We start from the raw sequence: 127,617 nt of genomic DNA on the forward strand, positions 1-127,617 counted from the left end.
CTAACCTCCACATAAAAGATGAGGATTCGGTGAGAGTGGGACGCCCAGTGGACACAACAGGCCATCCTCCCCTCCACGAGGCCCCCACTGCCGGTAGGAAGCTCACATCCCAGTCGCTCGGGCCTCATTTATCTGACATGGGGAGGTTCACTCCAGACGGAGGTGACTTTGCAGCCCTGGTCCCTATCGCTTCCTGAGCTCCTCTTGGGAACAGGCCGTGCAGCCCGCCCTGGGAGGCCGATATCTGGGGAGGGGGCAGCCCAAACCTCTCTCCAACAGACCAAGGAGGGTTGGAAGGGACTCTAGGGACTAGCTTGGGCAGGGATGGCGAGTCTGGGCTGGTAGGGCCCTGGTCCCGCTCCTCCCACCCCCCAGTCAGGAGACTCCAGCTCCTCCCTCTCTCCGTCCACCCGGGAACTGCGCTGCCCCTTTAAGAGCGCGCGGCCCCGCCCGCCCCCTCGGGCCGGAGCCGAATTCCAGGGAGGCGGGGCGGAGACAGCGGGCGGGTGCGGAGGCCTCAGCCGCGGGACCGGATTGCTGTGGCTCGGGCGGCGCCTCCCTGCGGCGGCCCGGCCCGCTCGGCCCCGCCGGGGCGATGCTCCCCGAGGCCGCAGGATGAGCCAGGTGAGCGCGGGGACCCCCAGCACCCCCTGCCTGGCGCGCACTCCCGGGGACCTGGAGGCTGCGGCCTCTGTTCCCCCGAGCTGTGTGACCTTGGGCAGCCCGCACCCTCTCTGGGCCGAAGCCCGGAGGACAGCCGGGGCTGTCGGAGGCCATTCTGAGTCCCGACCCGCACGCAGCCGGCCTGAGGCGCTAGGGAGGCTCCTCGGAGGAGGCGGGGCCTCGCTCCGGCCACCGGGCTGCCCACGGCGCTGGGGGATCAGCCGAGCGGCTCACGTCGGCCTGGCTTTGCCATCCTCTGCTCTGCGACCTTGAGTGAGCTCTTACCCTCTCTGCACCTCAGTTTCCTCATCTGTAAAATGGAGATAATATCACTGGCACTCAGCCCTGGGCAGGGACATTGAGTTTACTGTTACTATTACTGCTGTTACGTCGTTGTTATAATGGCACAGTCCTCACGGAAGGGGAGCTGAGGGAGGACCCCGCACCTTCCCAGAGGAGGTGGGAGGGGCATCAGCCTTGAGCGATGGAGCTAACCATTGCTGTGGTTGGGACCTGGATTCCTGTCCTGCCTGTCCATTGAGTGCAGGGCTGTGGGCTTCATCTCTCTAGGGCTCCGCTTTTCACCCACTGTATTGGGCAATAAGGATGCATTGCAATAAGGGCAATAAGGATCCCACAAATGCGTCCCTTTGTGGGAGGGAGGACACAGCCAATTCCCCCATTGCCCCCACCCCCAAAGAGCAAAATAGCAAACATTTATAGATACTAAATCTTTCATGCAAATTATCCCATTAGGTCTTGCAAGGAAGGTAATATTGTACCCATTTCATAGACGAGGAAACTGAGGTACAGTGAACTTTCTCACAGCCAGCACGCGCAACCAGGCATTTGGCCTGAGATGACAGGCGAGTGCGGATGGTCTGGGGCTTAGTCTGTGCTGAGTCCTCACAGCATTCCTGTGTCCCTGCCCACCCACAGTGACTCGGCCGGCCCGGCCATGGCGGACCCAGTGGCGGGCATCGCGGGCTCGGCAGCCAAGAGTGTGCGGCCATTCCGCTCAAGTGAGGCCTACGTGGAGGCCATGAAAGAGGACCTAGCTGAGTGGCTCAACGCCTTGTATGGCCTGGGTCTGCCCAGTGGTGGCGAGGGCTTCCTGACGGGGCTGGCCACAGGCACCACCCTGTGCCAACATGCCAACGCCGTCACTGAGGCCGCCCGCGCTTTGGCCGCTGCCCGCCCGGCCCGCGGCGTGGCCTTCCAGGCACACAGCGTGGTGCCCGGCTCTTTCATGGCCCGAGACAACGTGGCCACTTTCATCGGCTGGTGCCGAACAGAGTTGGGTGTGCCTGAAGTGCTCATGTTTGAGACTGAGGACCTGGTGCTGCGGAAGAATGAGAAAAGCGTGGTGCTGTGCCTGCTGGAGGTGGCGCGGCGTGGGGCCCGCCTCGGCCTGCTCGCCCCTCGCCTCGTGCAGTTTGAGCAGGAGATTGAGCGGGAGCTCCGCGCCGCGCCCCCGGCCCCCAGTGCACCTGCTGCTGAGGAGGATGCCACCGAAACTGCCACCGTGGCAGGGGCTCCTGCCCGTGGGCCCCGCATGACTCCCAGCGACCTGCGCAACCTGGACGAGCTGGTGAGTCCACCAGTGAGCGTGCGTGCTCATGGCCCTGCTTGTGCCCCCACCGTGCGCCAGCGATGGGACAGCCTGCCCCATGGAGTGGGTGCACATATTGAGCACCAAGTGTATACCTGGCCCCAAGGAGATAAGCAGACCCAGAGAGGTGCTGGTTGAGGTCACAAGACCCAGTAGGGCCTGGGATAAAATGTGAGCTCCCCCCCTTATGCGCTTCCCGTGTGCCAGATCAGTTCCTTCATCCAGGGGGCCACATGATTTGAACCCCTCTGTATGCACTTGAGTGGACAGTTGCATCCACAACATCACAGAGCTTGAGGTTGAGTGGGTACCTGTCATGCTTGGCCCTGAGCAAGGTGCCTGGCACACAGTAGGCTCTCAGTGAGTGCCTAGGGCAGGTCCCGGGGGGCTCTACAGGCCCACCCACTCTCCAGGGGCTTATCTGGGAAGCCAGGCCCAGAGCTGCCACTGCTGCTAGGAGCCAGAGGTCCTCTTAGGAGGACAGGATTAGCTCTACTGTGAGCACAGGAGGTGCTGGACCCCACCCCCAGCTCCCTCCTCCTTTTCCCAGGACCTAGGTATCCCTGACACCCCCGCAGCCTGGCCAAGAGTTGCCTTCTTATCAGAAGGGCAGGACTATGATGTGCCTGTCCCAGAGGGGGTAGCCGGAATCCGTGGGCAGAGGCTGTCACCCCTCCCCTGTCGTGGGCACAGGGTCACCCGAGGCTCCACCTGCTCATTTCCTCTGGCTCCACTGTGGGCTGGGAGGCGGGCAGGGCCGCCCACATAGCCAGCCTGGCAGCTCCTGGCTTAGGGGCGGGGGTGGGGCATGTGGGCAGATGTGTGCCTGTGTGTGCATGCTGGGTGGTGTACTCTACGTGTCTTTGACACTGATGTGGTGTGGGTTCCCTGCACTCGTGTCCCATGGCCTGCGTCCTCCCAGAACCTGGCCTTCCTGTGGGCCTCAGCCTACATGTCTGTGAAGTAGGTGAAGGGGGCAGGGAGTGAGGATGGGTTCCAGGGCTTCCCCAGGCTCAGGGGCCACAGGGTTGTGCCTCACTGGGGTCCCAAGCCCTGGCCTGACCACAGACCCTGACCTCCGATAGCCAGAGGGGAAGGAGAGCTGGTGAAAGGTCAAATGTAGAGGCTGCAACCAAGTCTGGGGCAACACGATCTATGTCCCCTTTCCCCGGAAGGACCTGCTTCCTCCTGACCCTGGAGCTGCTGACATCAGGCCCAGGAGGAGGGACTTGATCCCTGACCTCCAGCCTCTCCTCTCTGGCCTCAGGTGAGGGAGATCTTAGGCTACTGCACCTGCCCAGACCAGTTTCCCATGATCAAGGTCTCAGAGGGGAAGTACCGCGTGGGAGACTCCAGTCTCCTCATCTTCGTGCGGGTAAGAGTTTGGGACTGCCCGGCAGATGGCAGCCCACAGTGGGCTGCCAGGCCCATCAGACAGGCCGTGACCTGTCCACGCTGGACTCCCACAGGTGCTGAGGAGCCACGTGATGGTGCGCGTGGGTGGCGGCTGGGACACTCTGGAGCACTATCTGGACAAGCATGACCCTTGCCGCTGCTCCTCCTCGGGTCAGTGCCCCTGGCAGGGATGGGGGGATGGGGGAGCGGGCCAGCAGAGGGCTTGTCTCTGTGGCTCCACCCTTCAAATGCCATCTGTCCTCTCACCTTGCAGCCCACCGCCCGCCCCAGTCCCGGGCCCGCACCTTCTCCCCACAGAGGGTGTCTCCCACCCCCAGTCCCCGTGCCGGCAGCCCAGCCCCTGGGGCTGAGCGGCGGAGCTCCCGGCCAGAGGTGACGCCCATTAGCTTACGCAGCTCAAAGGAGGGAACTGAGACCCCACTCAGGTGAGAGGCACTAGGACAAAGGGGTGAGGGGTCCAGAGGGGGCGGGCATCCGCCCTGGCCTGGATGACGAAGGAGCCTGTGCTCCAGAGTGACTCACCCTGGGAAAAGTTCCCGTGGGTGGGGGCAGGCCTGGCTTCCTATCTCCATGGCAACCCAAGCAACCCAACAACACAGCTGGGGCGGGCTCTGGGGGCTGGGCGTCGGCCAGTCCTACCGCTTCCCTCTGGCCTACCCAGGAAGCTGGAGGCCTGGGGAGGGGGAGCTCAGAGCCTGGCTTTTTCTGCTGCCTGGGGGGTGGGGGGGTGGGGAGGGTGGCTGCCGGAAGCTGCTGCCCAGTGGCTCACTTCTCTCTGGAAGTCCCCAGGACAGAAGCCCTTGATTGCCCCCACCCCCACCACAGGTGTCTTCCCCAGCCCCAACCACTCAGCTGCTTGTTCCTTCCTCTGCCTGCCCTTTCTACACGCCAGTCCTCTCTTGAGATGCCCCATCTCTCTCTCTCTTGTTCCCCTGCCCCAGGGTCCGGGACCAGCTGCCCCCCCATCCCCGCTCCCGCCGCTGCTCTGGGGACAGTGACTCCTCAGCCTCCTCAGCCCAGAGCGGCCCCCTTGGTGCCCGCAGTGAAGACTCAGGCACTGGCTCCCGGAGGGAGCGACCCAGCCGGAGGCTGACCACAGGCACCCCAGCCTCTCCAAGACGGCCTCCAGCTCCACGCAGCCAGTCCCGAGACCGGCTGGATCGAGGGCGGCCGCGTGGGGCCCCAGGAGGCAGGGGAACCCAGCTGTTGGCCCCCAGCCCTGCCCGACGGGCCCGGAGCCAGAGCCGTGAGGAGCAGACCACACTGCTCGTGCGCAGGGACCGAGATGGGCAGCACTCGTGGGTGCCCCGGGGCAGGGTCAGCGGGGGCTCAGGCAGGAGCAGCCCCCAGACTCCCCGGGCTCGCAGCCCTGCAGCCCCCCGGCCTCTGCGGGTCTCCAGCCCCAGTCCAGAGCTGGGCACCACACCGGCCAGTGTCTTCCGCACCCCCCTGCAGCTTGACCCGAAGCAGGAGCAGCAACTGTTCCGGCGCTTGGAAGAGGAGTTCCTGGCCAATGCCCGAGCCCTTGAGGCTGCTGCTGGCGGGACCCCCCCTGGACCAGCCTCTGACCCAGCTCGGCCCCCAGACCCTCCAGCTTCTGACTCGGCCTACTGTTCCTCCAGCTCCTCCTCTTCATCCCTCAGTGTCCTGGGTAGCAAGTGTGGCCAACCTGGGGACTCTAGCCGGATGGCCAATGGGCTGCCCGGACCCCGAGGCCCAGTCCTGTCCAGCTCTTCTGATGAAGGCAGCCCCTGCCCTGGTGTAGGGGGCCCACCAGATGCACCTGGGAGCCCCTTGGCTGGCCTGGAGCTCCCGAGGACCTGGGCACGGGGCCGGGTGGACACACAGCCAGACCGAAAACCTTCACGCATCCCAACACCACGGGGCCCTCGCCGCCCATCTGGATCCACAGAGCCTGGGTCCTGGCATGCCCTGCACTCAGTGAGCCCAAGGGGAGAGCCGGATTCCTGGATGTGATGAACCAGCCCAGCTGCCCCTGGACCCCATTCCTTTTTTTCCTTTTCCTTTGTGGCCTTAACCCCTCTGCATCAGGGAGCCCCCCACCCCCACCCCTGCCTCTTGGGTACCAGACCTCATGGGACCAGACCCCTTGGGACCACATGGCACAATGGGACCTCTGTTGTACATTCCGGTTGGGGGATGAGCGTTGCTATTTAATTACTAATATTATTGAATGCCTTAGAGGAGGCCAGTGAGGACCCTTCCTGAGGTCCTCTGGCCTGCAGAGCCTGACAGTAAAGTATTTGTTCCAGCCACTTGTGTCTGCTTCCTGGCGTACCTTTGGGGGCCCCTTAATCCATGTCGGGATTCTGGCATTAACTGCCAGGGAGCAATGCCTGGCAACTCTGGCCTCTAAGGTTAAGATCATGCTACCCACCCAAGAAATGCTAGGTACACTTGTATGCTTGCATTGGTTCCCCCTTTATTACCTCCTGAGAGGTGTGATTTAAGATTGTCCACTGAAACCCCAGAAGCTACCTGAGAACTTCCAATCAGGTTCATAGCAAGTCCCTTTCATCCAGTGGGATTGTAACCCAATGAGGTCCCAGAAAGGACTTATCTTGCCCAATGTAGCTTGGGGCCTGGTTGGGTCCAATGAGGCACAAAGAGTCCTGTCGCCCAGGAGACTGGGTGGGAGCTTTCCAAATCCAATCAAGGAGGAGACTTTGCCTAGTCCAATCTGAGAGAAGTTGGGCAACTGCGTCCAATCCAGGTACCCGGTTGTTCATCAAACTGGGACCCTCCCCCCACCATCGGCGTTGTCGTCCAATTCGGTCACATGAGGCTGCAGCGCGCCGGGTGCAGCGCCCCCTGCAGGCGCAAGGCCGGGTGCGCGGGACGCGCGCGTACCAAAGCGCAACGCAGCAGTTCGCGGAAGAGACGGAGCACGTGCCAGTTGTACTTGGCGGAACACTCGAGGTAGCCGCAGCGCCAGCCCCTGCGCACCAGGGCGGCCAGCGCGCGCCGGGGCCCGAAACGCAGCCGCTGCCGGTCCCGCTTGTTGCCTACTACGAGGATGGGCGCCTCGGGTGCGCCCGCCGGCCTGGGGGCCAGATGGGAATGAGGGCTGCGGTGCCAGACACGGACAGCCCACGGCCGGAGAACGCCCCGCCCCACCCCACCCCAAGGGGGTATGTACACTCCTGTGGCCGGAGAGCCGCCCCGGGAAACACGAGACCCATGTGGCCCAAAGACCGCATAGCTGGCAGGCCCGACACGCGGCCAGGACTGGGGAAGAACCTACCCACTACCCTCTGGCAAAGGCCCAACAAGACTGGCAAAAACTCCCCTCCTCCGCCCACAGACACCTGTGGCCGCGTCCCTACCTGGTCTCTGAGATGCGCTGCCGCAGCGCCTTCACGTAGTCGAAACTGTCCGGGCTGCAGATGTCGTAGACCAGCACGAAGGCGTCCGTGTCCTGCAAGCTCCAGTCCTTGGGGTCCGGCCACTCCTGGGGCGGGAGGCCGGAGTTTGCCAGAGACCTATTCTCACTGTCCCACGCCCAGACCCTCTGAAGGGACTTGACACTAAACCCACAGTTCATCCTCAGGCCTCAGCCGTCGCCATCTCCCCCGAACTCTCTAGGCCCCACTGTCCTCACAGTCGCCAGGGTAAAAATGCCTACCCATGCCTGAAGCCCGTCAGCTACCAGCCCTCCTTCACTCTCGGGCTCCTCTCAGCCCACCCCTCATCTTCCTCCTACCAGCTTTCCGAAGCTCAACGTGGGTCACGCCCCTTCACTCCCTCCCTGGTTACTACAGCTGCCTCTAGGACTAATTCCAAAGCACCGGGCTCCGTGTTCCCCAGGCCCTCAGAGATCACTGATGATGGGCAGCTGTGCACATTCAGGCCTCCCCGCCTAAACACATGCTGTTCTTTGCACGTGGAAGGCTTCTGCCACTTCCTTTAATCAAGACTTGACTCATTAGGGGCGCCTGGGTGGCTCTGTTGGTTAGGCCTCTCACTTTGGCTCAGGTCATGATCTCATGGTTCGTGGGTTCAAGCCCCACATCGGGCTCTGTGCTGACAGCTCAGAGCCTAGAGCCTGGTTCACATTCTCCCTCTCCCTCTCTCAAAGATAAATAAACATAAAAAAAAAAAAAAAAACAAAACACCTTCACTCATCATTCCAGGGTCAGCCCAATTGTCACCCTCCTCTTCCCCCCCCTTCCCCCCTCCAGGAAGCCCTGCTTAATCCCACTTGCTCTTTCCTCTTCACCTCTCCCAGGCATCCAGCTCCAAGAATTCAAAGTCTGTCCTGGACTTTGCATAAATTAAGGAAATGAGGCTTTGCTCCAACCAAGTCACAGGAATAAGGGAGCAGAGAATGACAACTCCCCCCACCCCTGACAGTACACCCCTGTGTCTGGCCCCTTTCTCCCCCACCGAGGCTCTGCTTAAGGTCCCAAACATACAATGCTCACCCTCAGGAAGGCACAACCATGCTCCATCATGCACTGATCCAGACCCACCAGTGGAGGCAGACAAATATACAGGCACTTACGTGTGTTTCAAAATCCCCTGGCCTGATCTTGGGCAACTCCAGGCCGGCAAGAAGGAGAGACACACAAACCACCAGGACACATTCATCCTTCAATCCATGAACACAGTTGGGCATTCCCGGGCTGTCCAGGCGGACATGCACGTGTGCACCAAGCACATCCCCACCCCCCACACGCTGTCACACGCCCCTGCCCGCCCTTCGAGCCGCTACCTCTGGACCCCCGGGGTTCTGACTCGGGGGAGCGCCGTCGCCGTCCCGGATGCTCAGGTCGTAGACCGCGCCGTCGAGCAGCACCGCGGGCCGGTAGAGGCGTGGCCCGTCCGTGGGCCGGTGGCGTTCCGGGTAGTCACCGAACAGGAACTGGCGGATGATGGCCGTCTTGCCCACGCCAGGGGCGCCCAGCACGGCCACCCGCAGGCTGCCCCCCATGGCCCGCGCGCGCTGCCGCGCCCTGCGCTGGAAAGCCTCATGGGCCAGCGCCGCGCCGTGCGCTCCGCGTGCCCAGCCCCGTGCGCCCCGACCCCACGCTCCTCATCGCCCCCCGGAACACCCGGGACCCGGAGAGGCCAGGCCAGAGGACGGAGCAGGCGGCGGGAGGGCAGACAGATAGTCGAGCAGGCCGACGGAGGACGCACGAGCAGCTCCGGCAGGTGCCGGAGCTCGGGAGAGAACAGACCCCGCCGTGCGCCGCGCAGACACCGCCGCCTCCGATCCGCAGCGAGACTGGGGGCTCCGCCCGCAGTCGGAGCACCGAGGTCCGACCTCCTGGCGGGTCCTGCAGCAGGTCCTGCAGCGGAGCGGGACGCGAGGACAGCGCTGCCTCTCGGAGCCTCCGTCCCTCCGTCCTTCTGTCGCTCCGGCGCCCTGAATCGCCTCCCCAGCCAGCGGCGCGAGCGAGCGGGCGCGCGGAGCCTCCCGGAGGCGGAGATGAGGTAACCGTCTGCCCGCCCCTCCTACCTCCCCCTCTACCCACCCGGGACGCCCCTCCCGGGAAGGGTCGCGGGAAGGTGACTGGGGCGCAGGGAGCCCGGAGAGGGACCCAGCCCCCTCCGCGTCCCGCGCTCCTCTCACCAGCTCCAAAATAGAAGTCCCTTCCCGCCCACGTCCGCGTCCGCTCCTCCAAGCACCGCTCCCCCAAGCTGGCTCCAGACAAACCCAGCCCGCTGGAGTCAGGCCTCCAGGGGTCGGATCTGGCCCCAGCTGCGTGACCTTGGGCAAGTCAGCGCACTGCGCTGGCTCTCTGCTTCATATTCATCACAGGCAAACATCTTTCTTGAGAACCTACTACGTGCGGGGCCCTTTACTAAGCTGTTGCTTAGTGATCACTGAATCTACAGCCTTATTCTGCTTATCTCCGTTTGAGAGAAGAAAACAGGCTGGAGAGGGGACTCTTCAAGGTTGGGGGACAGTGGGTGGCCCCTGACCCACAGCCTTGTGGTCTCCTCTAGGGAACCCTCCCGCCTTTGTCCTACACACAAGGGTAAATGGCCAGCATTAAACAATGTATCAAATGGCCGTCATCCAGGTGGGGCTGAACAGAGTGTGCTGAGCTCAGTACACACTGGGTCACAGCAGCTCAGCCCCAAATCCCTGTCCCAACAAGGCTGAAAGATCCAGAAACTGGTCAACACCACCTCTGTCACTGCTAAGGCCAAGTTTTCTGCCTGAGCCTCCACCTGTAGCTTCACTCAAAACCCAAATTCCCACCTCCCTGGAGCTGGTGAGAAGCTCCTTAACCAACACAGCCTGGAAAGTTTGGATTGGCCCAGCCCCCCATGCTCTGCCTCTGCTTGCCTCCTCCCTGCAGAGGAGGGGCCCCCACTTCTCTGACCAGATAGATGCCCAGGCACTGGGTGAAATGTACAGACATCAGTGTTTCTGCACTGGCCAAGAGTTTTCACTTACCCATCTTTTCAACAAATATTCCCAGTCTTACTGCTTACTGGGACTGGAGGGGGGGAGGAGAGGAAGAGGGAAGGGGAAAATCCTACCTTAGTAGAGTAGGTTCTAGAACACATGGGATCCAGGAATTGTAGGAGCAGAGACAATAAGCCCACTCCAGCCTGAAGGAACTGGAGGAGAGAGGAGCTCAGCCCTGAAATGAGGAGAGGGTGCATCCTCCAGGAAGCAGGTGATGGCAACAGAAGATGTTTCTCCAGAGCACTGGTTGTGTTTTCATCCTCCCACGTCAGATAGGGAAACTGGGTCTGCTTTCACTCTTCTCCTCAGCCTCTAGGGAGCTCAGAGTGACTTGTGACTACCTCTGGCAGGTGTTCTAGGTCTTCAAGCCCAGTGAGTGGGGACTCCTGGCTTCATCTTCCTTTCCTGCCATGATTCTTTCCCTTCACCCAACTATCCCACTCATTTTCTGACATTTCAAGCTTCTGGGTTTTGTGAGCTGCCTCAATTCCTTGTGGGGAACAAGGCTGAGCATTAATAAACTAAGCCCCACTTCCCTTTTGGCATTCAGCAGGGTGTGCGGCTGACATCAGGATGGTCTTCCTTAAAGCCCTGGTGGGACCCACACCTCTGACTGGAGCACCCTCTCTTCTTGCTCTTTGGGAGCAAGCCCACCCTTGGGAGCCAGTTCTGGGTGTCCTTCCTCTAGAAAACCTTCCTTGCTTCACTCTCTGTCAGAGTGCCTTCCTGGGCAAGGCTTCTTCAGGACCAGCAAACAGGGCTGTGTGTGTGTGTGTGTGTGTGTGTGTGTGTGTGTGTGTGTGTGTGTGTTTTGTGGGGGGTGGATTTCTGGGTCCCAGTGTGGTTTTTCAGTGCATGGTTTGGGAATGATGAGCATGTCCTAAAGCTCCTACAAAGCCCTGCAGACTGCACAGGGGTGACCCATTCCCTAGGAAACTCCTGCATCAGCACCCCTAAGCAGGAGTCCCCATTTAGCACAGGCCTGTGATATGCCACACCTGCCCCAGAGCCATGTGCTCACTGAGGCCCAGCAATGGGATGCAGTGGTTTGTCTGGGATTGCCTGGCAGGAAAGTGACAGCACAGCCACTGGAACCAAGGACGTTTGGGCCGTTGAACCAGACTTTCTGAGCAGCCCAATTTTATCTGGGCCCAGGGACCAGAGGGCCTTCAGGAGACAATCAGCTGTCATCGGTGGCCACTGAGCTATGACAGGAGTGGGTAGCCCAGGTGCCAGGCTGCCCAAAGACTAGCAAGCCAGAGAACTCTGGCTGGGGTGTGAATTTCAAAGTTTCCGTCATCGGTCCCTTCACTCCTTCCCCGAAGGAGAGGCAGCCAGGGTGCTGTCTGCTGTACCACGTCTCCCAGGCTCCTCCCAGTCTTCCACGTGGTGCTCCAGAGAGCAGTCACCAAGCATCCATACATCTTTTCCTTCAGGACTTGGTGCTGGGCCCGAGGTGGCCGAGCTGGTTCCTGCCTGCCCTCTGTGGCTTGTGAAGGAGCCACACAGGCAGCCAGGCACTGACAGGTAGAAACAGGAGCACTGTGCTGGTTCAGGCCTGGGGGGTGAGAGGACCGAGGGGAGACACTGGCCTATGGAGGTTGGGGGCTCAGGAAGGGCCTCATGCCACACCTGAGCTGAGCCCTGAAGGGTTAAGCTGCAGAAAGTTGGGTGGGCTGGGAGGCTGTTGAGAGGCCTTGCTCCAGCTGGGCAGGGGCAAGCACCAGATGGAGAATTCTGAGCCCACAGCCTCCCAGTGCCAGCCTGCTGGGCAACCCCCTTCCCTACCACCTGTGCCCACATGGCTTCTTCCCAACTGGCCTGATACCAGCCCTTCCCTGGGGTCGAGCACCCTGGACTGCATCTAGCTCCCAGGGGCATTTGCTCTGGACCATGCCCCTGACCACGAATGTGGTCTGTCTTGTTAATGACAGCACGATTCCATTTGTCCCAACAGTGACTCACTTCCGGAGCCCTGGATGGCGGGGGGTGGGAGGGAGTACCCCTGTCTCTCAGATGCTTGGTGTGTAGTGGGTCCTTGGTCATCATTATAATGCCACCCATTGAGTGTAGCGGTCAGCCTCTTGAAGGCCATCAGGACACAAGGGGGCAGCACAGAGCAGGGCTTCTGGGCCTCTTGAGTTTGAGGCTTCTTTCCAGGAGTGTGTTATCTGTGCAAGTTACTTAAACTCTCTAAGCCTCAGTTTCCCTCTCTGTAATGGGATAACAACAGTCGTGACTTCACACAAGTTGTGGGGTGAGAGGAGATAAAACGGACAATTTTAATTTGTCTAAAAGCAAGACAATTTTAGTAAGCTTGGGGAGGGACAAGACTTGTAAATATAAAACAATTTCATTTTTATATGAAAATAGCTATTAGTTACAACACGGTGGAGGGACATGGGTGTCTACCCGGGTAAGTACGCACAGATATTTCCTAGCTCTGCTGCTGACAGGGCCTAGAAGTGTCACCCCAGGAGAAATAAGCACACCCAGCACCTAGATCTTGGTTTCTAAGGCCACTCACCAATGAAAGGAACCATGCTCCTTGGAGAAGTGGCTGATGCTAGGGTTGGGACAGGACTGACACAAGATGAGCCTGGAGCATCACGTAATGCTGGAAAGTAAGGAAGTTGCAAAGAAACAAAGGGATGGGTGCATATCAAAAGAACAGAGCGTACCCAAAAGAGCTCCCAGTGGCCAAATTGGACCAATTTAAACAACAAAATAAATAATGTACTTTTAGATTAATTCCAAATTGGAAAATAAATATCCATGAATCCAAACTGACATAAATGACTGAATTAATACATAAATACAAGAGAAGAAACAAATTCTTTCCTACAGAAGAATTTCAAATAATGATGTACTACTCCCTGCCCCCACGATCCTTCCAGAGTGTAGGCTGCACTTGGTGACTTTGCTTCTAAAGAACAGAATAGGGAAAGAGGATGAGAGTAACTCCACAATGGAGAAAGCTGGAAATACCACCTTGGCCAAGTGATCCAGCCTAATGTGACAGTGATAGAGTCTTATCAATGGTGTGTGCCCTTGATCCAATGTGATGAGAAGGCCAACTCTCTGGCCTTCTTCCTAAAAACCCACAACCCCAATCTAACCATAAGAAAGACATCAAACAAACCCAAACTGAGGGATAGTCTACACTATACCCAACTTGTACTCCTTGAAATTGTCAAGGTGATAAAAAACAAAGTCTGAGAAACTGTCACAGACCAGAGGAGCCTGAGGAGACACAGCAATCACATGGAATGTGGGACCCAGGATCAGAACAAGGAACATGAGTGGGGAAGCTGGTCAAATCTGAATAAAGTCTGGAGTTTAGCTTAAAAATTGTATATTCACATCACACACACACACACACACACACACACACACACAGAAAGAAAGAGAGAGAGAGAATGGATGGGGTGCCTGGGTGGCTCAGTCAGTTGAGTGCCTGACTTCAGCTCAGGTCATATCCACAGTTCATGGGATCAAGCCCGTGTTGGGCTCTGTGCTGGCAGTGTGGAGCCTGCTTGGGATCCTTCACCACTTGCGCTCTCTCTCAAAATAAATAAACTTAAAAAAAAAAAAAAAGGAATGGAAAAGAGCCCATTTACAAAAAGGAACCAAAAAAAATACTCATGAATCTTTGTAAGAATAAAATAAATGTACATACAAGAACTTTTAAAATGAATAAAACTTAAAATATTAGAGATGGGGCCCCTGGCTGGCTCAGTCAGTGGAACGTGCAACACTTGATCTTGGGATTGTGGATTCAGGACCCACACTGGGTATAGAGATTACTTAAAAATAAAAATATTCCGGGGCACCTGGGTGGCTCAGTTGGTTAAACGTCTGACTTTGGCTTCGGTCATGATCTCACGGTTCATGAGTTCAAGCCTGTGTCGGGCTCTGTGCTCACAGCTCAAAGCCTGGAGCCTGCTTCGGATTCTGTGTCTCCCTCTCTCTCTGCCCCTCCCCCACTTGTGTTCTCTCTGTCTCTCTCTCTTTCAGAAATACACATTGAAAAAAAATTTTTAGTAAAAAATAAAAATGTTCTCTGTGCTGACAATGTGGAGCCTGCTTGGGATTCTCTCTCTCTCTCTCTCTCTCTCTCTCTCTCTCTTTCTTTCTTCCCCACTTGTGCTCTCTCTCGTTCTCAAAATAAATTTTTAAGTCTTTAAAAATAAAAATATTAAACAAAATATTACAGAGACATAAAAGAAAGCATGAACTGATGAAGCATCAACTTCTCTATTTGAATATAAAGATTAATGTTATTATTGACATCATTATAAGAACATCAGTTCTTTGTTCTCTTAGGTAATGTAAACATTTGGTGTGATCCAAATAAAAATAATACCACCGATTTTTTTTTTTTATTTATTTTTTTGGGACAGAGAGAGACAGAGCACGAACGGGCGAGGGGCAGAGAGAGAGGGAGACACAGAATCGGAAACAGGCTCCAGGCTCCGAGCCATCAGTCCAGAGCCTGACGCGGGGCTCGAACTCACGGACCGCGAGATCGTGACCTGGCTGAAGTCGGACGCTTAACCGACTGCGCCACCCAGGCGCCCCCCGATTTTTTTAATAATGTGTATTTATTTTTGAGACAGAGAGAGACAGAGCATGAACATGGGAGGGGCAGAGAGAGAGGGAGACACAGAATCCAGAGCAGGCTCCAGGCTGAGCTTTCAGCACAGAACCCGATGCAGGGCTCGAACTCATGAACCATGAGCCAAACCATGAGCTCGAACTCACGAACCTGAGCCAAAGTTGGATGCTCAACCGACCGAGCCACCCAGGCGCCCCAATACCATTGATTTTTTTAAAGACAAACTAGTTCTAAAGTTCAATTGGGACAAAGAGGGGGAATATAAAATGGTACTGTGAATTATGGAAATACAAAGGTATGATACTTTAGTTATTTTAATGTTTTTGGTTTTTTTTTTTTTTTGAGAGAGAGAGAGAGAGAGAGAGAGACAGCACATGAGCAGGGGAGGGGCAGAGAGAGAGACAGCACATGAGCAGGGGAGGGGCAGAGAGGGAGGGAGACACAAAATCTGAAGCAGGCTCCAGGCTCTGAGCTGTCAGCACAGAGCCCAACAGGGGACTCGAACCCATGAACCACAAGTTCATGACCTGAGCCGAAGTCGGACGCTTAACCAACTGAGCCAACCAGGCGACCCAAAGTTACGATACTTTAACAAAAAAACACAGTAGCCAATGAATAGACCAATTCTCTGGTAGAGAACAGAGTCCAGAAAAGCACTCATATACATATGGAAATGTAGTCCATGTTACAAATGACATTTCAGCTCTGTGGGGAAAAGATGAATTGCTCAGTGAATGGCATACAGGCAACTGGGTAACCATCTGGGAAAAGAGAGAGTTGGATCCCTACCTCGTCCCAAACATAAAGCCCAGATGGAGCAAGATTGAAATACACAAAATGAAGATCAGACGAATAGTAGATCAAGCAAGTATAGAAGAAATTAAAGGAAGATAGCATAGGAAAACCATTTCGGAATGGAAAAGTAAAAAGGCAATAACAAGATGGGAAGAAATAATGACATATCGGTAAGAGGACGACTCTACGGAAAAAGATGGGCAAGAAATAGGATGAAGCAGCTCACAGAAAAGGACATACAAATGGCTTGAAAGCACACAGAGGCACACTGAAAACACAGTAAGGGAGCACTTTTCACCATCAGTGTGGGGGTCATTTGTGCAGGGGTGGGGGACGCAGGCATGTCACTCCTGGCTGGCAGGAGTGGAAGTTGGAGAATTTTTAGCAAAAGCTACCAAAATTATGAGCGCACCTACCTCTGACCCAGAAACTCATGCCTGAGGAATTTATCCATGTGTAAAAGTGAATATTCTTTGCAGTATCACTTGTATTAGCAATACCCTAGAAACAATTCAATGGGCATTGCTGGGCTATTGGTTCAGGATGGTACCTCCGTTCAATGGAAATGCATACAGCCCTCAGAAAAAGGCTTGAGGACCCTCTCTGTAATGGGCTGATAACGGAAAAGTCTCCAAAATCTAAGTATGGTGCAGACTGGGGTGTATTCCATGCTACCCATTGTGTAAAAGAAGGGGGGGGGGCTGTATTTGACATCTTTGAGTTTCTCTTATTTCTTTAAAAAAATTTTTTTTAACGTTTACTCATTTTTAAGAGACAGAGTGTGAGCAGGGGAGGAGCGGAGATAGAGAGGGAGACACAGAATCTGAAGCAGGGTCCAGACTCCTAGCTGTCAGCACAGAGCCCGAGGCGGGGTGCGAACCCACGAACCATCCATAAGGTCATGACCCAAGCTGAAGTCAGACGCTTAACCAACTGAGCCACCCAGGCGCCCCTCTTTGAGTCTCTTTGGAAGGTAACACTGCATTCCTTTGGGAAGAGGACTGAGCAGTAGGATTTTTCACTTCTTTTTTTGCCTTTGGGATTTTGAGTCATGTGAATACATTGCCTTCTCAAAACAAGAAGTACACTTTAAAATATAAAATGCTACACCCTCTGGTCCAGCAATTCTGGAGCTAGATCCTACAGCTACATTTGTGCCCACGAGCGAGGACGTATGTAGGCAGAGATTTACCACACTGTTGCTTGGACTCACAGAGGATGGAAACTGCCTGAATGTCCAGCAGCAGGCCCCAGCTACTGGCAGCCCGTTCACCCGTGAAATTCTGAGGTGTGCCTGTTTGCACTGATAGGTAAGGAAAGCAAAGGGCTGGTAGTGTCTGGAAGGTGCTGCCGTTTGTTTAGTAAGTGTCTCCACGGATTTGCTTGTATACATGCACAGAATATTCCTGGAAGAAAACCCCAATCTAGCAACAAAGTTTGCATTGAGGGAGAAAAACTAAGAACTGAGGAAGATGGGAGGGATATTTTGTATGGCTTATCTTTTCCCATGGTCCAGAACTTAGCCCTCTCCATAGGGAAAAAAACAAAAAACAAAAAACAAACCCAAAACAAAAAACAAAACTAGAAACAAAGCAAACCACTAGCTGAAGAGAAAAAAAAAAAAAAAAAAGGAAAATGAGGTCCCCCCACAGGCCTTACTTAGCACAGTGTCTGGCACACAGGGAGCCCATCTGGCCCCTGGGCATTTGTTGGGCCCTCCAGAAATAACTGGTTGTTGACAAACTCCTCAACTGGCTGGGAAGGCCCAGAACACTTGAGAATCTTCTATAGGACACTAAGGCTCCCGAGAGGTGTCAGGCCCTGAGAGGGGGCAGGCCTGAGCATATCAGGACCAGGGAGTGCCACGTGAGGAGGGTGAAAAGGCACGTGATGGGCCCTCACTCAGATGAGGGGAAACAGGGAGGCTTCTGAAGGACAGAGCTGGGGATGACTGGCCATCCCCTAAAGCACTTCTCCTAAAGGCCTGGGCCCCAGTGGTGGCCCTGGCTGCTTGTTTTTTGGATGCAGTGATGTGGTAAGGCCCAGGCTTGGGGAACTGGGGGTGAAGATGCTCTCCCTGCCTCAGTTTTTCCCTGCAAATGTGGACTCTGCTGGGTCCCATCATGCCAGATGCCATGTGACTGGGGGAAAGGCACAATCAATGGTAAGTTCCCGTCCACAGCTTTATAAAGGACCCAAGGTGTCCAGTGACAGTCCAAGGTGCTCCGTCCCAGCAGGCCAGTCTTTCTTATCAGCTCTGCCTCCTCACCCCAGTACTCAGTCCTGGGCCTCCTCATCCATCATCACCCCACTGCGGACAGCTACCCTACACTTCTAGTCTGCCCTCCGTGGCAGAGAGGTGTGGAGCCATGACCTCAGCCAATCAGGGGTGGCAGGCGACATAGCAAGCCAGGGTAAGCCTCATCAAGGGCTCAAAACCCTGTTTCTCTAGTCCACAACTGAGGGTACCACAGCTGTGTTGGTGTAGGGCCTTCTGAGCCCGGGACTTTCAGGTAAACTGAGAACTGGACTGTGCAATCAAGGGATTTGGCCACTCTAGTCTTTTTAGTCCCAGGGGTTAAGAGGTGGGTCAGTGGAGAGCCAGGTACTCCTGCTGACACTGTTCTTTCAGCCCCTCCAGAGCTAGGAAAGCAACATTGGGTCAGAAGCAGGCAGTGCAGGGAGTGGCTGGGCTGAAATGGGGTCAGGGCACCCAGGCTGCTCCCCCCGCAGTGGCAGGCCGAAGGCCCACTGACCACCAGGCACTGAGAACCACAGGCAGCTTTGGCTGTTGGGGCTCTGCCCAGGGTCTGGCTGCCCTCCAGTGCCAGCACTGGAGCCACAGGGGACGTCCTTAGTGGTAGCTGGGGTGGGCACCCGCTTAGTACCCGCACTCAGCCAGCCGCAGACGCAGAGCGGGGAGGAGCCTGCCCAGACAGGCCTGGCGCTTGGCCTACCCGACTGTTCCCTCTCTCCTGCAGCTGCCCCCGATCAGAGCACCTCCCCACCGCTCCTGGGAGCCTTCCTGATGACAGGGAGCTGAGGAAAACCAGAACAGAAATCAGCCTTCTCAGGCAACATCAAAAGGCAAGACGGCTGGGTGGAGTTAGGATCAAGGGCAGGAGAGGTGCCAGGGAGACGAGCAGGCCTCAGAGGTCCGTTTTTAAGGACAGGGTAGAGGAAAAGTCACTGTCCTCAGAGAGCCAGGGGAAGGGCTGGGCACACAGCTGGAGCCCTTGATCTTGGACCCAGGACCACACCCAGAAGAGTCTCAAGACCTGACACACTGGCCAGGGACACGCTTGATGTCATCATTTTTATTCACTTTCTGTTTTTGAAAATAAGAGTCAACATACATTTTACATACATGAAAAATATACATACATATACATACATATATATATATGTATATTTTCTCTTCTCTATGTATATTATAGTTACTGCAGGGGTCAGAAAACCATCCTCAACCACTCAGAGCCAATTTTCAATTCTGACATTTAGTGGAGGGGGAAAAAAGTGTCCGTGATTGCCAAAAGCAGAATCTTTCTTTATTATTAAACAGCAGTACAGGAAAACCTAATGGTCTGTCAGACACAACTGAAACTTGAGAGGCCAGGGGGAGGGCAGCAGACACTAAGGAGAAACCCCAAAGAAACCCCAGATAGGAAGCACCGCGCTCACCCACGTACCCCATCTCTCAGCCCTGTCTCTGCTTCAGGAACACAGGGGACGCCAAGGACTATATCATAGGCAGTGACCGTCCTCAGGGGCAAGAGAGGGAGTGGGGTGAGTGGGTGTGTGCAACTGCTAGGGGAGCAAGAGTCTGGGCAGGGGCTCTGGAAGTTTCTGCCCAGTCTTGCCCATGTGGGTCAGTGCTCAGGAGGCTGTGGCCCAACTGACACAACCACAGGGCCCCAGCCTGGGTGGATGCAGGAGGGAGGGTTGGGGTGTAGGCCCTGGGAGCCCTAGACCCGACAGAAGAGCTCCCCACAGCCCACCAAGAGAACCTTCCACACACACCAGGGCAGCCTGGCACGAGAGTGGGCAACAGGGAAGACCTCTAACACTGACCCAAAAGAGACTGAAGGGCAGGGGGCTTCCTGGACCAAGAGCCCCGAGGAGGGAGCCACACGCTCGCCCTTCAGGCACCAGCCGGGGAAAAGGAAGAGAAGAACCCTGGGTCGGCCGATCAGCTTCTGTGGCCCCTCTGGCTCTGTTTTCTTTGGTCCCCTCCTCACCTGGCCCTGTCAGCAGCAACAGAAGAGGGGAGTCCCCGAGCTTTCACTCCAGGTGGAATGCTGCCCCACCCCAAGGACCTAGTTGGGCCCGGCGGTCAGGACCAGGGAGCTCCATGGGCAGCCTTGCTCGACCTCTCCGGGGAGGAGGTGCTGCCACTCCAGGGGGGCTCCTCGACGGGGCTGGCAGAAGGCTGGGACGGGCACTGGATGGGGCCTCAGTTCTTGAGGATGGTCTCATAGGCCTGGTACACATGTTGGGACACCTCTGGCGCTCGACATTTCAGGGACAGCTGCAGGGGGGGAAAGAGAGGTCAGGGGACGGAGCACTCAGTTCTCCGGGCTCCTCTCTGGGGCTGGGAAGGAACACAGGGAGGGAAGAGAGGGGGAGAACCAGATGGAAGAGTGCGGTGTGCACGTGTGGCCTGGGGGCAGCACAGCTGGGGCAGATGTGTGGTAAAGCGGAGTGGGTGGCTGCTGCGTGGACCAAATATACTTGCAGCCCACACACCTGCTGTCAGCCCAGCCACCACGGCCCTGCTGGCAGGCAGCGTGAAGCATGAGCTGGAGGCTGTCAGGGAGTGCCCAGCCCCCACCCCGCAGAGCTGCTGGGGCCCTTCACAGCCTGTGGAGGGCTGGGGTCTCTGAGGAGGCAGGGGGCCGAGAGGGAGCAGGCCTCTGCTTAGAGAGACTGGGGGGCAGGCACCGGGGATTCTTCCTGGCTTCCTGCACAGGAAGTTTTGCTGCATCGTGAGCCTGGAGAGTAGGGAGAGGCAGAGGAGAAACGAGTGTCGCCACCACTTCTGCCAAAATCATTGCTTCTAAAGGGTGCGATTAGGAAAGGGAGGAGCAAATGGAGCTCCGGAAGCCAGCCGTGGTGGGCCCGTGGGGTCCAATCTTCTCTGGAGGACTCTGTGCACACTGCGTGTGTGGGGAAGTAGGGGTACCAGCTCCTCAATCGGGTTCACCTGGTTGGGAAGCTTTGGGGTGCCCTCTGCCTGCAGCCTGCATGCATGTCTGCCCCGCTCTGGGGAGCAGCAGGGTGAGGCAAGGCTAGGAGAGGCAGGGTGCACTGGAGCCAGGCTGGGATGTGAGCTGTGCAAGGTATGGCTGGGGAGAATGAGGGGAAAGAGGAAGAGAAAAGCAATCTGCTAACCTCCAAGTCCTGCACCACGGGCACCGGCAGGGAGGGTGGGCATGCAGCAACCAAACATAGGGAGACGGAAATTACCATGACCGAAGCCAATGCCGCGGCCCCCGCCCAACCACAGTGCCAACACCGCCAGCAGGGCCCGGGAACAACGTCTGGAGGGCCACGCCTGCCAGACACTTTGGTTCCGGGGGAGAAGCAAAGCCTGGAGCTCTCTGGGGCCTGGAACAGCAGCATGGCCTCCACGACGACCACGTACTCCGTGGAAGCCATGTTCTGACTGGGGTCTGACACAAAGGCCAGGAAGGACGAGATGCTGGGAATCAGCATCCTCCCAGGCGGGTCCTCAGGCAGGAAAGAGTAGGAGGGGGGCCAGGGTACAGGCCCAGGAGTGCCATTTCCCAGTCAGGTGGGCCTCGGGCCAACTGTGCACCTCACAGGGGCCAATGTTATAGAACCTTCTAGTCCAACTCACTGTTTGGTGACACAGTTTGGTGTCTGACTGGATAACCTGATGAGCAGAGTTCGGAGCTAGGGTCAGAATTCTGATGCTCATTTGTGCCAGGTTCCAAGGGGCCCCAGCCTAGCTGGGCTAGAGCGCACCCCATCAGAACTGACCCCTAGTCTGGGAAGGAGCGAGGGCAGGAAACGCTGCCCGGAACACGGAGGCAGACACCCTGGGGCTGGCAGGGCAGGAGCGGGGACCCTCACCGTGAAGCTGGGGTTGCCTGGCTGGATACGCAGCTCTGCCAGCACCCAGATGCCGTTGGTCAGCTTCAGGGACTGGTAGAGCATGTCCTGGCCCTCCACGTTCCTCTTGGCGACAGTGAAGATGTTGCTGCTCTGTAGCCTGCTGCTCACAGCCTCTGAGAGCGAGAAGGGCCCCCAGTCAGCGGTGTGAGGGCCGGGGGCACGGGTGCAGGGCAGTGTGCAATGGGCAGGAGGGTGGGGGAGGGTGCAAAGTCCTACCCGCGTTGAGGGGGCAGTCTCTGATCTGGAACTGGGCTTCATTTTCATTGGGAATGTCCTTCCACGTGGCCAGGAACATCTGCCGGTCTAGGGGATGGGGGGGCAGGGTAGAAGATGGGACCCCGATAAACCTGTGGCCCTGCTCATTGACATCCAGCAGGAAGTGGGTCTGCCGGGGATGCCAACCTGAAGCTGAAGACAGGGACTGGCTCTGCCACCGCACCTGCTGCTTCCCTGAACAAACCCTCAGCTCTGTGAAGGTGGCTGCCAGTGCGCTTCCAAAAGGCCCTGGGCTTCCCACCTCTGCACCTTAAATCTCCCCTTCCCAGCATCCACACATGCGCTCCTTCCTGGTCCCGAGCAGCCTGCTTGTTAATCACAGCCTGTGTCATAGGGCTTCTGTGGTCACTGAGAGATGATGTGGGCAAAGTTGTCTGCACAGCTCTGAGCTGGCAGAGAGCCCTCCCGGGGTGGGGATGAGTCTTCTCAGGGGTTTCAGCCAGGGCACAGGAGACGGACATCAAGTGTGGCACGGTGTTGGCTCGCGGCCTCGAGAGCCGTGGGGATGGCCAAGGGGCAGAGCAGGAGAACCCAGGAGTGAAAGCTCCCGCGTGGCCCGCCCCCACCTCGGGACAGAGATGGCCAGGCAACACCCAGCGGGCCTTGAAGGAGGTGTGACCCTCGCCTTAGGCTCTGCAGAGAGGCCAGCGACTCACAGACTTCACTGTGGGGCAAACCCAATCGTTCTATTCCAGGGACTCCAGGGGGCACCATCAGGACTCACCCATCTTCCCATCCTCCACAAAGAGGATATGCAGTGGGTACAAAGTGCTGAAGTAGAAGACGTCAATGTTGTTCTTTACGGCCACCTAGGAACAAGGCCACCTAATTGGTCCCTGATGCCCAATACTACCTCTGAGGCCCCAGGAAAGGCCTGTTCCCTGTGCTTCCCCCTGAGCAGGTTCCCTCACATCCCTTCCCTGCCAGATCTTCAGCTAAGGGCACAACTCCATAGACACACCCCTTTGCCAACAAAGGCCAGACCCCCAGACCCCAGAACTCTCCACCGGGCTCCTTCCCTGCAGTGAGTGGGCAGGTGAGGACGGGGGTGCTTGGCCCTGTCTGGAACACACCTGGAGGTTGTTCAGAGGCTCCATCTTCATGACCGAGCCCACCGTGTTGAGAGGCAGAGAGATTTCCACAGTCTGGTTGGGGCTGAGTGGTGCGTGGACCTGGAGGGGGGCGGCAGGGGCCAGGCCGAAGCTGGGGAAAGAGAAGCCCCCGCGGGAATGGCAGGGGGAACAGGTGCTGACGAGGGATGTATGGGCTCCTCAGGCTCCAGAGCTAGGGCAGCAGCTGGCAAGAGGCCTCTCTAGTCAGCTGGCCTCACCTCAGCTCTAGGCCCAGGACAGAAGGATAAGTTCCTGACCCCACCCTCAATGGCCATGTGGACAGGAGGAAGGAGCCCCAGGCCAGCTGCAGGCCTAAAGCCTATCTCTACTCCTCTGCTCCTCTGGCCTAGGCACTGGGTAGGCCTGGGTGAACATGGCCTTGCTCTGTCCTGCCCTTGAGGAGCTCCATCTGACACCAGGGGCCTGGACTATAAGCTGCTGGCAATCCCCATCTCCCAAGACAGATGTGACCACCCCAAGCAAGATGCCAGATTTCACTGTCTAGCTTAGAACTGGCCAGGGAGAGATTCAGAAAAGCCCTGCTTCTTGGTAAAGCAACATGTGGGTATATCAAGAGGATCCCCATGAGTGTGATACATGACCATGAACCAATAGCTCACTGTGCCCAACCTGGACATTTGATATTATACCAACTCCTACCCTCATAAAAACAGTGAGAAGTATATATTCTCTCATCCTCCAGGACACGGAGAATCAGGGAGGGGCAGGCCTGTGTTCAGACCCTATGGGGTAAGTAGCTGAGACCCAGAGCTTGAGCTGCCTGACCTGGCCTGTACTTGCCCATGATGGCAATCAGGCCTGCCCGGGACACAGTGGGAGGTGATGTGGGAGAACCATGGGCTCCTGTGGTGGCCCAGCGCTTCAGGCTTTCTTGGAAGCTTCCCCACTGATCCTGGGCAAGCCACCTATTTTGAGCCCAGGTGTCATTATCTACTGAAAGGGGGATAATGGCACGGACTTCCCTGGGCTCAAAGTAAGATAATATGTACTCCTAAAGCCCTCGGCACAGGGTCTGCTACCCAGGAGGTTGTCAGCATGCTGTACGTCTGTTACGAGCAAGCAATGGGACTACCCCTTAGAACCCCGAGTGCTTCTACGGCCTCTGGGGCCATCTGAGGGTGAGTAGCAGAGCTGATGGAGGGTCAGGACCCACTGGCTTGAGGGCTCTCCCTGAGGAAGCAGCCCCTTCAGTCAACTTCTTAGAGGCTCAGTTTGCTCATCACTAGAGCTGCTCAGGAAGAAGAATCATCAGGAGAGGCTGCTTGGGTCCCCTAGAGAGCCCTGGCCTAGTGGGCCTGGTCCGTGAAGACCCTCATGGTGCCAGAGAGGAAACCTTCCCCAGGAACCTCCAGCGCAGGGGACCCAGTGGGGGTGAAGAGCCCGGGGCAGCCACCACTCCGAGGCTCAGTCTGATGGTTTAATCCTGTGCCACAAGGGGCTGGGGCAGCAAGGTCCACCCCCCGTCAGGCTTCTTAGAGCTGGGCCCTGAGATGAGAGCAACTCAGGCCTGGATAGGAGGCTACCTCCTGTTATGTGGGGTGTTTGCCAAAGGCAAGTTCCTAGTTTGGAGCTGGGGGTTTTTGTCAGCAAAACACTCTTTGGGCAGTGGAGGAAGGCTAAAATAAGGGGAGACACTCTCCCCTATGCTTGGTATTGTGGGGTCCACGTAAAGAGGTCACTGGGAAGAAAAAAAATCGCTGCTTTAGAGGGCTTTGGCCTGAGATGCAGGAATATCCGTCTTCACCAGAAACGAGGCACCAGACCCCTCAGAACTCTCAGCCGCTGCCTACAGTCACCAGCACGGGCTCTCGACAGACCGGCCTCAGGGAGCTCACCTGTTGCGGTTAAACTGGATGGCAAAGTCGGTCATGACCTGCAGAGCCTTGTTGGTCAGCTGCAGGTCCATGGAGATGGAGCCCACCTGGCGGGTGAAGGTACCTGAGATCTCCAACCCCTTGGCCTTCATGGCCGGGAGCCACACCTGCAGGGAAGACAGCGGGGACGAGGCTCATGTTTGCCACTGCGCTAAAACTTAATAGCCCACTGGAGGGTCCGCACCCTCTTCTCCTTCCCCCTCTCCCCCACTCTCTCCGATCAACCACACCTGCCTTTACCACTAGGAGGTGACCATGTGGATCTTGGGATGAGAGGAACAATCCGGCATGGGCCATGGAGGGCACCACCTCAGTGTGGCTGTGTATCAGAGCAGCCTGGGGTAGGGAGGTGTTTGGTGTGCCCAAGGGCTGACCAGTCTCAAGAGGCCCAAGAAGGAACACTCAGTCAGTAGCACTGAGGAAGGTAATGAGACACGTGGGTCTTGCCAGCCTCCTGAAGAGCCAAGTAGAATCAAGAGCCCAAGGGCATCTGGGGCCTCAGCCAGAGCCTGAGGCCTCCCTGGCTGTCACAGTCTGTTCTTCCTAGCAGAAGGCAGGGCTGGCCTTTTTTTTTTTTTTTTTTTTAAGTTTATTTATTTTAAGAGAAAGAGAAAGAGAGAGAGGTGTGCATGTGCACACAAGCAGAGGAGGGGCAGAGAGAGGGAGAGAGAGAGAATCCCAAGCATGCTCCGTGCTGTCAGTGCAGAGCCTAACGCAGGGCTCAATCTCATGAACCGTGAGATCATGACCTGAGCTGAAATCCAGAGTCAGACACTCAACCGACTGAGCCACCCAGGCGCCGCAGGACTGGCCTTTTAATTGTAGAAACTGGCCTGACCAAGGACAGCACCTAAGACGGCCTCTTGCCTGGTAGGCCCTCTGCTGCCTGGCTGCACGGGAGCCTCAGCTCAAGAGCCACTGCCTCTCACCTAGGTTCCTTCCCTACATTCCCACCACCAAGACATTTTAACGGATAAATGTGAGTCTGTGTGTCTGTCGTCCCTGCACCCAGCCAGCTCTCTGAGGGGAAGGGCTCTGCTTTCTGTCTTTACATCCTTGGCCTAGAGCTTGCTGTGGCACCGGCATTCACACAGCGCTTGCAAAGTGAGACAGCTTGAATTAAAACCCCAACCACGCAGGACATCCACAAGCGTCACCCACGGCTGTGAAAATGCCTTTCAGGACGTTTTTGTCTCAGATGCCTCACAGGCCCCCCGAGGTCAAAAGACCCAGGCCCCCTTGAGAGCTTCCCCAAGGTGCCCTGCATGGGCAAATGTCTCACCATCTCTCAAGGTGCCAATTCCAGGAACTTCAGAGACGTCTGGGTCCCCACCCTCAGCCGATCCCAACCCCTACAACACTGTCACACGGCCCAGGTCCTATCACCCCCACCTCCTCCATCTGCCGCCAGGGCCTCTACTTCTCTCTGCAGGCACTCCTGCATCTGAGCCAGCCAGAGTCCACTGGGTAAGGCGGCAGCCCACGTGGCTGACCCAGTCCCTCTTTCCCCGCCCTTCACAGCAGCCAAGTCATCTTTTATTTATTTTTATTCATTCATTCATTCACTCATTCATTCATTCAGAGAGCGTAAGAGCAAGCAGGGCAAAGGGAGACAGAGAGAATCCGAAGCAGGTTCCAAGCTCTGTGTGGAGCCGAACACAGGGCTCCATCCCATGACCCTGGGACCATGATCTGAGTCGAAATCAAGAGTCAGACGCTCAACCAGCTGAGCTACCCAGGGACCCCTAAAGTCATCTTTTAAAATGCGAATCTGGGGGCACCTGGCTGGCTCAGTCAGAGGAGCATGCAACTCAATCTCGGGGTTGTGAGTTTGAGCCCCATGTGTGGTGTAGAGATTACCTAAATAAACTTTAAAAAAATGCAAATTTGACCATGGTATCCTTAAAAGCCCTCCCAGTCCTGCAACGGCTTCCACTCCCCATGGCTTCCATGGCCTGGTGTCCCCTCTGCCAGGCTTGGATTGCACCTGCTCCTCTGCCCTCCCCCACCATATTGTTCCCTATTTGGAAAGTGCTTCTGCAGGCACTCCCACCCCCACCCCACGTGCTAACCTGATCATCCTTTGTTTCCCTGGGACAAATGTGTGAGGGCAGAATTTCAGGGCTTTAGCCTCAGCTGAGATCCAGCAAGCAGAGAGCTCAGAGAATGCCCCCACAGTGGCTTCCCTGGCCCCTGCACCACCCCCCACCAGCAGGCCCCCTTTCGCAGTTCTTGCAGAAGTGCCTGTCACTGGGACTTACTGCTGAGGGTGGGGACCTCGTCTCTCTTGGTCACTGTGGGTTCATGGAGTCTAGCCCACCACAGAACTAATCTTCAGCATTTCCTGAAGGACCCAAGGAAATATCACCACCCACCGGTCCAAATGCTTGAGGAACTCCAAGTTCTTGTGCAGAGAAAGCCTTATTCCCTTGACCAGGAATTTTGGCAAATGGATTTACCCCCACATGCATGGGGGGGAATGCACGTGGGACAAACCATTCTAGGTAGTCACAGTGCTGTTAGGAAGATGTAGATGACATACCTACTACTTCTGAAGGCAGAACACACCCATGCCCCAGAAACTCCTGTGTCTCAGATAAAGGGGAAAGTCCTGCCTGTGCTGCAAGGACTCCTCTTGCAGGCAGCCTGCGCTGAATTCCTCTGACCGGGTGATCCTCTAACCTCCCACTTCTAGCACTCACTGTTGGCACACCCAAGAAAAAGCAATGACAGCATCCAGTAAAATGAACACACAAGCAGAAGGCCAGCTCCAGACTTAATATTCCTGGCGGGTCTGCAGCCCTGGCAAGGCCTGGCACCCACAGGATTGCAGGAGTCATCATTGCTCTGGGTTTTTAACATGTATGCGTCAGCCTCATGCAGTGAGGTAACCAATCTGGGGAGCAATTAGTGATTCTGCCAACCTATGACACTGAGGCAGGCACACAGGATGTTCGCAAACACTTCGGGGCATGATCACGCAGGGATAAGGAACAGAGGCTTTGGTGCCACCACCCTGCATCAGTTTCAGACTCTCACTTACCGGCTGTGTGACCTTAGGCAAAACACCCAGATTTCTCAACCTCAGAACAGGAATCACAGCACCATAAGGCTTCTGGCAAGATTTAGGGGTGTGGGGGCTGTGCCATGTTCACGCAGTCCATGGCACAGAAGTGTGCAGCTGTTGGCACTTCCTGTCTAGACTTCCTGTCTGCCGTGGGCTCCGTGGGCCCACATCCTGCTATCACCACCTCAGCTACAGCCAGCACACCTGGTGAGGCCAGGGCAGGTGCTGGCTCATGTCCCCCCAGTCACAGCAGAGATATCCCCTTGCCCCTGGAGCTCAGTGGCGTCCTGCTCTGGGAAGGGAACCTTGGAAGAGACAGAGGGGCTCTGGCTGGGAACGAAGTGGCAGACACAGTGTCCGACCGGAGTCTGGCCATGTCGGTCCCCTCTGGCAGCTTCCTTGATGCTGGGGGCCTGGCCCGCACTGCGCTCTCCTCAGTGCCAGGCCCACATGATCTTGTCTCCCAAACTCAGCTCTTCTTCCTTCCCCTCGCCCCCATCTCTGCAGATGGCACCTCCCCCACCCCACCACTTGAGCCAGCATCCTCTCCTCCCCACCAACCCCCACATTCTGCCAGTCCCACTGCCCGAGCTCTCCAGTGCGGCCTTTTGCCTCCACCCTCAAAGGTGCCCACCTTGTCCGGGCCACCATCAGCATACAACTCCTACCAGTCTCCTCACTGGGCACCTGCTTCTGTTCTAACCCTTCCAACCTGCCTCCCGCCCCACACACAGTGGAGCCAAAGCAATCTCTCTCAAGTGCAAATCTGTTTCATCTCTGCTTAGAACCTTCTAAGAGCTCCACCACTAGGACTGAGAGAAACCCTCACAGCCTGGCGCTGCTGACCTTGCCGGTTTCTTCCCTCCCGAATCTCTAGTGTAGCCAGGAGTCTTGGGGGAGCACCGCCCTTAGGTAGCATGGGGCATCTTCAGGTGGCACAATGGCGGGGAGGCACCACGTTTAGTAGGCTGGGGTCAGGGATGCTAGACATGCTGCTGGGAGGACAACAGTCCCCTCGACGAGCAATTGTCCTCCATCCCTCAAGCATGTTTTGCATGGTTTCAACATACCCCCAGATTGCTGGGATTCTAACTGTGGCGAAAATCAAAGAAAGCCTGTTCCTCGCGTTGTTTTACTGAACCTTTAGTGGGAGTCAGTCACCACTTCAGAAACTGAGGGCACCACTGGCCACAAGGCTTACAACACCCCAACTACAAACACCTGACAACTTCATCAGATCTTCTGGGGCGGGTAGGCCCAAACCTTTATGACACTGAAATACATAATTTGATACTCTTCCCTGGATGTCTCCTTTATGAAGTGACAGCATCTTACTAACTCTGAAATGATACACATAAGTAGGTTGCACAGTCCACGCATCTCCTTTAAACACAGGAAATAAAGGATACACCAGGCACTGTCTATCGTTGATAAGGGGTGTTGGGTGGGGCAGTGCTGAGAACTGCTGCTCCGACGAGCCAGGACTTCTGCCAGCTCTCTCTCCCTCACCTCCAGGCCCCTCCACAGGCCGTTACCTCCACTCAGAGCTGTCTCTCCACTTGTGTGTCCGGCCAATTCAGACTTGATCTACAGGCCAGAGCTCCAGTGACCCCACTCTGAGAGGTCTTCCCAGGCCCCACCTAGCATCTCTTCCCTCTGCTCCCACAGCCCCTAGCTGCCCTCAGCATCGTGTTGGCAAACTATTGCTCCTTGGGCCCATCCTTGTTGGCCTGAGCCGATTCCATGAACGGGCCATCTAAGGAACCCACACATCAGCCAGTGTCTTAATTTTCTGCTCCTGCCGTGGAAGGAGGCACAGTACTTACCGCTTTGGGGGCCACGTACGATCCTGACAGTGTGCCCACACCACTGGTCAGGTCAAAGAGGTCACTCAAGCCACTGCCCATGGATGCTCCTAGGTTGGCTGGGACTGTTGTTGCTGGGGGTGCCACAAAGTTGGGGCCCCCAATCTGGAAAGAAAGGGAAAGGGGTCAGAGGTGGGCATCAGAGGTGGGGGACATTAGGGGCCCAGGCATGAGTGGAGCCACCTGGCACTTTAGAAAATGGGACGGGGTGGGAGGGGCTGTAGGGCTGTTGTCACAGAAATTCTTTCAGAGACAAGACAGGGTGAGGTGGGTGGAGAAGAGAGGCTGTGCCCTCCCATGACCTGCAAGCCTCCAACCTTAGGGGTGACCTCTGGAAAAGGGCTGGGACGCTTGTAAACTAACACACAGCCCACAGATAAAAGGAGCGCCGAGACCACTGCTGTGAGGCTGTGCTCAGCAGACAGGAGCACACTCTCTAGGACGTCACAGAGGGCCCGTGGGAACTGAGAGCGTGGGTGATCCTTGGGATGACAAGGCAAGTTTGTCTTAGGGTAGTGAGGATGGGACACTGGATACAAGGCCGTGGCTCAGCAGGAGGAGGGACGGCTTTGACATCAACCACCCCTTGGGACGCTGGGCCAGCACTCAGGAAGAGCAGGGACAAAGGCTTGGGGGCACAAGGGTTGAACCGTACCCCTTCAGGCTCATCCCCCATCTCCAAGCGGAAGCAGGCAGGGTGAAGAGAACAGGCAGCCACATGCAGAGAGAAAAGCCAGCAGAGAAGACAGAGACAGACAAGAGAGAGGGAAAGAGGGAAAAGATTAGTCACCACCGCTTCACTGAGATGAGTCTGTGGCAAGACGGTAAGACATCTGTGCCAGGCGTAAGAGGGGGGCCCAGACCATCTCTGTGAAGGGCACTACTGCCTGAGCTTCACCCCCCACTCAGTTCCTGTGCCATGACCTTTCCTCCCCTTTCCCGTGCGATGCCTTGGGGACCTGAGCCACACATGGCCAAATGACAGGGATTCTGCCACCCCTTCTACCTGGCTCTACCAGCTGCCCGGAGAAGTCCCAGGGAGATACCTAGTCCAGTCTTACCACCCCCTTTCTACAGGGGAGGAAGGTTGTCTCTGATTGCTCCTGGGCCTCCCAGGCCTGCTGGGCTGCTACCCTGAAGTGGAGCAGGGCGTGGGGCTAAGTGGACCCTGGTCTGGCTCCTCTCCAGCTTTACCGGCCCCAGGTCTCTTGGGGCTCAGTAGCTCAGCAAGGGGCTAAGGCCCGTGTAAGCCCCATACTGTGCACTCTTGGAGGGAAGATCAGCTGAACTCTTTAAGCCTCGGTTTTCCTCCCCTGTAAGTAGGGAGCTACACCATCGCCTCTGCAGACAGGGGTGCCTGAGGCCCCTGGTTCATGAATGGCACAGACAGGGCCTTCAACGACTGCTCATCTGAAGATCATTATCAGTGTCATCCAGAAGGGGCCCCAGGACATACCAGGCTGTCAAGGCCTCCACCAAGAAGATCCACAGCTCCCATCTGCACCGAGGAGGTGGCCAGGGGTGGACCGCTCACTGGGGGGCCAAGGTCTAGGTTGAGGAGGTCGCCCAGCAGGTCTCCCTGGGTGGGGATGACATCTGGCTGCTCACCAGAGGGTGCTCCGGCAGGGGCCGTCTCGGGGCTCTCTGTGCTCTCGCTCCTGTGAGGACACAGGAGAGAGAGGTTCAGTGGGGTGGGCGTTGGGCTGTCTCAGGGAAGTCAGAGTCCCAGGCTCCGGGATCCTCCCCTAGGACGGGCACCCGTCTCCTCACAGTCCCAGAAGCGCTGTCTACGTGCCCCCTCCTCTTCCCCCTTCCCACGCCCGATCCAGCTTTTTGGCTCTCCAAGAGATCCAGCTTCCTGGGGGTGAGCGAAGGGAGGGGCCCTCTGTACTTCCACCACTCAGTGCACTTTAAAGACTGGATGCTGGCCCTGGAAGCCTGGGCACCCAGGCCAAACCAACCACCAGGGGGTGGCAGAGGAGGGTGAGAAGAACAGGGCTCTGGAATTAGAATTGGGTCTGAGCCTAGCTGTGCTGGCTGTGGGATGCTGCACAGGCCCTCAAGCTCTCCGTGCCTATTGTCCTCGTCTGTTAAATGGGGTTACGTCTTAGAGCTACTGTAACGGTCAAATAAGGTAACTCAGTCCACATCTGGTATGGACTTTTTTTCATTAAAAAGTCACTAGGATTAGAATTTTCCTCAGACTCAGGTCTTGCCAGGGGGTTACTACATCAAGCCCGAGTGCCTGTGCTAATGACTCTGAAAACCAGGTAAGGAGGCTCAGCCTGGAGCCTGGCCCACGTCACTCACGAGGCGGTGCGAGGTGGCAGGCTCTTGTGCACAACGCCCCGGCCCCCCTCCACAAAGGCGCTGGGAGGCTTGTGGTAGACGGAGGCCAGTGTGCCAATGTAGCAGATGAGCTCATCCAGCAGTGTGGGCTCAATGAGGTCCGTCTCTTCGGAGATGAGTGGCTTCTCAGCCAAAACCACTTCCTTGGCAGCCACTGGGTCCGTGGAAAGCAGACGCCAGTAGATGTAGCCACGGTCCCGCAAGTCCGGGTTATCAGAGTCCTGGGATGGGGGTGAGGGGGGTGATGAGAAACCTGTTAAACTCAGAGCAGAGCTACCAGCTGAGGGAAAGGGGAGAAACCCTCCCCAAAGCCCATGATCCAGACATGGTCACAGTGCTGGCTGCCGACAGTGATCCTGAGCAGTCCCATGAACCTGTCCCTAAACACGGACTGGCCCCTTGGTGTCCTACTCTAGCCCAGGATTAAATATGCCATTCCCACTCCTGTCCCCACTCTCCACCCTCCCCTTCAAAATCTTTCCTCCCCGTCCTCCTACAAACCATCTGGCTCTCCTGGACCTCCCTCTCCTCTTTAGTTTACAGTCTGGCTCTACTTTACTACCTGACCCCACTCCATCTTGATTTCTTTGTGACTGAGCTCCCTGCATAGGGATCCTGGATTACTCTGGGGCCAAACCCCCCAGTGGTACCAGTCTTAGGGGCAGGACCTTGGCTCGAAGGTCTGGCTCCTGGGACCGGAGCACCCCCTGCAGAGTGAGACCTGCACTGGGCGCAGCAGGGAGGCTGAGGCACGGACCTGAGTGGCCAAGCTGAGGACCTGCTGCACCAGCTCCTGGGTCTCTGTTGGCTTCTTCAGAAAGAGTTTCACAATGGCTGTCAGTAGCTGCAGCTGAACCTGCAGGAAGACAGAGAGGTAACAAGGAGGAAGTAGCAAGGGCTTCATGTGGGGGACAGAAGGAAACCAAATCAGGCCCTCAAAGAGAGAAAAGGGTATTTTTCAAAGGTCCCGAAAGCCAAGAGCAGCTACCCCAAGTTTGGAGGTGGCCACAGAAAACGGACTAAGGCCAGGGGGCTGCTGGTAGCGCCAAGTAGCCTAAACCTTGGCGTTACCACCCAGGCAGGAGAGGGCCACTACTATTTGGACATTCCACCCCAGGGTCCCAGCAGCCTGTCAGGGCTCTCCGCCTCCAGTGCCTTAAAAGAGCTCGCAGCTTAAAAGGGCACCGTGTGTAGCTGGTGTACTTCTTAAAGGGGCCACCTGTCAATAAACAGAAACGGTGCCAGGGAGGCCCTGGGGACAGGGCCAGCAGGGCCCACAGAGCCAGCCCGTCACTGAGGAGCTGGGCTTCCACCAGAAGGTGGGAACCACTCTTGCCCAGCCCTTTCTTGGCACCCCTTTCTTACCGAGCTGCTGCCTTCACCTGATCATGCCCCCCGCTGCCCTTACCCTGGCCACTATCTTCTTACCCCTCGGAGCTCATGCTGACCCCAGCACCCCCAGGCTTCTGCAGCTGCCTGCACCCCCTCATGGGCATTGCCCCACAGTATTAGAAATGCTGTCCAGCCACCAGGCTGTCTGTGCTGTGGAGACAGCCCTTTGAGGGCAGAGATCATGTCTGTCACATGGTATTCCTGGTCACTATTCTATCTAGTGCCCAGTGCACAGGAAGCATTTGAGAAAAACCTGCTAACTCAAAAAACATCTCTGAAAGAACAATTCTCTGCACATAGTCCTTCCTTAGCCACATCTCCTTTTTTTTTTTTTTTAATTTTTTTTTTTCAACGTTTATTTATTTTTGGGACAGAGAGAGACAGAGCATGAACGGGGGAGGGGCAGAGAGAGAGGGAGACACAGAATCAGAAACAGGCTCCAGGCTCTGAGCTGTCAGCACAGAGCCCGACGCGGGGCTTGAACTCACAGACCGCGAGATTGTGACCTGGCTGAAGTCGGATGCTTAACCGACTGCGCCACCCAGGCGCCCCTGCCACATCTCCTTTTTGCCAGTCACGAGACAAGAGGACAGCCTGAGGTTCCCAAGCCAGGGCGGTGCCAGGAGCAGACCTGTGGCAGGAGGGCGGCAACAGGGCTGACAGCACCTCCCGGGTCAGGCCGGCAGGAGGGCACTCATAGAAATCCTGGTACACAGGGCAGGCTGACAGCAGGAGGCAGGATAGAGGGGATATAGTCCATTTCTGGAATTAAGCAATCCAGAGTTCTTGCGATTTGGTTACACATGGGCCAACAGCAGAGGGGCAGTGGGCTGGCTGTTGCCCAGGTAGGAGGCAGCCCAAGGAACTGGCTTCCAGGACTTGGCTACAGTCCCTGGCCAGGTAGTCCAGGGGAAACCATTTATCCTCAGTTGGTGGGGAGAGGGGTGTTTTGCTTCAAGGGGTTCTATGAGCTCTGAAAATGGCAATTTATGACAGTGGACTTTGAAGTTAGAGTTACATCACACCTCATTTGAATGTGACTCTGGACAAGTCATGTAACTTCTGAGTCTGCTTCCTTATTAATAATGTGGATTTAAATACCTCACAGGGTTAATGGAAGAATCAATGAGACAAGAAATGTAAAGAACCAGGGTGCCTGGGCGGCTCAGTCGCTTAAGCATCCCACTCTTGATTTCAGCTCAGGTCATAATCCCACAGTACATGAGACCGGCCCTCGTATCGGGCTCAGTGCTGACAGTGCAGAGCCAGTTTGGGATTCTCTCTCTCCCCCTCTCTCTGCCTCTCCTCCCCAGCTCATACTGTCTCTCTCTCTCTCTCAAAATAAACAAACATGAAAGAAAGAAAGAAAGAAAGAAAGAAAGAAAAAAAGAAAGAAAGAAAGAAAAGAGAAAGAAAGAAAGAAAAAGAGAGAGAGAGAGAGAAAAAGGAAGGAAGGAAGGAACGAAGGAACGAAGGAAGGAAGGAAGGAAGGAAGGAATGTAAAGAACCTATCATGGATTCTCTCAATATACAATAGCTCTCACTGTGGTCATCAGTATCACTACAGCCAGCACGCAGGGATTTTTTTCTTTTAATTTTTAATGTTTATTTATTTTTGGGACAGAGAGAGAGAGAGAGAGAGAGAGGGAGGGAGTGAGGGAGAGAAAGACAGACAGAGTATAAGTGGGAGAGGGGCAGAGAGAGGGAGACACAGAATCTGAAGCGGGGTCCAGGCTCCGAGCTGTCAGCACAGAGCCTGATGGGGATTCAAACTCATGAACCACGAGATCATGACCCGAGCCGAAGGTGGATGCTTAACCGACTGAGCCACCCAGATGCCCCAGCACACAGGGATTCTTTACCAAGTTCTCAACCCAGGTCAGCTGGCTGCCTGGAATCATTCATCACCCAATCACTCATTGGGTTGGCTACACTGCCTGGGAACTCTGACCACTAGCCCAACTCCTCCCACCCCTCACCAACACACAACACCCTCGTGTTAGCATGCATGTTCACGGCAACCCTCCTGCAATGATGCCCCCGCCCCTGCCATCCAGACAGGGGCGAGGCACAGGCTGGACTGACATACCACCTCAGCCAAGACTTTCTGAGCTCCAGATCCATGGGTGGAGAGGCCTAGGAGCCCAGGAGAAGGGAGCTCAAAGAGATAATCTAAAGTAAGTTTCCAAGCTGCAAAGCACTGAACAAGTATTCTTACGAAAGCTTTGAATGGTGCTGTGAACCCAGAAGGCAAAGGGAGCTGACCACTTAATTAAAACCACCATCACCGTCACCCAGCTACTGTTTGCCGAGCACTGGAGAGGCCAGTTTACACATGTCATCCAATAAGCTTTGCAGCAACCCCGTGCTGGAGACAAAGAAACAGGCTTGGCAAGTTTAACTTGCTCCAGGTCACCCCACGGGGGAGGAGCCTGGATTTCCTCAAGCCAGGCTCCTGCTCAGCTTTCCCTTGTCCGACTTCTCTCATCCTGGGCTCTTCAGCAGGCTTTGTCAAGGGGGAAGTGGCTACAAAAGATTTACTCTACTATATGGGCAGAAACACCCCCCAGAGGGCATTCTCTGCAGTAATCCCAGGCAGGACTCAGGGGCACAAGCAATCCCAAACGACGCTCTGCTTCTCTTAGAGACAAGCGAATGAGGGGGTGGGTGTGAAAGTGAAAGCAAGCCCGGGGCAGGCTGGCAGCCGACTTGGCAGGTGGCAGTGGGAGTGGGTGATGGTAGGAGTTAGTACTATTATTTCATGATGGACATCTGTTGTTTTTGCCCACCCAGCATCTAGTCTGTCTTCTGGCACCAAAAATGCTTGCTTTCCTTCAGAAAATCACTCTCTTCTCTTGCCCTGTCCGATCCACAGAGACTAGGACAAGTGTCTGACAGACATAGTCACTTGGATTCATGGCGACTGGCTTAGGAGAATGCAAACGGGCCTGGACTGTTGCTGGAACTACCAAGGGGAAGGGAGTTAGGGGAGTTGCTAAGCTGTAAGGACACATCCTGGAACAACTGACCTCACGCAGGCTCCACCTGTGGGAGCCTTCCTAAGGGAGAAGCCACCCCAAGGAGACAGAGACAGTCCTGATGCCACCATCTGGGCACCCTCACCCAAGCATGCTGGAAGAGAGCACACTCCCAGAACTTATCAGCTACAGGAACCAGCAGGTGCCCTCTTTGTTGCCTGGACCAATTTTCAACCAATTCTGACCAACACCAATACTACCATTCGTGAGTGCTTATCATGGGCTGGGCACATGTTAGGGACATTACACAAAGCATCCCATTTAACTTTCAGAGCAACAGGATGAGGAAAAGTCTTATAAACCTCATCTTCCAAATGAGGAAACTGAGGCTCAGAGAAGCAGAAAATTAGTGGAAAGCCACCAAGCCAGGAAAGGGCAGAAGAGGGGTTTGGACTCTGGGGTCTCCTATCCCAAGGCTCATGCTCTGACCCAACAGGTTACACTCCCTAGCTGGAGAGCAAAGATTTCTGTGCTTACAAACACGTTTTAGAAGCCCCCTTGCGTGAGCAGACAGTGCCTGGTTCACAGAAAATGGAATACAATATGAAAAGATGCTCAACCTCACTCAGAACAGAAATGCAAACAAAACCAACCAAGGTACACTTTGTTGTTTATCAGATTGGCAAAAATTGTTTGAGGATGTACTAGGTTGGCAAGGAGGTAAGATGAATGCCACCTCTGAGATCGGAAAGTAAACCCTCTACACTGAGGGAAATGTGGAACAACTACTCCCATCATCAACGCACGGGCCCATTTACTAGAAAGAATTTATCTAAGGGGGTGCCTGGGTGGCTCAGTCAGTTAAGCGTCCAATCCCACAGCTTGTGGGTTCGAGGCCTGTGCTGACAGCTCAGAGCCTGGATCATGCTTCGGATTCTGTCTCCCTCTCTCTCTGCCCTTCTGCTGCTCACACACACTCTCTCTCTCAAAAATAAGCAAACATTAAAAAAAAGAAAAAAAAAAAAGAATTTATCTAAGGATTATCCCCCAGCTAGACTTGCAGATGTGCCCTACCCAGGTTATTCACAGCAGTATTGATTACAAGAGTAGAAGACTGACACCTTCGTATCTATCAGGGGAGGCTGGTTAAATAAACATGGCACTATGCAGCTGCAGAGTCCCATAAATTAGTAACAGCAGGGCCTTCAGATGTATTTTTAAGGGAAAAAGTCAAGGTGTTATACAATTTGACAGGGTATAGTGTGCTATCAGTAGCATTTATTTATTTACTTTGATTATTTTTAATGTTTTATTTTTTTGAGAGACAGAGAGAGAGAGACAGAGCATGAGTGGGGGAGGGGCAGAGAGAGAGACACAGGATCCAAAGCAGGCTCCAGGCCCTGAGCTGTCAGCATAGAGCCTGACCCAGGGCTCAAACTCACAAACAGTGAGATCATGACCTGAGCTGAAGTCGGATGCTTAACCAACTGAGCCACATAGGTGTCCCTTATTTATTTATTTTGAAAGATTATATATTTATTTTGAGAAAGAGAGAGAGAGGGAAAGAGCACGTGGGAGGAGCAGAGAAAGAAAGAGAGAGAATCCCAAGCAGGGCCCGATGTGGGGCTCGAACCCACAAACTGTGAGATCATGACCTGAGCCAAAACCAAGTCAGATACTTAACTGACTGAGCCACCCAGGCGTCCCCAGTAGTGTTTATTTTTAAGTAATTTCTACACCCAACATTGGGCTCAAACTCACAACTCCAAGATCAAGAGTCGCATGTTCTACCAATAGAGCTGGTCAGGCACCCCATGATAGTGTCTAAAAATAAATGAGAGGCAACATATACATGGTTGAGCCTTAGTATTTACACACAGAGTCCATATTTCGAATTTGCCTGTTTTCTAAAATGTACTTGTAACCCCAAAATCAATGTCTGGGGGCTTTCACGATCTTGCACAGCAAAGTGCAGGGCAGTGAAAAGTTCAAGTTGCCTAAGGTGTTACATACTCGCAGCTGAGGTCCAAGAAGGTGATGCTCTGCCTTGTTGTTTCAGCTCTCCTACCATAAATAAGTGGCCTTTTCACAATCTATTTAGGACCATATCTTTCACATTTTGTTTTTTTGTTGGTGCTTTCACTGTTTCAAAATGGTCTCCAAGGGGCGCCTGGGTGGCTCAGTTGGTTGAGCATCCGACTTTGGCTCAGGTCACAATCTTGCGGTCTGTGAGTTCGAGCCCCGCATTGGGCTCTGGGCTGATGGCTCAGAGCCTGGAGCCTGCTTCAGATTCTGTGTCTCCCTCTCTCTCTGCCCTTTCCCCGTTCATGCTCTGTCTCTCTCTGTCTCTCTCTGTCTCAAAAATAAATAAATGTTAAAAAAAAAAAAATTAAAACAAAACAAAACAAAACAAAACAAAAAAACCCAAAATGGTCCCCAAGTGTAATGCTGAAGTGTTGCTGTCTAGTGTTCCCAAGTGCAAGGAGGCTGTGATGTGCCTTATGGAGAAAATATATATGTTACTTAAGCTTCATGCAGGTGTGAGTTACAGTACTAGCGGTCATAAGTTCAATGTGAATGAATCAATAATACATATTAAAATGTCCCTAAACAGAAACACAAAAAACAAGATTACCGTATTGACTGACGAAACTATTGTAATTAGAGGCTTGTAGGAACTCAGCTCTATACTTCTCTTAGAAACAATGGGTTCAGCACTCGTTAATTCAGTGTTTGCAGTGACTTTATAGAATGTAAGTACCATGAACAGTAAGAACCAACTACGTCTGTATATGTTTACTTGTATGTAGAGGTGTGTATTCCTATACTATCTCTGGAAGTATCCTCAAGAAGCCAATAAATGACACCAATGACTTCTGTGAGGAGAAATGGGTCGTTGGGGTGCCTGGGTGGCTCAGTTAAGTGTCTGACTTTGGCTCAGGTCGTGATCTCGGTCTGTGGGTTCCAGCCCCACGTCAGGCTGTGTGCCAACAGCTCAGAGCCTGGAGCTTGCTTTGGATTCTGTGTCTCTGTCTCTCTCTGCCTCTCCCCAGCTTGTGCTCTCTCACTCTCTCCATAATAAATAAATAAACTTAAAAAAAAAATGATTAAAAAAAAGAACCGGGTTGTCAGGAAAGTGGTAGGAAGACTTAATCACTATATATCTGTTCTTATTTTCTCAATTTTGAATCAAGTCAAAGTATTACCTATCCAAAGATAAATATGAAATTAAACCCAGAAACTTCTGCCTGCCTTCAGTGCACACCATCACAGACCGTCTTCACAATATCCCCTTAGGTAGTGCAGTGTGAGAGGAAAAGGGGCCACACCTGTCAGCGCTACATCACTTACCTGACCACCCTGTCAATGCTGTATTATGAAGGGCAGGGCCCTGAGGCCTCCTGGCTGAGGGGATGGTTTCGGGGCAGGATGGACTGTAGTGGTGCCAAGCCACCAGTCATGCATGACCCACATCCTGCCCCAAGTCACCCCACTGGACAGCTCACCTGGGTGCTCTCATCATGGAAGCCCTCAAGGAAGCTCTCTAGCAGTTCATCGGCATTGTCAATTCGCTCAGCGTACTCGCCTACAATCCAAATCATGGCAGCCCGGGCCTCAGGCTCATCCAGAGAGTCCAGGTTCTCACATAGCGTGGCGATCACACTCTCGTACCTAAAAGATGGGCATACAGACGGCATATGAGCAATGAAGGAGCCCGGGCAACCCAGGGGAGGCCCAGCAGGGGCCAAGAGAGACAGGAAGCTGCGCCGCAAGACTCTGAGAGAGTGGTGAGTAATGGGATTTGAGTTTATCTGTTACATTCTAGTGCTTATTTTGGTGTGGGGAGCAGAGGAGAAGCAGCTCAGAAGTAAGAAAAAAACAATGGGTTTCTTTCGAGAATGCCATTTATGGCAGAGCAATAAGGAAGAAGGGAGAGGCTCCTTCTTGCTTTTCCTCCCCACCACCCCTGTCCCCAGCAGGAGCCACATCACTCTCACACTGGGAGGGGTGGGCACATACTTGTTGGGGTATTTGCGGAAGATGTCCTTGATGACCACGATGGCTTCCTGGACAACGTAGTTGACCTTGGTCTGGATGAGATCCAGCAGGGTGCTTACACAGCGCTCTGCAGATTGCTGTGGGAAGAGGAATGTGGGCAAGTCCCTTGCACCCACTTCCAACAGAACCTCTGATGACCATGCCTTGGCCAAGGGCTCAGTCATGCCTTGCCCCCTTCCTTGCCACAGTGGGAAAACAGGAGAACCCGCTCCCCAGATAACAAGGGGGAGAATGAGTACAAAATGACAGCCCGAGGATGGCAGGGACACAGAGAGATACAATTAGACTGAGAAGGTCAGTGAGCTCCTGAGTGGGGAGGATATTTGCAGTGCCTCCAGGCGAAGCCTTGAGGGCAGAGTGACTATGCTCTAGCCTGATACCACCTCTCTTCTACTTGTTTCCCAAAATGGGTTCCTATGATCAAAGCCAGAAAGTCTCTACTTGAACCCTACCCCCACCCCTTATGCCAACATACTGCACTAGTGCCCTTGTGGGAGAGACTCTCAGATTCTCCCCATAAGCACCAACAGGAAAATGCCTCAAGGGGCTGGGCTGAGGTGACCAGCTGTCCCAGGATCTCCCAATTCCCAGTGGACTAATTTAAGGAGAGTCACCTCATTGGTCAAGGAACAATGCCATAGGCAGAGAATGGGAGGGATGAAACACCAGGACACAGGGGTCTGGACAGCCCTTGGGAGCTTGGAGAAAAGGACGTCTGCACAGTCAAATCATGATTATTGCTAAAAGGTACAGCAGGCAGAGCCCCTGCCCCAAAACTCCATGGAGTGAAAGCTAAGTCTACTGGGGCCATCACTGGCTGGGGCTGTCCCACCACCTTAGCTAATGCTGCAGAACCCATGGTTACAGATGGGTTTGTTTCATCTGCAACAACCTGAAGGCCTAAAGGTGATTACAGAGAGAGGAGCCTAATCAAATCTGCACAACGTGTGCCTTGGGGCCTCCAGTGACCCTCAGGCCTTCTTGGACCATGAGCAGCTGACAGATTCTGCTACAATCAGACTGGTTTCCTGGTTTCAGCTTCCTTCTCCTCCCTCTCCCCGACCAGTGGACAGAGTCCCAGAGCCTCACCTCCACCTTGATCGCACAGCGGCCGATGGCTCGCACAGCCTTCCGTACAAAGTCCACATCCACCTCTGTTGCATATTCTTTCAGCTCTGCCAGAACCTGTGGCCGAAACAGAGAAGGTGGGGTTGGGAGGGGGGATCTGGCAGGGCAACCAACACCCCTGGACAAAGTGTATGCAGACCCCCAGAAGGATGAGATTCTGCGTCCTGCTTGAGGTGGAAGGGTCAAGGGAAGGAGAGAGCTGTCAGGTGGCCCAAGAGGAAAGCAGGGAAGAACTAATTGGCAGGACTGGACAACCCTTGTTTAGGCTGATCTAGCTAACATGGCCACCGAACTACCACTTTTCTATGGATAGATAAGTAACAGGGAGAACAAATGCCTTAATCGTAAAAATGTCAGTTAAGAGTTGCTGAGTGCTTGCCTCTGGAGCCCTGCGCTAAGCACTCTTCATGAGATGAACTGTTAATGGTGAGACAAGGCAGCCTGCCTCGAGACCACAGCTTGGTGGTGGGGCTGCTGTCCAATACCAAAGCTCACATCCCTGGCTGCAGCCCTCTGCTGACCTGGGCGATGTTGGCCTGGGAGGCCAGACGGATCATGATGTCCAGCTTCTCCAGCTTCACGTAGATGGGGTCGTTGTACTTCACAAAGAAGACCTTCATTTCGTGCTTCAGGATCTCAGGCCTGGTGGCAAGACAGGATTGCCCGAAGAGCAGAAAGCAGGGCGTAAGCCCTATGAGAAAACCCCTTCCATGTTTACTGGGGCATTTCTGGGGTGTGAGGCAGACCCTGACATCTGAACTGTTGTGGCTGCAGGTTCCTGGGCAAGGATCCATTGACTGATCCTGAGCAAGGTTCTGACTGGTCATTGTATGACCAACCATATCCCAGGAAGGGAAGAGGGAATATGAGCAAGAGACAGTTCATATTTGAGAGGTAGCAGGCACCAGGAGACAGGCGTGGCAATCAGACCTTGTGCCAATCCCAGCTTGTGACCTCAGGCCTCTGTTTTCTCACTCATGAAATCAAAATGACACCATACAGGAAGCGTTACCATTGCAGGCCTCAGTCTCTAGTCCTAGAAAGGCCTGGCATCTGGGAGCTCATTTTTCGGGAGTGTTCTCACTGTTCCTTAAATGATAAAGGTGGCTAACTGTGCCTAGACTGTTTGTATAAATAATACGATTTATGCTGAATATCTGCCTTCCCTCTGGGAGTCTGAAATTTTGCTAGGTGCGTATGTGAACAGCCCCAGTAAAAACCTAGAGCGCTGAGTCTCCAATATAGTCTCCAATAGGCATCCCTGGGCAGAAAAAATTACACACATGTTGCTGCATTTTTTGTTGCTGGGGGAAGAGTGTGCTGTGTGTGATGCCCTCCCTGTACATGGATTCCTCCAGACTCCACCTGTGTATCCTTCCTATGTCCACACTAAATCTGAGCCATGAAAACAACTATATGTTGACTCCCGGGAGTCCTTCTAGTGAATCTCAGAACATGAGGTCGGTCCTGGGGACCCCGAAAGACACCTACAGGGTGAGAGGTAGATGGGAAGCATCCAGCATGATCGACACCTGCCTCCAAGAAGGTACTTGCTATGCAGGAGCTGTCACCAGTGTCACTGCCCCTCCCTCAACTGGTGCCACGCACCTCGTTTTTCTTAGATGAGGAAATCTGAAAGGTGGAGGGGCTTGCACCAGGTCACATACCTAGTGCTAGTAAGGGCAGAAGCGAGAGTCACTACCCCCCACTCCTATGCCCTTTCCAGAACAGAAGGAAGGAAGAAAAAAGCAGGAGAGAAGACACAGCAGACAGGAAGGAGGTAGTACTACCCAGGTAGTACTCAGTGCTGCTGTACAACTGCGGGGAGGTGCTGGCAAAGTAAGGAGGCTTTGTCATGCCTAGCGGGGGAGACAGGATCCTAAGCTGGGGGACAGGAAGACATGATTTCTGCAATCAGGACTTGGCAAAAGCCGCCCAACCATGTTGAGACTGGGCCAGGTGGTGCCTGGGCAACACAGTCAACTTCTTAAGAGATTTGCCACGTTAAATATAGCACAGGGAGCCCTTCATGCTGATCGGGGTGTACAGGTCGCTACACCTCACTAAATCCCACACCGCAACTACAAATGAATCCCCAGTCTTAGGGCTCTGTGTAGGCACTCAAAAAGTGTTCCCAAATTTACCTCCCAAACCTTCACAACTATCACGATTCCACTGCTATCTCTAGGCCCCCAAGAGTGTCCTAAGAACCAGAATGATGCTTCAAGGACAGGCAGATGTGCTATCTTCCAAGAAAGAATGCCTACAAGAGGCCCTTGTTCTCCACATAGCCCTGCTTCCAGCAAGGGGGCTGCCGGAATGCACGGACGCTCATGAATTAGTTGCTGAGAGAGCCATTTGACTAAAAAGGCTGGGAGAACTCCAGAGACCAGCCTCACTCTGTTCTCTGGATTGTTCCAGAGAACCCCTCCTGTTCTGAGCCCCTCAGACTGCACTAGTTATTTTTCAGCTCCACCCACCCTGGGTATCAGGCACTTCCCTTTAGAAGCAGTGGCTTACAGCTGTGATCGTTCTATGGGGTGAACAGAAATGGTCTTCTGAGTGACTTTTGCACCCTCCTGCTCAGCCCCCAATCCGATGCAAAGTCCATAGCACTTCACCACTTTGGAGTCCTCCAACCTCAGAGAATTTGACTAAAACTATAGACTCTGTCCCCAGGGAAAATACACACACACACACACACACACACACACACACACACACACACACACACAGAATCTTACACCCTGTTTCAGTCCTGTGGACTATGGAGCTATCCCTTGTGTGTGGTTAAGAAGCTCCATGCTGCTCTTTACCTCACCTGCTACCTGATTAGGTGAAGCCAGGGTTTTTCACCCTCAGCTCTACTGACATTTTGGGATGGAGAGTTCTCTGGGGGTGGAGGCTGTCCTGTGCACTCTACGACACTGAGCAGCATCCTTGGCCTCCATCCACTAGGTGTCAGTAGTACCTCCCAAAGTGTGACAACCAAAAATGTCTCCAGACATTTCTAAATATCCCTTGGGGAACAAAGCTGCCTGTGGCTAAGACTCTGGGTTAAGCTACTAAGACTTCCTGCACGGTGACAGGTCAGCTTCCCTTTGGTCCCGATCCCGTCAAGAGATGCCCCCCGACCCTGAGTGCACGCTGCACGTTTGCGGCAGCCCAGGTACCTTTTCTGTACGATGAGGTTGATGTTGCGCAGGGCCACGTACTGCAGCTCAGGCTCGGCCGACAGCAGCGTGACCAGGGGTGGGGCCAGCTTCTTGAGCAGTGTGCCATAGTAGTCCAGGTCCTTGGACAACATCTCCATGAACTTCATCAGCACCTTCACAGCAGACAGCACCACAGCAGAGTTGGCGTGGGAGAGCCTGGGGGTGACCCGCTCACAGATGCTGGGGTCCATTCCAAGGAGGGGGACAAACAGGAGAGACAGACAAGGAAAACACCCTGTTTTTAGTTATTGAGGGAGTATGTTTTCTGTAGGAAGATTGAGATCCTGCTTCTGGTGCTTGCTAACTGACCCCAACAGGTTAAAACCACTCAGAGTCTGTTTCCTCATCTAGAAAACGGAGGTGAGGATGCCAACTTCACAGGGTTGCTGAGGGCTTACATGAGATAAACCACATAAAGCACCAAGCACGGTGCATGGTAGTTAATAAATACTGGGTAACTGTCAAGTCCCTCCCTTCCCTCACTACAAGGGCATTCAAAAGGGGCAAGGTATCATGTTGGGTAGGACCAAAAGTGAGGGGTGACCCAGGCGAGTGACCTGCATGACTTCTTCCACCTTCTAAACCGGTGTTTCCTTACCTGTAAAATGTGGACAATGATGGGGCAGCTTCCACAGAGGTGCGTTAAGGATCATCTAATGCATAGGGAGCGCTCAGCAGAGCCCCAGCCACCCAGAAAGAATCCAGTGAATGAAGACTCTGGTACTATCCATCTCCTTTACTCAGCCCAAGGTGACCGGGGTCTCTGTCAGCAACCAGATCAGGCACTGGCTTCTGTTCTGTCTGTACCATGCTGAGCAGGGAGCTGACTGCCTGGCTCTGGCCTCCCTTGAGATGTGTCTGAGGATGGTCTGTGGGGCAAAGCCCTGGCAAAGGGCCCAGTAGAGGTCTGAGGCCCAGCTCATGGTTGGAGCCCTGCAAGGACCAGGTCCCGCTGGGCTGGCAAGCAAGGGGCAGCCTGCTCACCTCTGGGCCTCTCGGTCATCTTTGGGCGTATAGTTGGCCAGGCAGTCCAGGATGAAGATCTGGCCCCACTCGGTGCACTCATTCAGGGCTGTCAGTAGCTTATTAATGGACTGCGGGTTCAGGTCAAGCAGGTTGCTGCTGGGGTGAGACTCGGCAATCTCTGACAGGGCAGCCACTGCGTTTGCCACCACCTGGTTGAGAGGGTGGAAGGGGCAGAGGCTGGGGGCGCTGCTCGGGCCACAGGGCATTGGGGCTAATCATGCTGGCTGGTCAGAGGTTGAATATCCTGAAAGGAACAGGACCCGATGGGCAGGGTCTGCAGCACTGAGACCCCCTCCAAGCACTCACCCTACAGACTCCCCTGTAAACCAGAACAAACATAAGTGCTCCCAACCAGTGGGGAAAAAAAAAAAAAAAAAAGAGGCAAAACAAAAGAAACAAAGGAAAGATCGGGCTCCAAATGCCCGGCAACAGAAAACATTCCTAGCCACCTAACACACGGCCCCTGTCCACCACCTATAGCAAATCAATTCAGGGGCTGTTGAGGGTGCTTCTCGGAGCTAGAAGATTCCACAGAGCCCCTTAGGTCTGCTGGTAACAGATGGGGGCTGGAGTCCAGGGAGGTTGCCAGGTGAAGCACTGGACTCTCAACCCATTTCCACCAGAGTAGCTGTTTTTATGTGTGTTCTGCAGGGTTTTGAACTCTTCCCTGTACAAACGGTGCTCTACTGGCCAATCCTGTACTGGCCACTCAGCACCCATGTGTGATCAGTGTTTCTGTAGGACAGAGCGGGATGGCTGAGCTGAGGGGTTTATGCATTTCACTTTTTTTTAAGTTTTGTTTATTTAAGTAATCTCTACACCCAACATGGAGCTCAAACTCACAACCTTGAGATCAAGAGTCGCATGCTCCCTGGGGCACCTGGGTGGCTCAGTTGGTTAAGCGTCTGACTTCATCTCAGGTCATGATCTCGTGGTCTGTGAGATCAAGCCCTGAGTTGGGCTCTGTGCTGACAGCTCAGAGCCTGGAGCCTGCTTCAGATTCTGTGTCTCCCTCTTTCTGCCCCTCCCCTGCTCACACTCTGTCTCTGTCTCTCTCTCAAAAATAAATAAACATTAGGGGCGCCTGGGTGGCTCAGTCGGTTAAGCATCCAACTTTAGCTCAGGTCATGATCTTGCGGTCTGTGAGTTTGAGACCTGTGTTAGGCTCTGTGCTGACAGCTCAGAGCCTGGAGTCTGCTTCAAATTCTGTGTCTCCTTCTCTCTCTGCCCCTCACCCACTCACACTCTCTCTCTCTCAAAAATAAACAAACATTAAAAAAAAAAAAAAAGTCATACGCTCCTCCCACTGAGCCAGCCAGGCACCTCTGTGCATTTCACTTTAAACAGTGCCTGCCAAACTGCCTTCCAAACTGCTGCCATCCTATGTGTGAGGAGGAGCTCCCTCCCAGCCATACCCTGGTGCCCTGTCCTCCAGGCTATGCTACTTTAAGAGTGACCCTTTGCAACCCTGCAAAGATGTAGGGAAAAGGAAAAGTACTTCACATTCAGAGCTCACCGATGGTGTCGGTAAGACAGTGACAGTGACAGTGACTGGAAGGGGAAGGAGGGCACTAGTCTTGGTTGCATGCCCATTGTGTGTTGGGCCGTGCCAGGCACATTACCTTCACAGGTTAAGCCTCACAGCACTCCTGCCGGCCACGGAGAATTAGATCCATCTTACTGACGAAAAAAAGAGGGCTCTGGAAGGTTAGGCGGCCCGCCCAAGGTCACAATAGCTCATGTTAGAAAGGCCACAGAGAAGGCAACTCAGGTCTAGCTCACTCCAAAGATGGTTCCCAAACCACTGCAGGGAGGAGAACAATTAGCCTACCCAGCAAGGCTCTGACTTCCAGGACCCAGGGAGCACCTGGTGGAGGGTCAAGCCAAGGTGCTCCCAAGCAACCCAGTAGGTAATGGAACTGGCATGGTGGATGGCAACGGCTTACCATGGGGTTAGAGTCAGAGATGAGGTCTTTGAGGGTGTCCAGGAAGCCCTGGTCCTCTACCAGCTGGGCATTGATGTCGTGGAGCTTGGCTACACACACAGCCGCCGTTTTGCGCACGTATGGGTCCTCATCCTTCAGGCACTTCCGGAGTGGCTCACACAGGTACTCTGTGATCTTGTCAACGCGGATACAACCCATGGTCCGCACGGCCAGGGCTCGGATTAAGGGATTGGGATCCTCACAGTCCTGAGGAGAATCAGCCATTGGCCAGGGGAGCAGGGGCAGACTGAGCAACATCAGGTGCTGCTGTGGGATCTCCCACCAACTGTGGCCAACAGCACCAGAAGTAAGTGCCATGTGGGGACATCCGGCATTTGTCAGATACTGTGCTGGGGCTCTGTGCAATGTTGTCTCTGATTCTCACAGCAGACACACAATACTGTTCCCATTACAGGTGGAGCAGCTGAGGCTCCCAGGAAGACTGGGAGCTCGCCCAGTCACAGAGCCGAGCCATGATTCAAACCCACATCCATCTGGCACCATACCCCACAGAACCCCTCACGTGTCTGAATCTGAGCACTGACAGGGCGAGGGGAGCTAGGAAGGTCCTAAAGGTACACAGCACTGACACTTCAAGTTCTCGTTTGCTCCTTAATCTGGAGGATGGAAAACACAGAAAAGGGCAAAGTCTAGAAGGGGAACACAGCTCTCAGATGCTTGTTGAATCCTGCCCTGGCAAAGGATGTAGGGCAATGGTGCATCTCAGGGAGACATGGAGGTCAACAGGCTTTAGGTCACCTCACACGGAATGAGTTAGCAGGGTCTGTAGCAACTGATTTTCTGAGAGAGTGGGAGCCCCCTACTAGAGGACTAGGCAGCCCTCAGGCTAGGAGTTGGAGGGACTAGAAAAGAGCCTGAGTGGTTTTGCTCAGGGCCGTAGTGTCCTATCCCAAGAGACAAAAGGGAGATGGACCACTGAGCACCCAGGCCCTCTGCTCTTCCTCCCACCAAGCTCCCACTCACCTTCACAAAGGTGTTGACAGCCATGATGGCCATGTCGGGCTGACTCTTGGCATAGTTCATCAAATACAGGTACACCAGCTTCTTCAGCTCTAGGTTGTCTGTCTGCATGCAGTTCACCACATCGGGGAAGAGGGCACTGGAAAGTCAAAATGGTGTGAGTGTGGGGTAAGGCTGGAGAAAGGAAGAAGATTTTTCAAACAGCTAATGGGGAGTGTGTATGGGGAGGTGCAGGGCACAGAGACAGTGGATAGGAGGGAAGTAAAAAGATAACAGGACTTCCTAGTAAAAGGGAGGACATCAGCTCTGCTCTGTTACCATGAACACGTATTGGTAGAAACAGAACCCAAAACTTGATTTGAAAAGCAAAGTCCTCTGTTCTTTTCACAGGGTTCATTCACATACAAGCTCTGTAGGCCATCAGACTTGGCTCAACCCCAGCTCTGTCTAACGCTAGCTGTATGAAGTTGGGAAAATTCCTTCAGCCTCCCACCAAGTCTGAGTTTCCTCACCTGCATTGCAGGAAAGGTGAAACAAAACCCCATTACACAGGGCCCTTATGATAATGAAAGACAATATACTTTAGGTGTCTGGTCCTTGCCATCCAAGAGTACTGACTACTTGAAAACAACTGTTTTCCTTCCCTGATACTTAACATGGCCCCTTATACTAGAATGTTGGTTCTAGAAGCAGGGATGGACCATGCTGCTTTGACCACAAGGGCCAGCTCAGGTGCCCACTAAAAATCAGCCAGCATGAATGGGCTTTATATACATGGTCTCATTTAACAGCCCCGAGAAGCCAGGCTCTTATCCTCATTTTACAGAAGACAATACTGAGGCTCACGAATGTCAGCTGGCCTGAGGAGCCAGGTCTGGATCTAAAGCTCATGCTCGTGACTGCCATTAATCTGAGGGGAGCCCCTCCCAACATGGTACCCCACAGTCCCAGAGCCACAGGCCCTTAGAGATGTAAAATACGCTTTTTAAAAATGTTTAATTTTTTTTTTAATGTTTAGTTATTTTTGAGAGAGAGAGAGAGAGAGAGAGAGAGAGAGAGAGAGAGAGAATCCGAAGCAGGCTCCAGGCTCTGAGCTGTCAGCAGGGCTCGAACCCATGGACCATGAGATCATGACCTGAAGTTGGACGCTAACCAACTGAGCCACCCAGGCATCCCTAAAAAAAGTTTTTTTTAACTTATTTATTTTGAGAGAGAGAGAGAGAGCAAGCAGGGGAGGGGCAGAGAGAGAGGGAGACAGAATCCCAACCAGGCTCTGTGCTGTCAGCAGATGCGGGGCTCCAACTCACAAACAGAACCGTGAGGTCATGACCTGAGCCGAAGTCAAGAGTTGGACATTTAACCGACTGAGCCACCCAGCACCCCAGAGATGTGAAATATGCTTAGTTAGAAGCCTATTTTCTGTCTCTGGAATCATAGCCTCCCCTCTCAAGTTTTCTAACTTAATGCACGAGAATGTGGTAACAGAGACTTAAGAGGTCAAAGTGAGCTTCCTGGGCCTCCATAGGAAATAGCCCAGTTGGTGCTGAAATTGAGGCATCACCTCGGAAGGCGAAGAACCAGGAAGCAAGAGGGGGGTGGAGGAGAGGGACAGTTGACAGGCATGTTACATGAGCACAAGTCTACTTGAGATGGAAGAACAAAGATGCTTCCTCTGTGAGGAGGTGACAGTGGTGTTCTAGTTAAAGGAGAGTGGCTTTGTCCTGAAAGGATCTGACTTGGAAGGAGGCCCAGTTTTCCAGCAGATGCCTGATCCCTTTGCCACTCTCTCTATAGCAAGTCTCCCTGCAGAACTGTTTCTTCTGCGGCCCTGTCAGGAGGTCCCTTGCTGAGGTGGCCATGGGATAGGGCAATCCGTGGAGAAGTCTGGAGCAGTGCAATCCTGACACGGGACCCGGATGTGCTGCTCCAGGCCTCTGAGGCGTGGAGCTGGGTACTATGAGGGCACAGAGGAGAGGGTATGGGTGGAATCGCCCTGGATTTGGATTTCAGAAGGGCTGGGCATGAGTCCTAGTTCTGTCATTAACCACGTGACTGCCAGGAAGTCAACACACTCCCTTCTTTATGTGGTTTCCCTGGCCATGAATACATCATTACCTACAATACAGGAATTATAAGGAACAGCTAGGTAAACGCATCTGAAGGTGTTCTGCATACTATCAAGTGCTCTGCATTAAGTTGCTGCAAAATCCAGTCCCTGTCCTTGGGGCCTTTATGACGTGGTGGGCAGGGAAACACAAGTACGTGTAAGAAAAGGACAGAATTAGTGACAAAACACAGAGCAAGAGCTGCACATTCAGGGCGGTGGGCTGCGGTGACGAGGGAAGGCAACAGGGAGACCTTGAACAGGTTTTTAAGAGTTAGAAAAACAAGCCGGTAAACGGAAATGAAGAAAGGGACATTCCACGCAAGGACAACGCAGGAGCAAAGAAGAGGCAGCAATACTACATATGATCTGCTCTGGCAACCACATGCAAAGTAGAGGCTGCAAACCAGCGACAAATTCAACAATTCCCACTTGCAGGTGCATGTTACTGGGACAGAGCTTACCCGCAGTGTGTATGTGTTTGTTTAACATCATCTAGCGATCGAAAACAGCGAGATTTAAAATAAAAAATCCAGATTTCCTGTCCTTTTAGAAAACCAGTAGACCTGCCCACACTGGGTTCCATTTTCCCCAGCTGGCAGCAATCCTCTGGAGTTTCTGACAGGGTTCACATCACAGCCACTTCATTGCCTGTTGCCTTTTTGACCTTGCCTACTTCACTTACCCCACTACCGCCTGACCCCAGCAGCATCTGAGCACGGGACCCCTCTGTAAACAAAGCCCTTCTGTTTGGAAAGGAGGTTCAGGAAGGGAGCTGTAACAAGGGGAGACACGGGTCCCTGGAGATCCCCTCAAGGAGAGATCTGAATTAGACCAAAGCTATGAAGCCCCCCTCCGGCTGCCGCCCGGCCTGTGCCTGCACACCTGACATCTTTGCCCACAGTCATGGACGCAATCACTTTCTTTACCGCCTCCTTCTTCTTCTCCTTCTTGTCACTGTTGAGCTCTGCCTTCAGCTCGAAGATCTCCCCTAAAAAAGGAGGGACGCATGAGTGATCCAACCCCACCCTGCCGGGGGGCCATTCCCAATCTTCCAATCCCAAAACAATGAGATTGTTTAGGTCCTTGGTCTCAGTGACACAGGCAGCAGAGAAGGACAACTCTTAGGAGAGGAATCATCAAGAGGGAAGCTTGGAGGTCGTGCTAGACTGAACAGAGGCAGCTGTGGAAGCTACAAAGGTTCTGACACAAAGTGTGAGGGCAGGTCCTGCTCAGCCAGACGCTTAAACACGTTCAGAGGAAAGTGCTCCTCAGCCACCCTCACCCAAACCCCCAAGGCAGTGTGTGATGGAATCTGAGGATTGAAAATTGGAAGGGAGAGTGTAGGATTTGCTCGATTCCCACACTTGGCTTTTCCTGTTTTCCTGAACCTCCAGTTAAAACAGCGCACTCAGGGTTTCACTTCCTGAGCCACATGTGGTTGCTCAGCTCTGAAAATAGGAATTCAGCTGCCTCACAAGGGCTCGAGCACGTAATACACTGTTCTTAAGAACTTGATGATCTGGAAAAAACAAATGAGGAAATAGGGTTGTTCAGGGCCCAGATAACCCCACTGACGGTTACAAGGGCAGACTTTGGAATGAGACAGGCCTCCTGCCTTCACAACAGCAGCCGCCAGGATTTCCTGAGCCTCTCTTCAAGTCAGGTGCCACACTAACTTTTCCCCACTTCTCATTTCATCCTCATGACAACTCTGCATTTCCCATTTTGCAGATGAGCACCTAGAGGCTGTGAGAGGTTCAGAAACTTGCCCAAGAATATGCAGCTAGTAGCAGATAGGGCCAAGATTCAAAACCGGGTCTGCCAGCTCCAAAGCCCACATGCTCGGGCCAACCAAGGACATCCCTTTGCTTCTCTGAACCGGCTTCCTTGTCTGTACTCTCTCTACTTTGACTGGAACAGTGAAGTCTCTCATTTAACACTCAGATGTAAAATGCTCATCTCAGTGCCAGCACTCAATGCCCTCCATGAAAGGAGACTGTTCTTATTATTAACTTGCCATGTGACCTTTGGCTTAGATCCCTCTTTTGTAGGAGTGTCCCAGGTGGGAATAAAGCAGAGATCTAGATGGATTTACGGTGAGAAAAAAAAACTTGCAGGTTTTTATCATGACTGAACGATGTGGTGTTCAGGAAAGAACTTAAGACGACAGACAGCAAACCAAGTTAATGAAGAACAGTGCCCAGCACAGCCCAGGGCAAGGCCACACTGAGGATATTGCTCAACAGAACCAGGAGGAATCTGCAAACCTTGCAGTTCAGACTCTTGATTCTACAGGACTGAAGGAACACAGGCCCTTCTCCTCAAGAGACTGAGGGGGCCACGTCTCCCTGCTGCAGGATCCAACAGACCACGAGGTTCCTCGTGCAGGGCTGGTTCCTGCTGCAGGGCTGCCCCTGCTTTGCTTAAAGTGTTTGGTCAGATTCAATACAACTGGCCGTCAATTGATGGATCTAGGCCTGCATCACCCCAGTTCTAAGAAGACTGGTGAGATGAACCTGGGATCTGCCTGTTTCTGAAATCTCTCTCCTCTAATGGGCCCCAAATCCAATCGGTCACCAAGCCTACTGCCTCAGTCACATACCACGCACCCAATTCTCTCTACCCACAATGCTACCCCCACCCCACTGGCTCAGGTACTATTATCTCTCATGGGAGCTTTAGTACCTGGTCTTCCTGCTTCGCCTCAATCTTCACCCTCTTCAAAACTTTATTAGAATCTGCCTTGGACCTCCTCTTGTTTAAAACCATCACTGATGTCTGATTGGGACCCAGGCATCCCTCTACAGACATTCTCCTCAAAAGAAAATCCACAAAAACCCCACCACTGATGCCCCAATACACTTAGCAATAGGTTCACCCCCTCCAGCCCTGCACACCTCTCCAACCTTCCATCACACTCTGGTAACTTGTGCCCATGTGCTTTCCTTGGGCAGAGCAAGAGCTACCCTCTCCTCCACTCTCTTATCTAGCTAGCTCCACCCAAGGTCCTCCCACAGCCCCGGGTACTGCCCTTGTCGTAACACCTACCACCCTTTAGTGTGATTACTATTTTTAATAGACTGTCTTCTCTGCTTAACTGCAAGCAAAGCCAGGTCAGAGACTCTAGTTTGCCTCCTCCACTGCACAGGGAAGGGGCTCAGTAAAAACCGGCTGACCAATAATTGAAGTGCTTGGTAAGGGGCAGGCTGCAGGTCCCGGCTCAGCTGTCTCAGCTGTCGCGACAAGACTCTTTTCATCTGGTCAGCAGGCCTGTGTCAATCTCACTTGGAAGGAAGGAGGGAGGGAGGAAGGAAGGGCCAGTCAGAAAGAAGCTTACAGGGTTAAAGCACATTCGTCAGCCACTACAACCACCTGTTTTCCAGAAAGCAGAAACAATACCCTACAACATAAGACTAGCTTAGCAAATTTCAGTGCAGCAACTCAGCAGACTTAACACTGAGTCGTTAGAACTGTGGGGAAATGGTTAAGATAATGTCAAATGAAAAACAGGATATAAATTCTGACTTCACATAAAACATGTGCCCATGGATAAAGACCACACACACACACACACACACACACACACACACACATACACACACACACAATCGCTGTGGGGTTACTGATAGGATTGTGTGCTTTCTTTCCTCCAGCAAAAAACACTGAACGTTAGACCATGGGGAACAAACGAGGGCTTTGTTTCCCCCCCTACACTTGGAGCTAATGCTCTTCCCTTCCTGAGGTCTAAAAGAAGTGGTCAATTTCTTACACCATCAATACTTCAATTTTCTGGATCCACAAGGTTAAAGATGCTTGGGTAATCCCCACCAATTGCTTCTAGGCCTCCACCCCCTACCGCAAGCCCCACCCCAGCAGGGAGAAGGCAGAAGGGTGGGGCACAGAAAGGGTAGGACGAGACCCCACAAAGAAATAAACAGTACCTTTCTTGGTGGTAGTGAAATATTTTGAGTCGGTCATTTTGGTCCCTTATCTGTGGCCAGACTCTGCAAGACAAAAAAAAGGGGTGACTTTCCATTGTGTCCATTCTGTTTTCAGTTACGGAGCATAGGAGGAGAAGGGAAGGATCCAGCACACATGTGGTGTGGGAAGATAGCTTCTTATCTCTCTCCTGGGAAAAGGGGCTGTTAGATAATGGCTGATCAGATTTTGGAAGGTCATTCTGAGGGAACTATCAAATTTCTGAATGTGCATATCCTTTGACCCAGCAGTTCTACTTTTTTTTTTTTTTTAACTTTTTTATTTTTTGAGAGAGACAGAGAGAGAGGGAGACACAGAATCCAAAGCAGGCTTCAGGCTTTGAGCTGTCAGCACAGAGACCGACATGGGGCTGAAATTCATGAAGTGTGAGATCATGACCTGAGTAGAGAAGTCAGACGCTCAACAGAGTGAGCCACCTAGGCACGCCAGCAGTTCTGCTTCTAGAACTCTCTCCCACAGAAATACCTACACACAGATACAGGGGTTTTACTGCAGCACTGTCTGTAACAATACACTGTTGGAAATTAACTCAAATACCCATCAATAAGGGAATGGCTAAGTACTCTCGAGTCCACAGATTAAAAAGCACTTAGTTACAGCCACCCCTTCACGGTGCTCACTCCACCCAGCACTGTCCTAAGTGCTTCACACAAATTAACCCATTAAAGCCTCATCACAGCCTCATGGAGGTACTCTTGTGATCCCATATAGTCAAATGAGCTTGGAAGATGCCAAATTGGAAAAGATGGGAAGATTTCTTCTCTCCCCAACTTTTCCGAGCTTCTCTAACAGTGGTATGCACTATTCGTCTCTAGAGAGGGCTAGAATCTATCTATATACTGTAGACTCTCCAGCATTCCTCAAATCTAACTGGCCAGTTTCCTCAAACATCTGTCAGGACACCTCCCAATGACTTTTGTCACAGTGTGAAGTGCTGTTCTAAGGCAACAGGACAAAATACCAAGGCACCCTTGTTCATTCAACATTTTCTGAGTATCTACTATGTACCTACAATAGTTCACCTTGATGAACAGATGAAGATTAAAGATGCTACACAGGGGCCAAGCACCCTGGATACATGGCAGAGGTTCTTGAGGTGGTTCTAACGTTTAGAAGCATCCATTTACAGAGCCCCTATCACAGACAAGGGTTTTACACATATCATCTCATTTAATCCTACCAATAAGATAACTGGTTTTTAACCCTATTTCACAGATGAGGAAACTGAGGCTCAGGGTTGTTAAGTAACTTGCCCAAACATGGCTTGTAAATGGCTAAACTGAGAGACGATCTCAGGGCTGCCTGAGCTCAGCAGCTGTATTCTATCAATGAAGGAATTGTTTCCCCTACCTGAAAGGGAGGACGGAGCCCTGACAGGGGCTAAGGACTTGGTCCAAACACCATAAGACCTTCAAGTACAACTGTTCAGTCCTACCTGTAATCTCACATGGTACAGAAAACCACACAACCAAAAAAATACGAATTTGAATGGAAAAAACTCACTCACATTGTCCCTTTTGTTGCCTCCATGGAAGAGACTTAAACATAGAACCCATCGAGGGCGCTTGTGATGAACACTGGGTGTTATATGTAAGTGATGAATCACTAAATCCTACTCCTGAAACCAATATCACACTACATGTTGACTAATTAGAATTTAAATAAAAACTTGAAATCAAAAAAAATTTAATAAATTCATTACAAATAAAAACATAAGGGCACCTGGCTGGCTCAGTTAAACATCTGACTCTTGACTTCGGTTCAGGTCATAATCTCACGGTTTGTGGGATGGAGTCCTGTGGTGGGCCTCTGCACTGACTGGTGCGGAGCCTGCTTGGGATTCTCCTTCTCCTTCTCTCTCTGCCCCTCCCCTGCTCATGCTCTTTCTCTCTCAAAAATAAAAATAAATACACTTAGAAAACAACAACACAGAATCCATTAACATCTTCTTTCAATGCGTTACTATGCGGGGCAAGATGGAGGTTAATGGTGGGATGGATGTGAGAGGTCAGGATCAGTTCAAAAGTCTCTGGAAACAAAGCTGACATAGCTCCTCTTCAGCCCAACTGAATTCTCCAGACTAAGCTTGTATTCATGGCAGGATGGCAATGAGACCGTTCCCCAACTGAGACACCCATAGATCTCGTCTCACTAATCAAAGGAAAACAAGCATGTGCTGTCTCAGGGCTGCCTTACATCCTTTGTGGATCCCGTCAGAATAAAGGAATAAAGGCTTCGCTGACAAAACAGTACAAAGAGGAAAACGACAATTCTACTTTCCTTTGGGGATAAAAAGGGATGGTGGCACTTTCCTGTAGGAGGTGCAGGAAAAAGCAGAAGAGACCGTGGTGTCTGATGATGGCAGACCCACAGGGGGACTCTAGCTTGCAGGCTGTGGCAGCAGCAGTCAGGACTATGGACGGATCCACCAGGTCAGCCCGGTCCATGGGTCCATCCATCCTCCTTCCTCACACCCGGCCCAGGGTTCTGCACATGGCCAGTGTTGAGTCTGAGTTGATAGTTGTTAAAAGAAACGAAAAGGGGCCAAGGAACATCCCCAGGAGCCTCAGCTTGCTCTCTGACAGCTCGGTTATGTAACTATTTAGCATTTGTTTCCTACAGGAGTTTACTTACCCTGAAAATAATTTTCTTTTGAGCACACATGAAGCCATTTTCTCAGAGAAATCGCACCAACCTACAGGGGTTTCTTTTGGAGTGTTGAGAATGAGCAGGTAAACAAGATCATGGGATGTCTGCCACACAACAAAGGGCTGTATGGCTTCAGGAGTCACAAGCATGAACACAACTAGCAGTGGTATCCAAAACAGAAGTACCCCATTTCTCCAAGTTTAGTCTAAGAAGAGGGATCAATGAAAGCAAAAGGGGCTAAAAATTGTAGACCGAAAGAATCACAGTAACATATAAACCCCTCCATTGCTAAATCCAGAAGGAAATCAAAGTGAACAAAAAGCAAAAACGAACTGCGTGATTGGGACCTGAGCAAAAGTCAACCAACAGAGCCACCCAGGTGCCCCCTTACCAAGGACTTCTTTAAAATTCTTTTAGAAAACATAAAACTACTCCATTTCAGGCTTTGTTACTCTGTTACTCAGTTTCTTTGCTTTAAGCCTGGTGGCAGGGGAAAGCAGGAGTGTGGGTAGGATTTTTTTTTTTTTAAGTAAAATTACTAGGGACTCGTCCTGGAATTATGGGATCAAAGTCATAACTTTGCAAGTGTGGGAAGGTAGATTTAAGGTGAGCACAGCATCTGTGGCTCCTCAGAGACAGAACCAGTCTTTCCAGGTGTACCCCTCTTTAATTTTGACTTTCCCTCCCCTTGAGGCATTCCTTAGCCTGTAAATGCTGAAAATGAGGGGTATCCTAGCCCAGAATGCTGTCTCCTTAGCAAAAGTGACTCATCACACTGGCCAGAGCAGTTTCCAAACCAAAAATTCCCTCCAATTAATTGTTTTTTAAAGTGCGTCCTGCCACTTCCAAAGATGGAATCCAAACCCTACGCTTTTTCTTGCCTGAATTGGCTGTCTGTTTTCAGTTGTGGCTCATGTGTGCAATCAGATCCATCACACAAGGTCTTTAACCCCTTTGGCCTCCATTAGTAGGGACACAGCATATGGTGATAGCTGAGCGGTGCCAGGGAAAGCACCAGCCTTTCCTGGGGCATCTGCAAGTCTGGTCCTTTAGACCAAACTGTAGGGTTTTCTCCATTGCTTCAGAAAGAATGAAAAATCTTTTGCACTGACATCTAAGAGGCAACTGCAGAGAAAGGACACAGGAGATAACCACCCTTAGCAGATCAACCAGGTGTAATTGATCTTCCACAGTGAAAGCAGGTTTCTAAAATCTGTGCTCTGGGTGGCTTTGCAAAAGCGTTTTCACTTCTCCCTACCACCCTTTCCTCCTTCACTTTATTTTCCTATATGTGAAACAACTTCAGAGGGATACAGTTTCTGCATCATCAGTCCCCTTGGGCCCTCTGCAGAGGGATATGTGAAATAGACACTGCAGAGAAAAGAAGCAGCCAGCACCCGGGCTGGGTAGCAGTTTAAGTTGTGAGTAGTTGCTTAGCACCTATAAAAGGAAGGGTGTCATCAAAGCTCAGCATTATAGGGGTGACAGCAGCTGTAGGGGTCTAATTAGCTGACCCTGTGGCTCTGTTGCTTTTTTTAATCCCCCAAAAGAGAAGCTTCTTACCCTTTCTTCCACCTGAGTGGTTGCATACAACACAAACAAGAAATTGTTTCCAATTGTCAACCAGATCAATGGCTTTTCAAGCCCCTTCTTCTTTTCAAACTGTTTAAAACAAAAATATGACTGCCCTGGTTGACATAAGACTGGGGGACCTACAGCCTAGCTCATTCCAGAATGCTCAACTCCCCTCCTTCACCAGGGGCCCTTCAGGCAGCCCACAGTTCCAGGGACAAGAGTTTCGGCCTATCAAATGACAGATAAACTCCCTCCCACATCTCACGTTTTGTGATTCTCTGCTAGATGAGAAATCCATTTTTTCACCAATGAGTGTTCTTCCAGGCTATCAAACTAGAGGAAATGAAGCATGATCATTCTCAGAGCACGACAGAAGACGTTTCCAAGGGACAAGAGAAAACAAATGCAGAATGCAGCATGGCCAGCAAACCTTATTAGGTCTTCAGTAAGAAGGAAAACAGTAACAAGACAAGCAATTCCCCAAACGGCCCGCCAATGGCCAGGGAAAGGACTTTTCTAGTCTCAGAGCAGTGATTCGTTCCAGAACAACCTATGCTCTGCAATCGAGAGGCATGAAGTTGGCGGCAGTAGCACAGTCCGCTACGCATGGTGGGCACTCAGTGAATTAACAAGGGAGACCATCAGTACCGTGAGATGAGCCAGAGAAGCAGCTTTAGGAAAGGGAAAGGGGAAGGAGATATTTGGCAAGGTCTGATCCAGCCACCAAGACTCATCTCTGAATTCAAGGATATTTGAGCAGGGGAAAAATGATCCCTGAAAGTCTGTGTTGGTGGCTTCCAACTTTAGTGCTGTTTAAAATTGTCACCGTTGGGGTGCCTGGGTGGCTTAGTTGATTGAGCGTCCGGCTTTGGCTCAGGTCATGATCTCACACTTTGTGAGTTTGAGCCCTGGGTCAGGCTCTGTGCTGACGGCTCACAGCCTGCAGCCTGCTCGGGATTCTGGGTCTCCCTCTCTCTCTGCCCCTCCCCAACTCACAGTCTGTCTCTCTCTCTCAAAAATAAATAAACAGGTCACTGTTAAACCCTTGCCTGATGAACAGCTGTTCAGAAGCCTGTTCTAGGCACATGTTAGCTCAAGGACTGTCAAGACTAAGCTAGGAAGAATGAATAAGAGGGGTTAGGGTGGTGCTGTTTCTTCTTCGTTTAGAACAGAAAAGCCAAACTTAATCATCCCACACGTTTGGCTGTTTCAGTTCTGTCTCAAAGCCACAGGTTGATTCATTCACAAATATTCCCCTACTCTGTGCCACGCTATGGATCATGTGCCTGCCCCATGAAGCCTAGAGTTTATAATAAGAGATAATGATTCTACTCACCACCCAGCAATCACTCATCACTGTTCACTTATCTGACTGGCCCTCGTAAAAGGAAAAAGGTCCTGGGGCACCTGCATGGCTCAGTCGGTTGAGTGTCCGACTTTGGCTCAGGTCATGATCTCATGGTTCATGAGTTGGAGCCCCACATGGGGCTCCATGCTGGTGGTGTGGAGCCCGCTTGGGATTCTCTCTCTTTCCCTCTTTCTCTGCCCCTTCCCTGTGTGCACTTTCTCTCTCTCTCCCTCTCAAGAATAAACAAAGTAAAAAAAAAAAAAAAAAAAAAAAAAAAGGAAAAGGTCCTCACAGGTAAGTCCTAAAGTTCACTTTATATACAGGGAAATAGGTAAGGCCAACTTGAAGATTAAAAGGTGAATCAGCAGTAGAGAAACCAGATTTCAGACTTTCTCTCTGAGACAATGTGGTCGCCAAACTCAGACAGACAGGCTCTTTCAAGTCGGTTCAAGAATTGTGAGAAAATAAGCTGTGTTCGTCTTTAGGCTTGGCATGAAATTCAGAACAAAGGTGGCAGTGCTAGTCGTAATGGCAAACAGATGAGCACCATGGGCCAGACACTGTGTAAAGAGCTTCGCATTTAATCCTCACAATAATCTGTGGAGAAGGTACTGATAATATCACAAGTTTACAGATGAGGAAACTGAAGCCCAGAGAGATCAAGGCATTTGTCTGGAGTCACACGGCTAGAAAACGGTAGCACTGACCCTCTCTATCCCTGCCTCATAATAGGTCCCACAGGTCCCATTCTGTCCAGCAAGGCAACTTCTCCTGTCTGAATGAAGCCCTGGTAGAAACACACACACTCCAAGCTAAAGGATACGTGAAATATGTTGCCACACATCCCTGCAGAGTCCCTCGAATGTTGAATTACAGGTTATTTCAGGGCCAGCCCATCCAGCTTGGACAACACGAATGTCAAGTTTGGTAACGTGCCTAGTGAAAGCCTGTCTGGATGAGTGTGCTGAGTTATGGGCCTCCTGGGATTTGAATGAAAAGTGACTAGCCAAAATCAATCTCCTGAGACCCACTAGCAATTAAAACCTCAAAATGAAAAGGAAGTAAAGGCAGGCACATGCCATGTTCTTATGTTAGCACTGGGTCTCTAGAACCTATTTCTAGAATTGCATGCCAGTTTTCAACTATCTACAGACAGTAATGTTTGGAAAGATCTGCTATCAAGAGGCCAAAGACTATAAAACAAGGTGCCTTGAGATCTCAGTTTTCCCATCTATACAATGGGAATACTTTCTGAAGATCTGTCAAGTGTTGGAGTCATCCACTCAGCATGTGTAACAGTGTGGGGCACTGTCAGCTCTGAGATGGGATTGTGCCCCACATAGGAGCATGCACACAGCAGACAAAGGACAGTTTTCCCTCTGGGATCTTACAGATGCAGAGGTCAGGTAAAGGACTGCGGGTGAACGGCAGAGCAATCATGCCTTCCAGATGAGTGCCACCATTGCTCAGACGAGGAGGGTTCTGTGAATGAGAGAACATCCAGGGACGCCCTCTTAGAGGAACAAGGGCTTGCCTGGATAGGAAAAGATGATCACATTTGTAAAAGGAGGGCTGAGGGTGACCTGGAAAAGACCCACAAGATGCTAAACTGCTGAGGCTAAACCGCCAGCAACACTGACTAGGGTGCAGGCTCTGTGCTAAGTGGTTTATAGCCCCTCTCTCATTTAATTCTCAAGGTAACCAACCCATTTATAAGTGAGGAATTAAAGATGCTGAGAGAGGAGTGACTTATCCAAGGCCAAAGCCAGCCTGCGTGTTCAGGAGTTTGTGAGAAGCCCTGCCTGGCTGAAGGCAAGGACTTGGGAAAGAAAGGAGTAGATGAGGTGAGGCAAAGAAGGATGAGATTCACAGACGGTCTTGGATGCCAGAGCATGTTAGATCCTGCAGGCAGAAGATGCAGTGATCCTGTCAAAGGACAAGTCTCACGCTGACAAGCATTTGACACTGCTGATCACTCCCTCTTCCTTGAAACACTTTCTTCCCCTGGATTCTAGGATGCTGTGCTCTCCGCCTTCCCCTCTATCCCACTGCCTGCTCCTTCTCAGTCTCCTTTGTGGGTTCTTCCTCGTCTCCCTCTTCTTCAATGCTGGAGGGCCCTAGGCCTGGTACCTCTTCCCTTCCCCACCAATGTTATCTGGCTTCTTTGGTAAGCTCACCCAGTGTCAAGGCTTTAAGTATCATCTACATGCTGACACCCACAAGTTTACATCCCTAAATCCAACCTCTCCCGTGAACTCCCAGCACAGATACCCAAATTGCCTAATCGACATCTGAACTTGAATGTCCATATAGCTAACAGGCAGCTCAAACTTAACAACTGACCTCAAGCTAAGAACCTCAGTTGCCCTTGACAACACACACTCTCCCTCACATCCCACATCTAATCTATCAGCAAATCCTACTGGGTCTACCTTCAAAATGAATCCAGAATCCATAAAGCGGATTCACTACCATCACTACCACCAGGCCCCAACCTACCATCACTCTTCATTGGGATTGCTACCAAAGCTGTTTCCACACTGCTTCCAACAACTCACTTCAGCAACAGGCAGAATGGTCCCATTATCGTCTAAGGCAGAAAGTGCCACTCTTCTGTTCAAAATCCTCCAACGGTTCCCTGCTTCACTCAGAGTAAATCTCTACCATGAGAGATTTTGAGGCCAAAATCTCTACCATGGCCTCATGGACTATAAGGCCAGTATGAGATACATCCCTTCTGTCTCATACCACCCATTACTCCTTTCAACTCTTTTCCCAGTGTTTTCCCCATCATTCTCTCAATTCCAGCCACATGCGCCTCTTTGCTGATCCTTGAACACAATAGGAGTGTTTCTATCTCAGGGCCTTTGCACGTGCTGTGATGGTCACTTTGCCACAGAGGCTTTCTTCAGATAGTGTCATGGCTCAGTCCCTCACCTCTTTCAAATCTCACTCAAATGTCACCTTCTCTGACCACTTTATTTAAAATTGTACACATCCCTGGGGCACCTGGGTGGCTCAGTCGGTTAAGCATCCAACTCTTGGTTTCAGCTCAGGTCATGATCTCACGGTTCATGAGATCTAGCCCTGTGTTGTGCTCTGCGCTAATAGCGTCCCTTACCCTCTCTCTCTCTCAAAATAAATAAACTTCAAAAAAAATTGTATACATCCCCAACCAATTCCCCAACTCCCTCTTTCTTTCCTCCTTTTGTATTTCTTCAAGGTACTTATCACCAATATACTATAAAATTTATTTATTTATTAAAAATTTATTTATTTATTTATTTTTGAGAGAGAGAGAGAGAGAGAGAGAGAGAGCGCACAAGCAGAAGAGGGGCAGAGAGAGAGAGGGAGACACAGAATCCAAAGCAGGCTGCAGGCTCTGAGCTACCAGCACAGAGCCGGATGTAGGGCTCGAACCCACAAGCCGTCAGATCATGACCTGAGCTGAAGTCGGTCGTTTAACTGACTGAGCCACCCAGGAGCCCCTATAAAATGTATTTATATTGTCTATTTTTTTTCCCCTTCCATAATGTGCTTCATGAAGACAAAGATTTTGTCCATTTTATTCACTACTGTGAAGCTCCTAGACTGTTATCTGGCAAACAGTAGATGCTCAATAAATGTCTGAACGATTAGTGCTCAACTCTCCACTCCGGGAAATTTCAAGTTTTGTAAACCAACCTCAGCTAGAGACCAGCTTCCCCTGTTCCATTTACAGGGTGTGCCAGCATCAGAAATGCGTCTTCTCTGGCTGTCAAGCTATTTTGACAAAACTGAAGTTGAAAATGTCAGACCCTGTAGCCCATTTTACAGCCAATCAAAGGAAGACAAGTAAATAAAGAAAAGAGAGAAGAAAGGGCAAAGGGGGGAGAAGATCAGGTGGCAACACCTCCAGCGGGAGAAAGGTCCAGGCCATTTCCCTCAGTGAGGCCAGATCGCCATGCCCTGCTCCCATGGGCATCGGCTCAGAGACAGGGCTGCAGGAGGTGGGGATGAACTGCTGGGGGCAGGGTGCTCGGACACAGCTATGAAGTGAGCACATGCAGGCCCTTCCCTCTGCCTGTAACCCTTTAGGCCCACAGGCCTTCTGTGTCCTTTGTCAAGCTCTTCACTGCCTTTGCCCTTGCTGAGCCTTCTGCCTGGATTATCCTCTCCAGCTTCTAGAGTAGCTGCTCCAACTTATCCTTCAAATATCGGCTTAGATGACATCACTTCAAAGACACGGTCCTGAGCTCACTAAGTAGGTATTTTCCTGTCCTCACCCTCACCCCTGTTCCTAGTCACAGATTTGCTGAGCACCTCCCCCCCATGTACTGTAAACAGGTCTACATGCAAGGGATGCAGCAGTGAATAAGTCAGATAAAAATCCTTCCCTTCATGGAGCACGCATTCCAATAGTAGACAGGGCCCACAAGTACCAAATAAGTACAAAATATACTATCTCTGAGAGTGATAAATGCTATGGAGAAAAAGAAAGTAGGGAAGGAGGATACAGAGTGTGGGGGAGGGGAGGAAAAGAGGTTGAAATTTAACCAGGTGGCCGCCTTGAGAAGGTGACAGGTGACACTGTCTGGGGAAAGAGCCTTCCAGGCCTAAGAAGTGAGAAGTGGGGATGTTTGAAGAACAGCAGGGAGGCTGAGTAAGCGGTGGGTTATGAGGTCAGAGAATGGAGGGGGCCTTCCAGGTCAAGGTAAGAACTCTGGCTTTCACTGAGTGAGGTGGGAGCAGCTAGAGGGTTTTGAGCAGGAGTTCTGAGATCGGACTTACATTTCAACAGGGGCTGGCTGCTCTGCCTGCTTCCCTCATGGCTTATCAGTTTTTCTAATTATTACACTTGTTTTCTATTTCCTCGTTGCCTCCCCCCCAACCCCACCCCATTCAAATGCAGTAAGCAACCCAAGCACAGAAATTGACTTGTTTACCTACCATCAATCACACTTAGCCCAGTGCCAGGCACACCACAGGGCTCAATAAATACTGAATGAATAAACGCCAAATGTGTGACGGCTCTGTCCTAAGTGTCTCAACGTCCAGCCCCTCAGCCCTTAGAGATCAGAGAATGAAGACCACAGGAGCAGACTCACCAGCTAATGAAATTTTGTCATTCCATTCTCAATATGCTTAAGGCCCTAAAAGCAATTAGGTGTGGCAAAGAGTATGTGTCACCTAAGTCTATTTCTCTACAGAGCTCTGCTTTGACGAATGTTTTCAGTACTGAAAGTGAACAATGCGGGACTGGTGTTAAACCTTGGAGACCTGACTTCCAAATCTACCATCGTCCAGCTCAAGTCCACAGAGGAGATGGTAAATCTGGGAGAGCAGTCACTAAGGCAGGCATCCTGGCTGCTGATGAACTGTGGGCATTCTGGAGTCAACCAGCCATACTCTTACCTTAAGTGGAAGGGGGTCTCCCAACTTCGGGGAAACCCTCTTAATGGAGTCAGGGATCAAGCCCAAGACTAAAGACCCGAAAAGGATGAGACTTGGGAATCTAAAACCACAGCTAAGGTCAGCTCCACTAAATAACAGGGGAGACAATCCAAGAACAAGGGGTTGGGATAGGAAAGGTGGCTACAGCAGGTGTGACAGGGGCCCTCCAGGGCGTCTACACAACTTAAGAAGCACAAGCACACCACCGCTGTAAACGATAATTGCAATGTCACATACCTGAGGGATTTGTGAGGCTAAAACGGGTCAATACATACAAAACCTCCAGCAGTGCCCAGCTCACCAAGCGCTTGATGAACATAGCCACTCTTCCTACTACCTAGAGAGAGTGGTTACCACCAGCACCTCCTTGCCGCTCCCCAACCCCAGGTCTCTGGAGGCCCTGAAGCACTCTGATGGTTGGCTGGGTGGTAGCAACAGCAGCCCAAGAGGAGTAATCCTATCACTCGTCAGATTTCTCCCTATTCCCCTGGAGTGATATCAGGATGGACAGGAGATCATCTGGAAAGTGCTTTGAATTCTTTAGGAATCAAGGAATCCTAACAATTCAAGGCAACATTCATTCATTTACTGAACACTTACTGAGCACCTACTATATGCCAGACATTTCACTAAGTGCTAGACACACACACACACACACACACACACACACACAGTTAAGACAAGTTCTCCCCAGGGATTAAGAGCTGTTTACTTAGAAGACAGCCAAGTGAACAGACAATGACAACCTATCGTGATCAGTGACACAGGACACGGTGGAAGTTCAGGCCCGCGAGGTGGGGGAGATGATTAGACAGGAAGCTCCAAGTAGTGGTCCAGCAAAGAAAGAGCCATGTGTGTGACAGGGAATGGTGTTCAGGCAATGAGGACAGCACAAAACAGAGACAGAGGTAAAAAGAGTTGGAGGCTGCAGAAGTGGCAAGCAGCTGAATTTGACTGGAGCTTGGGAAGAGATGAAGTGAGGAGTAGGACAGATAAGGCAGGAGAGCTAGGCTGGAGTCAGCCCAAAAGGCCTTGAAGGCCACGATAAGGAATGTGAGTTTTAGCCTGAGGGCAATGAGGAGCCACTGATGGATAATCAAGCAGGATTATTTTTTTAAGGATTTCCCAACTGCTCAAGTGATATTTTCTCTCTGGTGTTATTTGCTTCTCTCTGTGTGAAGAGAAAAAAAAACAACACAAAAACCATTTCTGGGCTGTGATCACTTATCAGTGACCTGTCTTAAGCAGCAAAAAAATAAAACCCTGTTCAGAAAAAGAAACATCTACATGACGTTGATGTCCTCTCAGCTTTCATAATTACACAAACGTGCAAAACCCACACCCGAGCCATGCTTGCTCACTGTCAGCATATCAGACTCTGGTGCCAGCCGTGAGGGTTTTCTGGGAAGTGAGCAGTCAAGACAGCAAGTTTCAGAGGATGACCAGAAAAAGATGAGAGGCCAGAGCCAGTAGGGCCAATAGACTAAACTTGTCCTGAAACTTTTAGGAAGTGAAACAAGAAGGGTAGTAGTAGTCCTGTGTATACAAAGGTCTCTGCAAGAGGAAGTAACACCCCACAAAGCAGGGTTGACAGCCTTCCTCAGACACAGGCCCCCAGTAGGCACCAACTGCCTAGAGTCAAAGCATCCGACCACAATAACAGTCTCTGCACAAATTTCCTTATCTAATACACACACACACACACACACACACACACACACACACACACACACATGAGACTACCAGGGGTTGGGGGAGAGGAGATGGGGAGAAGGTGATGGTCACTATCATTTTAGAGCTGAAGTAAAGGAGGCCCAGCCCAAGTAAGTTGTCCCAGTCATATTACCAGGAAGCTGCTGAACTGGGGTCGGAACTCAGAGTTGACTGATGGGGAGGGAGTCAGGCAGTGCTTTTTCCATTACACCTCTGAGCCCTTCCAGTTGCCCAGGGTGAAGCCTCTGCTCAACCCATACTCAACAACCTCTGAGGGATCTGATTCTTTGAGAACTATTGAAGCTTTTCTCCATGACAATTTTTAAGAGGTTGGAGGAGGCTGGTGGGCTCAACTCAGGACAGGGAGCCAGATGCTCTGAGCTCTGCTCATGTTCCCACCATCTGGGACAAGCAGCTTCATCTTGAATCCTCCCTTGGAAGGATGGGGATAAGGTGACAATATTAAGTTTCTGTGAATTCAATGGAACTAGGAGAACAGATCATAGAGTTAAAAAAAAAAAAAGGTACTACAGTAATTATATCACAGCTTTCTCCAGAAGCATGCGGAAAACCTTCACGGGTTCACTAAGGCTTGTAACACCCAGCAGTGGATAGGAAGGCAGCAGGTCCTTCTCGTGCTGCTGTCAGGGAAACTGAGGCAGACATGGAGCAAGTGAATGCCTGCAAAGGAACAAGGCTCAGACTCACAGAGTCTAGTCCTCCGGCCATCAAATGACCTCACCATCTTCCAGGCAAATGTGCTCTCCCCAGCCAAGAAGCCAAGGGGCCTGCACTTTTCTCAGAGAGACAGAGACCCTTCCCTTGAGAATGTTCTTCGAGAACCCAGGGCCAAAAGGTCCCCCTAGGTGTCACACGCTTCCTTTCTTTATTCCAAAAGGAATGCAGCTCAACCACTCTTAACAGTGGGTCTGAATATTCCCAAATTAGCTTCATGGATGGCCTGTTTTGTGTCTCACAGTTCTCAATAGTCAGGAAAAACTTCCATTTCTGTCCCGAGTGGTAATCACTTACAGCAACAGCCTGCAGGATTGTTTCATCCTAAATATGTGAATCAAATGCCCCTTATGAAGATTAGATGCAAAGTAATAAGACTACACTTTACCTGGCTGTGAATAAACAGAATGACAGCTAGTGATACTAAATAGCCCCTACACCCCAACCTTGCTCCAGCCTCTTTGGCCTCTGCACTTTGCAGGTCCCTGAACGCCCTGGGTAAGAACCCTGGCTCTGCCTATACTACAGGATTGACCTTACCATATGTGATTCAACCTCACTGTGCCTCAGTTTCCTTGTGGAGAAAATGGGGATATCAACAACAGCTACCTCACGCGGGTTGTTGTGAAGTTTACACGTATTGTATGCAAAGTGCTTAGCACAGTGTCTGGTCCGCAGTAGGAGCTCAATAACCAGTAGCTGGCATTTCGTCAGTATTTTTAACATGATTACAGGTGTCCCCAGATAACCTGTCCACGAAGCGCCAAGGGACAGATCAAGCCCAAGCCTACCGCGGGGCAGGCGGCGCAGGGCCGGTTCTTGATTTTTTTTTTTTTTTTTTTGAACCTTGGCAAAGAGATAAGGCCCTGAACGACAGGGAGGCCTCAGAATGTGAAGGGGGAAACCAGGACCCGAAGAGGAGTTTCCCGTCTGGCCAGAGGCGGGCTCCCAGGGGCCTAAGTCTAGGAGTCTCTCCGGAGGACGCCCCAGGAGGGGCTGCGGGCTGGAGCGGCAGGGATTCAGGCCGGCGGCCAAGTGGGCGCGAATGAATGAACCCGCAGTCCTTCTGCCTCGTCGGAGGTTGGGAAGCCACTCTCGCCCATCTAGCGCCCCGTCCTCTCCGTGACCTCTGACCCCACAAACCCCCTCATCTCAGACCACCGCCTCCCCACCCCTGCCCCGCCGGACTCCCTTCTTCCTCACCCGAAGGTCCGAACGGCTCCCGGCGCCACGGCGCGGCTCGGATCGCCAGCAAAATGTCCGCGGCCTCGTCCTCCCTCTCCCCCGGTGCGTCCGTGCCGCCGGCCGCTCGGAGCCCCACGGCTGTCACCTGCCGGGCGGAAGTGAGCTGCCCGCGCGCGGGCACTTCCGGTGGACGCACGGCTTCGGGGCGGGGTCAAGGGTGCAACCCCGGCGGGGGTGGTGCCCGAGGGGCGGGGCCAGGAGGGGCGGGGGCAAACGGAATTAACCCCTCCCTAGCAGCGGCGCTGCTTCGCTGCTGCCTCTGGTGGCGCGCTGAAAAGGAGCCAGCTAATCGCTAAGTAGCTTAAGGTGATGGAAACGGAGAAGGTCGTACGGACAGACTTTAAGGGCCATCTTTCTTTTGTGTTACAGACGGAAAAACTGAGGCTCTCAGAAAGGCAAAGTTTTGCTCAAGATCACTTACCTTATGAATGGAAGAGTCAAAACCAGAGCTGTAATTCTCCATGTACCTCCAAGGAACTTCTATCCAAGAGGAACTTCATAATATCCCGTTTTCCCTTTTGCTGGGTCTGCCAGGACATCAATTCCTATAATCATCTCACTCTGATACTTTCTCCTCCTTATAGATAATTTTTTATCATACCCCCTTAAAACAGTATTTCGTGTCTGCTCTTTAAAAATGTTTTACTGGCAATGAGTTTAACTAGGACAAGCTCGTATTCTGACTCTTACGGTATTTTCTTTTTGCCATGATAGTGATTTGATTAGTTTGATTTGGGCACACTTGTAATCGGGTATGAGTGTCACCTCTGTCAAAGATGTTTCAGCAAAGATAATAAAGGTTTCTAAAATAAACTTCAGGTTGAGAAAAGAACACTTATTTTTTTTAAGTTGCTTATTAGTACATTATGAGACTGTTAAAACAGTCATGCTGGAGTGCATGGGTGGCTCAATGGGTTAAGTGTTCTCAGACATCAGCTAGGGTTCTGATCCCTGCTTGGGATTCTCTCCCTCTCTCCCTCTCTCTCTCTCTCTCTCTCTACCCCTTCCATGCTCCCTCGCTCTCAAATATAAATAAACTTATAAAACAAGTAAATAAAATAAAACAGTTATGCTGAAACACTAGTCAGTTAATATGATTTAGACGTCTAAAGTAACATTTCCCATTTCTTGTATGTAAAAGGTGACTTTACTGCTTCCTCAGTTCATTAAAGGAAAAGTAAAGAACATCTTGTTTTTGTGTGTGTGGGGGGGAAGTATTTCAATTACGAACTATAAATATATATAACTGCTAAGTGTTATTTCTAATGTTTTAAACCACTCAGGTTAGCTAAAGATTATTTGTGTTGTTTTTGAGTACTTGCATAGGTTTTTTTTTTTTAATGTAATTACAAATTTGGTGAGCACTTCGTATTGTAAGGCACTATCTTTACATGCATTGCAGCATTAAACAAGTGACTTTGGTTTCACACTCTTTCTGACATTATTCACCTAAGTGTTAGAAAACATTGCTTTTAGATACATCACCAATATATTACCAAGTTATAAACCACATGCATGTATTTAACCAGAAGATAAGAAGAGGAATAAGTTTCATCCTCTAAATTGTATCAGTAACAGGTTTGCATTTGAAAGATGTGTTAATTCAACTCCAGGGGAAGAATGAAGTCAAACGTTAACCTAATGAAAAATTTTTGCTAGTGAAAATATGAAAATCTGGACAATGGCAAAGTTTTTTTGTTTTGCCTTTACTTAAATTTTTCACATGCTTAAATATTAGATATTAAAAAGCCAAACAATTATGGGTTCCTCTATACCTCAGCTGACATGAACTTTCTTAAGGTATGTTCAACCTTTGTTTTGCTACCTTTGTGGCATGTAGCCTGATTAACAAGGTGATAGTAAAAGATATATTTAAAAAAATTTTTTTTAATGTTTGGTTATTTTTGAGAGAGAGAGCAGGGGAGGGCAGAGAGGTGGGAGACAGAGGATCCAAAACATGCTCCATGCTGACAGCAGAAAGCCCAATGCCCGGCTGGAACTCACAAACTGTGAGATCATGACCTGAGCCCAAGTGAGACGCTTAACCTACTGAGCCACCCAGGCACTCCAAAGATACTTTTTTTTTTTTTTTTAAGATTTTATTTAAGTAATCTCTACACCCAATGTGGGGCTCGAACTTACAACCCCAAGATCAAGAGTCGTGCGTTCCACCGACTGAGCCAGCCAGGTGCCCCAAAGATACATTTGAGTCTCTGCTTTGCTAACCCAAGCTGTTCAGTTACCTGAAGCTTTTGTCAAGACCAGAGAGAAGCACATGGCATATGTGTGTAGTTTGCTTCTATTGGATTTGATTGGTCTGTTTGTAAATTGAATCATTACTTAAGAATTCCAGTAGATAATAAAGTGCGATTGAATATGATAGTTTCTAATATTCCCTTAGATGTACCTAATTTACCAAAGGAAAAATCAATTTACCTGACGCTCTTCTAAGGAATTATGATACTGAAGGTGCGAAGGTGGTTATTTTCTTAGTCTCTTTCAAAACACCGGTACTTTTATTTGGAATGATTACTGGGAAGAGTGAAATGTCTCTTTTATCTATGAACTTGAAGCATACCTGGAATTTACCAGTGCACGTGCCCATTTTAGAATTTTGTTTCTTAAAATAATCCACTAATGTTTTGAACGTTTTCATCATTTGGTTTCTCTTTCTTCTAAAGAATAATTAAATCTTAATTTGGCATTGGATCTTTTTGGGCTGAAATCTGCATGGGGCCAATAGCAATATAAATAGTTCTTTAATGCTTTCCCCGCCCCTTTACCAACACTTAGCAAAACAGAAAACTCTTATGACACATCTTGTCAGAAAATAACGGCCTGCCCTGTGGCTAGGTATCTTCTGCTCTTTAATCATTTAAAAAGGTGGTTGGGCATGTAGGTTTCTTTGTACATAATCTACCTGTTAAGAAAGATAATCCTTGGTAGCACTTTATGCTTATGGTAGTTCTGGATATTTTTGTTACTTATGGAGAAATAATGGCAGCTCTCTTGGGTTCTGCTGAGAAGTAGAATAGGAGCTATTATTTTTTTGAAGGACAAACAGATCACAGGAGATTCTAAGAAAGTCTGGAGAAAGCAGTACATATTTGCCATCATTAAATATTTATTTGTATTTATGGAAAGTGTGTTTTGGTTTTTAAACGTGTATTTTGCTTCATTTTTTTTTTTTTCACCTTGGCAGTGGAGAGTTTTATTTTCAAAGAATGAAAAATGTTTGGGTTAGGGGCACTTGGCTGGTTCAGTCAGTAGAGCATGCAATTTTTGATCTCGGGTCATGAATTCAAGTCCCACATGGGGTGTAGAGCTACTTAAATAAATAAAACTGTAAAAAATTTTTGGGCTGGGTGCCTGGGTGGCTCAGTCGGTTAAGCTTCCCACTTCAGCTCAGGTCACAATCTCAGCTCGTGGATTTGAGCCCTGCATCATCAGGCTCTGTGCTGACAGCTCAGAGGCTGGAGCCTGCTTCGGATTCTGTGTCTCCCTTTCTTTCTCTGCCCCTCCCCATTTGTGTGCACACGCACATTCTCTCTTTTTCTAAAATAAATATTTAAAAAAAATGTTTGGGTTATATGCAGTAAGTAGGCTGTTCATGCACTGATGACTTACTTTTAACCTGTCCCTTGGCTAGAAGCAACAAAGCTATAGATATTTGCCTGATTTTTTAGGAAACTGGTATTTTTCGTATCTCATGAACTATTAGTGGACCTGTGGTCATACTTAATAAACTTATATTTACCTCATACTTTCATTGCAAATAAAGTTTGAGCTCCATGCCCCTTTCCCTTCCTATTTTAGTCAGTGACAAAATAAGTATTTTTTTAATATACTGGAAAATGTGAAGATTTGTAATTAGACCACTTACTACATGATAGGAATGGATCATAATTAAGAATTTGTGGGGGCACCTGAGTGGCTCATTCTGCTGAGTGTCTGACTCTTGATTTTGATTTAGGTCATGATCCCAGGGGTCATGGGATCCAGTCCTTATGTGGGGCTCCTCGCTGAGTGTGGGGCCTGCCTAAGATTCTCTCCCTCTCTCTCTCTTTCTCTTAAAAAAAATAATAATTTGGGGGCGCCTGGGTGGCGCAGTCGGTTAAGCGTCCGACTTCAGCCAGGTCACGATCTCGCGGTCCGCGAGTTCGAGCCCCGCGTCGGGCTCTGGGCTGATGGCTCAGAGCCTGGAGCCTGTTTCCGATTCTGTGTCTCCCTCTCTCTCTGCCCCTCCCCCGTTCACACTCTGTCTCTCTCTGTCCCCAAAATAAGTAAAAAAAAAAAAAAAAAAAAAGTTGAAAAAAAATAATAATTTGTGTTTTCTGTGGGGCGCCTGGCTGACTCAGTCAGTTGAGCACGTGACTCCTGATCTCCGGGTTGTGAGCTCAAGTCCCGTGTTGAGTGTAGAGATTACTTTAAAAAAATCTTAAAGAATTCTAGGGGTGCCTGGGTGGCTCAGTTGGTTGAGCATCTGACTTCGGCTCAGGTCATGATCTCACGGTTTGTGAGTTCAAGCCCTGTGTCATGCTCTGTGTTGGCAACTGAGAGCCTGGATCCTGCTTTGGATTTGGTGTCTCCCTCTCTCTCTGCCCTTCCCTTGCTTGTGCTCTCTCAAAAATAAATAATCATTAAAAATAAGAATTCTTTTTTTGTTATTTAAGATGTTTAGTTATTTTTGACAGAGTGCAAATGTAATATTCTTCAGGAATTAATATAATTTTTTTTAATTTATTTTTTGAGAGACAGACAGAGAGCAAGCTGGGGAGAGGTAGAGACAGAGGGAGACACAGAATCCAAAGCAGGCTCCAGGCTCCAAGCTGTTAGCACAGAGCCTGATGCAGGGTTCGAACTCACAAACTGTGAGATCGTGGCCTGAGCCAAAGTCGTACACTCAACCGACTGAGCCACCCAGGCGCCTCAGGAATTAATATAATTTAAAAGAGTCGAGGGATTTGATAATAAAACATAGCAAAAAAAAAAAAAAAAAAAACCAACCACATAGCTTTGTTTAAAAAAAGGTTTTACTGGGTAACCAATATCTGCATTGTGGAGAAATGGAAATATACTAGGAAGCAAAAAGAATAAAAGTCATCAGCAATCTCACTGTGCTGAGACAGTCACTTTCAATATTTTGGTGAATATCCTTCTAGACTTCATATATCAGTTGGTATTTATTTTATTTTTATTTTTATTTTTTATTAGAGAGAGAGAGAGGGCACAAGAAGGGAAGAGGGGCAGAGGAAGAGGAGAGAGAGAATCTCAAGCAGGCTCCACACTTCGCGGGGCTCAATCCCACAACCCTGGGATTATGACCTGAGCCAAAATCAACAGTTGGACTTTCAACCAACTGAGCCACCCAGGTGCTCCTCAGTTGGTATTTTTTTAGTTGAAGTAGAGTTGACACATCATTTAGTATTTTTAACTCACTGATATACATAAATATAAATATATTTCTACATGGTGCTTTCTAATTCCTGTATAGTATTCCACTGTATGGATGGTATTGCTGTTCTCAAAAACAATCCCCTACCGTTGTACACTTAGGTTGCCACCAATCTATTAATATTATAAATTTAATAAATAAGCTTCTACAGCCAAGTCTGTATGTCCCATCTAATGTAGATATTACTTTGTAATACTTATTATAGTTTTATATGTTTAATCAGTCTCGAGTCCTTTCTGTAAAATTTATTTTGAAATAGTTATAGACATAGGGTTGCAAAACTAGAACAGAGAGTGCCATGTACCCTTCACCCAGCTTGCCTCAATGGTGACACTTTATATATCAGCAGTATAATATCAAAAGCAAGAAACTGACATTGGTACAATACCAGTTGCCTAAAATTACAGGCCTTACTCAATGTTTAAATGCTTCTCTGAAGTAGGCAGGGGACAAGTAGAATAATTTTATATGTATGTCCTATGTTTCGCATGCTATGCACAGCTGCCTGGAGGAACTACCTTCCCCTGATGATAAATGTTGACAAATGCTGTCAGCCTCGCCAGAAAACAAACTTTCACTGGGAATGTAACGTGGAAAGAGAAGAATTATCCAGCAAAACAAACCAACAAACCTAAAGGTACCAAGGTGGAGAGCATATGTGAAAGTGTCAAGTTAATGGTAGGAGCAGTCAGAGCTTTAAGATTTCCAAGAAGACAGAAGTCACAGTGTTAGCTTGTTCAGGAAAGACATCCTGGTGACCGTGACATTTGTGCCAGGCCTTGCCCAATGAGAACAGAGTCGCACAGGCTGAGATGGAAGGAAAAGGCAATCCAGGGACAATAGTAGGAAGGCAAGGGAGGTGGGAAAGCAAGGGAGCCAGGCATCTGGGTCCTTCAGAAAGCATTTCAGGCGCCTGGGTGGCTCAGTCGGTTGGGTGTCCAACTTCCGGCTCAGGTCATGAGCTCATGGTTCATGGGTTTGAGACCCGCATTGGGCTCTGTACTGTGCTGACAGCTCAGAGCCTGGAACCTGCTTCGGATTCTGTGTCTCCCTCTCTCTCTGTCCCTCCCCCGCTCATGCTCTCTCTGTCTCTCTCAAAAGTAAACAAACATTAAAAAAAATTTTTTTTTAGAAGAAAGCATTTCACAAGTCCCTATTCTGAACCAGGCCCTGGGCTGGGTGTTGGATAGTACATGGGTGAAGCAAAAGCCTGGCCCTTGCTGAACCTACAGTCTGTCTGGAGATGGCGACAGAGCAGTAGACCCAAATGTGATTGGTGCAGTGATAGGGGAGGTCTTAGGGGCTATTGGAGTCCAGAGCAGGAACTGAAGCTCCCTAGAGTTGAGGGGACAAGGGGAGGCCTAGACAAGTGGAGGGCATTTAATCTGGAACTGCAGAACAATGAATGTTTATGGAGCATCTGTCGTGCTCCAGGTGGTATGGAGAGGGTCTCATTTGTTCCTCACATCAGCCCCATTTTATCTGAGGGCAGGAGGGGATGTAACTCCAAGAGCTTAAGTCACAATGTGTGAGTTTCTGGGCTAAGGGCCTAGTCCTAGAGCCCCAGGATATGTGCTCTGATGAGTCCCACTTGTTCACCTAAAATATATTTGTCACTCCTACCTGAGCCAGCCAGCCATAAGGGGGATACAACAAAGAGAGGTAGCACACCTCTCTTTGGGCTACTGTTGAGTGTGGGAGAGAGACAAAGGGGCAATTATAACACAGCCCAGAAGGACCAGGGATGCACAGGAGACTCAGGCAGCAAACTCACCCCGGGAAAGTCAGGGAAGACTTCCTGGAGGAGGTGACATTCTATGAAGGATGATACTACTACTACCAATAGTTGCCATGAAGCAGGCACTGTGCTAGGCTCTTCCAAGTACTAACTCACAGGACTCTCCCCACAATTTGCGGTTCCATGGCTGTCCCCAGGTAAAACTGAGAAAACAGGCCAGTGGGCACACTTCCCTGTGGGTCTCGGCCTCCTCTTCCACAGTTTGGCCTGGCAGGAGAGCTAAAAATATAGTACTAATAATAAGAGGCACAGTTAAATGTCAAAGGCTGGATAATTACAGCTTGCAGAGGTAGGAGCCGGAAGCAAGAAGGGGGGGCCTTCTCGGGGGCTTCCCTTTCCACCCCTACCATCAAACCCAGCTGGCCACTCTGCCTCAGTCACACTCACCATCAAAGACTTACGGCTGTGGCTAGAACAGTCACACCTGGACCTTATGCATCTCACTTGCCATCGGAGACCCCAGGCCCAGGAGGAGCCCTTTGCTCCAGGAGGGTGGAGCAGAGTCAATGATGGCCAAACCCACATGCAGACAGAACTGACCTCTCCCAACAAATACACCACTACTGGGGGCGCCTGCGTGGCTCAGTCGGTTGGGTGTCCGACTTCGACTCAGGCCATGATCTCACGGTCCATGAGTTTGAGCCGCACGTCAGGCTCCTTGCTGACAGCTCAGAACCCACAGCTTGCCTCAGATTCTGTGCCTCCCTCTCTCCTTGCCCCTTCCTCTCTCATGCTCTGTCTCTCTCAAAAATAAATAAACATTAAAAAATAAATAAAAATACACCATTACTAACAATAACATCACATCCTGGTTGGAAGAGGATGTTTTAAAACTTTTCTCCAAGCCCTATTCACTTTCTACTCTGCTGTATTGAGCTGGCTGATGTTGGGCTGGCTTGTCTAACTCTTTGAACCTCAGTTTCTCCTCCTTTAAACAAAAAATATTTATTTATTCTGTTGGGAGAGTGCAAGCAGGGGAGGGGTAGAGACAGGGAGACAGAGGATACTGACAGTCTGACAGCAGTGAGCCTGATGTGGGGCTCAAACTCATGAACCACGAGATCATGACCTGAGCCAAAGTCTGATGCTCAACTGACTGAGACACTCAGGTGCCCCACGGTTTCTCCTGAGAACTCTGCACTCATTAGGGGCCAAGCACCTTTGTATGCCTTTGACATCCAATCTCTTTATGTTAACCTTCACCATTCTCAAGAGGTGGGGGCTACAATAACCCTCAGTCTCAGGTGAGCCTGCCAAGACCTTGAGAAGCTGAGGAACTTTCCTACTTTCACCAGGCAACAATGTTGAGCTGGGCGTCAGGGTTGATGACAGCAGGGCCCATGCTTTCTCCTTCCCCCACCCATACCTGCATTGTGAGGTTTCATCCAATCAGAGGAAGGTTGGGAGTTCTTGTGGTCATAAAATGATCGAAGATATGCTCCTGGCACCGTGTGCCCTTCAATAAGTCCCCTCCTCTTTCTGACACACAGAATCTCCCAGCATGTCCTTCCAACCCTCCTGCCATACTGGTGCATTAATAAATATATGTTGCACAAATTAAGTATTATTTCTCTTGATGCCCACTAGAGGGCACACAAGTGACACTAACTGCCACCCTTTCCCTTCCTGTGTAATTGTTAGGCAGCCCCACCACATCCCTGTGTCTCAATCTTCCTTCTGGATTCTTCTTCCTATGTGATTACTATTCCTCTACTTCAATTTGTTTGCCATTTTTATTATTTTTACCCTACAAATTACTAAAAGTTACCTCAGATCCTTTCTGGAAGGAGGAAAGAGGTGACTTTGTCAAGCCCTCACTAATAACGCCAGTCCTGCACCTGCTGAGGGTGGGCAGCTCCATATTCTTCCAGCCCAGGCCAGGCCTGGCACAGCGCCCCCACAAGGGGCAGAAGGGCCTAGCAGCTCCTGGGGACTCCTCCTCCACCCCCATCTCTTCCTGCTGCAAATGTTCTCATTACATCATCCCTGGTCCTCCCAGGAGCAAAATTCTGCTCACCTCGTCCTGGCTCCATTGCTGCCACAATAGGCTGCTTCTCAAACAGCTCTGCTCTGCCTCACAGGTGCCCCCGAGAGAGCCAAACCGCCCTCCACTGCTGCAACTGAAGAGGCCAGGATCTGAATCCCACCTGGGTTCAAGTTCCCAACTGGACCTTACTTTCCAATTTTACAAATTTTACAAATGGGGCTGATGGGCTTCCTTATGTGGTTAAGGAGATTAAATTGTACAGCTTATATTCAGTGCCTGGCAACCTATAAACCCTCCTTCAATGGAAGCTGCTACTTGTGTTAATATTAGTTCAGCTCAGCCATTTCCTGGCTGTGTATGTAGGAGCACATAACTTAGCTTCTTTGAGCCTCAGCTTTCCCATCTGGAAAATGGGACTTATACAGATGTCAGGAGAATTGCACTGGATATTGTAGGTAATGTTTCTAGAGCAATGCCTAGCAAGCGCCAAATGATTAGTAATGATTACAATTATTAAAGGCCATAAATTAGGGAACAAAGGAAATATCAATAAACTAACATAGTAGAATCAGAATTCATAAATCATTCTTAGATTGCAATCTAAAAGACTAGAAATCAATAATAAAATCAGAAAACTGACCCTACACCTGGCAAATAAAACACCCTCTTTTAAATAACACCTGAATCTTCTGGGTAAGGGAGTGACTTCATGTATCTCCACACCCTTCTGAAATCTCACTAAAACTACATTAGGACGGGGAGGGCACCTGGCTGGCTCAGTCAGCAGAACATGTGACTCTTGATCCTGGGGTCATGAGCTTGAGCCTCATGATGGATGTAGAGCTTACTAAAAAACAAACAACAACAACAACTAAAAACCTACGTTAAGGGGTCTTATAATTTTGATAATGTAGAATGTATAGCATTCAACTTATTTTAACCATTTTTTAAAAGTTTATTTATTTAGAGAGAGAGACCGCGAGCAGGGGAAGGGCAGAGAGAGAGGGAAAGAGAGAATCCCAAGCAGGTTCTGCACTGTCAGCGCAAAGCCTGACTCGGGGCTCAATCCCACGAATCATGAGATTGTGACCTGAGCCAAAATCAAGAGTCAGACATTTAACCGACTGAGCCACCCAGGCACCCCAATAACAGCCATCCTAATGGGTGTGAAGTGGTATCTCATTATGGTTAAAGGGATTGTTTTAAGGTGGAAATCTACAAGAGCCGTGAGAACAAGAGACAACAGGAACAACACTGAAAGCTGAAAGCAAATGGATAAAAGGTTACTGACTTAGCTGAATCCTAAGCCACAAGAAGGGAAGCCAAGAAGCAACCCAATTGATACTGCAGGACCCCAAAGATCCAGGAACTGGTGGCACCAGAAAAGTCTGGAAGTGGAAGTGAAGAATTGAGTAAAATTTGGAGGATCGGGTGAACATCTGAAAAGGAGTCAGACACCCCCCAGATCCTTTCCCGACTCTGTCAGACAACTTCCCCCTTCCCTCCCACAGAAGACTGAGGTCTACTCTCAGAAAAGAAAACCAGCATAGTGGGGGCGGGGATCACATTAAAAACAGGTGAAACAGGGATCCTGGTCAGTGAGGACCATGGTGGACAAGCCCACGTCCACCAGAGCGATCACTCAGCTGTCAGTACCTCCCTTAAAGCTGAGGAAGCAGCCAAGGATCACCAGGCATTTGCAAAATATGGAAGTCAGAGGCCAAGAGGCCAGATGAGTAAAACAGCATAGATACAATCTAGACTAGTTGTGGCATACACATAGATTATTCTGGAAGGAAACAGAAGAAGCTGATAACATTGATGCCTGTGGGGAAGAGACCTGGGTGGCTGAAAGACATGAGAAGGTAGGAGACATTTCACAATACTTCCGTTTGAATCTGTAAAATTATTTTAAACTTTTTTTTTAAAGCTTTTAAGGAATCTCTACACCCAACACGGGGCTTGAACTCACAACCCCAAAGTCAAGAGTTGTATGCTCCACTGACTGTGCCAGCCAGGTGTCCCTAAACTTTCCTCTTTTTTTTATTTTTTTTATTTTTGGGACGGAGAGAGACAGAGCATGAACGGGGGAGGGGCAGAGAGAGAGGGAGACACAGAATTGGAAACAGGCTCCAGGCTCCGAGCCATCAGCCCAGAGCCCGACGCGGGGCTCGAACTCACGGACCGCGAGATCGTGACCTGGCTGAAGTCAGACGCTTAACCGACTGCGCCACCCAGGCGCTCCTCCTCTTTTCTTTAAGTAGCTTTATACCCAATGTTGGGCTCGAAATCACAACCCCAAGATCAAGAATCACATGCTCTGCCAACTGAGCCAACCAGATGCCCCTAAACTTTTCATTTTTAAATACTTCTGGATTCACAGAGAAGTTACAAAAATGCCACCTACCTTTCACCCAGCTTTGTCTGATATTTACACCTTATCTAACCATAGTGCAATGCTCAAAATCATCGATACTATACCGTAACTATTTTAGCTACAGCCCTCATTCACATTTCACCGGTTTTCCTACTGATGTCTTTTTTCCGTTTCAGGGTCCAATCCACGATCTCTCATTGCATTTCATTATCGTCTCTCTCTCTTTTTTAAAAAAAAATTTTAATGTTTATTTATTTTTTGAGAGAGAGAGAGAGAGAGAGAGAGAGACCGAGTGTGAGTGGGGGAGGGGCAGAGACACAGAATCTGAAGCAGGCTCCAGGTTCTGAGATGTCAGCACAGAGCCTGATGCAGGGCTCAAACCCACAAACAGTGAGATCATGACCTGAGCCGAAGTCAGATGCTTAACCAACTGAGCCACCCAGGTGCCCCCATTGTGTCTCTTTAGTCTCCTCTGGTTGCTGACAGTTTTTCCATTTCTCCTCTCTTTTACAAACTTCAAGCATTATACATTTTTGGCAATACGAAAAAGTGACGTACTCTTATCAGCATATACCAGGGGAGACATGATACATGATGGCGATATACCTTACTATTGGTGATGTTGGGGCTTCTGGGTGGCTCAGTCAATTAAGCATCTGACTCTTGATTTTGGCTCAGGTCATGATCTCACAGTTCATGGGAATGAGCCCCTCATCAGACTATGCACTGATAGTGCAGAGCCTGCTTGGGATTCTCTCTCTTCCTCTCTCTCTGCCCCTCCCCTGCCCTCAAAATAAATAAACATTAAAAAAAAAAAAAACTATTGGTAACGTCAATCATGGCCACCTGGTTGAGGATGTGTCCATCACGTTTCTCCGCCTTCCTGGTTTTCCTTTGGAATTAATGAATATCTTGTGGGGGAAAGACTGAGGCATTACTGTTGTGTTTGCTTAATGATGATTTTCTTTTTTTTTTTTCAATTTTTTTCAACGTTTTTTTATTTATTTTTGGGACAGAGAGAGACAGAGCATGAACGGGGGAGGGGCAGAGAGAGAGGGAGACACAGAATCGGAAACAGGCTCCAGGCTCCGAGCCATCAGCCCAGAGCCCGACGCGGGGCTCCAACTCACGGACCGCGAGATCGTGACCTGGCTGAAGTCGGACGCTCAACCAACTGCGCCACCCAGGCGCCCCTTAATGATGATTTTCTAGTTCCCTGATTCCTTCTACATTTATTAGTTGAAATTCTGCCAGGAAGAGTTGCCCTTTCTTCCCCATTAATTTATTTGTTCAATTACTTATTTCTCCATTGTCAATTATTTATTTAAATTCAATTATTTATTAGCCATTTGAGCTTATGGATATTGAGTTATAATCCAAACCTATCATTATTTATTTTGCTGATCATTTTTCCCAGCTTTGGCCCTTAGGAATTCCTTTAGGTTGGCTCCTTTCAACATGACCCCACTTTTTTTTTTTTTTTAGCACTTCCTTATTCTCTGGTACCTCATGATGTTTCCAGGCTCATCTTGTATTTTCTCTGTCCCAGCACTGGAATCAAACCATTTTTCCAAGTAAATTACCGTGGGATCATTATTTTATTAAGGGCAGATTAAAATGATCAATTGTGCTTTATTCAAGTTAATATTTATTTTTGAGAGAGAGAAAGAGAGCAAGCAGGGGAGGAGCAGAGAGGGAGAGAGAGGAAGGGCATCTTTTTTTTTAAGTTATTTATTTTTGAGAGAGAGGGAGAGCGTGTGCACCTGCACACAAGTGGCTGAGGGGCAGAGACAGACAAGGAGAGAAAGAGAATCCCAAGCATGCTCCACTGTCAGCGCAAAGCCTGATGTGAGGCTCAAACTCACAAACCGCGAGATCATGACCTGAGCTGAAGTTGGATGCTTAACCAACTGAGCCACCCAGGCGCCCCGAGAGAGAGAATCTTAAGCAGACTCCACGCTCAGCACAGGGCCCGACTAGGGGCTCAATTTCACGACTGTGGGATCACGACCTGAGTCAAAATCAAGAGTCAGTCACTTAACCGACTGAGCCACCCAAGTGCCCCTCAGATTAATATTAAGTAGGTTACCTGAACATGTCTTCCTGGGTATGTTATATGCATTTTCTTTTTTCTTTTCTTCCTCCCTTTCTTTTCTTTATTAATGAGGCTCTTTTTTTTTTTAAGTAGGCTCCATGCCCAACGTGGGTCTCGAACTCACAATCCCGAGATCAAGAGTTGCATATCCTACCAACTGATCCAGCCAGGCACCCCTCTATGCATTATCTTCAATCCTCATGTTACCTCTGCAGGTTGTGCACTATTAACCCTCTTTTACACACAGAGAAACTGAGGCTCAAAACTCAGTTCATAAATGCCAGATTGAGAGTGTAAGCCCAGGTCTGTGGGCCTCCAAAGCCTGGGCTCTTTTCTCTGATGGATAATGGAAGTTGGGGAGGGCCCGGGGACATGAGGGAATGGACAAATCCATACCAACAGCTAGAAGGCTCTTGATGGACACCTCAGAGGCTATGGTAGGTCTATAAGGTGTGAATTTGGCTAGGTTGAATGACATTTCTCACAATTCCCTTCCCTGGTTGGGGCACAGGAGAGGTTCTTATGAAAGATTCAGGGGGACAGAAGTGAAACGGCAATGCTTTTTGTAGCTCCCACATATTGAAGCGGAGGGACTGGCTCATTTTGTGGGCATGAGGCTGATGCGGGCTGGTTGGGCCCAAGGACCCGGGCGGGGGGGGGGGGGGGACCCGCACAACTAGCCAAGAGGGTCCTTGGCTTCACGCGGGATAGGAATCAAATGCAATCCAAGAAGAAGTGAGAGCAGAGTTTATTAAAGATAGGGAGTGTGTGTAGATTTGGACAGAGCATCCAGGAGACTTGGAAAGGAAAGAAGAGTGAGTTTCATCTTTGCTTGGAGTCTGGGGTTTTTATTGAGGTCTATGGTCCAATGCCTGTGTCTTCTCAGGCACCCGTGAACAAAGACAACAGTTTAGGTGTCCACCATAAGTCACTTATGCCCTGAAGCCAGGGGTCTTGGTGTGTCAGAGGTCTTGGAAAATGTTCATGATGGCCCTGGTCACTCCTTAGATGTTATCTGTTGTGCTGGAAGACTCCAGAGAAATCATCGATTTCTTGACCTTTACAAGGAGGACATACATTACCTGTATAAGAAGGCATGTGTAAGGCAGGGGGGCAGGTCCTAGCAAGAACAGAAGCAGGAAAAGGAACAAAAAAGCAGTTCTTCATGGGGGTTCCTTCAGTTTCTCTGTCTCAAGGCAGTGGCTGGTCTGCAACTGCCTCTCCTACCCTGGGATCAGCATTCAGCTTTGACACTTGCTAAGCCAGGTGTGTGTGTTTAGATCTATGAGAAGGGCCCTGGTCTCTCCAGAAACCCCACATACACCCCTCAAGGTTGGCAGCAGCAAGAACCAACCGGGGTTCCAGTCTGCCCATGAGGGTTCCAGCTTGTTCCTGTGGATCCCAGAATGTTCTTGTCCTTCCCATACATGATATACCTCTGCCCTTGCTGACAGCCTGCTCTATGTCTTCAAGCTCCAGCCTCGATGTCCAGACTCGATGACAATATCCTTGCAGAGACTGCTTAAGCGGCTCCCATAATTGCTCAAGTTCAAACACCTGGGACAAATCCCTTCCTCTCTGTGGCCTGGTATTTCTGCTTGACCCCTGACTGAATCAGAGGAGGGACACTGGGTCAGAGCAGGCAGGTTCTTAGAGCTCAGGGCCTCCAAAGGCCATCAGTGTGAGGTCCTCCTGACAGACCCACTCAGACAGAGTCCAACTCTCCTAACTTCCCTGTCACTCTCTGTGGCTGGAGGAGGACAGATTTTTGCCAAGCTGGCTCCAACAACAAAAAGCCACAGTTACCTGCCATCCCATGGATTTTCCTAAGCAAAATAAAAGGAAACCCAGAATCCTACATAATAAAAACCAGATCCTCTGTATCACAAGGGGTACTGTGGTAAGTGGGCATCCAGAACTGGGACACCCCGGGGACCAAAAGGGTGATGGTCTGGGGATGAGGTATTAACACCCCACCGGATGGATCCTATGCCACACAGGAGCACAGTTCGGACCTTAGCACCAAGGTTGGGACACTCAGTGGGGCTGGAGCACCTGGGGGGCTCAGTTGGTTGAGCGTCCTACTTTGGCTCAGGTCATGATTTCACGGTTCTGGAGTTGAAGCCCTGCATCGGCCTCGCCGCTGTCAGCGTGGAGCCTGATTCAGATCCTGTCTCCATCCGCCCCTCTCTCTCTTTCTCAAAAATAAATAAACACTAAAAGAAAAAAACAACAAAAAAAAAGACACACATGCGAACTGGGCTCCCAGCTGGGGCAGAGCGGGACTTCCATGATGCCCAGACTCTGAAGCTGAAGCCCTAGGTGGCCACCAGAGGGCTCTCAAGCCACGTCTAGGAAGAAAGTGGCGTCCTGAGGCTGTGAGGTAGAGGAAGCCTCCAGGATAGAGCAGTGGGTTCTCCAAGGTGGAACAGGACAAATTTCCTGTGCAAGGCGGCCAGCCACATCTGTAGGAACTCTTGGTGCTGTAGCTGCATCTGTTCCACCTTAGGTAGCTGGGGGTATAAAGCTGGGTTAGTGCCCCTTGGGACCCCCGTTGGGGCTACATTCATGGGAAGGCCTGACACTCATCACTGCAGGGTGGGGAGGCTGGAGGTGGCAGGCCTGACTCATGAGGATTTCTGATACTCCCTCACGGCTCACCAACTGTGTGATCCACCGCCCCCTGTTCAGACCTCAGTTTCCGCATCTGTACAAGGAGGCTGGATCGGATGATCATTCAGGTGGCTTCTAGCCCATCGGTAATAATGGTGGTGATGGTGGCGATGATGATAGCAGTGACATTTGCCATGCACTCAGTATGTGCCAGACTCCACACTAAAATCATTCAATTCGACTGTCTCCCTTAATCTGCACAATAACCCCGTGGGGTAGGCACACCTGTCATCCCCATTTTCATAGGTGAAAACATGGAGGCTCACACAGCTGGAAAATTGTTGGGCTAGGAGAGAGATAATACAGCTAGGAAGAGCCCAGCCCAGAATCACATGGACCTGGGCTTGGACCCAGGTTCAGCTGTTTTTAGCTGTGTGACCCTGAACAAATCACTCACCCTCCCTGTGCCTCGGTCTCCTCTGATGCCCATTCCACAGGGCTGCCACAAGGACCAAAAGCAGTAATGCCAAATGCCTGGTATACAAGGAGCACACCACATCGATCACTGTTCCATATTAAATGCGTTATTATCTGTGGCTGGGATGTGAACCACAATCTACTTGGTCCTCAGCACCAGCTCTCCACCCTCTGGGTAAATCCCTGCTGAAGCAGGAGATGAAATGCTGTCTGGGTTGAGGACTTGGATTTCATGACAGGCTCCGGTTGCCACAGCCGCATAACAGGCCTGCCAGGTGCCCAGAAAGCTGCTTGGCCCCATTCTCGAGCCAGATGGGCCTGCCCCCCGGGGAGGGGGTGTGGCACAAGCATTCTCACTCACCTGGCCAGCAGCCTCTGCCACGCCATCCTGGCAGGCCCAGAGCCAGCCTCTGCCCCCAGCAGCTTCCCATTTGCTCCTCACCAAACTCTCTGCACCTCCTCTGCAAGGCTCACCCACAAGATAACAGAATACCTTATAACCTCCCATGGGTTGCCCTTTGAAAGATATCCCTTCTCTGTCCCTCCACGTTAGCCTTACCCAGATCTCTTACCCAGTAACCCCCAATCTGGCTGACTCCTTTGCCCCCACCCAGCTCACCTGCCTGAGTACCAAGAAGATGCTGTTCTCAAAGAGGACGCTGCTGGTATTTGTGTCTGGTGGATGCCATCAAGGGATAGGGTTGGTAGTGCCTCTGGTCTGCTGGGTCCCTACCATGTGGTTTCTACTAAAGCTTCTGTTCTTTGCACACAGGGTAGCCCCCTGAGAGTGGAGGGGCTGCTGCCTTTCCAGTGCCTGACATACCCAGGCACACAGTGGGGCTCATGAGAATGTGAATGAATGAATGAATGAACAAGCGAACGAATGAATCGAGTGAAAGGAAAAATGAGGAAGGGTTGGGTTTGGTCTTTGGATTTGGGGGACTCAGGGGCTCTCAATGGCACTGGGAACCCTGGATCTGTGTCCTGGCTCTGTCTGCCACCACTCAGCAGCTGTGGGGCCTTGGTCAAGGCTCTCAACTTCCCCAAGCCTGTTTCCTCTTCTATAAACCAGGGAGAGTAACAGTCCTTACCTCTTGGAGCCAATGTGGAGACACCATGGAAAGAAGTGAACACAGCCTGGTACTGTTATGATTACCCACCCTGTGAATGCCCACCTTCCTGAGCCACCAGAATTAGAGGAACTAGAGGTGGGTTTGGAGGTGCAGGGGTGATGCTCATCTGATAGCGAGGGTGCCGGCATGAAACTCTGACGGTGAGGCTTCTGTTGGCCCAGCTGGGTAGGGACGTGGGACAGGAAGCCAAAGGTGTGAGCCTTCTGGCCGGTTCAGTGGCCCAGCCCTGTTTACACTCCGCCCAGTGTGGCACATGGCCGCTGGCCATTGCTTCCTCACCACCTTCCCATACGATCCCTTCCGATCCAGTCCCCAGAGGGAGCCTTCAAATATTGCATCTGAGACATGGTGAGCCCCTGCCTGAACCCTTCTCAAAATTTCCCTGGTCCAGCTCTCCACATGGCACGATGCTCCTAGCCTCTCCCTTCGCCTACCCCACCCTTCTGCTCTGAGCTCCAGCCATCTGGACCTCCTCTGAAATTCCTCATGTCATTCTACCTGTGCTGGTCACTCTGTCCTTTGCCCCTTCTCTAGCAACTTCTTGCTACTAGCTCAGTAACAAGAACCTGGCCAGGCTCTGTTCTCAGCATCCTCTCCAACAGGGCAGGGATCCCAACACCAGCTGGGTAGGGGTCAGGGGGTTCTGATCCCAAGAGTGCCCTCTGACCCCACCCTTTTTCCATCCCCATGTTCTAGGCCTGCACCTCAGAGGGCTTTCCTGAGCCCAGAGGAGCCAGACCAGTAGCTGGCTCACTGCAGGCACTGCGGACGGCTCCCTTCCCAAGTGCTGCACCAGGCTCTTTCTCTGTAACCTCCAGCTCCTGGTGGCCGTAAATCTTGGCCTGGCAAGGACTGCAGAAGCCCTGTCTGCTAGCTCAGGCAAGGCTGACTCCCTCACCCTCCTTCTGGTTCCGCAGGGCGCAGTTCCTCTCGGGGCCAGGGCAGGGTGCCCAGGGCCAGCAACTGCAGCATTCTCCCTGTCATCCTTCAAGGCCACCCTGAGGGGCTGGGCTCCCCACTCACCTGCCTTTCCCCTTTCGGCCTTGTTTTCTCCAGCTGAAATACAAGGGGCTTGGGTCCGAATCTTTTTAGAAATTCTGATGATACTCATAATCACCATCCCTCCACTCACATACACAAAACAGAATTTCGCATTAAAACTTTACCAGTCGCTTCCCCCACAGATCTGAGTGGTTAGGAACCTCTGTATTTCAAGAGCTACTGTTACTTGCAAAAAGCAAGTTGCAAAACAGAATGTACAATCTTCTTAAAACATAAATATTAACACTTACTTGTAAATGCATAAAAGAACCTGGAAGAATATAGTAAGTGGTTCCAGAGCTTATCTCTGGAAAGTAGGGTTGCAGGGCCTTTCACTATCTACTTCAGACATTTTTGTAACTGAATATTTTTTTTAACAAGTGCATGCTACTTTGAGGGATTTTCCCCCCATTTAAAATATAATCCTATGATATTATCACCAACAATCTCAAATTCTCCAGACCATTGATACTTTGGTTGAGCAGAATGATAATGAGCACTCAGGTTTCTGAAGTCTGACTGACAATAGATTAGCAGGATTAAGCCATGACTTGACACTTACAGATGGGTTCCTCAGAGCAAGGTAATTAACCTATCTAGGCCTCACTTTATTCTCAAAAATGGGGTTAGTAGTAACTCCTACACCTCAAAGGATTTCTTACATTGGCAAGAAGAAAAATGTAACCATGTCTCTTTTTTTTTAAGGAAAGACTCTTTTTTTTTTTTTTTTTGAGAGAGAGAGAGAGAGAGCTCGCACACACTAGTGGGGGAGATTCTCTCAACCAGGCTCTGTGACCAGCCCAAAGCACAGCTTGATCCCAATGACTGTGAGATCATGACCTGAGCCTAAACCAAGAGTTGGACGCATAACTCGACTGTGCCACCCAGGCACCCCTAAAAGGAAAGGCTCTTGAGTAAGGCAGACTCTTAAGACCCTGCCTGGGTCCCCAGGGGAGGTGTCACATCTTGTAACTGCTTTCATTGGCCCTGGCCAATGTCTTCCCAGTTGCTGGGTCTCACACTGGACCACTGGGAGGTCCCCACAGGGCTAGGAGTCCATAGGACAAATGTGGCTAATGGAATCTGGCTTGTACTCTTGTGTCTGGCACCAGTTCAGCAATGGGGATATAAAAAACCCAGACATCACCTCATTGCTGTTTCATCAAAAAAGGAGACTTTCTCCCTGCACATCCCTGCAGAGGACAAATTCTTGCCGGCTGTGTGGCCTGGGAGGGAGCAGGAAGAGAGGTAGGAAGAATCTGGGGAGTTCTCCCCATCTTGGGGGTCAGAGGGCAGCCTGTGTCATCGTAATAGCCATGGGACTGGCCCCTTGGTAACCATGATAACCTAGGTAACCATGCACTGTGTGGGCACCTGACAAGCATAAACCTCTCCTCCCCTCCCCACATCCTACGAGGGAGATACTGGCATCCCCTTCTAACAAGGGGTGAGGGTCCTTGTCTGAGGTCACTGAGCTATGGTGGGGATTTGTCTCCAGTCCAAGTGACTCCAAAGCCAGTGTTCTCAGCATCTTGGGAGCCAAGAGGCCTGTGGCATAAGCACAGATCTCCTCAAATGCCATGTGTGACCTTGGACAGGTCTGAGACCCTTCCTGAGTATCGCCTCAGGGATTTTCAGAGGAGAACTTCAGGCCGCCCAACCTCCTCCTCCAGGATAGTTCTGCCATGAGTTAACATGTTGGGCTTTCCTGGAAGATTTGGTATGAACAAAGGGCCTGACAGCCTCAGAAAGAAAAATAAAACAAAAAGCAAACAAACAAAACCTCCACAGAACCAGAGAGTCTCCAAGAGCTAGGGTATTCCCATAGTCCTGGATACCCGGTGTGCTCTTTCTAAAGGCCGATCCAGCCCTGTCAGTTCCCCTGGCCCTGCCTGTTCTGTCCACCCGGCTCAGGGTCCTCATGGCTTCTCGTCTATCCCTGCTCTAAAGGACTTGGGGGTCCCTTCATGCCTCATTAGGTGCTGGTCAGAAAACTGGAGACTCTAAGCTTTTCAGGACTCCTCAGCTGGCCTGCCCAAGGCAGTGCCCCAGCATGACTCGGCAGAGGTGGGCCTTGCTGACCCCCATGCCCTGTCTTCCTCTCCTCTCCTCTCCTCCCCTCCCCTCCCCTCTCCTCTTCTCTCCTCTCCTTTCCTTTCCTTTCGTTTCCTTTCCCTGTCTACAGGGTCATTGCCAGGACAGGGGGCTCAAGGATGTTTCGGAAAAAGTTATGAATCAGATTTTTATGTTAAATGACCCAGCTGTCAGATGTGGACAACTGTACTAGTCATTTGCTATATGATCTCAGACCCATTCCCTGCTCTTCCTCTGCTTTCTTGGCATCCCAAGTGCTCATTGGGAAACTACATTCCCAAGCTCCTCTGCCAACAGACTCTGGTTAGGTTCAGCCAATGGGAGGCATTAAAGAAAGACTGGCAGGTAGGAAGAGGCCAGGGTATTTCCCAGCTCTCTGTGCAGTGCCTGGGTCTCCTCCAAAGCCACTGTGCCCTCCAAAGCCAGCCCATCCTCCATGTGTCCAGGTCACAAGTTTGGGTAACCACGCCCTTACTGCCTCCTATTTGGCTTTTCAAAATTGTCGCTACTGACCCCCATAAAGTGGTCTCTGTTTTTCTGATAACAGCAATTGATTCGAATCCTCTTTTTCTGCACTTTTTAATCATAGTGTAATATATAACATAAAATTTACCATTTTAACCATTTCTAAGTGTACAATTCAGTGGCATTAATTACATTCACAATGCTGTGCAACCATGACCATTATTTCCAAACGAATTTTTTTAATACCCTTGGTTGGGGGAGGGGCTGGACCAAGCTGCTCCACAGGCCACATCAGCCTGTGGGCTGACTGCTCATGACCTTGGCTTTGCAGGTGGCAGATATTCTCTCATGTATTCCCCTGCCTGAGCATGCCAAATCTCACGATATTAATGGGAAAGGACAGATGACCCCAATTCCACACAGGAAACTGGAGCTCAGGCAGGCCATGGCTACTGACCAAGACACCCCATTCCCAGCCCTATGCTCTTACTCCCAGCCAGCTTCCTGTTATCCCCCTTCCCCTGGTCTTCAAAACTCGAACCTCCACACACAGGTCCCCTGCTGCTCTGCCCCCAAGACGGTAAACTCCTGCCATGGGCTTCCCCTCAGAGTGTCACCCGGGAGTAGGATAGGGTGAGGTCCTTGGGGTCTACATACCCAAGGACACCACTCTCTGGGCACCAAGTAAGAGTAATAATAATACCAACGACAACAATAATAATACAACCTAATGTTTATTCACATTCAATTCCTTCGGCATGTAGAAAGGAAGGGAGAGCTGAGGATCTTGCATCCCCTCTTTCCAGGGGTCAGGTAGAAATTTGGAAAAGCTCAGAACAGAGGCCTTCGTAATTAAAACAAGCCGACTACCAACTTATCGGGGACCTATTACATTCCCCAAGCAGGTGCTTTGTCTCTTAATCCTCATGAGTGTCCTGAGAGAACAGAGGCTCCTTAAGGAGGCAGGCCCATCTGGTTCCACAGCAGGAAGGGGTGGAGTCGGGACTCGGACCCAAGTCTCCTTGTACCCAAAGACCATGGCACCTCCATACCCCTGTGCTCATTCTCGCCTCCCTGCCTTTGCATGAGCTGTTCCCCTATGCTGGGCTACCACCATGAGGGATAGTAAAGTGCATGTCAGACTGGGTTGAAGGGGTCCCCCATGGCTTGCCGCAGCCCTTCTGCCATTGCCGGGCAGGGCCCTGGACCCGTGCCCAGGCTCTGCTACAGCCTGAGTCGAGCGAGGCAGGCCCTCAGCCAACTGCTGAAGAGGCACAATGGCAGTGGGGAGAGGGAACTCGGGCAGAGGACAGAGGCTTTTGGGGTCTCCAAATCTCTGCCAGGGCATGGTGGGCACTCTGTGTCAAGCCCTGAGCCTCTGTGGGTGACAGGGAATCTCATAGGTGTGGGTTTAAAACCTGGCTCTGAATAACACAAACCCAGGTTTGTCTGTGAACACACAGACCTGCTCTGAAGGACATTTGTGAATCATCCTAGTCGCCTCCAGGGGAGGAGCTGGGTGGCTGGGGACAGAAGACAGGGAGGCTTTTCAATCATCTACCCTTTGGGCCTCTGGGCTTTTAGCCATTAATAAATCATTTAAAAAGTTTAAACTCTGGTTTGGTAAATCACTGCTGTGTGACCTTGAGCATGTCACTTAACCTCTCTGAGCTTCGATTTCCCCAGCTCTAAAATAGGGTTAATCATAACACTTACTTCATAAGGAAAGAGTAAGGCAGAAGTGAAAGTATTCACACACCGTGCTTAGCATGATGCCCGAGACACAGGAAAAGCTCTTAAGTGGGACTGCTATTATTATTATTTAATATTGTTATTACTACTATTGGCCATTTGCCTGTCAGACCTCAAGCAAGGGCTACTACAAAGTTCTCTGACACCTTCCAAAGTCTCTTCCTCGAGACTGAGGCCATCCCAGCAAATGCCGGCTCTGTTACTGTGACTTGGGTAGGTCATGTCACCTTTCTGTGCCTCAGCTTCTCCCTCTATGAAACAGAGATACTAGACTTGCCCACTATTCACAACATTATTAACAATCAAGACTTACCACATATGGTGGCAGGCACAGGGGGTGCCAAGGTGAGGGCAAGGGGCTCACAGTCTGGTGGGAAGGCACCTAAATTAACAGATGCTTGGGGCACCTGGGTGGGCCAGCTGGTTGAGTGTCCTACTTCGGCTCAGGTCATAATCTCACAGTTTGTGAGTTCAAGCCCCAATTGGGCTCTGCTCTCAGCGCAGAGCCTGCTTCGGATCCTCTGTCTTTCTCTCTCTCTGCCCTTCCCCCCCCCCCCGCTTGTGCTTGCTCTCTCTCAAAAATAAATAAACATTAAAAAAATAAATTAACAGATGCTTGCGACAAGAGAGATAAGTGGGAGATGGGGGAAAGGGAGCGAAGAGAGGCCAGCAGAGGAGCCTAACCCAGCCAGGGGTGGAAAGGGCACCAAGGAAGCCTTCCTGGAAGAGGTGTTGCCACAGCTGAGCACTGAAGGATGACTAGGAGTTGGTCAGTCAGAGGAGAAAGAGAGTCAGAAAACACACTGCAGACAGGGGAAGCTGTAAGAACAAGGGCTAGAGGTGTAAGACCCAGTGGGTTGTTCCAGAATAAGCAGGAAGGAAATGAAGCCAGGCCCACTGAGGGCAATGGGAAGATGAGGAGACGTTTTTGTCACCGACCTCAGAGAACTGTCTGGTTTCAGACACCAGGTCTACGAGTTATCTGCTATGTAACCTTGGCCAAGGTACTTAACTTCTCTGTGCCAAACGAGGCAAACAGTGCTTACCCCATTCTGTTGTTGTGAGGGTAAAAGTAAGTTAATTCACGTAAGGTGCTTAGAACCAGGGGCTGGCACACAGCCCCGTACTGCTCTGTCCTCCACAGGCCCAGGCACGCAGTGGCCTTCAAGGAGACTAAATAATTTGCTGAGTGGATGAACAAATGAGCAAACAGGGTGCCAAGTCCCATGACCCCTCTGCTGACCCCCGGGGGTGGAGTCTGCTCTGGCCTCCCCGCTTTGTGCTCACCATACACACTTTGTGCTGGGATCACACAGATCACCTGGAGACACACTGATGCTCCTGTCCCCCGCGCCACCTGGGAACCACCTCAGCCACAAAATGTCCATCGCTAGTTCATTCCCCATCCTGACACTATCTGCAGGGACCTCTACAGGAGAGGCCCAGATTTGGGAGGCTAAGCTGCACTTTGAAGGGGAAGGAGACCATGTTTATTGTCACCTGCTAGCGGTGTGTCTGGCAGAGGGGTCCACCTCCAATAACTCAGGTCTGACTCTTGTGATTTTACAGATGAAGAGAACAGGTTCGGGAAGGTGAGGACTGGCCGGGGCGGGGGTGGGTGGTGGGGGGTGGTGGAGATGAGTCCAGCCCAGGTTGCAGGCTCCAAAGCTTGGCTTCTCCACCACCCCCATCACCCACCCTATCTTAGCTCTCTCCTGTTTGCCTGGCCTGGTTGCTGAGGTCACACAGGAGACCTAGTTTCAAGGTAAAAGGTTCAGGGTCGGGGGGAGTTAAAAGAAATCAGAAGGATGGATGTCAGTGCCGACACTTTCAGATCATTCACACTGTACAAATGGGGAAAAAGACTCAGAGAAATTCCATGAACCACTCTGAGGTGCCCAGCCCATTCATGGTAGCGCTGTGGTGGGACCTTGACCTTACTCTCAATACACAATGTGTCTCATTATCCCAGGTGCCTGGCAGGCTGTAGCCTGAGACAACCATGCTGTCTGCAGATGGGAACCAGGAAAAAGGGGGAAGGAGTTGTCAGCAGGCAGTTTTGGGGAGAGCACTCTGAGGGAGCTGCAAAGCAGGCAGTGCAGGTCCAGAGTGGAGAGCAGCACCCAGCAAGGGAAAGCACACCCCTCTATCCCTGCCCTCCATCCACCACAGCAACAGGGATGCTGCAGATGCTGCTGCTGGCCCTGGCTGAGTCGCCAGCCAGCCTGGTTTACAGCTCTGCAGAGGGAGGGATGTGGGAGGAGACGCTGAGCCAGGCTCAGCTTGCTCTAGCTCAGCTCCAGCCGCAGTGAGAACCAAAATGCCCAGAAAGGCCTCCCAGGGGGCGGCCTGGTAACCTTACCCTGCAGCTGGGTGGAAGGAGAGGGGTTCAGTTCCCTGCTTGGCCAGACCTGCAGGTCCAGAGAAAAGGGTCTTAGAGGAAGGGGCAAGAAGGGGCTTGGGGCTGCACAGAGGAGAAGCTTCTTCAAGCCCCAGGGCTGGATCTGAAAAGGACAGTACCAGGAAGGGGCATCTAGGCCCTGACCTGGGGGACTTGATCATCTAGGACAGGGACAGGAGAGATGGAGACCTGACACAATTCACCGTGTAACAAGATAGCTGAAATGGGGTGACAAAAGGCACTTGATCATGATATTAATGATAGCAATTAATAATAATGGTTCCCACGTATTAAGTGTAGTCACTGGGCCAGTCACTGTAAGCCTCAGTTCAGCTTCACCCGGGAGACACTATTTTTCCCCTTTTCACAGATGAAATAACTGAGGCCCAGAATGATAACATGACGGCTTGATCAATCCTAGCCTGGGAGATCCTTGCGTGTCCCTCCACCCGGGCTCCTCCTGAGGTCCAGGGCTCTGGTTGTTGCCAGCCCTGCTCTATCCTTTGCCCAGTGCCTTAAATGCAATCTGCACTCAGTATCAAGACGAATGGATGGGTGAAGCCAGTCCCACCTCAGGCAGAGAGAGGGAACATGCAATCTCCCTGCCCTTCTCTGCCTAAGTGGGGATGCATCCAACCTTGTGTCTGTATCTGGCAAAAAACTCAGTCTGATCTGAACCTCACAGTGTCCTCAAGAGGTAGCCAAAATGTGGAAAATCACCCCATTTCACAGATGAGAAAATTGAGGCTCAGAGAGGTTATGCACCTTGCTTTGGGCCCCTAGCCAGCCGGTGGTGGGTCAGGCTCCTTCCCCTCCTCCTGGAGTCTATCAGCCCTCTCTGAGGGAGGGCTGGACTTGCTACTGGGAATAAACAGTGCCAGTGATAGCTAACATTCAGACAGCACCTACAATGTGTTGGCATGTAGCATCTCATCGGATCTTCCCAACAACCTTTTTTTTTTTGTGACAGTCTACTGAGATATAATTCACACACCATCCATCCAATTCAGCCACTTAAAGTGTACAAGTCAATGCTTTTTAGTACATTGTCGTGCAACCACCACCACAGTCGATTTTAGGACATTTTCATCCCCACAAAAAGAAACCCAATGCTCCTGAACAATCATCCTTTGATTCCCTCAACCCTCCAGCTAAAGGAAACCATTAACCTACTTTCTTCTTTATACATCTGCCTATTCTGACATTTCACATAAATGGAGTCATATAATATCCAACAACTTTATGAATGGGTTATCTTATCCCCATTTCCCAGATGGCAGTAACTGAGGCTTAGACAGGTGAAAACCTTACTGAGGGCCTTTATAAACAATTTTTAGTGCTTATTTATTTTTTGAGAAAGAGAGAGAGAGCTGGGAAGGAGCACAGAGAGAGGGAAACAGAGGATCAAAAGCAGGCTCTGCACTGTCAACACAGAGCCGGAGCAGGGGCTTGAACTCACCAACTATGGGATCATGACCTGAGCCAAATCAGATGCTTAACCGACCGAGCCACACAGGTGTCCCACCAAGGGCATTTCATGAAGCAATGATGGGTAGGCTTGAAACTCAGGCTCACCTGACTCAGAGGCCCTGCTCTTCGTCATTAACTCCACCAGTCAGTGAATGCTAGAGCTCAAGGACCACCCTGCTCCTCCCCTCCCTTCTACCTGAACCCAAGGCCCCACCCCTAAATTCCTCCATCACACCGGGGGTTCTGCCAGGGACCCCTGTGGTTCTCCCACAACCTCTGCTACCCTCCAAGGCCTCAGCGATGCCACCTCCTTTGGGACCTTCTCCCTGATTGCTCACCTTTCTTGGAGCTCCCACTGCCCATGTGCATTTGCCCGTGGAAGACTGGGCAGCCAGGCTCCCTCTCTGTGTGGGAAGGAAACTGAGGCCCTGAGGAGGTGTTTGGGGTGACCTAGTGAGACCAAGTAGAAAGGGGACTGAGGCCAGATCCTCGAGTCCCACACCAATTCTCTCCCCACTGGCCTATTCCAAAGGGGAACCCTTAACCTCCTACCCCCTCACCCCTCCCCTCACCCCACCCCCAAAGTGGTGCCATTGAGCCTATGCGAAAGAGGAGGAAACTGACGCTCAGAAAGTCTAGTGACCTGCCCGAGGCTATAGACACGGAACCAGGCTTCACCTCCTGATTCCCCAACTTGCCCCCCCCCCCCCACAACATGCTGGGTCAGCAGCAATTTGTGACTCCCATAGCCCCTGAACTTGCCCTTCTATCAGCCCTTATAAAACCGGTTCCTTATTTGTTCGTGGTAAGAGGAGGTGGGATTCCTGTCTTTGTGGCTGTATTTCCAGTACAGGCATGGGCCTGGAACAGGTCTCAAGAAATGTTTGTTGAACAGATGATGGAAGAGAGGAAGGAAGGAATAAGGTTTGAGTGGTGGAGGTGGGGGGTTCAGCCACCTGCCCAGAGTCACACTATGCCATTTACTAACATCAGTTCTTCTGACTCCTAAATCGAGAACTTCTGGCATTTTGGGGTCCTGCACCTCTTGGACAACCACTCACACATCCTACACACAGTTCTGAGGGCTCCTGGCCCCCTGTAGCTCACTCCAGGCCAGGAGTAGCATCTCTATACTGCAGGTGGAGAATCCTGTACTATGTCACACAGCCCTGTCCTGGGGACACGAGATATGAATGCACTTCATAAAAGCCTGAAGCATAGCACGCACGTCAGCTGTGTCATCTTCAAACCGCGAGCCCGCACCTCGCTGCAGCCCCTGGCACACAATGCAGCAGTCCTGACACCATTCCTCTGCCTCTTCTGTCCTCAGACGCCTCTGCCCCACCCCGGGGGGCTGCCGCCAGCCAGGGACGTGCAGGAATGCCCGTTAGTGCTACTTCAGCCACCATCAGACCTGGCAGCCTACACCAGCAGTATTAGGGTGGGGCCGCCTATATCTCTTATCTGTGGTCCCCTGCTGACTCAGCAGGACCCTGCGTCTCCTCCCTCACCCCTAACACCACCTTGGTCTCAGGGGGCAGAGGGTGGCAGGGTCCAAAACTCAGGAACTTTCCCAGCCCCAGGATGGCGCAGCAGACAGATGTTTTTTGAGGGTTTTCTAGGCCAGAAGCGGTTGTCTTTTTGCTTATGTTTTCCACCAAATCTCAAATGAAGCTGGTATTATTAGCACCCCATTTTACAGATTCAGAAACTGAGGCATGGAAAGGATAGGTCCGCTCGCTCGAGGTGCTCTGAGGGGAAGTGGGAATGCTAGCACTCAGCCTTGGGTTGGTCTGACCTCAGCAGTGGGCTCTGTACCATTGGAGGAGTAAGCCTCCCCCAGAAGTTACTCCTGATTGGAGGTGTCTGCTCCCCTTCACCCATGTACAGTATCTGCCCTTGGAAGTCTAGCACCGGGACGTTCTGAGTGAAGTGGCAGATTTGCATTCATTAGAAATTCTCAGGGGATGCATGTTTTGCTGAACCTCAACTTGTCTCTTCATCTACGGTCATAAAATATTAAAGCCAGAAGGTGCCATTGCAATTAGGATTGTCTAGTCTCTACATCTTATGAAGGGGAAACTGAGGCTCAGCGATGCAGGGGACTTGGCCAGTCATTCCCAGTTGCAGATAACTGGGAACAAACCCAGGACTCTAGACATCATGTCAATGCTACCTAAAAGTCAAAGAATGTGAGCTCAGGAAACAATCAATGTCCAGGGTCTTCTGGCCCAAACCTCCCATTTCACAGAAGGGGAAACTGAGGCTCAGAGGAGAGTGGGGTAGGAGCGATATACAGCAGGCAGAGTGCACCATCAATGAACTCGAAAGTCCCAGTTTATAGTGTGACCTGAGACCGTGAGGTGACCTCTCTGAGTCTAATCTGTAGAAATAACGAAACTTATAGTGTAGGGTCACTGTCAGCAGTATAAAGGATGCTGGCCCTTAGGGCCGGCACCTGACACATACTTAATACTGGCAGGCCCTTGTCATTGTCCCCGTCTGCCATCCTGCCTTCCAGATCAAACATTTCTCAGAACAGTGTAGTGGGGTAAGACTGTGGAGTGCTGCTCCAGCCACCTGTTAGCTGGGTAACCTTGGACTGGTTACTGTTCTGTGATTCTGGGCCTCAAATATCTCCTCCATTCAACAGGATGGCAAGGACAGTACCTCCCAGGCAGGGTTGTGGTGAGGTGGAAGTAGCACATGTGATGGGCTTCGTGTAAAGCCAGGCACGCAATAAGTGCTCAGTAAATCTGAGCTAACACCATTACTTGTTACTTGCATGGCCATGTCTCATGTCTGCCCCATCCCAGGCTGCAGGGTGTCTGGTCCACCAGGAAGGGGCTTAGTCCCCACCTCTAAGACTCTTCTGTCTCAGGACTGCTAATGCAGCAAGGGAAGGAGATCCCAGGGCTCTGCGCGGCCACACGGGATAGCCTGACCCAGCTCTGATTTCTCGGTGCCTGCCTGGTGACAGGAATTCTGAAAATACTGGACGAAATCCCGTTTTTTTTGCAGTCACGGAAGTGTCCCCGAGCCCCCATTTTACAGGTACAGAAACTGAGGTCTGAGGAGGGGGAGGGTGCTGCTCACAGATGCAACGGACACGTGCCCAGGGCTGGATGCACGGGTGCCCTCGTTTGTGGCAACCGTCCCCCAGGGACGAGCCTCTGCAGCAGGAACCCCTCCCAGAGCCCCGCCTCCTCTGCTTGGGGGTGGGCGTCTGGCCCTCCCCGACGCCCCGCGGCGTCCGTAGGGGGGACATTACTCACAACGAAGGAGACCACGGCAGCCATGCCGCCTCCACCTTCCTTGTCCCTGGGATGCCTCTGACCCGTGCCGCGGCGACTAAGGCTGCCGGAAGTCGGGTTGCGGCTGAACGTCGCGTTCCCCGGCTTCTCCGAGCCCGGCCTTGGGAGGAGCGCTCCATAATCTTCCGTGGCCGGAGGAGGCGTTCGGGCGTTTCCGGCGCCGAGGGGCGGGGCTGAACGTGACGCAGACGTCACCGTCGCGCTGCCTGCAGAGGGGCGCTTGTTGCGCGATTCGTTCAAGTCAAGATTGTGGGCCAAGCATCCAGGAAGCACAGGAATCAGCTGTAGTCCTAGAACCTCGGTTTCTTGCTCTGGAAAGTGGGTTTGATGACAAGTCTGGTGAGGCCGCAGTGGGACCTGGATACATTTATGAAAGGAACTAGAAGAAACATTGATAAAATATGCAGTTACTTAACCTTCCTCGTTTGTTTCATCTGTAAATGGGGATAATTGTACCTCCTGCCCTGTGTAATATTGTGAGAGTTGCAAACTGTGGGAAAATGCATATCAAGGGCTTGGCACCTTGTAAGCACCCAGTAAATGGCAATATTTGTGGTAATAGGCAAAGTGTCCTGCCAAGCCAGGAAATAATGTCCAAGACTTGGTTCCTGTCCTCAGGAGCTCCAGTCGTAGAACCAGAAACAAAGCAGCTGGGAGCTGCAGTGAAAGCACTGGCTCGGAATCAGACCTGTCACTGACCACTTGGACCTCAGTTTCTTCCTCCTTTCTCTAGCCTGGCTTCCTTGGATTCTGGCTTGTGAAAAGCAGTCCAAGATGTATTATAATTAGATTCATAAAATGGAGTAGAGACTTTGCAGTGTCTACAGACTCTAAAGTCACCACCAATTGGCATTTATTCATACAAAAAACTTCACTGAGCTAATACTCTAATACCAGATCCTAGGGAAACAATATTGAGTAGAGATGGCTCTCTCTGCCCTTGGGGAGCTCACAGTTCAGTTAGGAGCATATAAACAGCCCTCTAGGATAGTGTTGGGCTAGAATGAGGGACAGGGAGAGGAACTGTGGAAGCCCAAGGAGCAGCTATCAAAAACTTTGGCAGTTAGGGAAAGCTGCTGAAGGAGTGGATAACAAGAAGTAGCTGAAAGATGGAAAGGAGTTATGTGAAGGAAGGGTAAAGAGTGACTACTGGAGTGAAGGAAAGGATTTCAGACAAGAAGCTCATGGTGAAAGAGAATGTGGCAGAATCCAGAATTCCATGGAGGCAGCCCTGGAAGGCAGAAGAGATTTGGACAGAGGAGGGATGTGGGCAGGGGAGGGCATACCAGTTCTCTCTGTCCATTCCATCCAGTCCTGCCCCCTCCAAAGACACCACGAGGGAACATGCTTGTGTCCTTCCATCTCTGCCTCAAGTACTTATGTCCCCACAGCTGCTTCACCCACTGCACACATCCTGAGCCCAGGTGCAAGGACCATCCCCTGCATCCACAGGCCAGAAGACACAGGTGCCAGGGACTCCAGCACATGTCATCATCTAGGACCCAGGACATACACTTAGGTAATGAGTAGGGCATAAGGCACATGGAGATGGAGGAAGGCTTAGAGTGGAGTGATGAAGCAAGAAGGCATTCCTGGGAAAGATCTAGTTGTGAACAGACAGGAAGATAGGACAGGGTGGCTATCTAGAGCCAGACTGTGAAGTTTTGTGCCTGGCAAGTGAATTAGCCTCTCCAGGCCTCACTTTTGTTACCAAAGCTTCTATAGGTGGATGTGACACCATAATGAGAGAATGTATGTAAAAGGCAAGAGCAGGAGCTGAATCAGTGAACTTGGTAGGTTGGTTGAGAACAGATCCAGAGGCAGTTCTCTCTAGGGACACTGGCATAGAATGCACATCCCCAGGACCTTCAGCAAAGATTCTGACTCAAGAAGATCAGGGTGGGCCCTGGGAATATGCATTGGTGACCAGCACTGGGGCAGAACTAGTTTAAAATTTTAATAAAAAGCACATTATCTCCACTAATTCCCCCTAAGAGCAAAGACCTCAAGTTCAGCTCTGTCTCCTCCTTCCTCCACCACTAATCCCCCAGAAGCCAGGAAGCAGTCAGGCACCCAGCAGAGCTTTTTATGTGTAACTGAGTCCCCAGTCCAGGTCCTCCCTAGGCGCCTGGCTCAGGGCAGGGAAGAGGTTTCAGAAACCTTCCTGGCAGGTCCTCCTCCCATGCTGGCATTTGGTGCTTTTGGGTGGCCCCTGTGTCTTCAACGCAGTTTGACTGCAGAGGGACAGGCCAGGAGGCGGCTGCCCCCAAGTAAAGCAAGCTTCATGTCCACCAAGCCCGGGGCTGTGCCCACTTGCAGGGGCCTTTTTAAAGCCCAGTATGCCTCATTTACCTGCTAACACTGAACCATAAGGAATGACCTTTTATCAACTGGTAGTTCTCCCCTCAAGTCCCCAGAGCCTCAATTTAAACTCATTGGCATATATCTTTCTAAAATTTACTATGTGCTGCCTTCTCTTCTGGAATAAAGAGATGAAACATCACTGAAACCTTTTTTTTTTTTTCTCTGAGACCCATTGTGGAAACTGGAAAGTACAGGAGGCTTAGGTGTGAGCCACAGCCCCTCCACTACTTTGCTCTGTGACCTTGGCAGGTCACTTACTTTCTCTGACCTAGATCTTCTACTTTGTATTAGAGGATACCCTGCAGATCTAGCGAAGTTGTTGCAGACACACATATGTAGGCGGCTAGCACACAGCAGGCAGGTGCTCACCACATGGAGGCTGCCAAAATTGTTTTCTTGATGACTCCAGATCTACACTGTGAACATCAATTATGGTTCCATGACCACTTTCTATTTATCAGTCCTCTCCTCTGGTCAGGTCATCCAGAAAGCTGAGTTGGCTGTCATCTTAACTTCCTGACTATACTCTCTGGAAAGCCTCCTCCCCCAGAGACAGTGCCAGTTCTCAATGCCCCTTGCTTCCCCCAAGGTTACAGAAGGAGTGCCCAGAGCAAAGCCCCAGCCAGCTGTGATGGAACTGGGAGTGTTGGGTCCATTTCTACAACAGTGGTCCTATGGGAACCTATTGGGCCTTCCCATGGACGTGAGAGGTGGTAGCACAATCCTGTAGTTCATTATACCTGCTGCAATTGAATCCGTTAGACTTGAGTTCAAATCCCAGCTCCACCACTTTCTAGCTGTATATCCTGGGGCAAGTCACCCAACCTCTCTGGGCCTCCAATTCCCAGACCATGAAGTGGAGATAGTAACATTATCTATCTACATCATAGGGTTACAGGGATGAGCAAGGCCAGAGGTAAACTAAGACGCACCTCCTCCCCTCTTTAGCTAAGAGCCTTCATTCCTATTGTTGCTTACCTCTTGCTCTAACGTTACAGATATGACAGCATGTGTAACACAGCAAACCTCACCCAGCTGCTAGAACTGGGTCCCTTAGAAAGCCCAATGAATCATCTCACTCTTAGTCTAGGAACCACAGCCCCAAGCATTCATCTATGCTACCACAAAGGGAACTGGAGCAGGGGACATGGGGCAGATCAGTAAATCCACCCACCATCTCATGACCTTTGCAGCAGAATTCTGCTTCCCACTTGGTGCCACCCCAGGGTGCAGACAAGTGGGCAGGCAGGCCTGCTGCAGGGCTTTCATCAGCTGCAGGCAGTTCCCTGGTGGTTAACCTGTGGGTGGACACTAGGAGGGAGGAGGCTTATGGCAAAACTGCACGTAGTTCCGTTTTTTGTTTCCTTCATAAAAAGGAGTAGGGGAAGGGAGGCTGCCTCCCTTTACTATAAATCAAGCCCTGCAAAAAATGGGACATCTCTAAGGATGGGGGAGGAAGAGGGCAAGAGATAAATAGGACAGAGAAATTGGGGGAAAGGAAGAGGGGATGTTGATAACAGGGAAAAGGAAAGGGGAAAAGTGATAAAGGACAGGGAAAGAGGAGAATGTGGGGGCAACGATGAGGGGATGAGAGACAAGGAGAAAGAGAAATGCTTATTTTTTAAAATAAGTCTATATACTTGATCTTAGTCAAAAACCTGAGAAGCGATCTTCATAGATACGTGCAAATAATTGCTGAAGTCAAAAGGAATACTGATGGAGACTGCAGCGGAATAGACAAGGCTGTAGCCCAGCAAACTGAGCACACAGCTGGGCTCACGAGGCTCCAAGCTTGAGGTGGGGGCGAGGGCGGGTGGGGAGAGTGAGGGCGGTGTACAGGGCACGTTTTCAAGCCCACCTTTCCCCTTCCCTCCTCCTTACTGGGGCCTGAAGAGCCCGGCAGCCTGGAGCTGTCCAGATGCCTGGTGCTGAAATGTATAGGCTCTTACTAGCCTGTCAGACAGAACTGCTCAGCCATTGGACAACTACTTGTTAAGCACCTACCATATGCCAGCTATTGTTCCAAGTGCCAAGGAAGGCAGCAGTGAATAAAACCGACAAAAATCTGGGCCCTTATGAACGCTTACAACCCATGGAAGAAAACAAGATAAGACAGTAGAACTATCCATGTTATGTCACTTTTTTGTTGTTGTTATAAATTGTTATAAATTATTGTTTTCAAACAAGGTCATTTAATAAAAACGCAACCCTAATTAAGTAATAGCTGGTGATGGATTTTACATCCGATGCCAACACCCACCCACCACCCACCACACACACACACACCACACACACAGAATGCTCTATGTATGTGATTTGTCATTTCGCTTTTAACAAAGTGCTAAATCAGTTACAATTTTCATACAATATTTAATGTGGGAAAGGGACACATTTTATGGAGAAAAATAAAGCACGAAGAGAATGAACAGTTTGGCAAATGCACCCCTAAACAATGGTCACATGCTGCTCTCCAGAGAGGGTGACACAGTGGTACAGGATGCCAAAGTTGGGAGTGAGCCCTTATGTAAAGGATGTGCTGACATTGGGTCACAGGTCACAGGGACTTTCAATTGAATGACCCATCAGAGGCCAGACTCCAACCCTGGGCCTGTCCCCTCTCTGGGTGATACTCATTCCTTCAACCTCAGGCCATCTGGGTCCCTACTGTGCCAGAGGAGTGATTTTCCACCCTGTGTGTCCAGCACCAGTTTAGTTCTGGATGAGTTGAGACACTGGGCTCACTTCTGCTTTATCACTGGGTTAACTCAGGCAACTGACTTCCTCACTTTACTCATCTATAAAATAGCACAATGATCCTTGCCCTAGTGAAACAAGGGTTGAGGGGTACCAAGGAGAAAGTGGTGGCTGAGTTCTCTTTGCTATATACATGGCGGGGGAGGGGAGGATTCCCCCTTACTGAGGTCTCATTCTTTAGAGTCTCCAGTTGCTCAACACAGGGTCTAACCCCATAGATGCTGAAGGAATGAAGTGAGTGACAGTAATGTTTGGTTGATGTTCATGGAGAACATGCGCTGCTTTATCCTTCACATTGAAGCCCTGTTCCTGAAGAGCACTAATCTTACGGTCCACAGGGGTTCTGGATAGTTTTGCCCCAAGCATCTTTGCTACAAGCATTTCACCACATAACTAACTGGCCATGAAACAATTTTTCCTTAAAGATTAAAAAAAAAAATAACTGGCTGTCAGTTTGGTTTGATAGTTTGTTGATTTCATCAACTAGCTGACAGTTTGGTGTTCATTTCTCCATTGACATAGTGCTCCTGTTTGTATATATATAAACTGCAGCCATCATAATTGGTCTATACAGTGGTGAAGTCTTTTTAAATTTTTTTAATGTTTTTTAAATTTATTTTTGAAGGAGGGAGAGACAGAGCATGAGCGGGGGAGGAGCAGACAGAGAGGGAGACATAGAATTTGAAGCAGGCTCCAGGCTCCAAGCTGTCAGCACAGAGTCCGATGCGGGGCTCGAACTCACAAACTTGTGAGATCATGACCTGAGCCGAAGTCGGACGCTTAACCGACTGGGCCACCCAGGCGCCCCCAGTGGTGCAGTCTTGAACTCACATTTCCCATAGAACTTTGGGATGCCTATCAATGGTCATGTGGCATATGCCAAGAACAAACAACAGAGTAGAAGGCTTTCACAATGCAATACAAAACTCAGTTACAAATATGCATCCTAGTATTTGGAAATGGATACCTCTCTTAATGAAGGAAAAACTGTGATGCTAAATGAGATGAATCAGCAAGCAAAAAATGTGTATACTATGAACAAATGACTTTGAGGTAAGTGCTTAGGTACAATCCACAAAAATAAAGTCAATTATTGCAGTATTGCCATAAATGTACACACATTTAAAACGCATTCAAATATTTTGTATTTTGCAATAGTCCTTTAAAATTTGTTTCTCAGTGGCACCTAGCTGGTTCAGTCAGGATAATGTGTGATTCTTGATCTAGGGGTTGTGAGTTCAAGCCCCACGTTGGGTGTAGAGCTTACTTTAAAAATTGTTATTCATTTTTCATGTTTCATTATGTCCTTTTAAGTGAATGCCCTTCTTTATTTTTCGGGATTTTGTCTGAGAAAAACAGACAAGATCCAAAGGAGCCCAGACGGCAGCCCAGGAAGAACACAGGGGTGTTCTGAGTGGGTCCTTCAGTGTGGGCCACCATGGGAGACACTTGGGGTCAAGAAGGACCTATGGTCAAACAGTCTTGGGCAACTCAGCATACTCCACCTACCTCAGGAGATTTTCAGTGTTCATTGCCAGTCCAGGCTCCAGGAGCCCTATTTAACTCATTTAGCCATGAAACTCCTCTTTTCCTCTCCTTTTGGAGGAACACTTATCATCCTCAAGAAGGTGCCTTAGGAAATGCTGGACTAGGATTTGGGAAGGACTTGAGGATTCTTGTCGCAGGGAGACAATTTTAGAGGTTTATGGGATTCTGTAATCTCCATGTTTTGCGTGTGCCTATCACACAGTAGGTGCTCAGTAAACATATAATGGATGGATGGATGGATGGATGGATGGATGGATGATTATGTTGTTCTCATTTCCAAATGGTAAAAATTGAGGGGAGGAAGGTGAAAGAGATGTGAAGCCCAAGGACTTAGGACAGAACCATTTTAGTTCCTTTTAGACCAAAAGTTTGGCTGGAGAACTGATGGAATTCATTCATTCATTCATTCATTCATTCAATCAATGACAACATAGAGTGGTTAAGTGCAGGTGTGGTAGATTAGCACTAAAGACTCAGAGAGGATAATTAACTAAATGCAGGGTAAAGGAGGCCAGAAATGGCTTCCTAGATGTGAGTCAAATGGGCCCTTTGGAATATGAACTCAGGGTTCCCACTCTCATGTTATTTTTCCAACCACACAAATCAGCTTGGGATTTCTTGCTTGGAATCCACAGGCAGCTGTGATCCCATGGTTGTGACCCCCTGACCTTGATAGAATCCATCTTGGCCCCCTCCCCTCTTTTACCCAGCCCCTCTCACCACTCTCCCTTGCTGTCAGCTGCACATCCTACACATGCAGAGGATATATCTGCATTATGCAGATGACTGAAAGATTCAAAGGAGTCTGGCTCTTCTGGCAAAATTCCAAGCAGAATGACAAGTAAATGGGGGAGCCACTTGAGAGCATGGAGGCCCTGCTCAAGCCCCCCAAATGCCATTCTCAGAAGCCTTGACCAGACACTCACCTCCATCCTCCCAGCACCGACTGCAAACCAGCCCCTCTGCCCCCTGCAAACAGACTCATGACTGGATCTTTAAAGGGGGGGAAAATGCTTCATCATGTTCTGCTTCTCCATTCGAAACTAGAAACTCCCTTCCCCCTCCTTGCTCCTCCCTGGCGCACTCTCCTTCCAGTAAAACATGGTTAAAGGGACAGCACCATCACTTCTTCATCTCTGAGGGTCTGCTTAGAACCAGCGGTCTGGGAATGAGGCAGAGGGCAAGGAGAAACAAACTGGCAGAGGTCTTTTCTGGGGGGATCTATCCTGTCTCCATCCTGGGGATCCCACCAAAGGAAAGCCAGTGTAAAGTGGAAGTGTAGTGGGGGGTTGAGATAACTGCCTCAGGGACGCTCAGATCTGGGAGGAGAGGCTTAAAGCTCCCTCCCAGAAAAAAGACTGTGGGGGTCCTTTCAGCTATAAAAGGAGGAGTGGGACAGCCCAGGTGTGTGTAAGTGGGAGAACATCATAGAAAACATGGGACTGGAACCCCTTGCGGAAGATCAAGGGGCTGTGTCCCTGACTCCCAGAGTGACCCCGCCAGATCATTCACCGCCCCCTCCTCGGTTTTCATCTGCATAACACATACGCATACCTCCCTCCCCTCTCCCCCAAGGAAAAGGCAGAGATTAACCCCTTTTTCCCCTAGAAAAGAACAGACCCTGTCCTCGGTGCTGAAGCTACAGACGCAGCCTGCCCCCACTCCCAAGGGAATTTCACATGAGAATGAAAGCCCAAGAAAAAGTCATAGAACACCAGCAGCTGCAGGGCACCCCAAATTCCCAGGGACCCCTTTCTATCTGACCCTCTATTAGGGCTTATGGGGGTAAGGGATTTTTGGTACCCTGAAAGCATTCCACCACTTAGCTGGGGGCGAAAAGGGATGCCTATCGCGGCACCCACCTTCTCTGCTGTGGGAGTGGGGGAGAGATGACAAAGTCGAAGTGGAGGGAAGATGGACTTCCTAGTTGTGCGAAAGCAGCTGTCATATCCACGGGCAGTATATGGGTCCCCTTTCCTAGTTCAGCCAGAGACACCCTCCCACACACACACACAAAGCAAAAGCTGTGGGAGGGGAGGGGGTTTCTAGTTGCAGCCTGTCCCAGGGCAGGGCCACCTCTTGGTACAGACAGGAAAATCAGGGGTGGGGGACACAGCTTGTCCAAGGTCATTTGGCCAGCAAACTGTGGAGCTGACTTCAGTGTGCAGACCCTGGCCTGAATTCTCTCTCACACAGCCCATGTTCCTCCTGCCTATTCATGGCATCCTCTGCCTCTTTCACTGAGGGTCCCCCTTGCTGGGGCCAGCTGCAGAGCCTACCTCCTCCTATACTGTGGAGACCACTGTGTCTCCCATCTGGGCTCCCCTTTCACCATCTTCTGAAGTGTTTCCCATACCCCCAATTCAGGGTAGCCTTGCCCCCCTTCCCAACTCCAAGTCCCCCTCCCCTATTCCGCAGCCGGCTGCAGTTTCCTGAGGTCTCTCCTGGTGGGTCCCAAGCTATTAGGGAAAAAGTGTACCTCCATTCAGGAGTCTTCTATCTCTACCTTCTGCAGCACCCATCATGAGTCCATTTAGGATTACTTTGCTCCCTCCCTTATTCTGGGCCATCTCCAGACACGCTACACCCCCTATCTGAAGGTCCTCTATAACTTTCAGGAAAATTTTGTGCCCCCCATTCAGGGGTCCCCTCATCCTACTGACTACAGAGTCATCCATCACTCCATCCCAAAGGCGACCTGCCCCTATTCCCACCAGGACTCCTTGTCATCTCCCCATTTCGGGCCCCTTTTCTGTTTCCGAACACAGTAGCAGGGTCTTCGGACTCGCACCCAGGGGTCCCGGCCATTCCACTCCAGGAGTCCTCTACCCCCTAACTCGATCTCAGGGTGGTCCTCTGACGTCGCGTTGATTCCCTTCAATCCAGAGTCCCCCTGCCCCGCCCCTCTCACTGCGGCGGAGCTGCCGGACCCGGGCCGCGGGGGAGGAGGGAGAGAGGGCGGGGCCCTCCTCCCCCCGCCCCCCCCCAACTGCCTAGGGGCTGGACCCGACCGGGCTGCTATAAAAAGGCCGGCATCCCAGTGCTGCCGCAGTGCCGCCCGCCCCGTCTCGGCCTCGGGCTTCCCCCTCCACCGGCGGCCGCACCTGCTCCGGCCCATGATGAGCTTCAGCGGCGCGGACGCGCTGCTGGGCGCCCCGTTCGCGCCGCTACATGGAGGCGGGCAGCCTGCACTACGCTCTGGCCCGCAAGGGCGGAGCGCGTTCTGCTGCCGGCTCATCCAGCGGCTTCCACTCCTGGGCGCGGACATCCGTGAGCTCCGTATCGGCCTCGCCGGGCCGCTTCCGCGGTGCAGGAGCCACTTCGAGCACCGACTCGCTAGATACGTTGAGCAACGGACCGGAGGGCTGCGTGGTGGCAGCAGCGGCAGCCCGCAGCGAGAAGGAGCAGCTGCAGGCGCTGAACGACCGCTTCGCCGGCTTACATCGACAAGGTGCGGCAGCTCGAAGCACATAACCGCAGCCTGGAAGGCGAGGCAAGCGGCGCTGCGGCAGCAGCAGGCGGGCCGCTCCGCCATGGGCGAGCTGTATGAGCGAGAGGTACGCGAGATTCGCGGTGCAGTGCTGCGCCTAGGCGCGGCGCGCGGCCAGCTGCGCCTGGAGCAGGAGCACCTGCTGGAAGACATCGCGCACGTGCGCCAGCGCCTAGACGACGAGGCCCGGCAGCGGGAGGAAGCTGAGGCGGCAGCGCGCGCACTCGCGCGCTTTGCGCAGGAGGCTGAGGCGGCACGCGTCGAGCTGCAGAAGAAAGCGCAAGCACTGCAGGAAGAGTGCGGCTACCTGCGGCGTCACCACCAGGAGGAGGTGGGCGAGCTGCTCGGCAGATCCAGGCTGCGGCGCCGCGCAGGCGCAGGCGCAGGCCGAGGCGCGCGACGCCCTTAAGTGCGACGTGACGTCGGCGCTGCGCGAAATCCGCGCGCAACTCGAAGGCCACGCGGTGCAGAGCACGCTTCAGTCGGAGGAGTGGTTCCGAGGTTTGTAGGCGCGACGGTGGTGTAGGGGAGGGGGCGCCACCCTGGTGGCCTGCAGGGTGGACTCCCAGGGTTGAAGGCGGCAGGGCTGGAGGGTATACTGCTCAGCTTCCCCCTGCAAAGTGCATTCCCCCTTAGTTAAACGACAGTTTCACTCTGGGTCTCTGGAGATAACCCCCTTCCCTTCCCTGCAGCTCTGGGTTCTCCTTTGGCTGCCCTCCTCCAGGGGCCTTATAGCTGTCCTGAAGCTCTGGATCCCCTCTGTCCCCCCGCCCAAGATTGGATAACCCCACTCTGAGGCCCCTTTCCATCAGGTTCCTAACACAGTTCCAAAGCAGTGACGGCTTCTAGTCACAGGCACTGAGGACTCTTTGCCCTTCAAAGTAACATGCCTTCGCTGCCCAACACAGCCCATCCCCCAGTGCCTGCAACCCTGCAGGGGAACCCATTCTCCAGACTCCTATTAGGCTGCTCCCCAGTGAGGGATCATCACCTCAGCGAATGGGTGTGTGAGGCTGAGGTGGCCCCTTAATGTCCTCTCTCCACTTGAGAAGCTGGGAGCCTCTTAAGTTCCCCCCTCCTCCCAACTCCATGATGCTCTGAGTCAGCTAGATTGCAGCAGCAGCAGCTCTGAAGCTGTGCCCAGCACCTGCAGGGTGACCTTGACTAACACTTGCCTTCTCTGGTTTTCATTTCTTTGGGGGTTAAAAGGGGAGGCGGTTGACAAGCTGAGCCTCTTACTCAGGGGAGCTATAGATCCTTCCTGAAAACTCTTATACAACTTTGCATTTTTCTTGGAGAGGGGCAGAGGCTCCAGCGATTTTCAAACAGGTCTGTGATCTCACAATGGGTAAGGGTCCTCACCCACTTTGATGGTTTCTAAGTCTTTGCCAACACTAGCAGGGAAAGCCAGGAAAGCTAGAACTTAGAGGCATGGTTTTTCCGTTACTTTCCTCTCCTTTGCAGTGGCAGAAACCTTCCCCTCCCCATCTCTGCAGCAAGACAACTCCCAGAGCAAACCTCTCTGCTCTCTTGGGCTTTGGCCTTCACATAGACAAACGATCCCAGGACTTCTGGCCCATCCAACTGGCTTCCTTCTCCCTGGCCCACCCTCCGGACTCAGGCCCCTGGGTGTTACTATTTTGGGATGCAGGATATTCACTTTCCGGAGATGTAGATTAGTCTCCAGACCTCCATGATCCTGAGAGATCTTCTGGGAACCAGCAGCCCATTGCTCACAGGACCCAGGGTGTGGCTGTCCTTGGCACAGGGACTCCTGTGCTTAGAGAATGCACAGCCAGGTGGGGAAGGGACAGAGGATGATGGCGCATGGGCCCCCAGGCTCTGCGGTGACCTTGGGTTCTACAGAGCCAAAAACCTGCAAGAAAGGGGCTATGGCTACATAGTAGTCATAGCACCTTTATGCCTCCAAAGGTCAACAGGCTCATTAACTTGTTTAGCCACATGCTCAGAGTTAAGCCCTGTACGCCAAGTTCACATTTAAACACTAGCACCGCCAAGCCCTTGCTGGGGAGCTGAACTGGGTATTAGGACCAGAACTGGGGGCTTCTTCTGCCTTATGAGTTTTCAGATCCTGAATTGGGGGAGACCATCTAATCTTTGGAACCAGATAGACACTAGATTGAATCTTAGCTCTACTGCTTACTAGCTAGGTGGCCTTGGATATTAGTAATTTGCTATCACAAAGGATAGGGTGGATTAAGAACCCAAGATGGCACCAGGCACCCAGTAGGTCCTCAACCCACGTGTGTCACCTTTTGGAATTCAGTAGAATCCAAATCCAGGTGTGTCTAACTCTGTTTCCTGTCTCCTTCTCCCCCAGTGAGGCTGGACAGACTCTCAGAGGCAGCCAAGGTGAACACAGATGCCATGCGCTCAGCACAGGAGGAGATAACTGAGTATCGGCGCCAGCTACAGGCCAGGACCACAGAGCTGGAGGCGCTCAAAGGCACCAAGGACTCATTAGAGAGGCAACGCTCTGAGCTGGAGGACCGTCATCAGGCCGATATCGCATCCTACCAGGTGGGCAGGGGTGGAGCAGAGACCAGACTACCTTACCTGGTTGGGTTATCCTGAACAAGTCATTGCCCCTCTCTCGGCAGGGCTGTGGTGGTGAAGACCATGGGCCTTGGAGTCAGTCAGACATATGAGGGGTACCACTGTGTCTTTCTAGCTGAGTGGCCCCCAGGAAAAGTTACCTGCTTTATCTGAGTCTGAATTCCTTTAATGCAATGAAGAAAAAAAAAAATGCCCACTTTGCTCTGCAAAGGTTAAAGAGATGGGCAAACTTTTCATGAGCTGTGTGTGAGCCTGCTCAGCAGGGTCTTAGTCACAGTGCACATCTGGTAAATATAACCAGTGTCTGGGGTGAGCGTAGCCTGGGGAAGGCCTTGGCAGATTCCTTGCATTAAAGACAACTGGCAAAAGAAAATAACACTTTGAAAGAACATATTATGCAAGTATGGTGATTGTGGTGATTGTGGATAAATTAGAGAACGGAGAAAGCAGAAAGGAGGCAATAAAAATCAGCCATAATGTTTCACTTTAAGCAGGGCTAAGTGAGCCTTCATACTAGTGGAGAAGCTTCCACTAGTATTTAACTTGCTTCTGTGTGTTGCTTCAGTCATCAGCTGCGGGTGCTTCCTCAGCCCTATCTGGCAGGCACTTGGGAGCATTGGGAGCCAAAGCAGACAAGGCTGTGTTCCTGCTGAGCATTTTCTAAGCTTAAAAGATCTGTAAAACATCACCCATCATTCCTGGTGTGTTTCATTCAAGACCGCTCCCCAGGTTGAGGTCATATACATACACGGCAGGATTTTTGCTTCAGCTGGTTCCATGTCCATGAATGAGGCTGCCACAGCTTTGACAGCATGGCCCCAGTGAGACTGGCTAGATTGAACTGCTTTGGGTTTGCACAGTCTGCCCCAGCTTCTCTGGTGCTGAAGGCCAGGCACTGGCTGGTGCGTGACATGTGTGTGTTGTGACCTCTCCTCCCCAGGAAGCCATCCAGCAGCTGGACACCGAGCTGAGGAACACCAAGTGGGAAAATGGCAGCCCAGCTCCGAGAGTACCAGGACCTGCTCAATGTCAAGATGGCTCTGGATATTGAGATCGCTGCTTACAGGTGAGGTGGCCAGGGGCCTTTGGGATGGTGGGGAGCCCTTGCGTTCTTATGAGAAGCAAAGCACTGAGTTTCAAGTTCCCAGCAAGGTGGCCTGCCTGTCTTAGAGAGCAAAAAGAATTTTTTTTTATTGTGGTAAAATGTGTATAACACAAAATTTGCTATTTAACCATTTTTAAGTGTACAGTTCAGTGGCATTAAATACACTTACATTGTTGTGCAAAAGTCACCACCATCTATCTCTAGAACTTTTTTCATCTTCCCAAACTGAAACTCTGTGCTTCATAATGAATAACTCCCCACTGCCCTTTCCTCCCTTCCTCTGGCCCTGGCAACCATCATCCTGATTTCTGAGAGAAATAAGTCTTGAGAGTGGCTTATTTCATTCTGACAGTGATTTAGAGGATTAATGTTCCTCATCCCTCCCCAAATCCAGCTGACTAGAGGTCTGCTTTGGAGGGAAGGGAGATACTTCAGTGTCAGGGGCCTTTACATTCTCTTAGTGTTTTTTTAGCTCCCTGAGCTTTGTTTTCTGGGGAAATAAAATGGGGATGATAATAACAGTACTCTTGTTGGGTTGTCAGGAGGAGGTGCTAATCCGTTCCTGAGCGGATCTCAGTACCGCTGGGTTGTCCAGAGCAAGCCCTCAGGAAATGGTAGCCATGAGAAGGTCATGAGACCTCCCAATTTAGCAATCTCTTGCTAAAGAGCAGGCTGACCCCCTGAAGACCTGTCCCAGTTGCTGGCTGGTGACCCTTTACTTCTCACCTCTTGGGTCTAGTTTGTAATCTTGGTGCTCAGAGTGTGGTCCATGAACCAGCACAATTGGCATCTTCCACAGCATGTTAGAAAGTCAGACTCTCAGGTCCCACCCCAGATTTACTGAATCAGAATCTGCATTTTAACTAGATCGCTGGGGGATGTGTATGCTGTTAAATTTGCAAAGCACTGGTTTCTAGGGGTAACCCCTACACCTACTGTGAGGCAGGTACTGCCAGGTTCTTTTTATCATTATCTCACTGAAACAATCCTCTGAGGTAGGGACTCTTAGTGACCCTCTTTTTGCCAATGAAGAAACTTGAGGCTTAAAGTGTTTGAGTGGCTTGGCTGAGGTCACATATCTACTGAGTAGGAAAGGGTAGAAACTGCTGCCCCCTCCCTATTCCTAAAACTCAAAGAATGAGAATATAAGGTGAAAAGAGACCCTTAATATTCCAATGGGTATATTCTGAGACCTCTTAATCACAAATTTATAAATGTGGAATTGTTTGCTCAGGCTCCCATCTTCCTCTTAAATGTTTTAGTTGAGGGACAATTAATGTAATTTTTGTTAATGCAGGTGCTCTCTCTTGAGGACCATGTTTTTGTGCATGTTAGGGAAGGTTTTTTATAAGTTTCATACTTAGCTGCATAAAACCCCAGTGCCATTGGGGTGCAGATTCTGGGTAGTTCCTGGGATGATTTGCCAAGTGACTTTTTCCGGTCTCAAAGTGCCCACTATTCACATTCCTTCCTCCACCAAAGTCCATACCGTTGGATTCTATGGCCTTCAGAGTAACTCAAGAAGACCCCCAATCCATCGATCTGTTTCTGAGGTTAATAATAATAATGTGTTCCATTATCCATTCTGCAGAAAACTCCTGGAGGGCGAAGAGTGTCGGATTGGCTTTGGCCCCAGTCCTTTCTCCCTTCCAGAAGCACTCCCCAAAATTCCCTCTGCAGCCACTCACATAAAGGTCAAAAGTGAAGAGAAGATCAAGGTGGTAGAAAAGTCAGAGAAGGAAACTGTGATTTTGGAGGAACAGACAGAGGAGATCCAAGTGACTGAAGAAGTGACTGAAGAAGAAGAGAAAGAGGCCAAAGAGGAGAAGGGTGAGGAGGAGGAAGCAGAAGGAGGAGAAGAAGAAACAAAATCTCCCTCAGCAGAAGAGGCTGCATCTCCAGAGAAGGAGGAGGCCAAGTCACCAGTTGGAGCCAAGTCCCCGGTGAAGGAAGAAGCTAAGTCCCCAGCCGAGGCCAAGTCCCCAGTGAAGGAAGAGGCTAAGTCACCAGAAAAGGCTAAGTCACCCATGAAAGAAGAAGCAAAATCACCAGCTGAGGCCAAGTCCCCTGTGAAGGAAGAGGCCAAGTCTCCAGCTGAGGTGAAGTCCCCTGAGAAGCTAAATCCCCTGTGAAAGAAGAAGCAAAATCACCAACTGAGGTGAAGTCTCCAGAGAAGACCAAGTCCCCTTGTGAAGGAAGAAGCAAAGTCCCCAGCCGAGGCCAAGTCCCCAGAGAAGGCCAAGTCCCCTGTGAAGGAAGAGGCCAAGTCCCCAGAGAAGGCCAAGTCCCCTGTGAAGGAAGAGGCCAAGTCCCCAGAGAAGGCCAAGTCTCCTGTGAAGGAAGAGGCCAAGTCCCCAGAGAAGGCCAAGTCCCCTGTGAAGGAAGAAGCCAAGTCCCCAGAGAAGGCCAAGTCCCCTGTGAAGGAAGAGGCCAAGTCCCCTGAGAAGGCCAAGTCCCCAGAGAAGGCCAAGTCCCCTGTGAAGGAAGAGGCCAAGTCCCCTGAGAAGGCCAAGTCCCCAGAGAAGGCCAAGTCCCCTGTGAAGGAAGAGGCCAAATCCCCTGAGAAGGCCAAGTCCCCTGAGAAGGCCAAGTCCCCTGTGAAGGAAGAGGCCAAATCCCCTGAGAAGGCCAAGTCCCCTGTGAAGGAAGAGGCCAAATCCCCTGAGAAGGCCAAGTCCCCTGTGAAGGAAGAGGCCAAGTCCCCTGAGAAGGCCAAGTCCCCAGAGAAGGCCAAGTCCCCTGTGAAGGAAGAGGCCAAATCCCCTGAGAAGGCCAAGTCCCCAGTGAAGGAAGAGGCCAAATCCCCAGAGAAGGCCAAGTCCCCTGTGAAGGAAGAGGCCAAGTCCCCTGAGAAGGCCAAGTCCCCTGTGAAGGAAGAGGCCAAATCCCCTGAGAAGGCCAAGTCCCCTGAGAAGGCTAAGACTCTTGATGTGAAGTCCCCAGAAGCCAAGACCCCAGCAAAGGAGGAAGAAAGGTCCCCTGCAGACATCAAATCTCCTGAAAAGGCAAAAAGCCCTGTCAAGGAGGAGGTCAAGTCCCCAGAGAAGGTGAAATCTCCTGTGAAGGAGGAGACCAAGGCTTCTGAGAAAGAGGTCACAAAGAAGGAAGAGGCAAAGTCCCCCGTGAAGGAGGAGGAGAAACCCCAGGAAGTGAAAGTCAAAGAGCCCCAAAGAAGGTCGAGGAAGAGAAAGCTCCAGCCACACCAAAACCTGAGGAGAAGAAGGACAGCAAGAAAGATGAGGTGCCCAAGAAGGAGACTCCAAAGCCTGAGGTCCAGGAAAAGAAGGAACCTGCTGTGGAGAAGCCCAAAGAATCCAAGGTTGAAGCCAAGAAAGAGGCTGAAGATAAGAAAAAAGCAGTGACCCCAGAGAAGGAGGCTCCTGCCAAGGTGAAGGAGGAGGCCAAGCCCAAAGAGAAGGCTGAGGTGGCCAAGAAGGAGCCAGATGATGCCAAGGCCAAAGAACCCAGCAAAGCAGCAGAGAAGGAGCCAGAAAAGCCAAAGAAGGAAGAGACACCAGCAGCACCTGAGAAAAAAGATGCCAAGGAGAAGACCACAGAGGCCAAGAAGCCTGAAGAGAAACCCAAAGAGGAGCCTGGCAAGGAGGCCCCCACACCTGGCAAAGCCAAGACGGAAAAGGCTGAGAAATCCTCTAGCACAGACCAGAAAGACAGCAGGCCTCCAGAGAAGGCCACAGAAGACAAGGCCTCCAAGGGGGAGAAGTAAGGCAGGGAGAAAGAACTATCCAGAACAGCCAAAGAAACTCAGGAGGGTCTGGGAGCTCAAGAGTTGACATAACAAATTTTCATGTTTTTCTCCCTTTTCTTTATATAAGAAACTCTACTTAGACGATGGGGCCCTCCTTCACCAAACAGAAATTTCTATTAGCATATGTTAGCAAGAGAGGGTATTCCCGACCCCCCAACTCCACACCCCAAACCCTTCCCAGGTGATGGACAATTATGTTATATGATAGCTTATGTAGCCGAATGTGATATATGCCGAATGCCACATGTAAACACTTGAGTATACAAACTGACCCCCTCCTTTCCAAATAAGTGCATTTATTTCCTGTATGTGCAACTGACAGATGACCGCAATAATGAATGAGCAGTTAGAAACACATAATGCTTGAGATGTCTTAACTTATTCCTGAATGCCTTCTGTTTTCCAAAGGAGTGGCCGAGCCCTTGCCCAGAGCTCTCTGTCCTGGAAGAGCTGGAGCAGGTGGGGCTGTGCACTGGCCACTGAATCATGCCAGGGCGCACTTTTCCACTGGAATTCACTTTCAATTGCTTCTGTGCAATAAAACCAAGTGCTTATAAAATGAAAATGTTTCTGTTGTTATTTATTCTCTTTCGCCAGGCAGGTTGGGGGACAGGGCCAGGGGAAGTCTAGATGTGACACTCAAGACAGCAGAGGACTGAGTAAGCATCAGAGGTCTCATGCAGGTATGGGACCAGTTAATGTGGCCTTCCTTGGGCTATTTCCTGGCATAAATCATGTGCCAGGCAATGTGCTTATTTTTAGGATCTTGTAGATAAGTGGTGTATGGTTTCACAGGGTGGTCCATGGATCACCTATATCAGCATCATCTGGGAGCCATATAAAAATGAAGATTCTGGATGTCTCGGTTGAGCATCCGCCTTTTGATTTTGGCTCAGGTAATGATCCAGGGTCATGGGATGAAGCCCCATGTCAGGCTCTCCCTCTGAGGGAGAGAAGATTCTCTCTCCCTCTGACACTCTCACCCTACTCGCAGGCACACTGTCTCTAAAATTAAAAAAGAAAAAGGAGATTCCTTGTTTCCATTGTAGACCATTGAATCAAAATTTGAGGGGTAAGCCTGGGAAAGTACATGCTTTACCAACTCCCACTTGATTCTGATGCACCCTGACACCTGAGAATAGGTGAGGTCCTTTGAATATTAAAGTCTATTTATAGAGCTCTATGTCCTCTTTTGTAAGGAGGGATGAGTCTTCTGAATGAGGGGCCATATGTTGCCAATTCACCTGTAGTGAAGACTACAGTCACCACCATTGGGAACAATCTGTCAGTAGTCCCTTAATTGAACTCCAGGATACTTCTCCAGACATGATTTTGAAAGTTGTGTTGTTCTGGTGGACTGATGTGAGGTCTTTACTGTAAAATCCCTGTGTGGTTTCCAATTTTAGCACTGTCATGACTCCTTGTGTTTTTTTTAGCACTTCTCCTGGGAATTGCTTCTTTCCCTGCCCCAACCAGGTGGTTCTCAGAGCCACCATGTTTTCTAATTGCTCTATGCCACTGGTCACTGGTGATTGGCCCAAGAATGACCACATGACTCCAGGTGAGTCAATGAGATCCCTTTCCCGGGATTTCAAACTTGAGACCAGATTGGCTGGCAGTTTTCTCATTGTGGAAGGTGGGAAGATATGGGAATCAGTAGCTATGGGCTACCATTTTTCCAGCCTTGAGGAAAAGTTAGTCTGTGAGAAAGGGAGAGATAGATGGACAGAGATAGATGGATAGAGACAAGATACCTAGAGAGTCATTATAGATTTCAAGTCCTTGATTCTGATGTTCCTTTCCAAGGCTTGTTGGCCATTCTTTGAGCCAATAAAGTTTTGCCAAAATTCATTTAGGATACTTTAGGATTCTGTCATATGCAACCAGAAGAGTTCTGAATAATGTAGTGACTGAAGGGGGCTGGTCACTGTGCTAGAACACAAATGATGATCTCTCAGGGAATGAGCAAGTAACTCCTCAAAGTTGTACCCAAAGTCCACTCCTCAGCCCAAGGCCCACATCTCACTTTTGGCAACCACTTTCATCTGTTACAGGTCTCAATTTTATTTTTTAATTTATGTATTTTTTAAAAGATTTTATTTTTATTATTAAAAATGTTTTTATACATTTATTTATTTTTGAGAAACAGAGTGAGACAAAGTGTGAGCGGGGGAGGGGCAGAGAGAGAAGGAGACACAGAATCTGAAGCAGGCTCCAGGCTCTGAGCAAGCGGCCAGCACAGAGCCTGATGCAGGGCTCGAACCCACAAACTGAGATCATGACCTGAGCCGAAGTCAAACGTTCAACTGACTGAGCCACCCAGGTGCCCCAAAGATTTTATTTTTAAGTGATCTCCACACCCAACATGGGGCTCGAACTCACAACCCCGAGATCAAAAGTTGCACCAACTGAGCAGCCAGGAGCCCCATAGGTCTGAAGTTTTAAAACAGAGTATCAAGACAGTATAGGGTGGTCACATTTAAACAAAGGGGTCTTTTTTATTTTTTTTTTAATTTTTTTTTCAACGTTTATTTTTTTTGGGACAGAGAGAGACAGAGCATGAACGGGGGAGGGGCAGAGAGAGAGGGAGACACAGAATCGGAAACAGGCTCCAGGCTCCGAGCCATCAGCCCAGAGCCCGACGCGGGGCTCCAACTCACGGACCGCGAGATCGTGACCTGGCTGAAGTCGGACGCTTAACCGACTGCGCCACCCAGGCGCCCCAACAAAGGGGTCTTTAAATGTCATTTTAGAAACAGTTTTGATTGGCCCTTCAAGTTATCAAACACAACCAAGGACTCTGTGAAACCTGAGTATTAATTTTCTGAACAGTTCTTTCCTAGGGAAATCAGACCTCCACAGGCCCTGGCATATAGCTACACTACCTAAATATTGAGGGGGATCTAGGACCTAGGAAATCCCCATGTGTCTTTTCTGAAAAAAGTCACAATTAGTTGCGTTCCCCAAGTTGCTTATAATGATAACTACCATTTGTTGAAGTAATCATATTTCACATTTTCCCATCCACATGGGAGTTTTTCAAGGTAGCTGTTCTGTTGCCTATTGTATAATGCTGAGAAAACTGGTGAGGTGAGTTGCCCAGTCATACGGCTAGTAAGTGGTAAAGCCAGGATTTAAACCTAGAACTCCAGAGTCTGTATGTTTTCTGTAGTAACCTGCCACAGAATCCTGAACAAGTTTCTGTGGTGTATCATTGGCTTAATTTTGGTCATCAGAGGACTGCTATGTAGGGTGACAACTGTCCTAATTTGTCTGGCATGGAGAAGTTTCCCAGGATATAGGGCTTTCAGTGTTTCAAACTAGGAAAGTCCTGGACAAATGAGGATGAACTGAAGGACAATGGCTGTGCAGCCCGTATCCAGATTGGAATGAGTCGGGGGGGGGGGGGGGGGATTTCCAAGAAAAAAATTAAACTGATAAATTGCTTGACATGATCCATCATGTATAAAATTGGAAGTCTATTACTGAACTATTGGAGAGTGTGGGAAGATTTAGTCAATTCAAGGAAAATAAAACAAATAATAAAATAACTATAAGGCAAAAAATTATGTATAAGAGGAAGTGTAATATGCATAGTGAATCCAACAGGTAACAATATTCACATAAAGATAACAAAAGCAATGAATGTGGATTACACCCAAAAGTAAGATAAACATAAGGGAAAGATGGGGAAAGGGAAACTGGAGTGTGTAATTGATCAAAAACATTTATCTCTCATGCCAGTCTGGAGAAACTGCTGAAAACTGATAAATCAAAGGCCTGAGAAGCCATCAGACTAGAGGAGACTGAGGAGACACGATGACTTAATGCTGTGTGGCAGCCTGCATTGGATCCTGGAACATTAGAGGAAAAAGCAGTGAATTCAAATGCAGTCTGTCATTTAGTTAAGAGTAACATACCAATATAATCTCTTCATTTGACAAACATACCATGTCACACAGGGTGACTATTAAAAGAAACCAATTCCTGAGGGATTCAGGAACTCACTATGCTGTCTTTGCAACTTTTCAGTACATTTTAAATTACTTCAAAATAAAGCTTAAAAAAATGATATATCAAGAAGTTGCACAGGGCTAAAAACACAAGGTAAATATCAGACATCAGAACCTAAGCCATGGAGTTGAAGATAAAGCAGATGAGGGTCAGGAGAGGAGGCAAAGACCCCTATGCATCACTATAAGCAGATCATAACCAGTCAATGCCAACAGGGTCAAAACAGCTTCTAGCCCCATCTCCTTATTCTAAGAGGAGGCCAGAGGGGCAGGAGCCTGCCTGAGGCCAAGTTGGTAGCAGAGATTCGCTTTCCTATTTGTTCTAGAGAGAAAATATGAATTACCTGGCTGTCAATTTTTTACAGTTCTATTTTTTAAAAATTGCCCTCAGTGACCCTCATTTAGGAAATGTATACTTACTCAGTTTTGAAATTGCAGGGAAGACATGATTGGTGTTAGAGATACATGGGCTCTTACAAATCACTGACTCAGCCGATGTCCACAGGAGACAACAGGGGGCTTGTCTAGATTAGAATCCAGGTCATCAGCTTTGATGCACCATCATGGTCACCACTTACTGAGCACTTTCCAAGGACTGGGCACTGGGCTACACATTTTATATTCACAGTCTAACAACAGCCTGATGAAATGAGCACTCTTGGGCCTGCGTTTTCTCAGTCAAGAAAACTGAGGCTCAGAGAAGTGACTTTGCCCCAAATCCCAGAGCCAGGAAGAGGTGAAGGCTGGATTTAAATTTGAGCCTGTCTGACCACACAGCCCAAGCTCTTCCTTTCTTTGCCATTCTGTCTTCTGACATATGACATGACCACCCCAAACCAGATGCTGTAGGTATCTGGAATGCCAAAAGCTGTAGCCTTCTTTGGTGATATCATTTTCATGGTGGCCCCAAGTGGCACAGGCAGGGCAGAAGGATCTGAGCCAGCTATTCCTCTTCTCTTGCCCTAAGTGGATATGCTCCCAATGCTGTAGGTAGGATTAGCAGGCCAGATACCAACTAGGACTAACTTTAACCATCTGCCAAACAAAATAATTCTCCTTCTGAGAGGATAACAAAGCTTGGGAAAAACCAAGGGAGTCAATTTGCTAAGAAATTGCTTGTCAGATGTCAAAGGCCTGGGGGACACAAATGATACATGGAAAGAAGCTGATTGCTTTAGGATGTGCCCTTCCTGCTGGCTAGCTGTCGGTTCAGCAAACATAGCTGGGTTGATGAAAAACATCCTTCATTTTTTCTCAGGGGAATTGTTTCAGAAGGACTAGGTTAGGTTCTGTCTGTGATAATAAACAACTACATCTCGATGTAGCATCTTTCTCACTCATGCTACACATCCAGTGTGGGTCAGCAGGGGTCTGTGTTCATAGTGGTCACTCGAGAACCAAGTTCATAGGTGACCCATGTAGACCCAGGCTTTCCAAGTTCACTGAGGCAAGAGAGAGAGAATACAGCAAACTATGCACAGGCTCTTAAAAGTTCCACTTGAAAGTGATACAGGTCTCTTCTGGCAACATTTCACTGGCCAAAGTAATTCACACAGTTATATCTAATATCAGAGGAGATAGGCAGAGCAGTCCTACTCAGTGCTAAAGGGAGAAGAGGGGAAACTTTTTTAGGGGACAGCACTGATAATTCCACAGCAATGTTCCAGAGAATTCTGACCAGCAGCTCCTGAGAGGATGCACTGGAGGTTTCCATATTCATCAGCATTATTTCTGTTGCAAGTGGTCAAAACAGAACCAAACTAGTTTAAACAAAATACCATTGCTACCGATAAATTAATAAATATATTACCTTACAGAACCAAGGAGTTTAAGAAGGTTGACTTGCCTCAGATAAAGCTAGATCGGGGGAATTCTCAAAGGATGTTCCCTAAGATGCTGTCATTTCTTTCCCCATCTCTCAGTTGTTTTCTTTTGTGTAGGCTTCATTCTCAGGCAGGACCTCTCCATGTAGTCTCTTCCAGCTTCCAGCTTCCATGCCACCAGATGAGTAAACTCTTCAATATTTCAGGAAAAGTCCACGGGTTGGTTCTCATTGGGCTGGTAAGGTCACATGCTCCTCTCTGGTACACTGTAGGCTGTAGTCACTTGCTCATGCTTAGAGCTGGGAAAATATGTTAGTTAGGCCCTCAAATTGAAATTGAGAGTTTAGAAGGTGTGGTTCCTAAACGAAATTGGAGATACTGCTATTAAAAAGGAGTAGATGCTTGGTGGTAACAATGATAAATGTCCACAGTGCATGTAGTAGAAGATCCAAAGGAGCAATAATACTCAGTGTCAGTGGGCATGCTGGGAAACCTGAATTTTTTGGAACTAATGGTTGGAATGGAAACTGACAAAACCTTCTTGGAAGGCAATCTAATGAGATATATCAGAAGCGTAAAAGCTGAGATACTCTAACCAAAATGCCACTTTGGGGAATGTATCCTAAATCAATAATCAGGTCTGTACAGAAATATTCAAATCCAAAATGTTCACTTCAGCTTTGTTTATATTTTGGAAAAATGAAAATACCCTGAATATACAATAATAGGAGAATGACTAAATAAATTAAATTACATTTATATTAGTAAACATTCTGCAGCAAAAAAGAAAACGATTTAAAAAAATTTTTTAATGTTTATTTTTGAGAGAGAGAGACAGAGTGAAAGTGGGGGAGGGGCAGAGAGAGGGGAAGACAAAGAATCTGAAGCAGGCTCCAGGCTCTGAGCTGTCAGCACACAAGCTGACATGGGGCTTGAACCTATGAACCATGAGATCATGACCTGAGCTGAAGTCAGACATTTAACCAACTGAGCCACCCGGGCACCCCAAAAGAAAACTAATTTTTTTTTTTTAATTTTTTTTTCAACGTTTATTTATTTTTGGGACAGAGAGAGACAGAGCATGAACGGGGGAGGGGCAGAGAGAGAGGGAGACACAGAATTGGAAACAGGCTCCAGGCTCCGAGCCATCAGCACAGAGCCTGATGCGGGGCTTGAACTCACGGACCGCGAGATCGTGACCTGGTTGAAGTCGGACGCTTAACCGACTGCGCCACCCAGGCGCCCCAAGAAAACTAATTTTTAATGTTACAAGTAATTTATATCAGTTTATAGCAAACATCTTTAAAACATTCCATGCAAGCATACGGAATGTTCTCCAGGACAGATCATACGTTAGATCATAAAACAAGCTTCAACAAATCTAAAAAGGATTGAAATAGGACAAAGTCTGTTCTCTGATCATAATAGAGTGAAATTAGAAATAACAAACAAATTTGTAAAACTCACAAATATATGGAAATTAAACAACACGCTTCTAAATAACAAAAAAAATTAGGGGCGCCTGGGTGGCGCAGTCGGTTAAGCGTCCGACTTCAGCCAGGTCACGATCTCGTGGTCCGTGAGTTCGAGCCCCGCGTCAGGCTCTGGGCTGATGGCTCAGAGCCTGGAGCCTGTTTCCGATTCTGTGTCTCCCTCTCTCTCTGCCCCTCCCCCGTTCATGCTCTGTCTCTCTCTGTCCCAAAAATAAATAAACGTTGAAAAAAAAATTTTTTTTAAATAACAAAAAAATCAAAGAAAAAACCATGGGGGATGCACCTGGGTGGCTCAGTCAGTTGTGTCCGACTCTTGATTTTGGCTCAGGTCATGATCTCACTGTTTATGGGAGTGAGCCCCCGGTCAGGCTCTGTGCTGACAGCATGGAGCCTGCTTGGGATTCTCTCTCTCTCTCTCTCTGCCCCCCTCCATGTGTGTGTGTGCTCTCTCTCTCAAAATAAATTAACTTTTTTTTTTTTTTAAAGAGAAAGAAACTATGGGGGAAATTAGAAAACTTTGAGGTGAATGCAAATAAAGACATATGGAAACTTATGGGATGCGGCTAATGCAATGCTTAGAGGAAAATTTATAGTTGCAATTATCCACATTTAAAAGGAAGAAAGTTTTCAAATTGATAACCTAATTTTCTACCTTAAGATTAATGATAGAAAAAGAAAACTAAACTCAAAGCAGAATTAGAGTAGAAATTAATGGCATAGGAATAAAAACTAAGACAAAAGTCAGTGAAACTAACAATTGGTTCTTGGAAAGATCAACCAAACTGACAAACCTTTAGCTAGACTGAGGAAGAAAAGAAAGAGCACTCAATTGCTAAAGTCAGGAATGGAAGAGGGGACATTAATACCAAACTTACAGAAATAAAAAGGATTATAAGAGAATACTGTGAACAACTACATCCCTGATAATTTAGGTTAAATGGAGAAATTCCTAAAAGACACAAACTACTGAAACTTACTCAAGAAAAATAGAAAATCGGAATATATCTACCACAAATAGAGATTAAATTAGTGATTTCAGGGGTACCTGGGTGGTTCAGTTGGTTGAGCATATGACTCTTGATTTTGGATCATGATCCCAGGGTTGTGAGATCAAACCCCGTTGGGTAGAGTTTATTTAATAAAAAATATACATTTGTATATTTTAAAAGTTTCTAGATACAGGGGCACCTGAGTGATTCAGTTGATTAGTCATCCAACTTTGGCTCAGGTCATGATCTCCTGGTTCCTGAGTCTGAGCCCCATATCGGGCTCTCAAGCAGAGCCCTCTTCGTACCCTCTGACTCCCTCTCTCTCTGTCCTTCCCCTGCTCACAATCTCTCTCTCTCAAAAATAAACGTTAAAAAAATTAAAAACTAAAGTTTATTTATGTATTTTGGGAGAGAGAGAAAGGGAATCCCAAGCAGGCCCCATGCTATCAGTATGGAGCCCCACATGGGGCTCGAACCCACAAACTGTGAGATCGTGACCTGAGCCCAAACCAAGAGTCAGATGCTCAACGGACTGAGACACCCAGGTGGCACAGCCAACTATCCATTAAAACTAATTAAATATGGAACATCCATTGAATGGAATACTATGCAGCTGTAAAGAAGGATGAGGAAGCTCTTTATATCCCTGCACTGATATGGAAAGATGTCTAAAAAAAAAAAAAAAAAAAAGAAAGAAAAGAAAAAAGCCAAGATGCAACAACAGTGTATACAGTATGGTATTTTGTGCAAAGATGGAAAAATAGTGACGCCTGGCTGGCTCAGTCGTTAGAGCATGCGACTCGTGATCTTGGAGTCATGAGTTTCAAGCTCTGCATTGGGTGTGGAGCCTACTTAAAAATAAAATTTCTTAAAAGATAGAAAAACAATTTGTGTTTGTTTAAAGAATTTGAAAGGATATAAGAGAAAGTAAGCAACTTGGTTGCTTATTTGTGGGAGAGGTGGGAACTTGGCAGGTGGGAGATAAGATTGATGGTAAAACTTTTCACTGTACTTTCACTTCTTATGCTTTCTGGTTTCTCCCTCTTGTGAATGAATTACTTATTCTAAAAATCAAATTAAGAATTTTGTATACTATGGCTTCGTTTTAGTAAGAAAACAAATAAATGTGAAATTGGAAAATATGAAACACCCAGCCAGTAAGTGATTAGTCTACATACAGTGGGAAATAAATATGGTAACTGGTCCTGTGGAATTTGACCCAATGGAATAAGAAAAGGAATAGTGCAATTTCAGCGTTTCTGCCAGTTCCCTACATTGCCAGGGCAGATACCCCTTGGGCACAGTTGCTCACCAAAACCACCACATATTTTCACTCAAGCTGCTGTATCCCAGCACATGGGTGAGCGATTGATTGGTTTTTATGCCTTCATGTAGGATTTTACA

The 127,617-nt window shown here is 50.4% G+C and overlaps 4 protein-coding genes and 1 non-coding gene across 16 annotated transcripts; 2 read left to right on the forward strand and 3 right to left on the reverse strand.

The window, feature by feature from the left end:
• The first annotated feature begins 495 nt into the window (after nucleotides 1-495).
• Nucleotides 496-5,967, forward strand: GAS2L1 (growth arrest specific 2 like 1). The gene is made up of 6 exons (XM_030292305.1): nucleotides 496-624; nucleotides 1,603-2,254; nucleotides 3,543-3,650; nucleotides 3,745-3,841; nucleotides 3,945-4,116; nucleotides 4,633-5,967. The coding sequence occupies exons 2-6, from the start codon at nucleotides 1,622-1,624 to the stop codon at nucleotides 5,666-5,668; spliced, it is 2,046 nt and encodes a 681-aa protein (XP_030148165.1). The 5' UTR covers nucleotides 496-624; nucleotides 1,603-1,621; the 3' UTR covers nucleotides 5,669-5,967.
• Nucleotides 5,968-6,114: 147 nt separating this feature from the next.
• On the reverse strand, nucleotides 6,115-8,645 carry RASL10A (RAS like family 10 member A). Of its 2 annotated transcripts, XM_030292311.1 has the most exons (4): nucleotides 8,427-8,645; nucleotides 8,217-8,252; nucleotides 7,039-7,163; nucleotides 6,115-6,755 (listed from the first exon to the last, which is right to left on the reverse strand). In XM_030292311.1, the coding sequence occupies exons 1-4, from the start codon at nucleotides 8,643-8,645 to the stop codon at nucleotides 6,488-6,490; spliced, it is 648 nt and encodes a 215-aa protein (XP_030148171.1). In that variant the 3' UTR covers nucleotides 6,115-6,487. The 2 variants fall into 2 exon arrangements, with proteins under 2 accessions (XP_030148171.1, XP_030148172.1); XM_030292312.1 differs by lacking the exon at nucleotides 8,217-8,252.
• Nucleotides 8,646-19,075: 10,430 nt separating this feature from the next.
• Nucleotides 19,076-100,472, reverse strand: AP1B1 (adaptor related protein complex 1 subunit beta 1). 11 transcript variants are annotated; one of them, XM_030335946.1, is made up of 24 exons: nucleotides 69,778-69,909; nucleotides 62,085-62,175; nucleotides 55,064-55,126; nucleotides 52,005-52,110; nucleotides 49,019-49,154; nucleotides 47,996-48,241; nucleotides 46,008-46,198; nucleotides 44,982-45,203; nucleotides 42,330-42,450; nucleotides 41,770-41,865; nucleotides 40,642-40,757; nucleotides 40,128-40,293; nucleotides 33,009-33,107; nucleotides 32,213-32,472; nucleotides 31,359-31,560; nucleotides 30,558-30,578; nucleotides 29,864-30,007; nucleotides 24,932-25,077; nucleotides 23,037-23,166; nucleotides 22,688-22,772; nucleotides 21,904-21,990; nucleotides 21,646-21,800; nucleotides 20,941-20,949; nucleotides 19,076-20,077 (listed from the first exon to the last, which is right to left on the reverse strand). In XM_030335946.1, the coding sequence occupies exons 3-24, from the start codon at nucleotides 55,098-55,100 to the stop codon at nucleotides 20,003-20,005; spliced, it is 2,850 nt and encodes a 949-aa protein (XP_030191806.1). In that variant the 5' UTR covers nucleotides 55,101-55,126; nucleotides 62,085-62,175; nucleotides 69,778-69,909; the 3' UTR covers nucleotides 19,076-20,002. The 11 variants fall into 11 exon arrangements, with proteins under 11 accessions (XP_030191806.1, XP_030191807.1, XP_030191805.1 ...); XM_030335947.1 differs by lacking the exons at nucleotides 62,085-62,175; nucleotides 69,778-69,909 and adding an exon at nucleotides 100,253-100,272; XM_030335945.1 differs by lacking the exon at nucleotides 62,085-62,175.
• On the reverse strand, nucleotides 24,269-24,365 carry LOC115498875. The gene has a single exon (XR_003963994.1). It is a non-coding gene; the product is annotated as a small nucleolar RNA SNORD125 (small nucleolar RNA).
• Nucleotides 100,473-110,073: 9,601 nt separating the features above from the next.
• On the forward strand, nucleotides 110,074-118,437 carry NEFH (neurofilament heavy). Its single transcript, XM_030335942.1, is given in 12 exon segments — nucleotides 110,074-110,136; nucleotides 110,138-110,395; nucleotides 110,397-110,453; nucleotides 110,455-110,798; nucleotides 110,800-110,948; nucleotides 112,789-112,988; nucleotides 113,965-114,012; nucleotides 114,014-114,090; nucleotides 115,721-116,244; nucleotides 116,247-116,317; nucleotides 116,319-117,291; nucleotides 117,294-118,437. Coding segments are annotated over 12 exon segments (3,324 nt in total). The 3' UTR covers nucleotides 117,854-118,437.
• The last annotated feature ends 9,180 nt before the right edge of the window (nucleotides 118,438-127,617 follow it).

Source organism: Lynx canadensis, chromosome D3 (assembly GCF_007474595.2).
Source record: "Lynx canadensis isolate LIC74 chromosome D3, mLynCan4.pri.v2, whole genome shotgun sequence".
In the NCBI taxonomy this organism is placed as follows: Eukaryota; Metazoa; Chordata; class Mammalia; order Carnivora; family Felidae; genus Lynx; species Lynx canadensis.

Excerpts from the sequence above, each read along its gene's own strand:
- RASL10A (XM_030292311.1), bottom strand. The coding sequence starts at position 8,645 with ATGGGGGGCAGCCTGCGGGTGGCCGTGCTGGGCGCCCCTGGCGTGGGC. Across the intron at positions 8,253-8,426 it reads AGAACCCCGGGGGTCCAGAG|TTGCCCAAGATCAGGCCAGG; the intron begins GTAGCGGCTCGA and ends GCCGGCCTGGAG. Across the intron at positions 7,164-8,216 it reads CAGGGGATTTTGAAACACAC|GAGTGGCCGGACCCCAAGGA; the intron begins GTAAGTGCCTGT and ends CTCCCGCCCCAG.
- AP1B1 (XM_030335947.1), bottom strand. The coding sequence starts at position 55,100 with ATGACCGACTCAAAATATTTCACTACCACCAAGAAAG. Across the intron at positions 32,473-33,008 it reads TCCTCAGCTTGGCCACTCAG|GACTCTGATAACCCGGACTT; the intron begins GTCCGTGCCTCA and ends CCCCCATCCCAG. Across the intron at positions 30,008-30,557 it reads TGGGGGATGAGCCTGAAGGG|ATTGGGGGCCCCAACTTTGT; the intron begins GTACGGTTCAAC and ends CTTTCTTTCCAG.
- GAS2L1 (XM_030292305.1), top strand. The coding sequence starts at position 1,622 with ATGGCGGACCCAGTGGCGGGCATCGCGGGCTCGGCAGCCAAGAGTGTG. Across the intron at positions 2,255-3,542 it reads TGCGCAACCTGGACGAGCTG|GTGAGGGAGATCTTAGGCTA; the intron begins GTGAGTCCACCA and ends CTCTGGCCTCAG. Across the intron at positions 3,651-3,744 it reads GTCTCCTCATCTTCGTGCGG|GTGCTGAGGAGCCACGTGAT; the intron begins GTAAGAGTTTGG and ends GGACTCCCACAG.